We start from the raw sequence: 144179 nt of genomic DNA on the forward strand, positions 1-144179 counted from the left end.
CCCTATGCTCATCAAAACATGTCCCGGTACTGGCGAGCTTGACCAGCTCCTTCCCGTGTCGTCGTTACAACCGCTATAGTTGCCACGACAACCGTCTCGGTAATGGCTGCATAGCGCTCTTAAAAATACCCAACCGTGTAAGTCTTGATAGACCCAAAGATCTCTGGAAACTATCCCTGGACGACCTCGATCACCTCATCTCTGATGATCTCACTCACACGATCCTTTGACAACACTGGCCTATCCTGGCTGCTAGCTCCCAATCCTGACCCAGATCCAATCTTAAGACGTCTCACCACCAACATTTTGATAACACCAAAAAGATCTATAATAGCCCATCTAATGACAGGGGTTGTGACTTCCTTGCTACGTGTATGGGTCCTGTGTGTTCAGTAGTATGGGACCCTACTACCTTCCACACCTACCCATATTTGTCTCAAGTATCACCACAACACCCTGAAAATATACTTAAACATAGAGAGCGCTCAATTCTCACTCCTAGAGGACTGCTGAATATCTCATAACTGGCCTCTCGGCCTCTCACAACCCACCCATCCATGAAACTTCCACCAACCCTGTAACATTAGTGTATGCTAGCCATACATAACGCTGGACCCTATAGAATTTCGAATATCTAATCCTACCCTAAGCTCCCAATCAAACAAGAACATAACATAATGCCAAATCAAGCATTATCAGATTATAAGATCTTACTTATGTATAACTGTGATGCATACACTAAGCAACTATAGTAATGATGCTAATCTCATATAAAGGAAACCCTAAGCTAACAGGCGTCATGTAATCAGGCAATTTTATCATGCAATTCATGAAGATCCCTAGCCTAGTACTAGCATGTTGTTCTAACATATCACATAATCCAATAACTATATGGTATTTTGGGGTCTACTTATTTGCTCCGACTGATCGTACACCCTGCATCCTCCTTTACTTATTTTGTAAACCATTTGAAAATCATTTTGAAAATATTTTCCTTGATTTGAGACTGGATTTAACGAGTGTTCCTCCAATTCACTCAAACCAAGGCTCTGATACCAACTTGTAACACCCATATAAATCATGCCAAATTCAAACTTTTAAAAATGTTTTAAATCTATTATGTCACACCCCGAACCGTCAGAACGGACGGCGGAAACGTCTGGGGCAGGTGACGCCATGCGTAGTATCATAACAATCGTATCATAGCAATCAAAGTAAACATAACCATTACATTACAATATGAATATTTACATCTATTTGAAAACATAGTTTGTATACATCAAAAGTAGCAAAACATAAAGACGAGACTCCAAAATGCTCTGCGTTCTCAAAAAGCTGGCAATGGTACCTATCTATCGTTGTCCTGAAAATACAAACGGTTTTGAAAATGTATTATCATAATTTTGGTGAGTTCATAAGCATGTTTTTGTATCGATACCGTGGTTAATTACCAGTAAGTAAAATGTATTGTGTTTGAAAGCCCTGGCTACCACCAGTAAGTGATGTGTGTTACGTTTGAAAACCCTGGTTACCACCAATAAATGATGTATGTTCATTGAAAACCTTGGCTACCACCAATAAATAATGTACGTTCTGTTGAAAACCCTAGTTATAACTAGTTTGTAAGGTAGTTTTATTGCTTAAAATAAAACCAATTGTTGTGTCCCTACAATACCCTCCAGTGTAGTGTGTAGGTAGTCTTATTAATTAAAATAGAACTATTGAAGAAGGAAAATCGCATAAACAGAGGTTAGTTATACTATTGTGAGTTCGTATAGCCATGCTAATGTGACTGATGACCTCCACGACGTTACTTCAGGCGTCGTATGTTACAAAATTTGTCACCCTAGGCATGCCTGCCTAAATGTAGCTAACAGTTCAGGTGTGGGATTGTCGATCCCGAATAGATTTATTCACAAATTTCACGCTTTCCCTCTATGAGACTCTGGTTATACTAAATGTAGAGGATTTGCCAGTACCCCGAAGGGTACAATGAAGAGATGTCTCACAATCCTATATTAACTAGTTTACGTGTTGTTTAGTTGCTCTCGTGTTCGAAATCGTTGTATATGGTGTAGAGTATAAATAATTATACGCAAAATAATTATATAGTAAGATACTCTTGTTATTTGTAGATAATAATGGATAAACTAAAGTTATCATAGTTTATGTGTTTGAATCTGTAAAACCGGTAAAGAATTCCCTAAACTATACCTATTATAGTTTGACTGGTAAGTTGTGTTCATGTGCTGTTCTGAAAACTATGCAATTATGTTTAGAAAATGTCCCTTATGCTCTGCATATTACAAAAGGGATAAAGTATCTAAATGTTTGGTGTAAAACTGTTGTAATTGCATCAGTTTTTAAGTTATGAAAACCTTTATGTTTGGCTTGTATTCCCCCTGAAAATGTTTTAAAAACTATAAAAGTGTAGGGGTATGAAGTCACAGTTGGTCGTAAAGGATTTAACCGGAAGATCCTTGAGTCAATGCGTGTGTCACTTAACGTAATCCTAATATCAAATAAATCCATATATATATATCTAAATTAACGATTTCGTTAGATAAAGTGTTAGATAAACAATTGGTTTTGGTTAAGGAATGTTACCGGGACTTGATTGAATCGAGGAGAAACAGGCTTTTCCCCACGACAGAGCTGCTTACGGCCGTATATGGGGTTTACGGTCGTGAACAGGGTTTACGGCCGTGAACCACGTTTACTGCTTTTGAAGATTTGGGAGATTACGGTCGTAAACTCAAGAACAAGAGTGTTGGTTTTCGACTACAAAGTGTTCCAGAGGCTCCCAAACGGCCCCAAATGACGATTTCCGGTGTTTTTCGGGTGAAATGAGGGCTTTAAGGAGTTTACGGTCAAGAGGTTTAGAGAGAGAAAGTGGGTGTTTCCGGCCAAGAAGGTTGAAATGAGGGTAGGGGTCCTATATTTATAGGCCAAGGGTATGGTCGGTGGTGGGGTCCACCTGACACCGATTGTAAACATAGCTTACGGCCGTAAACTCGCCTTGGCCATGAACTCGTCGTTTTTCAAGGGAAACGTGAATTTTTCACGCGATTTTTGGTTTTCCGACTCGTATTTAATTATAACTATAACCTTAGTTAATTTACTCAACCCAAGAAGTTGACAGAAAATTTAAATAAAATTAAATTTTATTAACGGAGGTGGGTTAAAATAACGGAAGAAATTTCGGGTTGTCACATCATCCCCCGTTAGAGGGAATTTTGTCCTGAAAATTCGAACATAAAATACAAATCATAGATTCGAAAAGAGATGCAGATACTTCTGTTTCATCTGATGTTCGCTCCCAATTGAATTCGGGTCCCCGCTTGGCATTCCAACGAACCTTCACTATCGGGATGCGACTTTGTTTCGTTCGTTTCATCTCTCTATCCTTGATTTCGACTTGTTCTTCCACAAAGTTCAGGTTCTCGTTGATTTCGATCTCATCAAGAGGGATTATAAGGGTTTCGTCGGATAAGCACTTATTTAGATTTGAAATGTGGAAGACATGATGAATGTTGCTAAGTTCATGTGGCAAACGAAGTTTGTAAGATACAGGACTGATCCTAGCAAGGATCTCGAAGGGTCCTATGTATCTTGGATTTAGCTTTACACGCTTTCCAAAGCTTATCATGCCCTTCCAGGGTGAGACCTTCAGCAGAACACGGTCTCCAACCTGGATTTCCAAGGGTTTTCGTTGTTTATCGACGTAGCTCTTTTGTCTGTCTCATGAAGCTTTTAGTCGTTCACGGATTTGTATGATCTTTTCAGTGGTTTCACGGATGATTTCATGGCCGGTGGGAGTGTTATCAGGGACTTGCCCCTTGGTTAGCTGCGTGTCGCCCACCTTAGCCCAACACAGAGGGGATCTGCACTTGCGGCCATAGAGAACTCAAGCAGGGGAAAATGGGTGTCCCACGACTTACCGAAGTCGATGACACATGCTCTCAACATGTCTTCCAAGGTCTGGATGGTTCTCTCTCTCTCTCTCTCTCCCTCTCTCTCTCTCTCTCTTTGTCCATTTGTCTGAGGATGGTAAGTTGTACTCATATCCAACTTAGTTCCAAGAGGTTTTTGTAGGGACTGCCAAAATCTCGAGGTAAACCTGCTATCTCGATCGGAGATAATGGACACAGCCACACCATGCAGTCGAACTATTTCTTGAATGTAGATTCGTGTGAGCCTCTCCATTTTGAAAGTTTCTTTGATTGGTGGGAAATGGGCGGCTTTAGTCAATCGGTTGACTATTACCCAGATGGTATCGTACCCACTCGAAGATTTGGGTAACTTAGTGATAAAATGCATGGTAATCCTCTCCCACTTCCATTATGGTATCTCTGGCTGCTGGAGCAGACCTGAGGACTTCTGGTATTCAACCTTCACCTTGGCGCAAGTCAGACACTTTCTCATGAAGTCAGCGATCTCTGCTTTCATGTTTGGTCACCAATATAGTTTCTTGAGATCAAGGTACATCTTGTCCGAACCTGGGTGAACGAAGTATCTAGTCTTGTGAGCCTCGTTTATGACAACCTCTCTGTAACCACCGAACTTTGGGGTCCAGATCCGGTTCATGAAATAATAGATTTCGTCTCCCTTGATCTCTAAATTTTTCTCCATTCCTCTCAAGGCCTCATCCGACACATTCTATGGCTTTAATTCTTCCAACTGATCCTCTCTGATCTGCACGGATAAGTGGGAATGGATCACTCTATGTCCTGAGCATTCTTTCCAGCTAAGGGCATCCGCTACCACATTGCCCTTGTTGGGATGATAGCGTATTTCACACTCATAATCGCTGAGTATCTCTACCCATCGTTGTTGTCTCATGTTCAACTCCTTCTGGTTAAAAATGTGTTGCAGGCTTTTATGATCGGTGAAGATTGTGCACGTGGTTCCGTAAAGGTAATGTCTCCATACAGCGAAAACCATTGCTCCCAAATCCAGTTCGTGAGTTGTATAATTGACTTCATGCGCCTTTAGCTGCCTTGAAGCATAAACAATGACCTTTCCTCGCTGCATGAGCATACAGCCTAAGCCCTGATTGGATGCACCACAGTAGACAACGAAGTCCTTCGTCCCTTCGGGCAGATACTGTTGGATTAGATGTCTAAGCCCATAACTATTATTGGTATGTACTTGACCCGAGAGTAGCATGGTCCATTTGGGTTGCATATCATCAGGACAATTTGTTAGGATGGACTTTTGAGAGAATGTTATTTATGGTTTATTAATATATTATAAGTTATAATATATTAATATGAAATCATATGTTTTAATTAGTATCGATCAAGAATTAATTTGGAATTAATTTAGTGATCAAAAGAGACTAATTAAATCTATGGGAACTAATTATGAAAATTAGTTATATTTATATGTGTTGGGCTTATGATCCATGTTGGACCAAGTTTATGTATGGATACATAAAGAGTTGGGCCACATGAACCATGGATCATAAAACCCATGGGAATGGATTATGGGTTATACCCATGACCCTTGGAATCCTACATCTAAATAGGTTACTCCATAGCCAAAATCACCACTTCTTTTCTTAGAGAAATATGGAGGTGTTTTGGTGCATGGAATTCTCTCTCAAGAGCCACCTTTGTCCTAGGTGTGTTGTGATTCCATTTGAGGCATTTCATACTATTGGTGCTAAGCTCTTAAGGCCAAATATATCAAGACTTCAAGCCACATAAAAGGTATGTTTCCCTAACTAGTATATTATATGGTTTATGTCAAATGCATGCTAGTTATAGGTTTAATGCCTTGGAAACCATTTACATGTATAATTAGTGATAACATAGATCCAAGGTATTTAGGGTTGTATGTGCACCATAGGATGTTGTATTATACCAAAACCCAACAGTGGTATCAGAGCCATGGGTTGTTTTCTACTATATTTGATGCAAATGTATTTTTTTTCAAGTTGATGGAAAAAAAAACATGAAGTTTGTCAAATTTTATGATAATTACTTGATTTTATGAAAAACTAATAATTTGTAAAATTTGAGTCACTTTATTACAAGAGTTGAATTAGATCAATTTATTAAAAGATAGAATGATATGATTATTTTATTTGTTTTAAAAGTTTGATCTAAGTGGTTTTAAGGAGTTACAAATTTTGTCATAAAATTTTGGAACTCAAAAGTTTTTTTTTTAAAGTTATGATCTTAAGAGTTTTGAAACTTCCATAAGTTATGGATGTGAAATGTCTCATTTATTAACTCTTTAGGTTATGAAGTCCAAGAGTCTTCAAAGGATAATTATCAAAGTTTCAAGATTTGTATTAGTTTATATGATTATCTAATTTCTTGAAAATTGTTGACGTGAATTATCTTTACTTATGAGTTTAATCTAGATCATAAATAAAAATTATTTGATTATTGTGTTTATTGGAATATTTGATCTTAATGGTTTTTATGAACTCCATAACTTGTCCTCAAGTTATGGAAAGTGAAAAGTTTTTCTTTTTAAAGTGTCATTAAGACTCATAGGTTATGAAAATAGAAGAGTCTCTATTTTTAATGTCATCATTAAATGATTTAATGTCTTCCATAACTTGTCCTCAAGTTATGGAACTTGATTTTTTTTTTCATTAAACCTTAATTAAACTCATAAGTTATGAAAGAGCCAAGAGTTTTGAAAGGTTTCAAAACTTGTCCTCAAGTTTTGGAATTTGTAAAGTTACCCCCCATGTATACTTTAATTCCAAACTAGACCTTAGAATTTTAAAAGTTAAAATTCAACCCTTATACTTTATAATATTATAAGTTAGTAATATTTATATATATGTATAAGAGTAAAGTCAGTCTTACCGTTAGTAGGCCTCATTCACGAAGCCGGTCTATAAGGGGGGGTATAAGGTTACAGCCTATAAAATGGTAGTTTAATGGGTGTCCACTCTCACCCACCGCTTCCTTGACTGGTGGAGGGTCATTAGCCGAACGGGTAGGACAAGGACTATAATTCTCCCTTCATTAAAAGTATTAATGATAAATACTAAGTAACTAAACCTTTTATAAATACCCAATCTTAGTTACTTAGGAAAATGTGAATAAGGTGTTAATCCATGAAATTACACTTTGCACTTTGTTTAAGTCGGTTAGTGGAGCGTGTGTGGTTAACCGGCACACTAACTCATATTTAACAAGGTAGGCAAAGGGTAACTTAATCTTTATCATAGTATCGATGGAGCGTGTGTGGTTAACCGACACATCGATTGAGGGGTAAACACTTAAGGGTGCCAAGTAATTTGCATGGTTACTTCACACCTTGTTTTGTGATCCTCGGCATCCCAGTCACAAAACCTGAAGGGCACACTCGAGATTGAAACATGCCATTGAACAGTTCAATGAATCTCAAAGATCTAGGAGTTTCAAAACCAATTAAAACCTAAATATTATTTCGTTTTTCATGGTGGAAATTGGTGAATCGTCATTCACCTACCTTCAAATATTTTATAGCTTGGATTACGGCATCCCTCTTCTAAGTTATAAAATAGTTTGTTGGGTCCTAGCCTTAATATTTCATATTGGGTGTCATATTAAGGACTTTAAATCAACTATCTTGAATATCTCCCAAAAGATGTCTAGTTTAGACATTTATGATCTTCCCAAATCTCTTGAAACAAGCTTTCCTAATGAAGATGATGTCCCTTGGAAATCATACTTCTTTCACCTCCTCCAATTATTCTCTCTAACCCACAAGTTCTTGAAAAGTTTAAGATCACTCAAGCCCTATTGGCAAGGCAAGGTCTAGGTGTTGTCACATCTTCGAGATGTAGTCACACATTGACAAGCCGGGAGAGTTGGGTGTCAAACTCTTGAGAAAGTTGGTGGTTCAATCGCTTTCTAAGTCACATAGTGAGTGACTTTGGGAGACCTATGAAACAGACTATGACATGACCCTTAATGATCTTATCTATTTGTTAAGATCAACTTCCTTAAAACATGATGGACATTGACAATAGGGACACGGGAAATCCAAAAAAGCATTCTCTTCCCAATGGAAAGGGATCGGCCATAGTTAACTCGGTTGACCAAATGGTAAAGAGAAAAGCTAAGTCTGTGATAGTCTCGTGTACCATTAGCAAAGGGTCCATATGTTTATATTGCTAAAGGAAGGGGCATTGGTTGCGAAGCTGCCAAATTTACCTAAGGAGGTTAAAGTCAACAAGTTTGACTCTACTTCAGGTAAAGTCCACTATCTAACTCTGTTAAGTTTCTATTATGAGATTCCTAATACATGATGTGATTGGGTCACATGGTAATGTTTTAAGAATCAAAGAAAAGTGAAGAAACTTAAAGAAAGAATATGCTAAATCTGATCGCATAGATGGATTTCTATTGCGTAGTTTGAAGATCGGATTCTTGAGCTACTTCTTAGGAGTTATGAGATATTGCTTAAGAATATATAACAACAAGTTTTCATATGGATTGCAAGGATAAGTTTTTCCGCATAGTTTTAAAATAAAAGAAAATTTTTGATTTTATTTATTTTAAAATATCCTTACAATGGCATTTGAGGAAAAATTGTTGCTTATATGATTCCATTAATAGCAAGATTGGAAATATGAAATTGATTCCTTCATTTGTGGTAATGTCTAAATTTACCAAATAAGGAAAGATTCTCATCACCCAAGTCTCAATTGGACCAGAATTTGGAATCATGCAAGTTGTATAGCATGATGAATGAGAACTTTCAAGTATTGGAAAATTAAGACTAATTACTTGTTCACATGGATGTGTGAGTCAAGTAAAGGACTAAGGGGTCGAGTACACATTCTTATGCATTGGTCAAGTCCACCACAAAAGATCAATAAGATTATTCGTCATAATTTACTAAAGTTCAGTAAATATGGTTATACTTACAAGCTTAAGTGTAATTCTAAGACATTGGAAAAAGGTTCCAACGTAAGGCATAGCGAATAAGAAGAATCAAATTAGGCAGAAGGATAGAAGTTTCTCAAATCTGAAAAGATGGGAGAGTACTTTCGTATCAGTTTTTATGATCATCTTAATGATTTAGAGACCTTATCACAATTCATCCTCTAAGTGCTTTCTTATAGCTAAGAAGAGGAATTATGAATTGTTGAAGTGGTTAAATCAAGAAGATGATTCATACTTCGTTCCAAAAACAATTCTTAGAGTCATACTCCAAGATTGTAACTTGAGTGACATGTCTCAAAGAAGGTTTAAAACACTTGTCAAATGTAAGAGTAAAATTTTTCTACTCTTGGACATTTGAAATTGGTAAGTTGTGATGTTTTGGATAAAACAAAGACCAACTTAGGCCAATTGTGTGAAGTGTTTGTCTTGGTTAGAATCCACACTATCTCTTGGATGTTTGACAAGGGAGTCTTATAGGTCAAGAGGACAGTGAGAGTCTTAAAGGTCTTGACAGTCTCAAGAACTAATCAAGAATAGAACCTGAAGTTCTTCACTAGCACACGAATTGAGGTTTATAACCTATCGTGTTGACATATTCTGTGCCCATTCCAGTTAAAGTTGGCTTTGCATATGAGTTCTTAGAGTTCTCAATGTGTTGCACAACAACTTGGAAGCAATGGTAGGCCCTTGAGCTGCCAGGTGGCAAGAAGTTAAGATTGAGTTTAGTCCATATGAGTTTGGATTTGTCATTATCCTTGTCTTGTGACTATGGTTTTGACAATTCACATGGATAAGAACACATACACCATTAAATCTAAGTGTCATAAGGTTGCTCTTCGATTCATGAAAATGATGGTAAGGAAACTCTTTCACTAAGTAGATTTTGAGTAGATAGCAATTGTGGGAATGACAAAAGGTCTAAACATTATGATTACGGCATCCCTCTTCATAATTGTTTAGACACACATGTGAGCTATCTAAGAGAGGTGTCTGATATTGATAAAGTCTTATCAAGGCAATCTAGTATCAGAAATCTGAACTTTGGTAAGAAAGTCAGTAAAGTATTGATTTCTAGAAGTTCAGTTGATTTCTGGGTACATGTCAAAGCTAGTGGGAACATAAGTGTTATGCTAATAATCATCATGTTAGTGGGAGCATGATAATTATGATAAGTATTGCAAGTTAGCAATGTTAATTATAGAAAACAAAAGGTTTCAATTGGGAAAAGTTGTTTTGCTATAATTAAGGGAGAGGAAATTATACTTCATCTCAAATCTATAAGCTTAGATCGTGAGGTTTTAATCATTTAGTCAAGGAAATATATATGAATTTCATGTTGGAATGGGTCAACATAAGGAAATTATGTATATGGGTCCATTATTTGCGTTCTTAAGTTCGATTATGATTACGGCATCCCTTTTCATAATCTGAACTTGGCAAATAGAAATGGAAATGTTATAGCAAAAGACTGGTTTAGTCTTTATGTGAGACATCATGAATCGTGTCCCATACGCTTCGGATATAGGATCGATTACATGTGCTATATTCATCCTTTCTAAAATTTTCCAAATGCTTGGGCATTAAGAAGGGAAAAGGTTTAGAACTGGATATGACTAAAAGGATTAAACAATTATCGAGGACAATCTAAGGTTTACCAAAGATTGGTTACTCAAGGACAGTTGGAAGTATAGTGATAATTCTGGAAGGACTATATTGACATAATCTGTAAGGAGGCAACTCTTGTTCAAAAGTGATAGTCAAAATGGAATCTGGAAATGTTTCAAAGTTAGAATTTTCAATATGTTTAAGATTAGGAAACTTAATGCAAGAAGGATGTTTCTAAGGAGTTGATCTCTTTTGGAATTCTCTGTAATGGTTGTTGTCAAGTCTGTCTGACTTTGTGCATAATCATTACGAGAGGATCAATGCATATAAGTTTAGAATCTAACAGATTTTAGTAAATGACATGAATTTGGAATTCTTGTATTTGCAGTAAGGATTTGGGAGTGTGAAAAGAGAATCATTGAAGTTATGTTCAATTGATCTAGTTCACAAAGTAAAGATCATAGGCAAACATAGTATGCATACTTGGTGTATGACATGACTAGTGTTTAGAAAACATAGTGTACATGCTTGGAGCATGGGACAACTATTGTTTTAAATTGAAGAATATAGTTGATAGCTGAAACAGTATACAATGAATAATGTGTAATCATATGGTGATAAATAAAAGATGTTTTATTTATGTTCATAGGTTTTGATACCATATTGGATTCAATTATTCTTGTGTTTCATTTTGCATGTTTTGACTTCCAGAATAAACTAGGTCATTCTTTCGGAATAACTAAGTTATTCAAACCATCCACAGTCGGTCATATGTTGGAAGTAGATATGAATCAAGATTGTCATGGGTTGGCTTGTAGAGGTCTAAGATGTTGGACAAAGGGCTACAACACTCATGAGTGCTCATAAGTTCTGAGTATTGGATTCAACCCGCGCTCATTGGAATCACTTCATGGATTTTATCACGAGTGATCATGAGACGATAATATCTTATATTCTTCAAACCTAGAGATATGAGTTGTTACTATGAGTTGGTTGTACATTGATTGCACGAAAACGCATTTGGTAACTCGGTGCTATAAAACGTGCCTTTGTGTATGATTCAACAAGTAGTAGAACAAGCCATATGAGTCGAAGTTTATCCATTCCTTTTACCTTCAGGATAAAAGCGATATCTGTGGGCCCCTCGATGATTTGATGATGACAAATGGAAGTGCTCGGTCGGGCCAGGACTGATTTGATTTGTTCAATTAGTCAGTCGTCATAAATCGGAAATCGGGAAACAACAAATGGACAGAGAGAATGATTATAATCCATGTCTCAGTCCATATGATAGGAATATATGATCCCTTATCTAATGGACGTGTCATTGATTTGTTCAGAGTTCGACAGCGGCTTTAAGAGCTACGATTGCTAGTCGGGTTATGAAGTCGTACTTGCAATAATAGTTTTAGACTTATCCAAGTGGGAGACTGTTGGATTAGATGTCTAAGCCCATAACTATTATTGGTATGTACTTGACCCGAGAGTAGCATGGTCCATTTGGGTTGCATATCATCAGGACAATTTGTTAGGATGGACTTTTGAGAGAAGGTTATTTATGGTTTATTAATATACTATAAGTTATAATATATTAATATGAAATCATATGTTTTAATTAGTATCGATCAAGAATTAATTTGGAATTAATTTAGTGATCAAAAGAGACTAATTAAATCTATGGGGACTAATTATGAAAATTAGTTATATTTATATGTGTTGGGCTTATGATCCATGTTGGATCATGTTTATGTATGGATACATAAAGAGTTGGGCCACATGAACCATGGATCATAAAACCCATGGGAATGGATTATGGGTTATACCCATGACCCTTGGAATCCTACATATAAATAGGTTACTCCATAGCCAAAATAACCACTTCTTTTCTTAGAGAAATATGGAGGTGTTTTGGTGCATGGAATTCTCTCTCAAGAGCCACCTTTGTCCTAGGTGTGTTGTGATTCCATTTGAGGCATTTCATACGATTGGTGCTAAGCTCTTAAGGCCAAATACATCAAGACTTCAAGCCACATAAAAGGTATGTTTCCCTAACTAGTATATTATATGGTTTATGTCAAATGCATGCTAGTTATAGGTTTAATGCCTTGGAAACCATTTGCATGTATAATTAGTGAAAACATAGATCCAAGGTATTTAGGGTTGTATGTGCACCATAGGATGTTGTATTATACCAAAACCCAACAGGTACATGATAGGTGCGCTGCATAGGGCCTGTTTAATATTCGGAATGCAGTGTCTTGCTTTTCACTCCAACAGAAGGGTATACCTTTCTGAGTCAGAGTGGTTAAGGGTTTGGCAATTCTGGAGAAGTTCTGGATAAATATGCCATAATAGCCAGCGAGACCCAAGAATTGATAGATTTTTGTGGGCGTCTTCGGCACTGACCAGTTCTCTATCGCTTTGATTTTGGACGGGTCCATGTGTATGCCTTCCTTGATTACCACGTGACCTAAGAAGGTTACTTTTCGAATCCAGAGTTCGTACTTAGAGAATTTAGTGTATAGCTTCTCCATCCTTAGAGTTTCCAACACCAATCTCAAGTGTTGTTTGTGATCTTCCCCGCTTCTGGAATAGACAAGTATATTGTCGATGAAAACGATTACGAACTTGTCTAGGAAAGGACGACAAACCCGATTCATCAGGTCCATGATTACCATCGGTGCGTTGGTTAGACCGAAGGGTATTACTATGAACTCGTAGTGACCATATCGAGTCCGGAATGTTGTTTTAGGAACATCACTCTCGTGGACTCGCAGCTGATGGTACCCTGATCTTAGGTCTATTTTGGAGAAGTAGCTGGCTCCTTGAAGTTGGTCGAAGAGGTCGTCGATCCGAGGAAGAAGATAACGGTTTTTTACAATGAGCTTGTTCAGTTCGCGGTAGTCGATGCACATCCGAAAAGATCCATCCTTCTTTTTTCACAAATAAAACCGGGGCTCCCTAGGGTAAGGATCTCGGTCTGATGAATCCTTTTCTGAGCATCTCATTGAGTTGCCCAGATAACTCTTGCATTTCTGCTAGCGCTAAGCAGTATGGGGATTTCGCTACGGGGGTAGCTCCAAGGACTAAGTCGATGCGAAATTCGACTTGGTGTTCGAAGGAATTCCTGGAAGCTCTTCGGGAAAGACCTCGAGAAAGTTGCAGACTTCGGGGATGCTCTCAAGGTCTTTAACTTCCTGCTTCTTGTTAACAACATGGGTTAGGAATGCATGACACTCCTTTCGAAGAAGTTTTTGGGCTTTGATGCATGAAATGATACAAAGGTTTGAGTTGCGTTTATCACCATCGATCATGAGGATTTCTCCAAAGGGAAGATTGAGGCGGATAGCTTTTTCGTAACAAAGGATATCAGCACGATTGGGGTCAACCAATCCATGCCGATGATGACATTGAAACTTTTTATGGAAACTAGCATAAGGTCGATGGGTCTTTTCTTTGGAGGCATCTTTTTCTATATCAGGAAGAAGAAGATGGTAAGTCACCTAGACTTTTGAATTAAGAGATATGAAACAAGGTATATCTCTATATGTTAGATAAAGTGTGCTAATAAGTGATAAACAAGGAAAAGTTACTAATACGATTAAACTATCACTAAGAAAGAATGAGTAGCAAACTTGGAACAAATCTTTACAATGTAGTCGGCTTTGACTAAAATACTCCTATAGTATTTTAAATTGTCTGTTTTTCACTAACGGTATCTTGTTGTTATGGAGACTTGGTAAGTTTTAGGCCTGCTGCAACACCAGAGTCACTCCCAAGCACATGTTGGTCATGTCTCGAATGAATATAGTTGATTAGACTATATTGACCCTAGACATGTTTACATAACTGCCAGGTTTAACCGCAGTGTCCAACATCTAAATACTTTTGTTTTGTTCTACACATGATATTGTTTCTGGTATGTAGGGATACTTGTACACTTTTTGTAAAATAATTATATTTTATAAGAATACTTTTAGTTCACTATAAGTAATGGCTCTGATACAAATCTTTGACACCCCCGAACTGTCAGAACAAACGGCGGAAACGTCCGGGGTGGGTGATGTCATGCGTAGTATCACAACAATCGTATCATAGCAATCAAAGTAAACACAGCCATTACATTACAATATGAATATTTACATTTGTTTGAAAACATAGTTTTTATACATCAAAAGTAACAAAAGATAAAGACGAGACTCCAAAATGCTCTGCCTTCTCCAAAAGCTGGCAATGGTACCTATCTATCGTTGTCCTAAGAATACAAGTGGTTTTGAAAATGTATCACCATAACGCTGATGAGTTCATAACCATGATTTTATATTGGAAACTAGTCACTGAATTTCTACAATTGATTTCTTTTCATTATAAGTAAAATATCATTTGTATCGATACCGTAGTCAATTACCAGTAAGTAAAATGTATTACGTTTGAAATCCCTGGCTACCATGAGTAAGTGATGTAGGTTACGTTTGAAAACCCTGGTTACCACCAGTAAATGATGTATGTTCTGTTGAAAACCCTGACTACCACCAGTAAATAATGTACATTCTATTGAAAACCCTGGTTATCACCAATTTGTAAGGTAGTTTTATTGCTTAAAATAAAACCAAAGGTTGTGTCCTTGGAATAACCTCTAGTGTAGTGTGTAGGTAATCTTATTAATTAAAATAAAACTATTGAAGAAGGAAAATCCCATAAAAGAGGTTAGTTATACTATTGTGAGTTCATATATCCATGCTAATGTGAGTGATGACCAGTGCAACGTTACTTCAGGCGTCGTATGTTACAAAATTTGTCACCCTAGGTATGCCTGCCTAACTGTAGCTAACAGTTCAGGTGTGAGATTGTTGATCCCGAACAAATCTATTCATAAATTTCACGCTCTCCCTCTAGAAGACTCTAGTTATACTAAATGTAGAGGATTTTCTAGTACCCCGAAGGGTACAATGAAGAGATCTCTCACAATCCTATATTAACTAATTTACGTGTTGTTCTGTTATTCTCATGTTCGAAATCGTTGTATTTGGTGTAGAGTATAAATAATTATACACAAAATAATTATTTAGTAAGATACTCTTGTTATCTGTAGATAATAATGGATAAACTAAATTTGTCATATTTTATGTGTTTGATTCTGTAAAACCGGTAAAGAATTCCCTAAACTGTACCTATTATAGTTTGACTGGTAAGTTGTGTTCATGTGCTATTTTGAAAACTATGCAATTATGTTTAAAAAATGTCCCTTATGCTCAGCATATTACAAAAGGGATAAAGTATCTAAATGTTTGGTGTAAAGCTGTTGTAATTGTATCGGTTTTTAAGTTATGAAAACCTTTTTGTTTGGCTTGTATTGCTCCCTGAAAACGTTTTAAAAACTATAAAAGCTTAGGGGTATGAACTCACAGTTGGTCGTAAAAGGATTGAACCGGAAGATCCTTTAACGGAATCCTAATATCAAATAAATATATATATATATATATGTATCTAAATTAGTGATTTCGTTAGATAAAGTGTTAGATAAACACTTGGTTTTGGTTAAGGAATGTTACCGGGACTTGATTGAATCGATGAATAACATGCTTTTCCCTACGAAAGAGTTGTTTACGGCCGTATATGGAATTTAAAACCGTGAATAGAGTTTATACCCGGGAACCGGGTTTATGGCCTTGAACAGGGTTTACGGCCGTGAACTAGGTTTACGGCTTTTGAAGATCTGGGAGATTACGGCCGTAAACTCAAGAACACGAGTGCTAGTTTTCGACTAAAAACTATTGCAGAGGCTCCCAAACGGCCCCAAATGACGATTCCCGACGTTTTTCGAGTGAAAGGAGGGCTTTAAGGAGTTTACGGTCAAGAGGTTTAGAGAGAGAGTGCGGGTGTTTCTGGCCAAGAAGGTTGAAATGAGGGTAGGGGTCCTATATATGTGTATATATATATATATATATATATATATATATATATATATATATATATATATATGCTAGGGGTGTGGTCGGTGGTGGGGTCCACCTGGCACCGACTATAAATAAAGCTTATGGCCGTACACGAGTTTACGACCGTAAACTCGCCTTGGTTGTGAACTCATCGTTTTTCGAGGGATCGTGGGTTTTTCGCACATTTTTTAGTTTTCTGACTCCTATGTAATTATAACTATAACCTTATTTAATTTACTTAACCCTAGAAGTTGACGGAAAATTTAAATAAAATTAAAATTTATTCACGGAGGTGGGTTAAAATAATGGAAGAAATTTCGAGGTGTCACATATTAGCCATTACAAAACTTGTTTTCAAAATGTATTATATCAGAGTATCCCAGAAACAAAGTCATAAAAATTGAGGAGCTGTACGATCACTCCTTTGCCTTGCCACGATCCCCTGGTGCACCTAAGACAATAAACTGAAACTGTAAGCCAGAAAGCTTAGCGAGTTCCCCCAAAATACCCATACCCACAACAACACACATATAATAATAAACAACATACTATGGGTCCAATCAACCATCGAGTTGGAATACCCAAGGCCCTCAACCAACAAGTTGGAATGCCAACACACTGTAGGTCCAATCAACCATCAAGTTGGAATACCCCAGGCCCTCAACCAACAGTTTGGAATGGCAACACACTATAGGTCCAATCAACCATTAGATTGGAATACCCCAGGCCCACAACCAACACGTTGATATGCCGACAAACTATGAGTCCAACTATCCTCGGGATGGAATACTCATGGCCCACAACCAACATGTTGGAATGCCCAGGTCTATTGGTTTTCGCACAAAGCGGATAAGCCTCAACCACCAAACAAACATGTGCACATATAACAGATAATCACATAACAATCTATAGGCAACAAACTAATCTATCAGATCCAAGGTTCTAAATGGCGTGAGGCGTGGCGTGGCGGCAAGGCCAAGCCTCAAGCTTAACGAGCCATGGCGTTTTTCAAGGCGTGATGTAAGGTGGCGATTTTGTATTAATTTAAAATTATATTACCACATAAATATAAATTTATATTAAATATAACTACTTTTTAGAAGTGTTAGATCAATAACTAATAACAAAAAGTTAACAAAAACCACAATACTTGTATCTCCGATTTGAAAAGACATAATAAAGAGCAAAAAAATGTGTCTCAAACGAAAAAACACGCACCATAACACGCCATAACGTGCCATATCACGTCTTGCCACGCGCCACGCCTAACAACAACGTTATGAAGCTTTTCGTAATGGCGAAGCCACGCCTCACGCCATGGCGCGCCTTTTAGAACACTGGTCAGATCATACCACATAACATATAATTTTATCCTACCCTCTAGGATATCTAACTAACATGTCATACCACATATCACATATTATCATCCTACCCTCTAGGATACCGATCTAACATATCATACTAATATAACATAACCAATAACAATTCAAAGGGCCGACCTTGGTGCCTTAGACCCTTAAGTATAATGGGATAACTCACCTGGCGCATTGCTGAAGACCTGCAGACAAAACTCCAGCTACTGGTTGATAGATTCCCAACCTGTCAACATCAAACAACACCCAATTAACAATTGGGTTCCAAGCCCAAGGTCCAACTCACACTCCAAAGGCCCAATAGTCAACCAATGGGCAAAGCTCAACATATGGCCTAATTTTCCAAATTGGGCCCAGACCTCTACACGGTCTTTCCTTAAGGCCCATTCAATTATTCTAGTCCCAACTATTTGTATTCCTATGGCCCAATATCACCTAATCAAAAAGTCCCAGTTATGGCCCATCTATGGCCTAATTTTCCAAATTAGGCCCAAGACTCTCACATGGGCCTTGTCCTAAAATCCATATAATTATTTAGTCCATTTGCTTATTCTTGGAAAGCCCTTTAATAGTCCAATTGCCAAGTCCCGATAGAAAGGCCCAACATAAAGTCCAAGTGAAATTAGGGTTTCATATAAAATGACAATTAGGGTTAAGTGTTTTTCACTTAACCCATTAAGGACTTAATCCATTAAGTCCATTCTTGCCTTAAGTAAGTTTGCCAATGATTATTAATTATTATTTTAGGTTTAATAATTAATTCTCGCGTGTGTCCCAAACAATTTCCACATTTAGGGTTTTATGCCCTTAGGGTTTTCCAAACCCTAATTATGGTTTTTCAACCCAATACTAGCCTATTAGTCCATTGGTTGGGCTTTTAGGTTACATTGGGCCTTATTGGCCTCTTAGGGTTTCATTGAGCCCACTAAATTTCTTTGGGCCCATTAGGGCTTACAATTCCCACTAGGGTTTAAGTCCTTTGATCCCATAATTTCCTTTCATAATAAGTCCCAAAATTACCAACCGGCCCCTTAAGCCCTCAAATCTTTTCAATATAAGTCCATTAATTACCAAACGCACCCTAACTTCTGAAATCCTTTTCAAACAAATCCTGAAATTACACTTTAACCCCTGATACTCTAAATCATGACATTTGGCTTCCCGAACCCAACTCACCGCTAATTATGATTTGATTTTGGGCTATAATAATTTTATATAATAATAAAATTACTTTTTGAGGTTCCGAATTTATTGTTACTTACGCTATTTAAAACAGGATGTTACATCATAGTGTTCTTGTTGAAATTCGCGATTAACGTACGAATGAGATTTTTTAGAAGAACTTGAAAAAATTCAAATTTGAATGAATGAATTGATCAGAAACTCAAGATCAATTACTCGATTACACAATTCAAAGACAGAATCAAATCAAAACTGTAGATCTGAGACGATTTTCAGAATCAAACAGTGTGAAACTTTTGAGACAAACTCATGACTCAAAAACTAGAGATTCAAATGAAAATAAGATCTTCACAACATTGATTCATGATCTGATACCAATTGTAAAAGTGTTTAATCGAGTATAAGAACCAGATTAGAGTAAAATATGAATACAAGAAGTAAATAAGATCAGGTTAAACTCATATTACTTTCAATGAACAAGGGTACAAAACTGATAGTAAACATGGGAAAACTCTACTATCAACTCTATGTTCAGCTCCTATTTATAGGAGGCTGAAAGTAGAAAAATACTAAGGCTAAACATTAAGGTTCGATAAAAAGATGCCTTAACAAATACATAAGGAAACATACTCTAAACATATCAAATTTAGGCATAACCTAAACATATATTCCATTAAATTGGTATGATCATTCAAGTTGCCTTTCTAAATCGATTAACCATTAATAGCTAAAATTAACTATAAATAGAAAATGTTATATTTATTTTCATGCATAACCCACAGATGACAACTATTAAGATAATGTTCTATATATATATATATATATATATATATATATATATATATATATATATATATATATATATATTGTAACACTCGGTTCCAGAGTTGCTTCTTTATTCAAGGTTGCGGTCCAATCTTCAGTGCTCATGAGGCCTAGGGCCTTGGGAAAGGAAGCATTTCGCCTATTTCCGATGTGGGTGTCTTATTATAAGTGATCCAAGTGCTCGATTGTGTCTTCGGAGGCCAAGGGTATAATCATAATTAGATATCTCGATCTTTTATGTATTTTGGGTTTTGTTTGGGAGGTTTTAAGATTTAGGTATGATGTTAGGAGTGCATGGCTTCTTTTCATGGATATAAGGTTTGTTGGAAACGGACCTAGGATGAGGGAGTTATGCTATTCTAAAGTTATTGGCAGAATTGGCCCCTATTGGAAATAGTTGGCAAAGCGGTCGCATGCATGTAAGGAGGGTATGCACGTGCTTGGCTGGGTACGCCCAATGTACATGTGGAAAAGGGGTGCAGATGTTTGACAAGTATGCCCAACAGACGGACACTACCCCCAACGTAGTATGCATGATCCTAAAACCCTAAATTTTAGGGTTGGCTCACTATTTAAACACCTTAAGTCCCATGTATAAGCCTCTCTTTCATCCTCCGTTGTTATAAACCATAATCTCGAGGTGTAGCCTCATCTAAGAGTGTTGTCAGCCTTTTTATGTGAATATATGGTGTGTTTTAGTGTATCTTTTAAGAGTAGAAGCTTTGTGTAAAGTGGTGAATCGAAGGGAAGGCTTATAGATCTCGACTTTTGCTCCATTTTCAGCTTATAGAAGGTTAAAAGTTCTAACCTTTCTCAATAGAAGTTGATATCTAAGATTATGTGGGTTTTGGTCCCATTTTAACCTCATGGCTGAGATCTAGAGGTTGGACACCACTCCAAAAGCTTGGATTTTCTACTCCTAGCATTTATGAGGATATAAGTTCATAAAGTTGTGACATTTTAGGTTAAAAATCATCCATGCATGTTCTATATGCGTTAAGTTGGGTATTAATGTTTTAATATGGTCTTTAGGTCCTTTTGAGTCATGTAATTGCATAAAGGTACTGACTTTATGCATTAGGAGCTTTATTTTAAGGTTCCCTGAAGCTTTGGTGTAAAGTGCTTAAGTGGTTAAACCATAAAATAAGTTTTGGAGATCCGCGGTTACGCCACGCGTAACTAGAGGTACGTCCAACGTACCTCCTTTTGGTCACGATCCATATTTCCCTCGAGTACCCCTAACGTAAGTTGAGCATACACCCTGCTTTCGTGGATTCGTACGATTTAGGCTTCTTTCTGTCTTTGGGCTTGAGGGGTTTTGTTCATGGGCTGGGCTTATGTATAATTTTGGGCTTGTGTTATGTCTAAGGACTTTTGAGAATTGGTCTTGTTAATGGGTTAGCCTTATTGGAGTTAGGATTGTGGTTTTAGGTCTTAGTGGGCCCAATGAGCTTGAGCCTCGTAGCGTTTTGGGCTTTGTTCCTTGGGCCTTTTTGAGCCATCTGAGATTTATTATTGGACACAAAATTTGTGGGCTTTAGGATAAGGCCTATATGGTGGTTGGTCCCAATTTGGAAAATTAGGCCATTAGTGGACTTTTATAAATCTTGTAGTTTTGGGCCTTTTGGTTTTTATTTGGGCCTTGATTTTGGTTCAAGTTGGACCAGGGGAAAATTGTCATTTTAACCCAAGAATAGATTGTAGATTTTAATTTGGAACCCAATGGCTAATTGTGTGATATTTTGATATTGTTAGCCCAAGAAGTTATCAGGGTAGCAGCTAAGGACTTCTTGCAGTGAGCTTCAACATTCAAGGTGAGTCTCCTTGCTGTTCTATGGGTTAAAGGCATCAATGCCGACCCATTTCGTTTATGTATGGTAGGAACACCTGGGGGTGACCCTTGACATTCAGTATGAAAGACCAAGAGGCGGTTCCTGGCAATTTGCATGAAATACCAAAGTCTGAACTCTGGCAAATGTTAGTTAAGTAGTTGTAGATTGTATGCTAGTTGTCTTTGTATACTTTCATGGAAGACCAGGGGTTGTGGCCATGACCAGGCAAAGAAGACCACGAGGCGGCTCGTGGCATAATGACAAGACTATGGTTGACATATAACACTCCTTTTGATTATGTTTATGTGTGATATGTATGGCTCATGATTATGTATGTTATGTAAGGCTCGTTTGATACGTTTGATATGTGGTATTTGGGGAACTTACTAAACTTTGTGCTTATAGTTTCTTTATGATTTTAGGTATTTCAGATTCGAAAATGAAGGGCTCGACTTGATCGCAACGCATACACCCGTGTTTTCCGCAATATGAGATTTTGGGATTTAACTTTGACAAAATATTTTACTTAGCAATGTTTTTGAATGTTTAGATTAAGTAACATATGTGTTTTGACTATAATAAAAATGAAAAATTTATCCCTGATTTTTGGGGTGTAGCATATATATATATATATATATATATATATATATATATATATATATATATATATATATATATATATATGTGTGTGTGTGTGTGTGTGTGTGTGTATGTATGTATGTATATGTATATATATATGTGTGTGTGTGTGTGTGTAATTTAAAATGATTAGAATGTTCTAATTTCTAAAAACATTAATGTAAGAATTATTAATTGAAAGTTAAAAACATGAATATATTTATTTAAATAAAATATATTTGTCAATATTTAGTTATATCTACATAATGCATGCAAATTCATCTAGTTTTAGAAGTAATTTGGGGATGAATGTATGATTCTCAGGTATTAAAGGGAAACATGATGGTGAAACCATGAAAGAGTTGCTAGTTCTTATTCAGAGCTGCTTCAACCTGTTCGGTGTTTGTGATGGTAGGCATGACACATGCGTCCCACCCCAGAAAACAAAGTATGAGCGTCTCCATCTCAAACAAAATATGAAATTGTTTTGTTATATTAAAAGAGCAAACCCAAGTCATAATTTGTTGAAGAAATGTGAAGCCTAGCAAATGGAGACACTCGAATGGAGGAAAATAACCGTCGAGGGATCAAATATGATCGGTTGAAGCGGATACCGTTGATAAGCCGTTCTCTCAACTACAACATAAAATTCAACTACAACATATAATGATATTCTTAAAACAATACTTAAATCAAGAAAATACAAAAAAGAATTAGTATAGAACAAACTTACAAATTAAAAACTTCAACATAATGACATGGTTTGAAAAATTGTTCAAAGCCCTCAAACCAACATAAAAAACTTTAAACTTGTTTTTTTTTATTTTATTAATTTTGTATGTGAATTGTATTTGTGTGTCTACTAAAAAATATTGACCTCTTATAGTAGAGTATCCATTAATTGTTTATTAAATATATTATATAAGTTATAAAACCTTTGAATTTTTAATCATTATTATGTGACTTTTGAGTGGTATTCATTAAAATAGGAGATTTCAAATGCATGAGGTGTTTAGAAATTTTTATAGGGGTTTCCAATGTATAAGGTTCAAGGAAAAATACTAGCTTTATAAGTATATATATATATATATATATATATATATATATATATGAAAAAACTAGAGTGTAATACTTTATTAAATGAACATGTGTCTCAAGTCTTATAATATTGACCCAACGACTCTTTTTTCCCTTGTACCTAGTGGGAATTTGAAAATCCTATTCTTGAAGGATAATTGGTGTGGAGATATGCCTTTACAGGACAAATTCCCACATCTATATAACCTTGAATCAGTAAAAAGGTGCTCACTGATAGACAGACTTTGCAATACAGGCTTCTCATGGAAATGGAGAATGAATACAATGAACACAAAAGCTCGTATGGAACTTCATGAATTTTAGAAACTTGTTGGATCCATTAATTTTGATTCACCATCTAAGTTTGGATTCTGTTTTAAACCAAGCATGGACGGAATGTATGTGGTGAGCACCCTAAGGCGATTAGTGGATTCATATCTTCACTAAACCTTGGGACCCATGATTTCATGGTCAAAGGTTATTCCTCTAAAAGTCAAATGTTTTGTTTGGAGGGAGGCTATGGACAAAATACCAGTTACTGAGACATTAATTCATAGGGGTATTGATGTTTAAAATAGGAACCGTCAACTATGTGGCACGGGTAATGAAACCACATCTCACCTGTTAGTTGAATGCGAATTTTCTAAGGTGGTTTACTACTGGATATTTCGATGGTACGGGATTCAACAAATGCAATTCAGGAATTTCAGAGAATTCGATGACTTTGCTGCGTCATAGGGAAATTGTCCAAAAAAAAAAGGAACACGCTTTGAATGATTATATACTCCACCATTTGTAATATATGGATGACAAGAAATGATAAAATATTCAAAACCATTGGTGTCAGTCCGACCAACACTGCAGATTCTATCATACACCAATGGTTTGAATGGAACAAATACAAGGGTGATGGTTTGGAATGTTGGGCAAATTGGAGTGCTTCACCCTTGCTTTTGCTTAATTAACTTTAAAGTCGATCGTTTTTGTAACCGTTTTTTTTTATCTTCTTTTGTTTCTATTATGTCCTTTTCATTCATAGCAGCTTGCTATTGTATGGCCCTTAATTATTTATAATACTATTTTGTTCGTTTCAAAAAAAAAAAAAAAAACATGTGTGCTCGGAATTAAAATGAGAGACGTGAAGGGCTTTGGTTTTTGGGTAAAATGGTAAATAAAGTTGCACAAGTCTGACTCTGATTTGGGGCTAAAAATCGGATAGATAGGCTGTTAAATTTTAGGGGTATTATTGGCTTCAAAAATGACCGGAAGTTGTTGGGTCAAGGTGTGGATCAAACGGACCTGGACCAGTAATGATGTTCTTCTCTTATTTCCAATTTAGATCTTTGTTTTTTTACTCATGTCCTATTGCTACTTACTTGTTAGTCTGTTAGGTGGGGTTTCGTTTTAATAAAATTTGATGTTTTTTTTTTTTTTTTTTTTTTTTTTTTTTTTTTTTTTTTTTTAATTTTTAATTTCTTTTCTAGTTAACCTTAATTCGTTTAAACTCTTCAATTTCAACAATATTTAAATTAATTACTATATTTAATTAAAAAAATTATTTAGAAAGTAATAGATATTTTTTATTTATCACCGCTCGAACGTATTTACGAGTCATACGTATCAATTTAATTATATTTAAAATATTTATATTTACGCTAAACTGATCGTCAAAGTAGTATTATTCTTAAATAAAATAAGACATTTTGTATTAATATAAGGGCTTATAACTATAATGCAAAATCGCATGAACAATTGCAATACATTCGAGTTTGATATTATTGTGTTTGGTATTAGTAAGTTGTCGTTATTATATTACTTATCGTATTGTTACTCATTAAAGTTCGATATTATACTACTTATCATATTGTTATAACTCCACTACTGGTAGTTATTATTTAGAGTTGAGTGCTCGTAGCGTCCATCTGGATGTAAGTTGTATTGTATTATTGAGACTTTTGGACATAGTTAGATGAATAAATCTTGGATCTAGTTTGAATTTATTGGAAATTTGTATAAGTACTTACGCATATGTTATGGTATTTAGAAATTATGTCAAAATTTCAAAAGAAATACTTCTAAAAAAATTGAGTCCGTTATTCGGAATATAAGGATGTTACATAAACTCTCCTTTGTTTTTGCGATAACACTATGGAAATTTATGCTATGACACAATGATAATATTAGAAAATATTTAAGCATTCCATATATTGTATCATCAAAAACAAACGTTCGGGATGAGACTAATATGATTAAGAACACTATGTCAACCACAAACTTTTTCTATCCTTGATCTCTTTATTTTGCTTTCTTTCACTCATCACATTACACTTCCTACAAAATAGTCCAAGTGGGAAAAAACAATTAAATATTGAAGTAATTGATGTTTGAATCTCATAAAATTAAATTTTAAAATGACAAGAAAATTCATGAGGCACCTAAACATCGTCTTTGTAAAATTGGTGTTGTGGAATTATTATACAAATATTTTAATATAAAAAAACGGTTAATATAGAATGAATTGCCTTAATTAATAAATACAATCAACTATTATTATTCTAACTTCACTATTAAAAGAGAACTATAATGCTCAAATTATTAAGCCATTTACTCTATTGAATTTTTAAAAGATATATCCTATTCGCATATAATGAAGTTGTGGAGGAAATTTCTACAAGAATTTACCATTTTCGGATCCCGGTGGTAACTAAAAGTAGCTGATTCAATCGTGAGATGGTTAATTTTAGGTGTAAGTTAATCATTGATAACTTAAGAATAATATTCACCAACTGAACATTTTTAACAGTGACCTTTTTATAATTACTTAATATATCTGTCGAATATTTGGAATTAGATCAACAATTTGGTCTAATTAGTGGGTCTGAACATCAGTTGGTTTTAAGGTAGAATCGAATTCAAACTGTCTGATAAGTTTGATTTTTGGGTTTTGAAACCCATTGAATACAATTTTTGTATGGGCTCGATTTTATATTTTTAACAGTGACATACTTTCTAGCCGTTCTAAATAAAAATAAAAGTAATTCAACCAAATTTAATACTAAACAAAAGCACTAAAATGAGCCAACTCATTTAAAAACACTAAGAAGAATTAAAGTCAATTAGTTTAGAGAAAGTAATAAAGATCGAATGACAAATAGTTTAGAGAAACTAATAAAGATTAAAAGTTAAAACTATTTAATGGATTTTGGGTTTAAACTCATTGGTTTGTATTCGTTTTAAAACCTTTGGGTTGTTTAGGTTTCAGCGAGTCAGTTTTTATCGTGCAAACTGAACACAAACTGAATTTTTCAGTTTTGAAAAATCTAAACTTAAAACAAATCTGGGTCCCGTTTGATTTTATGGTTTTTATAGATTTTTTGGTTTTTGATTTAGGTTTTGTTCAACCCTACTAATTTGTCCATATAAAACATTTATATCCATGTTCCAGTAAAAGCTTTAATGCATACAATCGAGTAAAAAGTCGATGGAAGACTACAATAAACAGGTTTAATGTCTCACCTATCAAATAGACAACTTAAAAGGGTAATAGAGCAGTGTCCATTTGGAGTTTTGACCATCTTTAATTGATTTTAATGTAGGAATCTTTCGTAGACTATGCTTTACGATCGGGTTTATGACTTTATGTTCTTCTGCAATGATTCCCTGCAGGTTTTTAAGATCAGTTATTGGACATTCATTCCTTCACAGATCCATAATTAAGGTTGAATAGAATTATATAGGAAAAACCTGGAGGATATATAAATAGTTTTTTTATATTGTTGAAGTGTTTTTCTTTTTCTAAAACATTTTTCAAATGCATGAAATTGAATGTTGATTGAAACAATGCAAATGAAACATAAATATAAAAAACTAAAATTACAAACAATTGCACTGGTAATTTGGAATGATTGGGACCATCTCTTACCACTTTACTCTCATGCACTTTTATGCATGATATTTAATTTACCAAACCACATTATAAAAGCTGAATAAAACTTTTAGACTTGAGCTTTCACTATCGAAAATTTCAATAACTTTAACAACTGAAATCAAGATTATTTAATACAAGATCATGATTGAAAGCATATGGAAAGCTCAAGGGATTCCAACTCAAATATCATAAAGGAAACGACAAGATTTCAAAAGTATATTATAGTTGCTCACATTTTCATCAGACCAAAATCCCATCTTGAGGAAGATGGCAAAAAGTTTCTTTTCAAACTGCCAAACAAACCACGTAAAGCAGTCAAACCCGAATGGTCATGTATATCATATAATTGAAGAATAGTATGTAGGGAACAGTACATTAAAAGTTGATATACCTGCTGCACGATCGTCACATATATTCAATATGACTTGTTTTTACTTTTTTTTTTCTCCAGAATGGGGGTAGTTTCATTTTTAAAAACAAAAAAATGTCTACCATGAAACTAGCGGGGCAAAAAAAAAAAAAAAAGGTTTAAATGCCTACAAGCTAGGAAAGGGGAATATTATATATGTTGACGTAATTCTGAAAATTGAAACAGTTTAGTCGTCTCAGGTATTTTAGGAAAGTTTCCATCCTTTGTATGCTTTTGTATGGGAGGAGGATTTCAATCCGTGTAGTATATATCAGGTGCTACTTATTATTTTTATTAAACATTGAGTTTTTACCTTAGTTACATGATAATACCCATTCGAGATGGTTAATCTTCAAGATAAGGCCAATTTGAAATGGCTGATCTCCCAAAAAAAAATGATATGTGAAAGATATATTAGTTTTATCAATTTCTTCTACATTCAAAAGAAATCAATTACATCTATATAAATAATAACACAAATAGCTAAAAACTAGGAAATGGGAGACGTGAGTATAACCTAATTAAAATGAATCTAGTCTACTCTGCAACAAAACAAATAAATACAATAACTAAATAAAAATGCAAAAATATTAATAATAAGGGACATGCAAGTCGTAGGAAACATGGCGGCAAGGACGTGGGTGTTTCCATGCAAGGGTATTAGCGACAATAATAAAACTACCACTAATTTCTGTCATGAAAGGATCTGGCCATGGAGGTTGCCCTAGGTACATCCTCAAACAAGTATCAATTCATCGGCCCTTAAAATTGACCTCGTCCTCGAGGTCATATAAGCTAGTATGATGAGTAACAAAGCGGAAAAGTGTTGGACGAACAATTTAAAACGAAGCATGAGAGGTAGGACTTCTCCGAATGTTAATTTAGGTTGCGACGGTGAAAGTGTTTTTTGGAGAGAGGGTTGATGGCATTGGTTTTAGTGGTGGAGCTGGCGGTGGGAATGTCGGCGGTGTAGATATCGGTGGTGGTTGTGACGTGGTTAAAGGTGGTAAGATTACTCCTATATTTTTGCTTGTGATCAATGTGGTAGTGAGGATTGTAGTGGTCTCGGTTAACTTGGCGATGATGGCATCGAGGCAGTTGTTGTTGGCGGTAGTTATAGAAATTAGTTGGTCCATGATATCATAAGACTCTTCGTGGCCTGATGGATAATGATGGCATTGAGGCATTGAGATCGGGAATGGAAGCACCATTTGACAAGACCGATTCAAGATGGTCAATATCCAAGATAAGGCTAATTTAAGATGACTAATTTCCCAAAGAAATAAGACATGAAAGAGATGTAATATTCTATTTTAAATCAATAAATAAAATATGTAAATAAATAATAATCCCTAAACCCCGCGATGTATTTTTTTATTTTAGCCTTAAGCCATATTAATTAGCAGGATGTACACCTTGGAGGTGTTAAAAGTTATATTTTTGGATATTAAATGTTAAATTGAAACATTTAGACCTGAATAGAAAGGATTCTTGGAAGTAAGGGGCTATAGTGTAAACTAGGGACTTAGTTTGAATAAGAATGAGGAAGGAGGGACTGAAGGTGTTATATGGTCAATTATTTGAAATGGGACAGGGGCTTTAAACTCGTCAGCCTCCTTCCCTCGTCTCTAGCACATCACAACCCTAACCCTAATATCACCCTCACAGTTGTCACCCTTATTTCCCCCAATTTCCAGCTGCTATTGCTTCCATCTCCCTCGTTGCTATCGAGCAACCACCAAGCAACCACCGCTTCACTGTTGCTGATAAAGAAGAAAACCATTGGCTGATGTTGTTGCAGTGGAAGGTCGAATAATAGAGTCTCTTGGTTGTGGATGTCGTTCTCGGTGGCGGACGCAACCACTGCCTCTTCGCTGAAAATCGTTTTCTTTTTCCCTGTCACGTTCTTCGCACTTCTGTGCCTTGCCACATCCCTTCGCCACTACCACTCTGAGCGGATGCCTTTTTCTATGTCCTCTGGTTACTGCCTGCCACTGCTAGAGTGGCTGAGTTCATGTGCGTATTTTAGTTTTGGGGCTCGTATTTTGTGTGTACGTTGTTGCTGCAAGTCGTCTAGTGGATGTGAGTGCTTTTTGGGTTGGTCGGAGATTGTTTAGGACCACCATGGCAGCCAACCATGGTGGTTGCCGCACATTCTGCTCTTTTCACGACCACCAGCCATTTTGAGTGGTGGCTGTGTGTGTGATATTTAATGGTGTAAGGTAGTATGTTCGGTTCTTGGCCGAAAAAACAAAAGAAAAACCCACCACCACCATCGTAAGGTAGTGGTTGCCGCCTCCTATCGCCATGGACCGCTGCCGACCACCACTGCCCGATTAACTAACTTATGAGTTGTAAACTCGAATTAGGGTTTAGAAACCCTAATGTCATGAAACCCTAATTTTGGATATGTTAGTTTTGGAGTTGTTGTGACCCACACTTTGGACCATTGGAATTTAATTAAGAATTACGCTCGACCACACCGTATGATTGACCTAGTAGAATGATAGACTTAATGGATTATGTTCTTAATGGGTTAAGTATTTTTAGTTAACCCTAATCGCTATTTTATGTGAAAACCCTAATTTTTTTTGGGCTTTGAGTTGGGCCTTCCTTTTTGGGCTTAGATGTTTGGGTTCTTGTTGGGCCATCTGAGAACAGGTGTATGGATGGGAAATGTGGATGGGCTTTAGGGTAAGGCGCATGTAAGTGGTTTAAGCCTAGTTTGGAAAATTAGGCCATATGTCGGGCCTTGGGCTGGGATAAAGCTAGGTTGGAGGTAAAGTAGTATTTTTACCCGAAACATGGACTTATGGTTTTATATTGGAAACTAATTATTAATTGGGTGTTGTTTTGATGTTGATAGTTTTGGGATCTGTCAGCTAGCAGCCACAACTTTTTCTGTGGGACTTCAGCAGTGTGAGGTGTGTCTCCTCATTATTTGTATGGGTCGAAGGTACCAATGGTGGCCCACTTGGTTTATGTATTGTAAGAAGATCCATGGGTTAGCCCTAGGCATTATGTATGAAAGACTAGGAGGTGGTTACTGACATTTTGTATGAAAGACCAGGAGGTGGCTCCTAGCACACTGTATGCTACTTAGCTAAGTAGAGAAATGTGTATGCTAGTTGTCTTCGTGATGCTTACATGGAAGACCAGGAAATGGCTCTTGGCACTTGTCTGTAAGACCCAAAGGTAGTCCCCAGCTTGGTAAGAAGGACCACAAGGCGGCCCGTGGCATAATGGGAACACTATATGGGGCATATAGCACCTTTGTTGATTATGATATATGTATGGCTCATGATTATGTATGGCATGTATGGATCAGTTGATATGTATGGTATGGTATTTGGGGAACTCACTAAGCTTCATGCTTACGATTTTTAGTTTTAGTTTCAGGTACCTCCAGTCTTCAAATAAAGGAGCTCGGGACGATTGTAGTGCAGGCACCTATGTTTTTCCGCAATATGTGATTTCTGGGAATGAACTCTGATAAATGTTTTATTTAAAATGCTTTTCAATGTGTGAACAAAGTTAGAATAGTGTTTTATCTATATTAAGAATAAATATTTTACCCTAAAAATTTGGGATGTTACAAGTTGGTATCAAAGCCTTGGTTTGAGGAATCCATACATACTCTTGGGTATGCTTGAACTCAAACCGAGGGCTTAATTCATTTTTTAAAAATAAATATATAATTACAAAAGAATTTCTAAGCAATGAAAGGGGTGTGATGCATGTAATCGACCGAGCTCAAGTAATTTGTTCCCAAAATACCAATACATCTTTGTTATGTGATATGATATGATTCTATGATTCGCATGCTAGATTATAGTTAAGGATCAAGGAGAGATGCCTTTGTATGCTTATATGAGCTTGAAGATTTGCATGCTAGAACTTACAAGCCAGTGGTTGGATGGCCTGTTTAGGTTATGCCTGATTGTGTGAGCCTTCCGTCTCACTTTCTTCACTCTTTTGTGCCACACCACATTTCGTCATCACCACCATTCCGAGCAGCTGCCTTTTTCTTTGTCCTCCGGTTACCACCTGCCTCCGCAAGAGTGGCTGAGTTCATGTGGGTAGTTTAGTCTCAGGGCTTGTATTTTGTGTGTGTGTTGTTGCTACAATTCGTGTAGTGGATGTGTGTGTTTTTTTGGGTTGGCCGAAGATTTTTTAGGACCACCATGGCAGCCACCCATGGTGGTTACCACTCATTTTGCTCTTTCTGCCACCACCAGCCACCGTGAGTGGTGGCTGTGTGTGTGATATGGTGTGTGAGTGTAAGTTTTTATGGTGTAAGGTAGTCTGTTTGGTTCTTGGTCAGAAAAACAAAAGAAAAACCGACCACCACCACCGTGAGGTGGTGGCTGCCGCCTACTGCCGCCATGGACCACCGCCACCCACCACTACCCAAGGTGGCAGTGGGTGGTGCCCGATTTATAAACACATATATATTTATTTGATTAACTAATTAACTAACGTAGGAGTTGTAAACCCTAATTAGGGTTTAGAAAACCCTAATGTCATGAAACCCTAATTTTGGATATGTTAGTTTTGGAGTTGTGGGGACCTGCACTTTGGACCATTGGAATTGAATTATGAATAACGACCAACCACACTGTATGATTGATCTAGTAGAATGATGGACTTAATGGATTAAGTCCTTAATGGGTTACACGTTTTTAATTAACCCTAATCGTCATTTTATGGGAAACCCCTAATTTTGTTTGGGCTTTGAGTTAAGCCTTCCATTTTAGGCTTAGGTGATCGGGTTCTTGTTGGGCCATCTGAGAATAGGTGTATGGATGGGATATATGGATGGGTATTTGGGTAAGGCCCATGTAAGGGGTTTGGGCCCAATTTGGAAAATTGGGCCATATGTTGGGCCTTGGGTTAGGATCAAGCTAGTTTGGGGGTAATGTAGTCTTTTTACCCCAAACATGGACTTATGGTTATGTATTGGAACCCAATTATTAATTGGGTGTTGTTATGATGTTGACAGTTTAGGGATCTATCAGCCAGCAACCACAACTTTATCCACAAGACTTTAGCAGTGTGAGGTGAGTCTCCTCATTGTTTTGTATGGGTTGAAGGCACCAATGCCGAACCATTTGGTTTATGTAGTGTGGGAAGATCCAATGGTTAGCCCTAAGCATTATGTATGAAAGACCAGGAGGTGGCTCCTAGCATTATGTATGAAAGACTAGAAGGTGGCTCCAGGCATACTGTATGCTAATTTGCTAAGAAGAGTAGTATGTATGGTTGCATGGAAGACAAGGAGGTGGCTCTTGGCACTTGTGTGTAAGACCCAGGGGGTGACCCCTGACTTGGCAAGAAAGACCACGAGGTGGCCTGTGGCATAATGGCAAGACTATGTGCGACACACTATGCAGTTATAGTGGTCCAAAATCAAATATCGGTCAAGGACCGATATTTGATATATAGGTTATTGCGGTGGGATATCGATATTGTAATATTATGAAAATTATGAATATTATAACCATTTAACGTAAAACATATATAAATATAATAGCAACTAGCATGTTCAAAAAGTGTTAATGTTTAAAACATACATAAATATAATAGCAACTAGCATGTTCAAAAAGTGTTAATGTTTAAAACATATATAAATATAATAGCAACTAGCATGCTCAAAAAGAGTCATTATTTGACACATAAGGCATCCAATTGTTCATCAAGATCTTCCACTTCAACTCGAATATCATCATCATCATCTCTATAGCGATCTCTTTTGCTCCTAGTAGTTACCCCAACTACTTCGGTTCCTCCCATTGGCTCTCACACAGCTGACCAAAGAAGACCATCTCTACCATCAACAAACTCTTGAAGCTCAACTTCTGTTGGTATAACCTAATCATCATTTTCATCTACGTCTCTCATCAAAATAGGATCTAAAGATCTGTTGGCTTTTAACGAGTTGAAGCGTCTTTGTATCCTTGTGTTATTAGATGAATACCAGATCATTGAGCTTTTGTTGTAAAAGAAAATTTCTTTTCTTTGATTAATGTAGCTGCATATAAAAAATAATAGAATTATTTAATGAAGTAAATAGGTTAAATGTGATATTATTGATAAAAGCACTTGTTAGAAAGAACGTACATTGTCAAATGCACTCCAATTGCGTTCACAAGGTGAAGCACTACATGTTTGACTAAGGATTGTGATAGAAAATGTTTGGAGCAAAGGTGTGTCGATCCCATAAGTACGCCACCATATATCTACATTTTACAAATATTAAATAAATAAAGTGACTTAATAGAAAAAGGCTATAAAAACATGTGAATGTGTTTAAAATAGTTTACTTACATGGTGCAACTTTCGTTCTAGCCCTTAAAGCAGCTAAAGATCCAAATTGCCCAATTGAATCAATGTATAGGTTCAAGTCCTGCCTTAGTTTATCATTGTCATCATTATTAGGCACTAGACGATCAATTGCAACATAAAGTCATGCGCAATGTCTCTGTTCTTTCGTATCTCCCTTGAATTTTCCCCATGAAAAATGGCAGGGTTCAGGTAACATCCAACTGTACATTCAATAAAGATTTATAAATAAAACTAAGCAATTCTATTAAATTAATAAATATACAGTTTAATACATGCATGTAATGGATGATGAAGTTGGTCAGTCCATGTTGTTTAAATCATAGTTCAAACTCTAGTGATCATTCTTTCATTAGGCGTCCCAGTAAGATTTTTCTTGATTTGCTCCTTTGCTCTATCCATTGCATTTATAGATGTAAGTCATACATGGATTCTCTTCTATATCAACCAATCTGACAACATCTACCAAAGGAGCTAGCACTTAACAAGCTAAGTGTATGTTATCCTAAAATTCCTTTCTCGCCATTATTCGCTCGACTTTCTTTCCAACTGCCTTCTTTGCAAAGTCACTTTTCCTCCATTCTTCAGAAACAAACAATACTTGAATATAATGTTGATTCTCTTGGATACTCTGAATAGTATAAAACTATGTTGCAAACCTAGTTACACAAGACCTGTGCAACTCCTTGTTCTTTGTCAACTTGCTCATCAGATTAAGAATCCTCCCGTGGTTGTAAATGTAAACCACTATTGCTCTCGCATCAGTCAGAGCTGTCTTTATCTTTGGTATTTTCTCACCAATATCTCTTATCATGAGATTCACACAATGTGTTGCACAAGGAGTCCAAAACAACTTTGGATGTTGTTCTTCTAAAATCTTTCCGGCAGCTTTAAAGTTTGACCCGTTGTCTGTAATGAACTAATAAATAAAAACAAAGAGTTTAATTTGTAAAATCAACAAAAAGTTTAAATAACAATTAATAGTTAGAAAACTAGAAAAGTAAAACTACCTGTACAATGTTCTCATCTCCAACATCTTTTATCACCTCATTTATCATCTCCACAATCAATTGAGCATTCTTCACATGCTCTGACGCATCAATTGATTTCAAAAATATTGTTCCAAGAGGACAACTAACTAAGAAGTTTATCAAACATCTTCCTTTCCCGTCTGTCCAAAAATTAGACATAATGCTACACCGATATTCCTCACAATGTGAACAGAACGAATCCACAAACTTTCGAGTATGTTCTAAACATTTTTTCATCAGTGTGACGCGAATATTATGATAAGATGGAGCTGGCATACCTAATATAAATTCATATACTTAATTATGTAAGTAATAATCAAATAATGAATAAATCTTTAATCACATTGAAATACCTCTTCCGTATTCTTCAATTGAATAGATCATATCTTGGAAACTTTTGTCACGCACGACATTGAAGGGTAAATGAACCGAATAAACCCAAGTTGAAATTTTATCCTAAGCATTCATCTTTAACTTTTCTTTTATTGGATTATTTTTATCCAATGTAATTTGCTTTGTTTTTTCTTGATTAATCGGAAACATTGTATCGATAGGCTCTGTTACATTGCTAGAACCCACAAATTTTTTCTTTTTTGAAACATTTCGTTTTACACTAACTTCTTGAACATCAAATTCTTCATCCTCAACTTCATCCGAAAGATCAACCGTGCTTGATCTAAGTATTTGTATATTTCTTTTATTTTCTATATTTATCCTATCTTTTTTTTTTCATTGATGCCATGACTCTCTTCTGGATATCCACAGTCACATTCGGACAACCGGTGACTTGTCCTCCGGTATGAGTAAGATGTTGCTTAACTCGTGTGATTCCTCCACTTATGTGCACCAAATGCTTTGTTTTTTCAAGGTATCCCTCCACTCTCCCCATCCCCATGCCATATCTCCATTCAAACATTTTGTTCTAGTTCCAACATCAGATGATATTGTATCAGTGTTTGTGTTTGTTGGGTTTACAGATGCATGTGAGGATGGATCATTCATTGTCAAATATGTTTCAAAAACAGAATCAATAACACAAAAATATTATCAAACTTGTAGATACTAACTAGTATCTACTTTAAAACTAAGTATTTAACAAATTATGCCAAATTGAAAACAACATTAATGCATTATCAGATACGATTTAATACCATTTTCCATCGAGGCATTGACTTAACAGTTAACACTAGCAGTTAACTGATTGCAAAAAATAAAATAGTTAATGTAACAACACCTTTGAGTAAAACAATAAATGAAGAAGAAAGGTGCGAGGGTAGTATTATAACAGTACGAGGGCAGCATCATAGCTTCAGTAGTTAACTTAATTTACTTATTTAAATTAAAAAATAGGATGGAGTAAAGAAGAAAGGTACCTCGGTGGCTCGGTAGACAAAGAACAGGCTAAACGGCAGCACCGTAGCTCCTTAATGGCAGAAGGGTAGCATTCAATGAAGAATAAGAATGGAACAAGAGTCGTCGCACGTTCCAAACAAATCGAAATTGTTGTTGCTGCCTTGAAGGAGGTTGAAAGAAAACAGAGAAAGACGATCAGATTGACTTATTCTAGGTTTAAGTTTGGGTTTACAGCTTTAGGGAATTAGGTGTATGTGTAATTGTGTATCCGTGTATGGGCTAATATGCTAAGGATCCACATAAATTAACTCCAAAAAAATCAATGTTTTTGGGCTTATCTAGAATTTGGCCCGAAAATAAAATTTCTGGAAAATCGGTGATATAACCAATATTTATGAATCAAAATATTGGTAATTATCGATGGTATTCGCGGTTCCGATATTATGGGCCGATATTTGATACCGATATTTTAAGAAGTGTCGATAACCGATATCCCACCTGGATATCACCTGGAAATCCGCGATTTTAACTGCATATGCGACACATATCACCTTTATTTATTATGATATATGAATGGCTCGCGATTATGTATGGCATGTATGGATCAATTGATATGTATGGTATATGGATTTGGGGAACTCACTAAGCTTCGTGGTTACGGTTTTCATTTTTGGTTTCAAGTACCTCCAGTTTTCAAATAAATGAGCTCGGGACGATCGTATCACGTACACCTATGTTTTTCCACAATAAGTGATTTATGGGAATGAACTTCGATAAATGTTTTATTTAAACTGTTTTTCAATGTGTGAACAAAGTTACAATAGTGTTTTAGTTATACTGAAAATAAATTTTTTACCCTAAAATTTTGGGATGTTACAAGAGATATTAGTTTCATCAAATTCTTCTCCATTCAAAACAAAGCAATTACATCTATGTAAATAACAATGCAAATAACTAAAAACTAGGAAATGTGATACATGGGTGTAACCATACTAAAATGAATAACTTTTAGTTTGCAACAAGATAAATAAATACAATAACTAAATAAAAATGCAAAAATACTAATAATAAGGGACATGCTAGGAAACATGACAACAAGGACATGGGTGTTTCCATGCAAGGGTATTAGCGACAATAAGTAAATTACCACTAATTTTTTTCATAAAAGTATCTGGCCATGGAGGTGGCCTTAGGTACATCCTCTAACACTTATCATTATAATAATACTAGTAGATAAGTAAATTCCCAAAATTGTTTTTCTTCCCATTGTAGTTCCTCTACGTTTCTTCCTTGTACCTTATATTAAGTTTTTCATTCTTAAAGAATCAAATGAACTGATTATTTTATAACTTCATTCTCATAAAATTACTTGATGAGTTATGTACTTCATCATCCATCCACGAATATTATTCAACCGATGGACTAGTGAGTGTGTCGAGCTGATGTCATTAGCTATATCAAGAATGAAGTTATAGATGGCCTATGAATGTTTGTTGAGTCAATATGATATCTTAGTGATTAGGATTAACTCTTAAGGTTCAATTTCATTGTTTATGTAAGAGTCATTGATTTATGCGGGTTTTAGAGCTAGACCTAGTATATAAGTTGTGCTAGGGTTTTATTTATTGTAAGTCTTCTCTATGCAAACATTGTAATTTTCTCCATGCAAGAATTTAATAAGAGTGCTCTCAATCAAAATAAGTTTCGATTCATTGTCTTTAATGTTGAGGATTTCTTGTTAGTTTATTATTTGTGTTGGTTGAATCATAATCCATGAGACCAAAAAGTAATGTTAGAATAGACTTTAGAATAATCTAAAGAGATCTATTCATGATTCAGTCAATGACGTCTTTCATTTCTTCAAATCCATCTTTCTCAGCTCCCATTCAATAAAAAATATTCCATTTGTTCAAAGAAAACAATTTAATTACATGGCTCAACAATCCAACGATGGTGCTGTAAATTATGGATTATCAAATGATGGAAATACTAGTTGACGATCCAAACATGCACAAGCAAACCATGGTTGAAATGTAATTAACCTCCAAGAACCATTTGAGCAACTTGAGTTCAATGGACTAAAGAAGATGAGAATTTGGTCAATCTTGAAGTAAGAGCAAAGGTGGCTATATGTAGTGCTCTACCCTATGAAGTTTATCATATAGTGGAAAATTGCAATTATGCTAAAGAGATTATTGACACATTTAGAGGTATCTTACAAAGAAAAAGAGGAAGTTAGAGAAATAAGGAAGACAAATGATTTTTTCTTGAAAGAATGAAAACACTTGTTAAGAACTAAAGAGAATAACTGTAGCATCCGAAATTCTAGGTATAATTAATTCACAATTTATTTATGAGTTTTATGGCTACGACGTGGGAAAGGTGTCCCCAAGATGTGGCATGGCCAATGTAATCACAACTCTATATTATGGCCTACTACATGACGACTATATGAAGGCAAACCCCTAACTATGGCTGGGCTTTAGGCCATATTTAAGGAAAGTATGAGCTAGGGTTTGCACACCATCATCCTCCCAGACCTTCCTTTCTAACCCTAATCAAATCTAGCATCTATTGTTGAGCTTTTGAAGATCTTGTGGTGTTTTTAGCATCTTGAAGGAGAAGGAAGCGCCCTTAGCTCAAAGATTCATCTTGCAAGCCTCATCATCATCATCATCATCATCATCATCATCATCATCATCATCTACTAGCACATTTATGGACCATCATAAGTGTTCAAGATCCAAGCTTTATGTTGCATATTTCTAGATCCATGCTCTTTGTCCCTTTTCTTTGTGTTTTGGAAAGTTAGAGGAAAGGACTCCATAATGCTTGAAACGTTATGGATTCTCGTGATCCTTTTGGGGTTAAATGTTCTAGATCTAGACTCATATGGTGTATTTGGTCTCATGCACAAGTTTGACTTCATTTCTTCCATGTTTTGACATATTTTGTTAGAGACATGCATTGAACATGCATGTTGATAAAGCATTGATTTTTATGATTTTTTAGGTGTAGGAAATCCTTCTAGAAGTTATGGACTTGTAGCTTAGATGATTAAGTGATTATTGGTTAAGCTCATGCCTTAAGTTCTCATTTAGGACCTAGGTGTAGAGATCTTGACTTCTTGCAATGACTTAATTGATAAAGTTGGAAAATTTTATCCATTAACACTTTGGAAAAGACTAGATTTGAGCTTTGGAGCTCTTAGTGTAGAGGGAAAATAGCTTAATCCGTTAAGATGTTGAGACCCAGATTCCATGATGTGGCATTTTGGCCGCTACGACACGACGATGAGGGGGTTGGGGATGCTCTGCTATTTTGTCATACTCTGCCACGACGTAGCCATTAGGAGGCCACGTTGTGGAGACTCGCAGAAGTTAACTTTGATTGTTGACTTTTTGACTTGGTTGACTTTTGGTTATTCGCTTAGATTTAGAAGGTGGAGTAGGAGGTGTATATCACTTGATTCATTGATTGTGAGAGATACTAACTGTTAACTACATCTGTAAGGTGAGTTTTCTCACTATACTATGTAGGTTGCCATATTATGTTTCTAACTTTTGCATGAAAGGTTGTGTTTGGATCAAAATATATGTATGAAAGACTGTGGTTGGATCGTAATAATTGTATGAAAGACTATGGCGAGATCACATCACTTGTTTATCTTTGTGACTTTTATGGAAGACCATGGTTGGATCATGGAATAAAGGCTAGAGATGTCTATAGTTTTGAAACGGTTTTAAGACTATGGTCGGATCATAACATTTACGTATGGTTTAAAAAATCCCTCGGTTAGGCCTACTAATATGTACGGTATATGGTATTTTGGGGAACTCACTAAGCTTTGTGCTTACGCTCACTACTAGAAAAAACGCCTTTTACGACGCTCATTGCGCGTCGTAAAACGCTCAGACGACGCGCAAATGCGCGTCAAGGAAGGCCCTGTCATAACGAGAGACGACTCGCTTTTGCGTGTCGTCTATAGACGACGCGCATTTATGACGCGCATTTATAACACGCAATGCGTATCATTAAAGCCGTTGTCAAGAAAGGCCATGTCATAAATTAAGATGACACACATTTTTGCGTATCGTAATTTTTATTTTTTATTTTTTTAAAATTATTTATAGATTTACTAATTTTTAAATTAAATTTGCATTTCATGTCTCATTATAGAAAATAAAATACCATATACAAAAAATACAATCCATTACACAATCAATTTCATTCAATAACATCATATCATAAAATTGTAATACATTGATATTAAGGAGATCTAATTGTATGTTGTTATTAAGAGGTTTTCCCTAACTATATAACCTAATACTACATTGGTATAAAGGGGCACTTTCTTGTTTCAGTAACTCATCATTAAGTTGCCTTAAGAAGCTCTGAAACATTTCCTAAAACAAAGAATGATTGCTTTATAGTTTAGCCTAACATCATAAAATCATAATTGTTGTGCTGAGAACTGCATCAGGGATAGCCTGGAAACAACACAAAAATCAATATATCTTTTCAAGTATAGATGAAGAAATTTCATAAGCAAGTGATATGAGATGATACCAGAAGGGATTTGATAATTCCATTGATCATTTCAGTGTCAATTTGTGGTTCATCTTCTTCGGTATTCTCATTTTCTGTCAAAAAAATGTCAAACAGATAAACATCAAACTGGATACATTTTCAAAAGTTGAATATTGATCATAAATATTCATCATATTTTCTACACTACATGTTGTGTAATCTAATCAATATCGTATTAATATATTTTTAAACTTACCCGATTTGCTAAAATCCAGTATGTGTCTTCTAGTTTCTTCAGTTTTAGCACATCCACATTTTAGGGTTTTTATGTGGAGATAAACACCAGAGGGAAAGCAGGGGTAGAGATTGATGATCATGTCTTAAAAACATTTCCTACCCAAAGGGAAAGCATCTAAAGCCCTATAACTACTTAACATCTCCCATAATCACCCTGCTCTCCTGATTCAATGCAAGTACACTTCATGGTCAGGTTGAGATTGATGATCATGTATTATAGGAAGATCATAATTAACCACCAAATTAACCTGATAAAAAAAGGGGGAAATATAATTATATGACACAAAAGATAAAAGATAAAAGCAGGGGTAGAATTGTAAACCTGTGCTTGATCATACCCACAATCAAGTTCATTAACTGATAAGATCCTAAGATATATAATGAGATTGTCATTTGATGATTTTCACCAAACAGAAAAGAAAAATAAACACTTACATTCTTCATTAAAGCGGTGAATGCATTCTTTGGTAGGCCAAAACCAATTGCTGTCATTTCAGCAACAACATTAGGAAATTGAATTTTGAATTATATCCTGTAACATTCAATAAATTATGATGCAAAGTCGATAATGTATTATATATAATATAAATGATGAAGTTTTATATAAAAAATGATAATAAACAGTAAGATAAATAAAAGCCAACTTAGCATGGAAATAGAAGCAACTTGAGAAGTTCTGATATCAAATACTCAGTCCCTTCATCATCAATTACCAACACCACAGTTTCTGCAGCCTTCTTTGCAAGATTTTGGACCTCCTAATCTCCTATATTACAAATAAAAGCCAACTTAGCATGGAACTAGAAGCAACTTTATCAAGATCACTCTGGGAATGTGAATGTGACAACTTATAAGAATATAGTCAAACCTGCTGGAGTGTTGTCTGCCATGCAGACTGAACTTGCGGATGCGTATCAGTTAGCACCTAAAATCAATAAAAAAATTAAAATTATAAATTTGATTATATTAACTAATAAAGATGTAAGATAACATTGTATTTTTGTCCAAAGTACCTCAGTCAACTTTGGGACAATTTTTTGGCTACGTGAAAGGAAAGTAGTGTTAATAAGCATATTGTAATATAATTTAAAAGAATATGGGAGAAATTAAATATCACAAAATAAATTGAAAATGTGTTTAGAATGTTTACCTAACCAAGCAATTGCAGAACCAACTGTGAGCTGTCTAAGGGTTTTATAAAACGAATCATATCGGTCTACTATTACAGTCCAACAAGGAAAAAGAAGTCCTTACTCTAAACACCCACTTTTTCTACATACCAACTCCAACTTGAACTTGACAGTGAAAATTCACTCTCAACAAATGTAGAAGCATCACCAACACTTTTCTGAGCCACAACCTTTTATCCATATTCAATATAACCAATAGATATAAAAAAAAAAATTAGATCATGTTTCAGCTCCTGTGAAGTTAACTACACAAGAAAACATAGATATAATTTTACCTTTGATGTGTTGAAAATTACGTTCTTACAATCTGGAAGAATGCTCACAGACCATAACTATTGCTGCAAGAGTAAAATATGATCCTATTTCCTGAATTATAGAAAGGAAAACTACAAAGCACCCATTTAGAAGTGGTGAATTGCTCATAGTCACAGTTTTTAACAGATCAACTATTTTGACCATAATGAGGAGCCAGTGATAGTTTTAAATAATTAGTGGCCTATATCATTTCAACAGAGGTTCTTGCTGAACTATTTTGACCACAACTATTGCTGGTCCCAAGGTTCTTGATGGATTCATTGATGCTCCTATCAGTGGCCTATATCATTTCAACAAAGGGAAAATGTGAACAAAGAGAGTACCCTTTTTTTTAAACTTCTATCAACATACCCAATTATCATAATATTAAGAAGGTTCACTTTATATGTACACAACTATAATAATATTAAGCATGACAGTTGCTCCCACAGCTATTCCCGCCAGCTCGCCAACCTGTGGTGAAATAAAAATCAGGGCTTAGGCTGTGCTGATTTTACATTTGAAGATTTTTTTGCAGTAAGTGATTCTTTCATATTAATTCCTTCTTCTCTGATGATTAATAAATAAATATCTTTAATAAAAATGATCTCTATCTAGACCATTATACCCTTGAATTGTATTCACAAGATTTTACATTATTTTTTTGTTATTGATAAGTATCATAAGATATTAGATTAATAATTAAAACATATTTGACCATCTGTGCCCCTATGTACACCGGCACCTACCACCAGTTTAATTTAACCATAGTTAGTTTTAGAGGATTAATTAATTAATTAATTAATTAGAGGTGTTATTAATTACATGCTTGGATCTTCACTACAAACCGAAAGGGCATTATGGTCACATAAAACTCAGCAATCCACTGCTGATGGTGGGCTGAATTCATAATCCGAGTATGGATAAAATCATTTCCCAAAGCAGGTATTCCTTATCTTCACTACAAAGCAATGTTTTTTGTTCTATCAATAGAGAATTATATGTCCATTAATTTAATCATATAGACTGGATAAACTAATTACCCAAAGATGGTATTCCTTATCTACAGATGACAAACAAATCATCCAAAGATGGTATTTTTCCAGATTAATTATTCAATTTTTCGATAAATTCACAATCCGAGTATGGAACATAGCACATTCCAGCATAGTTGTTGCATAATTGAAGGAAAATCAGGATGAATACCAATCTGAACAAACAACCATATGAAATCTAACCTGTTTACTCATCAAAATTGAATTAGTTATGAAACCGACCACATACCTTGGGCCACTACTTGCTTTAACAATCACTGTGATAAAAGAAACATAAAGCCTCAAAAAGTAACAACATGATAGATGTAATTTAGCATAATACAAAAAATTCATACCCTGGATAAGACAAATATACAAAAAATTCACCGTACCATAACATATTCTCGAATTTATGCTCAAAATATTAAATGTGAGTATGTGTTTGAGGTGCTATGTGCGACTGCTAACAGTGTATCAGAATGGGATCGAGAATCAGAAAAGTAGGGGGAAGGATATCGCACCCAAGAAATCAAACAAGTAAAATTAAAATAAGGGAGAAGGAACAAAGCATACCTGAGATGCTTAGAGAGTAGAAGTGAGGATTGTGGAATGAGGAGGAAATCGCCATTGAAACCTACATAGTTTTTCAGTTAGGGTTTAACACAGGAGAAGATGAGAAGATCCAAAATCAAAATCAAAGCTATGAATAGAGGAGAAATTAAAGAAATAGAAGAACGAAAACATTAGGAAGAATGAATAACCAAACCATATCTTAGTCAGGCTAGGGTGTGGAAATTTGAGCAGTCTCCAACGAGGTCACATGAGCCCGAGGTCGCCGGAGGAAAATACCCCTAAGGTCGTTGGAGGAGAAGTGAGCAAAGATGTTGTCGGCGAGGTGAGGCGAGATGTCGATCGATTGTTGCATAGGCCAGAGAGCACCAAGTGTTTCCGTTCTTGAAAAAAAAGCCCTAGTCCCTGCGATTTTGTGGAATTTAATAGTACTATCCTTGCTTGTCTTCTTCTTTGCTTCTTAAATAGTAATAACAATCTCTATGAAATCACAAGTTGGGTTTTAGGTTAAAGGGAAAGAGAGAGGAAGACGAAGACGCTAGGCTTCTTTCTTGCTAATTGGAAGAGGAGCGGGTTTTAATTTTTCACATGGAATAGGTGGGGTTTTAATTTTTTGGGATTTCATTTCCCCCTTTCAAGAACGCGCGTTTTGAGTAAAACATAAAGCGACATTCACAAAGGACGCACAATTTTAGATAAAGTGCCCTCCGTGTTTTTATTTTTTTTACTTGAGACAGTAATCTAAGGGCACGCAATAATCCATGACATAAATCCTTAATTTTTTTGAAGAGATTACACTTTTTTAATGTCACTCACTTTTGCGTAATATAAATCAATGAGTGTCGTGGTTTGCGCGTCGTAAAAGGGTCTTTTTCTTGTAGTGGCTTTTATGATTTAAACATTTTCAAGTACCTCCCGTTCCAAAGGCAGGAGAGCTCAAGTAAGTGACACTACTAGAACAACAGCCTTTTACGCCGCTCATTGCGCGTCGTAAAAGGCTCAGACGACGCGCAAATTTGCGTCAAGGAAGGCCCTGTCATAAAGAGAGATGATGCGCATTTACGACGCGCAATTACGACGTGTGTTTACGACACACAATGCGTATCAAGGAAGGCCCTATCATAAAGGAAGACGACACGCATCCGCGTGTCGTAACCTTACGACGCGCATGTTAATGACACGCAATTCGTATCAAGAAAGCCCCCGTCAAAAAGGCCATGTCATAAATGAAGATGACACACATTTTTGCGTATCATAATTTTAAATGTTTTAAAAAAAAATTATTTATAGATTTACTAATTTTCAAATTAAATAATACATTAAAAATCTCATAGTACAAAATAAAATACCATAAATAACAAAGATAATTCATTTCACTAATATGTCAAATATAAATAATTATTCCACAAGTGAGTAAATGTTATAAAAGAGTAAATGTTATAAAAAATAAACTCATTCATATACAATTGCATCATCTAGCTTACTATGTGCCAACAACTCTCTATGTGTTTACTTTTGCTTGAGTCTCGTTTCCTCCAAAGCTTCTAGCCATGCCAAAATATGATATCTTGAGTCTCGTTTCAAGAACCAAAATCACCTTCAATCACTACTATTAAGGAACACCTTCTTGTTTCTACTTCTTATCATATCCATAATCCACAAGAATCATCCCAGCTAGAGACTCTATCACATATCCAAGTACCTATTTACAATAATATCCCCGAACAAAAAGTAAAGTACATGCAAAAAAAAGTATTATAAAGTTATAAAAAGAACGCTAACCTTAGGAAAACTTGTCTCGAACTCCCATCCGAAAGTACTTTTTAAGAACAACTGGTCAAATTCATGAACATCTGCATTTGGCATACTATGAAATAAATACATCTTTTTCAGATTCCGAGCAATCATCCACAACTCCTGGCTTGTTTCTAAAAAAATAACAACAATAATAATCATAACATTTCTGATGTAAATTATATTTTTTATCCGAAAAGTTTAGTTGGTTTTTTTTGCAATTTTGGTCTTTATTATGATGTTTGCTAACAACTTTGGTCCATGAGTTGTTAAATCGAACTCTGAGATATTGATTTTTTTCAAAATGACCATTTTGCCCTTTGATTAAATATATATATATAAACAAAATTAGCATACCTACAAGGACCAAATTGGTAACTTTCCACAAATTTTTAAATAACGCTTAATACAATTTATATTGCTTTCTCAATTTTGGTCCAGGGGCAAAATGGTCAGTTTGAATAAACTAACAGCTTTAACAATCTAAGGACCAAAAAAATTACAAAATTTAAAAATAAAAAATAAAAAATGAACGTGCAAGAGAAAATTTTGGGACTAAAACAACAAAAATCAACTAAGCTCAAGGACCAAATGTATAAACTACTCTAAACTCTTTATAATATTAGACTGAATTAGTGGTCCCTGTGTATAGCTGACTTATGCAATTTTGGTTCCAAAAAGTTATTTTGCAAGATTGGTCCTTTGATGAGATTATTGTAATAATTTTGATCTTTTTGTTAAGTAAAATGACTAATTTAGTCCCAAGTAATAGCTAACTTTGGCAAATTTTCCCCGAAACATAGTTATTTTACTAGCAGTAGGGACCACATTTGTTGCAAACCCTCAAACAAGAACCAAAAATGTAAAAGAAGACTTTCAGTGACCATAACTGATAATAAATTAGTGTTACTCAGGGACCAAACATGTAATATACTCAAAACTTAATCATAACAACAAAAAAGTAATAGAACCTTTGTCTTTGTCCGTGTTATGTCTGCTTTTCTGAAGAGCATTTCTACGTGTAAAAAGCTGTCTAGTAGAAAAAACCATTTCTTCTTCATGTCTCAAGTCAATGCCATGTCTGTAATTTTAAACAAACTGCTTTTACCGTTTTACCCTTCGCCAAAATCAATAGGCTTTTACAACTTTGTGATGTTGCGATCAATAAGTACTCTCAACACAATCAATTGAAATTGCTTTGTTAGAATTACCTGGAAAAAAAACATATTGAAGTGGAATGTTGTCACACCCCGAAAACCGAAGGCGGAAACATTTTCGGGGTTGACTCCACGTAGAGTATCAAATCCAATGTACATAGTAAGTAAAGTAAATTAACCATTACATTACATATATGAAAGATTTACATTTGTTTCAAAAGCATAAGTTATACAAGTGATACATAGTATATATGAACAATACAAAATGAGTCTTATGAGAACTCCGTCTTCACACAAAAGGATCTTCGGGTACCTGTCTAACTCGGACCTGAGAATACAAGCGGTTTGAAAATCAGCATAAAGCTGGTGAGTTCATAAGCGGTTAGTTTTTCTGAAAATGTACGAGTTCCTTTGTTTTCCTGAAAAGTAGTTATCCAAGAAAATCCCATATTTTCTTATGTAAAGTTAGTTTCCAAATCCGAAAGTAAAGTAAACGATGTTTAATTAAAACATGATTGTTCTTGTGAAATGTAATTCAATTGTTTAACTTATTACACTTCTCTAATTTCGTACTAGTGTTACTCAGGAAGAACCCCATGTTCTCCTGACTGTGTGTGTGTGAACTGTTACTAGTTTCTGACTATGTTCGGTGTCCTTCCCAGGAAAACCCCATGTTTCCCTAACTGTGTGTATATCTTTACCGGTTTTGTTTATGTTCAGTGTTCTCCCCAGGAAAACCCCATGTTTCCCTGACTCTCTGTGTGTGTGTCTTTAATAGTTATGGTTATGTTCAGTGTTCTTCCCAGGAAAACCCTATGTTTTCCTGACTGTGTGTGTATCTGCAATCCCTAAACGTACATTAGCTTTACTACGTACATAAAGCTAGTAAATGAATCTGAAACGTTAATAATCTAGATTGCGAGTCCTTAACCATACTTAGACTGGATATGACTCGGACCATGGTCAGTATCCTATTTATGACTTTTGTCACCCTTGAACCATTCGGTTCGGCTGTAGCTAGCAGCCAGGTGTGGGATTGTCAGTCCCGTATAGATCTATACACTCAAGCCACGCTCTCCTACGAACGGAGATTCTGGTTACAGGGTTAGTCCTCCACTATCTCGTGCCATGGAAGTGTTACAAGGACGTGTCTCCAATCATTAAGATTACTCTTTACTTTTCGACTAGGAAAGTAGTATTTACAACTGACTATATTCTACGTACCTGTCCTTAACACTCGAGCCTAGGTGTTTTATTAAGGACATTACACTCGAGCCTAGGTGTTATTTAATGATTATGGTCCTTTACACTCAATCCTAGGTGTATTATTAAGGACGTTACAGTGATTTGTGTGTTATGATGGTATTTATCTATCACACTCGAGCATAGGTGTATTGTTAAGGACATATAGATGTTTCATGTTTTCTAATGGAGTCTGTCTTTTACACTTGAACCTTAGTGTTTTATTACAGACATTACAATGGTTTATGTATTCTATCAGTTTAAATGTGAACAATCAATTACCAAGTACACAATATAACAGTGTATAATAAGAATTGAAAATCGGGTTAAAACAAACAACTCTGCAAGTTAAAACGGTTTGTTTAAAAGGTTTTCAATTCTTAAAGTGTACAATTATGAAACCATTTAATTGAAATCATGTGATTGAGTACAAGATATACTTGTACTTTTGCTTGTATTCCCCCCCTGAAAACATTGAAAAACCATTGAAAAAGGGTAGGGGTATGAACTAACCGGACTCGGAAACGTGTCGGTTTTGAATGCTATACGTTGGTTCGGGGTTTGATTACTCGCGATGTCCCTATGTAAAATGATATAATGTCCATATATATACAATTAGAGATACATTCACTAATCATATGGAACATTACACTCCAATGAGGTTAAACATCTCAAAACGAGCGTTTGGAGTGACCCGGGTGACATCTTCGGACTTGTAATGGCACTAGGGACTTGGGAATTAAGTTTACTCTCCATAAGTAAACATTTAAATGAGTTTACAACCATAAAACACACTCACACATGAGTTTACGGCCGTAAACTCATGTTGGTGTGGTTTTGATGATCTAAGGGCTTAAATGGACATGGGGATTGTTAGAATGGATTATCTAAAATGCATTGGAACACTTGGAATGAATTTAAATCATCAAAATGATTATTTTATGGGAGTTTACAGCCTAGTATAGGCTCCTGGCCGTAAACTCCTTAATCTTCATGAAAATGGTGTTAAATGTTGTTAAAACAAATCACATGTGATTACTAGGATTATTCCAAGACCTAACATGAGTTTTATGGGACATTTGAGGGGTGTTATGGAGTTTACGGCCCATGAGACCCTCCTCATGGCCGTAAATTCTTCTATAGGGTGATATAAAGTGTTTCAAGGTCTAAAACTTGCATAGAAGGGCTTCTAAAATTCTTCTAAAGGCTTTAGGGGTGTTTAGTTTGCATTCTAACACCAAAAATTTTGGAGTTTACGGCCCAAGAACAAGCCTTGGCCGTAAACTCTTAGAAATCCCACAAATGATGTGTTTAAGTCCCTTAAACTATTTTTGGTTGGTCCTTTGATTTATTCCAAGGCTTTTGGTGGTGTTGGATGGCTTTCTAACACCTTAGAATTGAATTTATGCCTTGTTTTGGGGAGTTTACGGCCCAAGCACTCACCGTGGCCGTAAACTCACATAGGTCCCTCAAAATTTATGTTTCAAGTGTCCAAATGCTAAAACCAAGGTCCTATAATTCATATCTAAGCCATAGAAGTGATTTGGAAGGGTTTTAGGGCATGAAAAACCCCTTTTACATGAGTTTACGGCCCAAGCTTATGCCTTGGCTGTAAACTCCTTTAAATGGCTCAAAATCAAAGTTTCAAATGTTCTAAGTCCATATCTTGAAGTCCCATAGCCATATCTAAAGTCCAATTGAGTTTAGGAAGGAGTTTAAGGGCTTAAAAACCCATTTAATGGAGTTTACGGCCCAAGCTTGCTCCTTGGCCGTAAACTCATGTTCTTGGTCCTAAAACTCAACTAGTTCATCAATTTGAAGGCTAAAGGTGTTGAATAACATGTTAGGGAGGTTACCTTAAAGATTTGAAGCCTTAAACTTGAGATTTGGACCTTAATTCTAGCTTGAGGAGAGAGGTTGAAAGAGTTTAGTGAGAAATTGGCCAAAGGCTTCAAAAGGAGTCTAAAACATGTTTATATAGTGTTCAGGACTTGGACACGATAGAATTCTACCCGATACCGGCGTTAGACGGGGTTTTTGGTCGTACCCGATTAAGTTACCGTAACCCGATACGGTAATATCTAGAAATATTCCGATCACTAAAGTTGAGTGTTAAAATGATTTTTAAATGTATTAAGACACCCATTAAGTCATTTTAAATGTGTACTAGATAATGAATTAATTAAACGGAAGATCGGAAATCAAAATCGGAACGACGATCGGTTGCGCGAATTGTACTACGAAGGAGTTACAATAAATGATATGGAAATTTCGGGGTTGTTACAAATGTTCATTATTTAATACCCATAGTAGCTATTTTATGATAAGATCTTAAAAACTTTGTATTTCCAACCTTCTACTAAGTCTACGTCACATCTTCCATATGATACCAAGGCTCAAGAAACTGAGTCATAGGGTTCAGCTACTGTTGCAGCTGTATGCTGTTCCATCACAAGCACCTTTTCAGAATAACAACACTGATTTAGAACTAAGGGTTTGTCTGGTATAATGGAATGGAATATTACACTCCATTATAATGTTTGGTTGGCTGTAAAGAATGGAATAAGTCATGTTGTTTGTTATATGTAATTAAAAAACTACATGGAAGTAAAATGATAAATAAAGGAAAATGTTAGCTTTTTTATATGACTGAATAAATCGCATATAAACATATTTCTTGTCGTTTGACATATATATTATGTGCATCGAATGGTCACTTTATTTATTATAACGATTTCTTTTCCCACTACACATATGAATTGAAAGAAATTTAAATATGATTTTGTGATTTTGAAACATGATTATGAATCTGTTGATCATTGATTTGATTTTGTTACCTGTGTAATGTCCTCTGACAAAGTTATTAATTGCATCTTCTTTGCCAGATATGAGTTGGTAAGGATGGAAGAGTTGTTTGTAGCTTCCATTTCTGACTTCATCAATGACAGTGGGTTCTAGATCAACATATACAGCTCTAGGGACATGTCCAAAATAATATAAGTACTTTTTTTTTGTCTCCTGCTGATCCTATTTTTGCACTCTTTGTACCTGAACAAGGTGGTGGAAATCAACCTGCTAGAGTAAGTTGTTATTAAACATGAAGAAAATCTTTCACTATTTGAAATACATTCTGAAACAGACTTTAAATTTGAAAATTCCATTATATATATTATAGGTGAGTCTGTTCTAAATCCCAAGCAAAGCAGAGTTCTCCGAATGAACCTGCTGGGTTTGATCCAAAATTAAATCTCAGCAACATGAACTCAAAGTATTGGTAGATGATTGTGATAGCAAGCAACATCATAGTGCCTGAACCACCTATGCATTAATATAACATACCTGATGGCCCTGATATTTGATAAGTTCTGGACTCAAGGAATCAGGAGGTTTTATCCATATTATTTGACCCTCAGGTCGATTTGTTAAGAGCGCAAGCCTTCTTCAAGCAGCAACCATGGTGCATTCTTGTAAAGTATTTACACTTTAAAAATAGAGTTAGGTAATGCAAAAAAAATTAACCTTCTGAATGTTATGATTAATGGGATTCTCATCATTGAGACTTTGACTAAATTATTTGATTGTATTTGGAATGGAAGATTCAGGTTCATGTTCTTTCTCTCTTTCATTCACATGTTACTTTCTCCCTTTCTCTAGCAGGCCCATGCTCATGGTCTTTGTTTTTTTTCTCAGGTTTTAGTTTTATTAAGACTTTCTTTCTTTTCCTTAATCAGTTTTTGTACTTCATAAACATCCTTTGTGATAAGATCCATTCGTTATATAAAAGAAAAATCTTCATCAATGTCTGAATCATTCTGTAGACTCTAATAGGCAGTTAAACAAACAAAAAGGATCACACACAGTAAAAGGAATAAATTTTGTAAATGTATGCTTACCATGTCAGGTTAGATTCTAGCACAAGATAATATTGAAGCCTGTAATTATATATAATTAACATTTTAGTCATCCAAAACTCAGATTAAAGAAATGGTTTATAGAAAATGGACAGCTTATGTTGAAGTGACAACTAATGGAAGCCCTGATGAAAAAGTCACTGGTTATGAACTAGCATTGGGTGTCCAAATGTATGTGTTGTGATTTGTGACATAACCACCACAAAAAGACCATGTGGTGTTGGTGTTGGTGGTGGCAGCAATGGTGGTGGTGGTGGTGGAGGTAGGGGAGGTGGGGATGGTGGGGCGGTGGTGGTGGCAGTGGTGATGGAAAAAGAAATATCACGCAGGGTTAGAACTTAGAAATCATCTTCCAAAATCAGAAGCTATTTTTTTGTATTTTGGAAAAAGAGGTCAAAAAGACTTTTTTTTTTTTTTTATGTATTTTTGCATGGGATTAGAATGATTAAGTCTTACCATCATAGTACTACAGCCAGCAGCCACCTTGCACCTAGCCATTAAATCAACTTGTTCCATCATTTGTTTTAAAGTTACATTATCTACTCTTGAAAACTAGAGAATCGATATAAAACACAATGTAATCAACATAAATTTATGAAAACTTAAAGTGTGACTCTCGCCAGTCATACTTGATTCATCAGTAGAAAGAGAGTAACCAGAAATGAAAATCCCATCAGCTGGAACCTGGTTTATGAATGAAATGTAAACAAGGGCAAAAACAGAAATCACAAGAAATGAGAAACATATTACCTGGTTGCCTATCATAAGATGTATGACATCACCCACAACAATATCAACTATTGAAATAATCATCCTCCTTCCACCTCTTACAACCTTGCAGTATCATATCTTTATTTATCAACAAAGAAAAATATGATTGTATGAAAAGATCAATACATTGATTAAAATCCACCTGACACTGTATGTTCTGCTTCTCCTCATTCAAGTTTTGAAATTTATGTGAAGTTTTATACTCATGCATGCCGACGATGAGCTTGGTCTTCAATCAAAACCAGCTAAACAGGGACAAAAGCTATGATAACAACTTTAATTTGACTATAATACCCTTTAATCTGATGATAAATACCCTTCAATCTTGATATCAATGCAAACAAAACCAACTAAAAAGGGACAAAAGCTATGATAACAACTTTATTATGATAACTTTAATTTCACTATAATACCCTTCAGCTATAGTTTACCAACTCCGTTTTTAACAGGACTTGCACATATAAATCAATCTTCGTCACATGCAAAACTTGTCAATCTCTAATTTGATATGGGTGACCTGTAGTTATGAAAACAACTCCACCATGGCATTGCTCAAAATTAACGAGAATTTTAAAAAAAAAATATATATATATATATATATATATATATATATATATATATATATATATATATATATATATATATATATATATATATATATATATATATATATATATATATAATCATTAAATAGTACAAACGGTTTGTTCATGTAAAAGCAAATTGTTTGAAATCAAAGGTCAAAGTAGGTCTCCTTTCAAAAAGCTTCTCCATTCTTTGAAACAGTTTCTCAAATATGAGGTTGTTTTCATCCATGTACGTTCCATCACTTCTCCAAACAAGAAAAAACCATATGTCATCCCTCTAACGTCTCTAAAACTGATAATTATCGTGTTCATAATAGAAAACTAGAACACTAGAAGGTGAATCAATGGTGAAAAGCGGAGAATGTAGATGACGGTTTAACAGATATATGCAAAATCGATTTTAGAATATCATACCAATCGATTACAAAAACGATTTCATGAATCGATCCAAAGAGATTCCACTAACTGATTTCCACAAACCTACCAAATTGATTTCATGAAATTGATTGGAGCATCGAATAAACAGAAAGAGGTCCGGTGTTGGTGGAAGGAGATAAGATGTGCGATAGATAGATTGAACAGGAAGGAGAATATGCGTCTATTAGAAGGGAAAAGTGAGTAAATATTTCTAGTCAGCGACTTTGCAAGTATGATTCGGTCAGAGACTCATGGACCGAGTAAACAGACATGGCTAATCCCACCGCTATTCCACCAATGTAGAAGTAGGCAGCAACGGTGACCACCAGAGAGGAAGGGAGGAGAAAGAATACCGATAAGAAAAGGAAGAGGAAGAAAAGAAAATTTGTACGTACCATAGGTTTCTTGAGAGCAAAAGTGGTCTGAGGGTTGCGTTTTTCCTTGATTGGCTCCCAATTACCATAAAGGGTTTGGGTTATGCTATTTATTTGAATCCCATGGTTTAAGAATGTTGTATTTTACACACCATAAACTCTCTCTCTCTCTCTCTAGCTCCACCATCGTTGGTGTAAATGTGAAAGAACCCATGAAACCATCCTCTATTGTAGCATATTTAGCCGGTACTTATTTAATTGTGTGTCGATGTTAATGAACGGACCTTCAAGAAAACACAATTTGGGTGAGAATCAAGAAAGCACCATAAATCATTCTCAAAGTTCTTTTTCCGGCTGCTATTAATTTGAGAGAAGAAGCAGGAGATAGACAATCCATGTTGAATTGATCCCTAGGTTTTTGTTCCACCTTCAAGAAAACACAATTTGGGTGGATTTCAAGACTCTTTCCATGCCAAGTTTTGAGATTACGTCTGACTTTTGCTACTGATTAATCGAATTGATCCCTAGGTTTTTGTTCCACCTGAAGGTGAAGACTTTTGATACGAAATCGGAACCTACCTCCACCTCTGTATTGGTTGAATCTTGGAAGAAATTGAAAACCGATTCACGATCGACTATGAGAACGTGGGTGAAGGCAGAGGCCCTAGGGCTTCTTGTTGCTAATTCAAAGATCAACATCGATGGTAGAAGGTGGAGGCATTAGTAGAGGGAACAATCTAAAAAGAGAGGAGATCGAACCATTTAGTGTGAGGTTCGATTTGGAAGAAATCTCAAACCCTTAACCTTAAACATGATGTGAAGCGATTGATCCATAATTTTCTTCGTCTACGTCAATTCCTTGGGCTCACATAGTCGGACGATGGTGGTAAATGAAGCATTCTTCGAGAAGGAAGGTGCATCGCCACAGTTTCAGGCTAGAAGAGGCAATGAGGATTGGAGGTAGTGGATGTGGATGAGGGGTGGAGACAAGGGAGAAAAAGGTGGGGGTTTAAAAAATTTAGGGATTTCATTTTCACTCCGAGATGTGCGTTACTTAAAAAAACATAAAACGACATTCTCAGACGACGCACAAGTGCCTTCCGTTTTTTTAATATTTTTACATGAGACACTAATTTAAGGTCACTAAGTAATGCACGACCTAAATCCTTAAATTTTTTGAAGAGATGACACTTTTTTAATGTCGCTCTCTAATGCGTAACATAAATCAAAGAGCATCGTGTTTTACGCGTCGTAAAAGGGTATTTTTCTTGTAGTGTGATTTCCAAAATATCCATACATGAGTATTATTGGTTTATGTGAAAATTTCATGCTAGAATACGACTAAGGATACCTTCAGGAATTACATGATAGAATTGTATGAATTGTGTGATGCCTTGTAGCCTAGGAGGAATTGGATGTTATGCATTACTAGGAGTCTCTATTGGAAAAGTTAATTGCTAAGTGTATGTTTAAATATTGTATACGATTAGGATCATATAACATTTGCATGATTGATTTTGCCTTATTTCCTGTTTCTTGTCTGGTTATGGGCTTAGGGTAGAATCATTTATTCGACTGTCTATTTGATCATGTATTGTGTATAATTTACATGCATAAGGCAACCAATAATGTTTATATGGGTTCCTAGTATTATAGAAGCAAGTGGGATGAGGATTCCTAGGAGTGCCTAGGGAGTGTTGTAGAAGGACATATATATATATATATATATATATATATATATATATATATATATATATATATATATATATATATATATATATATATATGTTGTTTAGCATAGGGCCTATGAGAGTTTCCATAGTAAAGTGACTTAGAGGATTCAGGATGATTCTTGAGGAAAGTACGGATAGTTGTGGAAGGTAGTATTAGGCCCGTACTACTAAAATCATAGGATATGTACTTGAATTAAGGAAAATCATGGAGATCCTAAGGATCTTGCAGTATGAGAGTTCCATCAAGTATGTTATGATTATTTATATGTTTTTATTTCAATATGATTATGAGCAATTGAGTAGGAGGTTATGGCTCTAGTGCCGAACTGAGAGGATACACGAGTCCATTACACCGAAGATCACTCACAATATTTTGGATGTGACTCCTGTGATGCTTGGAACCATCAAGGAGGGTGTCATGAAGCTGATGGATGATCGTTTAGGGGCCTTTCGCGCTGAGGTTGCAGGTGGCCAGTTAGGGGCATATATTCTATATTTTTGGAGTTCAAGTCTTTGTTGAGGCCAAGAGTTCTTCTAGAAGAAGGACCCTGTTGCCAAAAGATGATGGATGTCTGATATGGAGAATGATCAACGGATGAGTTTTTTCCCCGAGGAGTTGAATGTGGGGTTTATATATTCCCTTATGAGGGATAGAGCTCGCCACTAGTGGGAGGAAGTTGGTCACTCCTTAGGAGCTGAGGCCATGGCGACCATGAATTGGGTTGATTTTGTGACGAGATTTAAAACCGAGTTCATACCTACTATTGAGGTGCATCAACTCATGAAGGAGTTTCAGTACCCTTTCCAGATTATAGAGAATGTGGCAGAGATCATCGCCAAGTTCTAGGAGAGAGTTATACTTGTTATACAGCATGCTACAAATGTGGAGATGAAGAAGACGAAATACCATGACATGCTTACGGTTGACGTTCAATAGTTTATGAGCATATTGAATGTAGAACCTTTGAGGATATGATCGCTAGAGCCTGAGAACGAGAGATTATGTTGGAGCTTCAGATGAAGTGCAAGTCGGAGCAAGTACATAAAGCGAAGGCCCAAGAGAAGAGGCCCATAGATTTTGATTATCGATCTAAGGGCAAGTAGGGCCGAGACCATTATGGCAAGTGTGTCAGCTACACGATGGGTTATGTAGAGTAGCGAGCTCAGGTTGTTTTAAGTGTGGGCAGATTGGACAACCTAGTAGGGATTTCCCTCGTAGAGAATTAATATGTTTCCAATGCAAAGAAATAGACCACAAGAAGGTTGATTACCCAAGATTAATGGGAGGAGCTAGGGAAAAACTCACACTAGCCATGTAGAGTATTACTGATGGCCTCTATGGCATGGAAGAGACTCTCGTAGTGAAGAGAAGGGTATTTCAATTGATAGCCAAGGAGGCATTAGTGGCACCAGATGTGATCACCGGTATATATCTTCTTCATGATCTTTACTACTTTCGTTATTTATGATTAGATTGTGTGTTTGTTTATATTTAGGGATGTTTTAGTGAATGGCTTTTTGGCTCTTGCTGTTTTTTATTTGCGTGCTACCCGATTGTTTTTGTCTCTTGCGCTTAGCAAGACATTTAGCGACGTTCTAGGGACTCTTGAATATCCGTTGGAGGTAGAGATTTTTGGTAATCATTGAGTGAGTGCTTTAAGAGTTCATCGGGATGTCTTTTGAATATGCTCAGTGAGAGATATTCGATTGATCTGGTTGCGATTCATTTGCGAGGGTCGAAGGTTATAGTACGTATAGACTGGTTGGGCCCCAATAGGGTATGATTAATTTTAAGCACCATTTAGTGATATTTTTGAATCCCAAGTGGGGGATAACTGGTTATTCATGGAGAGGGTGCTCAACATGGACTGACTGTGTGTTCAGATACGAGAGTTAGGAGGTATCTTCAGTAGGGGAGCTCTGGATTCTTAGCTTATGTGGTTGATACGCGAGTTGACGGTAAGAAGACTGTGGACGACGTGCTAATTGTTATGGCGTTCCCTAATGTAGTTCCCAAGGATTTTCCGGGAGTATCTTCCGACAGACAGGTTGAGTTTAGGATTGATCTAATTTTGGGTGTGACACCGATAACTAATACACTCTATCACTTAGCACCTCTGAAGATGTAGTAGTTGTCTACATAGTTGCATGATCTATTAGAGAAGGGATTCAAAAGAATAAGCAGTTCTTCCTATGGAGCATCGATATTGTTTGCGAAAAAGAAAGATGGTTCACACAGGATGTGTATTGACTACTGGGAGTTGAACAAGTTGACAATGAAGAATCGTTATATACTTCTGAGGATCGATGATTTATTTGACCAACTTTAGGGTGCATCTTGATTCTCCAATGTTGATTTGATATCTAGTTATCATCAAAAGAGGGTCCATGATGCGGATGTGCAGACGATGACCTTCAAGACTCATTATAGCCACTATGAGTTGCTCATATTTGGTGTCTAAGCCCATAACTATATTTGGTATGTACTTGACCCGATTGTAGGATGATCCTTTTGGGTTGCCTTCACCAGAGCAACTTGACTGGATGAATAATAGAGAAAGAGGTTATTATGGTTTATTAATATATTATATGAATAATATATTAAAGGAGAAATCATATTTGTTTGATTAATATTGGTCAATAATTAATTTAGAATTAATTTTGTGGTAAAAAAGATTAATTAAACTTGGGGGACTGTTATTGTAATTATAAGATAGTTGTAATATGGGCTGTGGATCCCTTAAGAAAGGCACAGACGATTTTATATGGGAGCTTATATAGAAATCATCCTAGCTAGGGATTCTAGAAGGATCTTGTGGGCTGCTTAGAGCCTAAGCAACCTAATTAGGTATTTGACTGAAACCCTAACTCTGCAGCTATAAAAAGGGTCCCCAGGCTTCAAAATTTCAGCTATCACTTGAACCCTAGAGATCATAGAGCCGATTTTGAGCCCTTCCCTTCTCTTCAAGATCATCCTATTGCTTTGGTGTTTGTGGTCAATTAGAGGCACAACATTTGAGGTGCTAAGGTTCTCAAAAGTTCAATATCTTCAAGCTACAATTAAAGGTATGTTTCTAACTTGGTATTAGTGATAGAAATCAGTTTTCTTCTATACTAGATTCGGGTTTGCAAGCCTTGGATAATTATTGTATGTACAACTAGAAAAATTAGATCCAAGCATTAGGGTTTGTATGTACACCAGAGGATTGATTTATTGTTAATAACCCAATAGTGGTATCAGAGCCTATGTCAATTTTCTTTTGTATTTGATGCATTGTTAAATTGTTCAAGGCGAAAAAGTTAAAAATATTACCTCTGACAGTTGAACTCGTCGAGTCACCTGATGAACTCAACGAGTCAGGGCAACTCGACGAGTCCATTCAATGACTCGGCGAGTCGGGTAGTCTGGGGGCTAATTTTTTGGGATTTCGACTAAAATTGAATTACGATAATTACGAAAAACGTTTTTGGCTGATAAAATCCGATTTTTTCAATAAGGTATGGATTATCCTAATGCAATTCATAGATAATTTCCATAAATATTATAATTTCATGTTTTATATGATAAAGATTAATTATTTGTATTTTGATTTGAATTATTTTGTCAAGAAAATAGATTAGGTCAAATTATGTGATAAATATTAATAATATGATTAATCAATTAATTTTCAAATTTGATCTAAAAGATGTTTTGAAAAGCTTCAAAACTTTCCTTCAAGTTTTGGGATTTAAATTTTTGATTAAAAGTTTTAATTTTGAAATACTGAAAATACTAAACACTAGAATTTTACAAGTTTAAAATTCAAAACTTATGCTATATTATTATAAGATTAATATATATATATATATATATATGACAACCTAAAATTTATTCCGTTATTGTAACCCACTTCTGTTAATAAAAATTAATTTTTATTAAATTTTCCGTCAAAATTATTGGGTTAAGTAAATCAACTAGGGTTATTGTTATAATTACATACGTGTCGGAAAACGAAAAAGTGCACGAAAAATTCTCGATTCCCTTGAAAAGCCACAAGTTCACGGCGTAGGGCGAGTTTACGGCCGTAAACTCTGTTTTCGGCCAGTGCCTGGTGGACCCCCACCCCTGACCGTAAACTCACCCTATATAAGGGTTGAGTGGACTTCATTTCACCCTTTTCACAATCTAAGAAGCTTCCTTTCTGTACTCTCTCTCTACAATTTCGAGTTTGATCAAGAAACCTCAAGAATATAAGTAATTATTCACTTCTCTTGTGTTTTCATCCCTTTTCTAGTGTTGAACCCATGTTTCATTCCATATAACTTCATCTTTGCTAGATATTCTCTGTCACCAATAGCATCAAGAACACACACTAGTGTTTGGTGGCTAAAAACCTCATTCTAAGCCTCTTTCAGTAAGTAACTACCCTCCATGCTTAATGTTTACTAGAAATCACTGATTTTTGACTGGAATCGACCCAAATCATAAACTCTGAATGGATTTACGGTCGTACACCCTTCAATGGCCGTAAACTCCATTTTAGGATGAATATTGGCCTTTAAACCCTACTTTGAGCTTTGCACAAGGTTTAGAATAATTCTAAGAGGCTAAAAGGACCCTGAAGCACCAAAAATCACACATCTCGTCCATTGTTTATGACCGTAAACCCTTGGGTCGTAAACCCTTAGACCGCAAACCCATGGGCCGTAAACCCATGGACCGCAAACCCAGTTCTTGGCCGTAAACTCCCTTTACAACCGAAACAGCTCATTCGTGGGAAAAAGTCTGTTTTCTTCAATCCAACCAATTCCCGATGACATTCCTTCACCAAAACCAAGTGTTTATCTAACACTTATCTAACGAAATCGCTAATTTAAATACTTATATGTATCCATTTGATATTAGGATTTCCGTTAAGTACAACATATAGCAACTCAAGAATCTTTCAGTTCAATCATCTGCGTCCAACCAACAGTGAGTTCATACCCCTACACTTTTCCAAGTTTTTCATGTTTTCAGGGGGGAATTCAAGCCACACATAAAGGTTTTCATAACTTAAAAATTGATGGAATTACAACAATTTTCTATCAAACAATTAGATACTTTATCCCTTTTGTAATATGCAGAGAATAAGGGACGTTTTCTAATCATAATTGCATAGTTTTCAAAGCAATAGATGAACATAACAAACCATTCAAACTATAATAGGTATAGCTTGGGATTTTATTACAAGTCTTACAGATTGAAACTTCATGCAAAGTCAAAAACATAAACTATGTCGGAATTAATTTATTCATTACTACGTACATAAAACTAGAGTATGCTGCTGAATAATTATTTATGTATAATTATTTATACTCTACACCGTTATAAACTATTTCAAACTTGAGAAGAACCGAACAACACGTAAACTAGTTAATACAAGATTGTGAGACTTATCTTCATTATGCCCCTCCGGGTACCAATAAATCCTTTCTGGTAGTATAACCAGAGTCTCCTGAAGGGAGAGCATGAAATATGTGAATAGATCTATTCGGGACCGACAATCCTACACCTCAACTGTTAGCTACAGTTAGACGGGCACGCCTGGGGTGACAAATTTTGTAATCGTACGACGCCTAAAGGATTTTTCTCTTCTATAGTTTTATTTCAATTAATAAAACTACATATCTATTTACTAGAAGGTATTCCAGGGACACAGTCTACGGTTTTATTTTAAGAAATAAAACTACTATACATACTGGTGGTAACCAGGACTTTCAAACAAAATATACTTCTCATATAGAAATCATCAAACATGTTAGAAAATATGGGATTTTCTTGGTAAACATACATTCATATTCAGAAGTTGATAATAACGATTTTCGATACAAACGAGAATTTACTTATAAAGGAAAGAAATCATTTATACAAACTCAGTGACTATTTTTCAATACAAAAACATGCATATGAACTCATCAGCTTTATGCTGATACGTTTTCAAAACCTCATGTATTCTCAGGACAACAATAGACAGGTACCCTGCCAGCCTTCGAAGTAGACGGAGCATTTTGGAGTCTCGTCTTTATCTTTTGTTTATATCGATGTATACAAACTATGTTTTCAAACTGATGTAAATATTCTTAATGTAATGTAATGGTTGTGTTTAGTTTGATTGCTATTGTAGCACCTGTTTCTTGGTACATATTCTCTTATTTATATTTTTGCATTTTAACCTTGGACTGGGCGAGTTGAAGGACCAACTCGCCGAGTAGAAGCGTGATGAGGTACGGGTTTAAGCTTTGGACTCGACGATTCGGTCCCGGACTCAGCGAGTAGGCCCTGTCTAGACAAAAACCCTAACCCGAGGGTTTGCACCGTATTTAAACACCTTAACTTGGCCTCCTTCATCCCATTTGCTCCCAGAAGACCCCCATAGAAAACCCTAGCCGTTATTAAAGCAATCTAAGGCATTTGGAGTGATTTTGGTACCTTTCTGACCCAAGGAAGGAAAGAATAGCTTTAAGGGTCAAGAGGAGGCTAGAAGGATCCGATTTTGAGCATCATTTGCAGTCTTCAGAAGGTATAAAGTCTATACCTTGTTAGTTCTTTTGATAGATCCCATTTTGTGGAGTTTTAAGGCTTTTCTAAGCCATTTTGGTCACCAACCATGATTGCAACCATGGTTAGGAGTTGATGTTTCAGATCTAGGTCCTTAGAGGGGTTGCAAGGTAGAAAGGAGTGGCTTTTACACTCAAAGAAGGCCCCATGCATTGTAAGAGATTGTTTTAGGTCCTTTTGATCTTAAAGTCCCATGCATGCACGTAAAGTTTGTAACTTTATGTGCTAGATCGATTGTAGAAGCTTAGATCAACCTTTTGATCAAAGGTTGTACGTCAGAAATTGAAGATTTAGTGAATGGATGTGACCGACTCGACGAGCCCATCCTTGGACTCGGCGAGTTTATCCTTGGACTCGGTGAGTCCAAGGTTTTTGTCCTATATCAGTTGATGTTCATAAGGACCCAACTGAGTGTGGAAAGGTTCTAGGGAGTCCCGGGGAGTGACCCAACGTTCTGGACTAATCAATTGTTCTGAAAGTTCATAGGACTCGGCAAGTGAATGAGCAGACTCGGTGATGTGAAGACAATCTTCCTATGGATGAAGATGAACTCGACGAGTTGTTCATGTAACTCGGTGACTCAAGGACAGGACCTGTGTATCAGTAGAAGATGAACTCAACGAGTTGTTCATACAACTCGGCGTGCCGGATAAGGATTCAGTCGATGTTCCTTTAGAAGGAAAACTCGTCGAGTCACCGCCTAAATTGACGAGTAGAGATGAGTATAAGGACAAATGGAACGATAGGGACTTGACGAGTCAGGTCAAATAGAAGTTGACTTTGACTTTGACTTGGTTAGGGGTAAATTGGTCATTTTACCCTAAGAATATTCAGCAGTGTTTGACTAAGTGTTTTGTGGGGATTATAGCCGGAGGATTTCCGGAGTAGCAGCGGCAACAGTTAGAGGATTCCCGCACATATCAGCAGCTACTACGAGGTGAGTTACCTTCCAGTAGCGGTGGGTCTACGACCATAATGTAGGCCCAACAATAGGAGATGTATGTTAGATGATTGTCTTTGTGATATTTATCTAGGTTTGCTACTACCTGATATGTTATATGTTGGCATGATATGTGATATATGATAGTGGTAGAAGGGGGAGTATAGTCCCCATGTTCGGTTGTTAGGACCGAAGGGTAGGTTGAACACCCCAGATATGTCTGAAAGTATGTTATGACTTGTTTATATGCTGGCATGATATGTTATATGTGATAGTGGTAGTAGGAGGGGAATAGTCCCAAAGTTCGGTTGTTAGGACCGAAGGGTAGTTCGGACACCCCAGATATGTCTGATAGTATGTTTATGTTATGATATATGTGATAGTAGCAGTATAGAGTAGAGTAGTCCCCGAGGTTCGGTTGTTAGGACCGATGGGTAGGTCAGCACCCCAGAATGACTTGACACACGTAGGCCAGCAACCTGGAATGGCTTGACACGGGTAGGTCGGCACCCCAGAATGGCCGTACCGGGTAGGTCGGGCACCCCAGAATTACCCAACAGTATGTAGGCTATGTGATTGTATGGTATGTGGTACGATGGGGGAACTCACTAAGCTTCGTTTTTACAGTTTACAGTTTGGTTTCAGGTACCTCTTTAGCGAAGGGGAAGGAGCTGGCGCGGTAGCGGCACATCATACACACACTCTTTGTTTTCCACACTATGAGTTACTCTGACATTATTATGTTTTACGATTCGGGTTTCAGATACTAGACATGTTTTATTAAATGATATGATCGGATGATATTTTGTTACAAATGTTTTGTAAATCACTTAATAAAAAAAAATGAAATTTTTGGATGTGAAAATTGGGTCGTTACAAGTTGGTATCAGAGCCCTGGTTTGAGGAATTCGGAGATACCTTCGGAGGTGTCTGGACTCAAACCAAGGGATTAAAAGATTTTTTTTTTACAAGGAGAGTGAATTTCTAAAAGCTAAGATAAAAGAGTTTGAGAAATAACAAGTGTGTGATGTGCGTAACCGGCCGAGCTCAAGTAAGTATTCCCCATTGTACCCATACCAGTTATATTATGTTTATCAGTTTCAGTAGAACAGCATGCTAGAATAGGACTAAGGATCTAGGAATGATGCCTTAGGAGCCTGCTTTATGTGCTTCAGCATATGAGAATTACATGCTAGTATTGAGTAGACAGTAGTGGGATAGCCTATTAGGTTATGTCTGGTGGTATGAGCTCAACATTATATGCTAGTTTAGCTTTTCATTGTGAGGACATATTTGTTTGAGTAGTTTTTTCCTGCGTCCGAATGCCGATTGGTTTGTGCTTTGTGGGACGTTGAGTGATGGGAGTTAGCCATTAGGTGAATACGTCTCAAAGTGTTGGACTTGGCCCTATTGCGCAACTCTTGTCTGAGTCTAACCATTGTAAGGAAGAGTCTGTTACTCGAAGGATTATCTGAGCCTCATCACGTGTGATGGTATTCATGTAATGGCTAATTGGCATTACAAGAAGGCCTTCAGCAATCGAGGACCAGTCTGGGTGGAGTTACAGATTTTCCCTAGGGTAAGCCTAGAATGGGAATAGCAGAGAATCAGCACTGATGAAAGGGACTTGGTGGAGTCAAGGCAGTCCTTCAGGAAGGTACAGATAGATGTGGAAGGTAGTATGGGCCTGTACTACTGAAAACAGAGGATCCGTACCTAAGTTGAGGAAATCTGAGGCGAGACAAGGGAACTTGTAGTGGCTATGATTCCTGTAGATGTATCAGTATCACTAACGGTCGGTATTATGTTTTGCAGAATGGTGGTACTACGACAGAGGCTGGTAGTTGGTAGTTCAGCAGAGGGATTGGGTTCGGGTTCAGGCTCCGAACCAGTGGATGAGAGGCTACGCGATTTCATCGCGTCTAAGATCACCAGAGGCATCCTTGAGTCGACCCCCATCATCTTCGGGTCGATCAAGGAAGGGATAGTCGAGCTGATGGAGGATCGCCTCAGGGCGTTCAGGAGTGATATGGCGTCTGGCCAGTCAGGATCCCGCACACTGTCCTTTAAGGACTTCAGGGGCAGTGGTGCACCATATTTCCACGGGGAGAAGGACCCAATTGCTGCCAGACGATGGATTGCAGACATTGAGTCCGCGCAGCTGACCAACTTCTGCCCCGAGGGGTCGAAGGTACGATTTGCAGCAGGATGTTTGAGGGACCGGGCTAGGGATTGGTGGGAGTCGGTTGGTGACTCTCTGGGAGCCTTGGCTGTTGAGGCTATGACATGGTCAGATTTTGTGACCCGGTTCCGAGCAGAGTTCGCGCCAGCTGTAGAGCTTCAGCAGCTGGCCAGGGAGTTTTTGGACATGAGATAGACTACAGAGGCTGTGGCAGAGATCACCACCAAGTTCTGGGAGAGGGCATTGCTGGTGCCACAGTACGCGGGGGATGAGGATATGAGGAGGACCCACTATCATGACATGCTGCAAGCCGACATTCGGGAGCATGTTAGATTTTCAGCTTGCCCTACCCTGGATTCCATGATTGCATGGCAAAGGAGAGGGAGATCAATCTGGAGCATGTCCAGAAGAGGAAGATTGAGGAGGGTCAGACGACTGAGGCTTCGGGGAAGAAGCCCAAGGGATCAGATGGTAGGCCGAAAGGCCAATCAGGACCGGGCCGCTGTAGGAAATGCGACAGGCCACATGAGGGGACATGTAGATTGGGATTGTCGGGCTGCCACAAGTGCAACAAGACGGGGCACTTCAGCACGTATTGTACTGCCCCTGCACAGGTTGTTAAGACGTCTGAGTTGCTATGCTTTCACTGCAACCAGAGGGGCCACAAAAAGGCCAATTGCCCCCAGTTGATAGCAGTATTAGCGCCAGTGAAGGCGCCAGCTCCAGTGACCCTACGGACCACTGATGGGCGGCAGGGCAGTGCAGAAGCTCTAGTGGTAAGGAGCAGGGCATTCCAGTTGACTACCGAGGAGGCATGCGCTGCACCTGATGTGGTGACAGGTATGATTTCTTATCATTAGGCTTTTATGATACGCTACTGTGGTTTTGATATGTTATGTATGTGCTCTATTTTGGATCGTTCCATGTGAACGATATCCCAGTTCAGGTATTATTTGATTCGGGGGCTACCCGATCATTTGTCTCTCTTGCGCTTAGCAAGAAGTTTCCCGAGTCTTCAGGCATGTTGGATTGCCCTTTAGAGGTAGAGATTGCAGATGACCGATCGGTGCGAGCATCGATGATATTCTGAGACTGTGTGCTGAGACTAGTCGAGGAGCGTTATCGGGTACACCTGATTCCTATTCCATTAAGAGGAAAAAAGGTGATTATAGGTATGGATTAGCTGAGCCCCAATGAGGTAGTGATAGATTGTGCACAACAGCTGGTTCTGATCAGGACCACAAGTGGGGGAGAGTTGGTAGTTCAGGGCGAGAGGCCACAGCGAGGACCAGCGGTATGTTCAGCAGTGAGAGTCACGCGTTACCTTCATCAGGGTTGCACAGGATATGTTGCTTATGTTATAGACACCCGGGAGGCGGGTAAGGCGACAGTGGATGATGTGCCTGTGGTACGAGAGTTTGTGGATGTATTTCAAGAGGAGTTGCCTGGGGTTCCACTAGAGAGGCAGGTCAAGTTTAGGATCGACCTAGTCCCTGGTGCGGCTCCGATAGCCAAGGCGCCATATCGGTTGGCTCCTCCTGAGATGCATGAGTTATCTACACAACTGCAGGAGCAGTTAGACAAGGGATTCATTAGACCGAGTATTCTCCTTGGGGAACCCCGGTTCTGTTTGTCAGGAAGAAGGACAGGTCGCATCGAATGTGTATAGATTGCCAAGAGTTGAACAAGGTAACAGTGAAGAACCGTTACCCACTCCCGAGGATTGATGACCTCTTTGACCAGCTACAGGGAGCATCTTGGTTCTCCAAGATTGATCTGCATTCAGGATATCTTCAGATGAGGGTCAGAGAGGAGGATGTACAGAAGAATGGGTTTCGAACACGCTATGGCCACTACGAGTTTGTGGTGATGCCCTTCGGGCTCACCAATGCTCCTACCACGTTCATGGATCTCATGAACCGCGTGTGTAGACCGATGTTAGACCGGTCTATGATAGTGTTTATTGATGATATCTTGGTTTACTCCAAGACGTAGGAGGAGCACGAGGAGCATCTGCGAGAGGTTCTGGAGACTTTGAGGAAGGAGAACTTGTATGCTAAGTTCTCCAAGTGTGAGTTTTGGTTGCGCGAGGTGCATTTCCTTGGGCATCTCGTCAACCAGAATAGGATCTTAGTGGACCCGGCCAAAGTGGAAGTCGTGATGAGATGGGAGGTTCTAAAGTCTCCATATGAGATTCGGAGTTTCCTGGGATTAGCCGGCTACTATCGGAGATTCATCCAGGATTTCTCCAAGATAGCCGTACCCCTGACCAGGATAACAAGGAAGGTCGTGGTCTTTTGTTGGGGGCTTGAGCGTCAGGCTGCGTTCGAGACACTGAGATAGAGATTGTGTGAGGTGCCAATCTTAGCCCTGTCAGAGGGCATGGAGGATTTTGTTGTATACTGTGATTCGTCCATCTCAGGTTTGGGCACAGTATTGATGCAGATAAGGCATGTCATTGCCTACGCGTCAAGGCAGCTGAAGCTTCACAAGGAGAAATACCCGACGCATGATTTGGAGTTGGGGGTTGTTGTATTCGCCCTCAAGATTTGGCGTAATTACCTCTATGGGGTTCGTTGTACCATCTACACGGACCGTAACAGTTTGAGGTACCTCATGGATCAGTCGAATCTAAACATGAGGCAGCGTCGGTGGATGGATGTGGTAAAGGATTACGATTGCGAGATCCTTTATCATCCGGGTAAGGCAAATGTGGTGGCCGATGCGCTTAGCTGCAAGGCATCGCTGATCAGGGATATCTGCCGGAGGATAACAGTAGTGACTCTGCTGTTGGAGCGGATTCGTGAGGCCCAACAGGAGGCTATGAAGGAGGAACATCGGAAGAGAGAGTGGATCGTGGGGCAGGTTTCCTCCTTCAACTATGACAACCGAAGGAGTAACATCGGAAGAGAGAGTTGACCGTAGGGTGTGGGTGCCATACCACGGGGGTGTGCGCTAGGTTCTGATGGAGGAGGCGCACATATCACGTTTCTCCATTCATCCCGGGACGACGAAGATGTATATTGGATCTTCGTTTGGACTATTGGTGGCCCTGCATGAAGAGGGAAGTGGCATGGTTCGTGGAGCGGTGCTTGACCTGCAGGAAGGTCAAGGCTGAGCATTAGAGACCTCACGACAAGATGCAGCCGTTGGGTATTCCGCTGTAGAAGTGGGAAGAAATCACGATTGATTTTATTACTAAGCTTCCCAGGTTCGCACAGGGAGTAGATTCGATCTTGTTCATCGTTGATCGATTGACCAAGAGCGCCCATTTTTTCCCGAATCAGGAGACCATCTCGGCCAAGAAGTTGGCCGACATCTATATCCATGAGGTGGTGTCGCGGCACAGTGTGCCATTTTCTGTGATTTCAGATAAGGATGTGCGTTTCACATCCAAGTTTTGGAGGAAGTTTCATGATGATTTGGGTACTCGTCTGCATTTTAGCTCCACCTTTCACCCGCAAACGGATGGTCAGAGTGAGCGAACCATCTAGACCCTGGAGGATATGCTGCGAGAATGTGTATTAGATTTCGGATACCTACCTTCCATTGGCAGAGTTCTCCTATAACAATAGTTATCATGCGAGCATTGATCGTCCTCCCTTCGAGATGCTATATGGGAGGAAGTGCATGATGTATGTGAAACAAACTAGTTTTAATCCTACTAACTTAGACACAAAATAAACACACGAAAGGAAGTGTACCTATCGATTAGTAATATAGTTCAAGCAAGTAGGGTATCGAACACAGGGAACGGTAAACAATTAAAACAAATGTTAATATTATCTAAATAAAACAAGTAAAAAAAAGTGTTTTCTCTAGTTTTGCAAGACTAGAAACTTAAATACTTTACTAACACGCAAACTAAGCAACTAATAGCTAAGAAAACAAAGATCAATTAAATTCAATGGTTAAAAAGGCCTTCTATTTAGGTTCGAATCATTTGTTCCCATGGATGATTTTATGGTAAATATATCGGATTAATTCTTCATTGGTTACCGACTAAAGTGATTAGATTCACATTCGCTATAGCTAATCCTTAGAAAACATATTAATTCAAGCAATGGCCAGTTGTCTAAATTAATGAATTTCCTAGTTTGTTGATTCGGGTTTAGAAAGACTTGTAATTAGATAATCAAATTGGTGATTCAATTAACCTCTTGTTGATGGTGTATCACACAAGCTCACACATTAACTTACCTATCTTCAAGTTAATTCTAGTTTCACATTTGTTATTCCTAGACATACAACTATGTGGTCACGTAAATCATATGAAATTAGCAACTAAGAGATGTTCATACAACTTAATTACTGATTTATTAAAAAAAGAATAGTTATTGTTAACACATAAGGTTCTTTAACAAGCTTAATAAAACATAGTCACCAATTAAAATTAAATCCTAATCAAATAATCAATCCATGTTCACAAATTCATCTACCTAAACAGAAGTTATGAGTTTTTAGCTCATGATTACAGTAGAAACAAGCACAAAAACGAAATCAATTGGGAAAAACATAGTTCAAACAAGAGATTAGGTAAGAGTAAACTTGATTTTGACTTGATTCTCCTTAAAATTGAATGTAGGGTTGATTCCCTTACTTCCCACGCTCCAGCAGCACCTTTAGTCGACAATTGGCCTCCAAGGGTTCATCTATATACTTTGGTATCGATCTAAAAGTCCCTTTATATAGATTTTCACAAAACAGGGGCTACTCGGCGAGTCCAGTGACCTCCTCGGCGAGTCCGTCACTTAAAATCCCGTGTACGGCAAGGCGAAGTCAAGAATCGTGAAACTTCTGACCAACTCGGCGATTTGATGGCCTACTCCCCGAGTCCATTTGGAATCAGCATTTTCTCAAAACATGAAAGTCGTCCGAAATTGTGTCTAGTTTTAATAACATTTTGAATCTTGTCAATCGGAGTTATGGTTCATGAGATATGACCAAAACACTGACAAGGGGTCAAGCTGTCCAACAACATCCTTCTTTCTTCAAAATCCAAGATCCACGCCTCCAATCGTTAGTTCCGCTTCCTTTTCCACCCGCGCATGTCATCATTGCTGAAAAATGAAATTCTAAACTAATTAAGCACCTTTTGTTCATTAAATGAGACAAAAACAACATAAAGTATTAAGAAATTAAGCACCTTTTGTTCATTACATGAGACAAAAACAACTCCAACTGAACCTAACCATTATGCCAAGACTACAACGCATGCATTTGTGTCTAAAATTTTCCTAATAAACCCCCATACTCCAAACACTCACAATCCTCATAAACATTCACCCACCTTTTCCGAACAATGCTCATTTTATGCATCCCTCTGAATCCATCCTCAGAAAACCTCTTAACCTCAAGGTATTTTTGGTTGAGCAACCCAAGCATACATAATGTAGACAATTACAATTTATGATACCACATTGGAGCTCTGTGGAATTCTTCACTTCTTTGACATTTGATCTTTAATTTCTTTGAATTCACCACCTTGTTGTTTGTTTTTTGGTATCTTCACTTTTGGAATTTTTGATCTTCATATTTGATTTTTGACTTTAATGCTCCAAAAATTCTTCAACTTCTCTTGTAATTCTCTCTTTTTTTTCTTTTTTATTATTATTACATGTTCCTCACTTTTTTCACTCAAATCCCTACATGCTTAAGCAGGGACGCTCAACTTCAACCTTTATTGGTTAGCGATAATAATTTTCCTGGGTACATTTCTGGTACACGATGCTAAACATATTGCATCCTTCAAACTAAGCAAGGTCGTGTTTTTGTCCCATGATTTCACTAGAATAAGGAAGCCACAAATGCACTAGAACATATAATGGCTCAACTAAACATTTGGGTTTTCATGCAATCATCAAATATAATACTAGCATGATCCCTAATTGCTTTACCAAAATTTTCTATATTAGCCCTAGCAATTTTAATGCAAAATTTTAAAAATTAACTAGTGTAACCAACCAACCCCTACCCCACACATAATTTATGCAATGTCCCCATTGCATATCATGCATGATAAAGAACAATAAAAATAAGGAGAGAATTGGAACAAACTCCCCTGGGATAGTAGTGGTGAGGTTGATATCTATTCTCTTCAGATCCATCTTCAATTGACTTTAGACATGGGAACAACTCATCCATGTCTTGGGTGTCAAAATCTCGTGTGGTACAGTCTTTATAAAAGCTCCAAACATAAGGGAAAAAGTCTTGCAAATGCTCGGAAAAAGATCTTCAAAGAATAGAACCAATGCCCATAACAAATGTCATCAAATCTTCAGCTCAAAAGTAAGAAGAATGAGCGACTTGTTGAGTAAGTATGTAGACTCGCCGAGTTGAAGCGTAAATGGCAAAAGAATCGTGAATTTTCACATGTACTCGGCGAGTCCATAAGATGCACTCGGCGAGTAGACCGCTGTGTGACAAAACTTTTATTCTGCCCAAGTTCGTTTCTGATGTATGGGGGTTATATAAACTAATAATTTCCCTCATTTTTCTTTAGGTAATAAACACTACATAACCTTTTTATCAATTGGACTCATAGCTTGACTCAAAACTTCGTTTCCTCTCTCGCCTAGACTCGATTTCTCGCTTCGTCAGCCTTGACTCTAGACCCTCACATGCATCCTAAGCTTCAAACTGAAAAGATCAAAACAACACACAAGTAATAGTAAAACGAAAACAAACATTAAAATTAAAATCCTAATTTACCCTAATAAACTAGAAGTTTAAAAAGAAAAAGAAAAGCAAACTCTAATGACAGGTTGCCTCCCGCAAGCACTTCTTTTTGTGCGAGTCTTTAGCTGGACTCCCAACTTAATAAACTTCCAATAAAATCAATGTCAATCCATTCATTGCATTAAATATTTTCTTTGGACCAATTTGTAAAATTTGGCTCTTTTCTTCTAAAATTGGCCAACCAAGCTTGAATACATAAAACCCAAGAATATTGAAAAGGATTGGGACCGGGTGGATACTAATCAGAAATGGATCGCGCTTCAGAACTTTCTGCAAAGTTGGAATCGTCACCCCATGCTTCGAAACACAAACTGAAAATACAGGGGGCCATGTCGTGGTAATGGTCAAACTACAGCTTGGTTCCTGCAATTCAGCTTGTTCTTGTTCTTCGTCTGACCTCTCTGCTAGCAATCTTTCCAGCTCCTCCAAGTCTCTTTCTGGATTAAATTATTCATCTTGTAACTTTATCTCTTGTGACTCAAATTGTTCTGGATCGTTAGACAATATGTTATCTAACCATCTATCAAATTTCTTCAAATCTTCATCCGATCCACACTCCTCATCTTCTTGCTCAGTTTCGTGTATTACTTCCTCAAGAAAAGCATCAAAAGCAACAAGATTTGGAAAATACATAATAAATAAAAATAAAAATAAAAATTAAACTAAATATAAAAAAAATTAATCAACAAATAAAATAAATGATAAGAATTAGCAAATAAAATTAAATATTTAGAACTGTTCCCCGGCAACGACGCCAAAAACTTGATGTGTGTGAAACAAACTAGTTTTAATCCTACTAACTTAGACACAAAATAAACACACGAAAGGCAGTGTACCTATCGATTAGTAATATAGTTCAAGCAAGTAGGGTATCGAACACAGGGAACGGTAAACAATTAAAATAAATGCTCATATTATCTAAATAAAACAAGTAAAAAAAAGAGTTTTCTCTAGTTTTGCAAGACTAGAAACTTAAATACTTTACTAACATGCAAACTAAGCAACTAATAGCTAAGAAAGCAAAGATCAACTAAATTCAACGATTAAAAAGGCCTTCTGTTCAGGTTCGAATCATTTGTTCTCATGGATGATTTTATGGTAAATATATCGGATTAATTCTTCGTTGGTTACCAACTAAAGTGATTAGATTCACATACGCTATAGCTAATCCTTAGAAAACGTATTAATTCAAGCAATGGCCAGTTGTCTAAATTAATGAATTTCCTACTTTGTTGATTCGGGTTTAGAAAGACTTTTAATTAGCTAATCAAATTGGTGATTCAATTAACCTCTTGTTGATGGTGTATCACACAAGCTCACACAATAACTTACCTATTTTTCAAGTTAATTCTAGTTTCACATTCGTTATTCCTAGACATACAACAATGTGGTCACGTAAATCATATGAAATTAGCAACTAAGAGATGTTCATACAACTTAATTACTGATTTATTAACAGAAGAATAGCTATTGTTAACACATAAGGTTCTTTAACAAGCTTAATAAAACATAATCACCAATTAAAATTAATCCTAATCAAATAATCAATCCATGTTCACAAATTCATCTACCTAAACAGAATTTATGAGTTTTTAGCTCATGATTACAGCAGAAACAAGCACAAAAACGAAATCAATTGGTAAAAACATAGTTCAAACAAGAGATTACGTAAGAGTAAACTTGATTTTGACTTGATTCTCCTTAAAATTGAATGTAGGGTTGATTCCCTTGCTTCCTACGCTCCAGCAGCACCTTTAGTCGACAATTGGCCTCCAAGGGTTCATCTATATGCACTGTTATCGATCTGAAGTACCTTTATATAGATTTTCACAAAACAGGGGTTACTCGGCGAGTCCAGTGACCTACGCGGCGAGTCCGTCACTTAAAATCCCGTGTACGGCAAGGCAAAGTCAAGAATCGCGAAACTTCTGACCAACTCGGCTATTTGATGGCCTACGCGCCGAGTCCATTTCGAATCAGCATTTTCTCAAAACATAAAAGTCGTTCGAAATTGTGTCTAGTTTTCAGAACATTTTGAATCTCGTCAATCGGAGTTACGGTTCATGAGATATGGCCAAAACACTGAAGAGGGGTCAAGCTATCCAGCATCATCCTCCTTTCTTCAAAATCCAAGATCCAAGCCTCCAATCGTTAGTTCCGCTTCCTTTTCCACCCACGCATGTCATCATTTCTGAAAAATGAAATTCTAAACTAATTAAGCACCTTTTGTTCATTAAATGAGACAAAAACAACATAAAGTATTAAGATAATGCATGGATTTTATAGCTAAATATGCCCATATCAAAATACCCCACACTTGACTTTTGCTTTCCCCCAAGCAAAACTGAATTTTAACACATTAGAATCACATAAGAGAACTCCAATCAAACTCAACCATTATGCCAAGACCGCAACGCATGCATTTGTGTCTAAAATTTTCCTACTAACCCCCCATACTCCAAACACTCACAATCCTCATAAACATTCGCCAACTTTTTCCGAACAATGCTCATTTTATGCATCACTCCGAATCCATCCTCAGAAAACCTCTTAACCTCAAGGTATTTTTGGTTGAGCAACCCAAGCATACATAATGTAGACAATTACAATTTATGATACCACATTGGAGCTCTGTGGAATTCTTCACTTCTTTGACATTTGATCTTTAATTTCTTTGAATTCACCACCTTGTTGTTTGTTTTTTGGTATCTTCACTTTTGGAATTTTTGATCTTCATATTTGATTTTTGACTTTAATGCTCCAAAAATTCTTCAACTTCTCTTGTAATTCTCTCTTTTTTTTCTTTTTTATTATTATTACATGTTCCTCACTTTTTTCACTCAAATCCCTACATGCTTAAGCAGGGGCGCTCAACTTCAACCTTTATTGGTTAGCGATAATAATTTTCCTGGATACATTTCTGGTAGACGATGCTAAACAGATTGCATCCTTCAAATTAAGCGAGGTCGTGCTTTTGTCCCATGATTTCACTAGAATAAGGAAACCACAAATGCACTAGAACGTATATACGCTCAACTAAACATTTGGTTTTTCATGCAATCATCAAATATAATACTAGCATGATCCCTAATTGCTTTACCAAAATTTTCTATATTAGCCCTAGCAATTTTAATGCAAAATTTTAAAAATTAACTAGTGTAACCAACCAACCCCCTACCCCACACATAATTTATGCAATGTCTCCATTGCATATTATGCATGATAAAGAACAATAAAAATAAGGAGAGAATTGGAACAAACTCCCCTGGGATAGTAGTGGTGAGGTTGATATCTATTCTCTTCAGCTCCATCTTCAATTGACTTTAGACATGGGAACAACTCATCCATGTCTTGGGTGTCAAAATCTCGTGTGGTACAGTCTTTATAAAAGCTCCAAACATAAGGGAAAAAGTCTTGCAAATGCTCGGAAAATGATCTTCAAAGAATAGAACCAATGCCCATATCAAATGTCATCAAATCTTCAGCTCAAAAGTAAGAAGAATGAGCGACTCGTTGAGTAAGTATGTAGACTCACCGAGTTGAAGCGTAAATGGCAGAAGAATCGTGAATTTTCACATGGACTCGGCGAGTCCATAAGATGCACTCGGCGAGTAGACCGCTGTGTGACAAAACTTTTATTCTGCTGAAGTCCGTTTCTGATGTATGGGGGTTATATAAACTAATAATTTCCCTCATTTTTCTTTAGGTAATAAACACTACATAACCCTTTTATCAATTGGACTCATATCTTGACTCAAAACTTCGTTTCCTCTCTCGCCTAGACTCGATTTCTCGTTCGTCAGCCTTGACTCTAGACCCTCACATGCATCCTAAGCTTCAAACTAAAAAGAGCAAAACAACACACAAGTAATAGTAAAATGAAAACAAACATTAAAATTAAAATCCTAAATTACCCTAATAAACTAGAAGTTTAAAAAGAAAAAGAAAAGCAAACTCTAATGACAGGTTGCCTCCTGCAAGCACTTCTTTTTGTGCGAGTCTTTAGCTGGACTCCCAACTTAATAAACTTCCAATAAAATCAATGCCAATCCATTCATTGCATTAAATATTTTCTTTGGACCAATTTGTAAAATTTGGTTCTTTTCTTCTAAAATTGGCCAACCAAGCTTGAATACATAAAACCCAAGAATTTTCACAAGGATTGGGACCGGGTGGATACTAATCAGAAATGGATCGCGCTTCAGAACTTTCTCCAAAGTTGGAATCATCACCCCATGCTTCCAAACACAAACTAAAATAAATTATTCATCTTGTAACTTTATCTCTTGTGACTCAAATTGTTCTGGATCGTTAGACAAGATGTTATCTAACCATCTATCAAATTTCTTCAAATCTTCATCCGATCCACACTCCTCATCTTCTTGCTCAGTTTCCTGTATTACTTCCTCAAGAAAAGCATCAAAAGCAACGAGATTTGGAAAATACATAATAAATAAAAATAAAAATAAAAATTAAACTAAATATAAAGAATTAATCAACAAATAAAATAAATGATAAGAATTAGCAAATAAAATTAAATATTTAGAACCGTTCCCCGACAACGACGCCAAAAACTTGATGTGTGTGAAACAAACTAGTTTTAATCCTACTAACTTAGACACAAAATAAACACACGAAAGGCAGTGTACCTATCGATTAGTAATATAGTTAAAGCAAGTAGGGTATCGAACACAGGGAACGGTAAACAATTAAAATAAATGCTCATATTATCTAAATAAAACAAGTAAAAAAAGAGTTTTCTCTAGTTTCGCAAGACTAGAAACTTAAATACTTTACTAACATGCAAACTAAGCAACTAATAGCTAAGAAAACAAAGATCAACTAAATTCAATGATTAAAAAGGCCTTCTGTTTAGGTTCGAATCATTTGTTCCCATGGATGATTTTATGGTAAATATATCGGATTAATTCTTCGCTGGTTACCAACTAAAGTGATTAGATTCACATTCGCTATAGCTAATCCTTATAAAACATATTAATTCAAGCAATGGTCAGTTGTCTAAATTAATGAATTTCCTACGTTGTTGATTCGGGTTTAGAAAGACTTTTAATTAGCTAATCAAATTGGTGATTCAATTAACCTCTTTTTGATGGTGTATCACACAAGCTCACACATTAACTTACCTATTTTTCAAGTTAATTCTAGTTTCACATTCGTTATTCCTAGACATACAACTATGTGGTCACGTAAATCATATGAAATTAGCAACTAAGAGATGTTCATACAACTTAATTACTGATTTATTAACAGAAGAATAGTTATTGTTAACACATAAGGTTCTTTAACAAGATTAATAAAACATAATCACCAATTAAAATTAATCCTAATCAAATAATCAATCCATGTTCACAAATTCATCTACCTAAACAGAAGTTATGAGTTTTTAGCTCATGATTACAGCAGAAACAAGCACAAAAACGAAATCAATTGGTAAAAACATAGTTCAAACAAGAGATTACGTAAGAGTAAACTTGATTTTGACTTGATTCTCCTTAAAATTGAATGTAGGGTTGATTCCGTTGCTTCCTACGCTCCAGCAGCACCTTTAGTCGACAATTGGCCTCCAAGGGTTCATCTATATGCACTGGTATCGATCTGAAGTACCTTTATATAGATTTTAACAAAACAAGGGTTACTCGGCGAGTCCAGTGACCTACGCGGCGAGTCCGTCACTTAAAATCCCGTGTACGGCAAGGCAAAGTCAAGAATCGCGAAACTTCTGACCAACTCGGCTATTTGATGGCCTACTCGCCGAGTCCATTTCGAATCAGCATTTTCTCAAAACATAAAAGTCGTTTGAAATTGTGTCTAGTTTTCAAAACATTTTGAATCTCGTCAATCGGAGTTACGGTTCTTGAGATATGGCCAAAACACTGACGAGGGGTCAAGCTGTCCAACAACATCCTTCTTTCTTCAAAATCCAAGATCCAAGCCTCCAATCGTTAGTTCCGCTTCCTTTTCCACCCGCGCATGTCATCATTGCTGAAAAATGAAATTCTAAACTAATTAAGCACATTTTGTTCATTAAATGAGACAAAAACAACATAAAGTATTAAGATAATGCATGGATTTTATAGCTAAATATGCCCATATCAGTGTAGGACCCCAATATGTTGGGGCGAGGTTGGCCAGAGGGTAATGGGGAGCACTGAGGTAGTGCTCAAGATGACAGAGAAGATTCAGTAGGTCTGGAGCAGGCTTCAGACTGCTCAGAGTCGGCATAAAAGCTATGCCGACAAGCACCGATCAGACCTGGAGTTCCAGGTCGGGGATATGGTTCTCCTGAAGGTTTCACCATGGAAAGGCGTTATCCGATTCAGGAAGCAGGGCAAGTTGGGTCCCAGTTACATTGGGCCGTTCAGGGTTATAGCCTAGGCAGGTAAGGTGGCGTATAGGCTGGATTTGCCAGCCGAACTCAGTCAGATACACAACACTTTCCATGTTTCTCAGTTGCGAAAGTGCCTGGTGGACGCCTCAGCAGTGGTACCCTTGGAGGACATTCAGGTTGATGACAGCTTGAACTACATTGAGCGATCAGTGGCAATCCTCGATCGGAAGTCGAAGGATTTGAGGTACCCTTGGGAGCCGGCGGATGAGATGATGGAGCATTACCCGAGCTGTTTCAGGATCGAGCAGCAAACCTCGAGAACGAAGTCTGAAATAAGTGGGGGAGATTTTTAGCACCTAGTTCCTGGTATATATTCTCTTATTTATATTTTTTCATTTTGACCTTGGACTCGGTGAGTTGAAGGACCAACTCGCCGAGTAGAAGCGTGATGAGGTGCGGGTTTAAGTTGTGGACTCGACGAGTCGGGTCCCGGACTCGGCGAGTAGGCCGTGTCTGGATAAAAACCCTAACCCGAGGGTTTGCACCCTATTTAAACACCTTAACTTGGCCTCCTTCGTCCCATTTTCTCCCAGAAGACCCGCATAGAAAACCCCAGCCGTTATTGAAGCAATCTAAGGCATTTGGAGTAATTTTGGTACTTTTGTGATCCAAGGAAGGAAGGAAGAGCTTGAAGGATCAAGAGGAGGCTAGAAGCGTATGATTTTGAGCATCATTTGCAGTCTTTAGAAGGTATAAAGTCTATACCTTGTTTGTTCTTTTGATAGATCCCATTTTGTTGAGTTTTAGGGATTTTCTAAGCCATTTTTGTCACCAACCATGATTGCAAGCATGGTTAGGAGTTGATGTTTTAGATCTAGCTCCTTAGAGGGGTTGCAAGGCAGAAAGGAGTGACTTTTGCACTCAAAGAAGGCCCCATGCATTGTAAGAGATTTTTTTAGGTCCTTTTGAGCTCAAAGTCCCATGCATGCACGTAAAGTTTGTAACTTTACGTGCTAGATCGATTGTAGAAGGTTATATCTACCTTAGATCAAGGGTTATACATCAGAAATCGAAGATTTAGTGAGTGGATATGACCGACTCGACGAGTCCAAGGTTTTTGTCCCATATCAGTTGAGGGTCATAAGGACCCAGTTGAGTGTGGAAAAGGTTCTAGGGAGTCCCGAGGAGTGACCCAATGTTATGGACTAAGCCATTGTTCTGAAAGTTTATAGGACTCCGCGAGTGCATGAGTAGACTCGGCGAGTCCAAGACAATCTTCTTATAGATGAAGATGAACCCAACGAGTTGTTCATGCAACTTGCCGAGTCAAGGACAGGACCTGTGTATCAGTAGAAGATGAACTCGATGAGTTGTTCATACAACTCGGCGAGTCAGATGAGGATTCAGTCGATGTTCCTTTAGAAGGAAAACTCGTCGAGTCGCCGCCTAACTCGACGAGTATAGACGAGTATAAGGATAAATGGAAGGATAGGAACTCGGCGAGTTGGCAAACCAACTCAGCGAGTCAGGTCAAATATAAGTTGACTTTGACTTTGACTTGGTCAGGGGTAAATTGGTCGTTTTACCCTAAGAACAGTTAGCAGTGTTTGACTAAGTGTTTTGTGGGGATTATAGCCGAAGGATTTCCGGAGCAGCAGCAGCAGTAGCAATCAGAGGATTCCCGCACAGATCAGCAGCTACTATGAGGTGAGTTACCTTCCAGTAGTGGTGGGTCTATGGCAACAATGTCGGCCCACCGGTAGGAGATGTATGTTAGATGATTGTCTTTGTGATATTCATCTAGGTTTGCTACTACTTGATATGTTATTTGATTTCCATTTAAGTCATCTAATACCAACTATGATTTCCATGTAAAACTGTTAAATTAGTTAAAGGCGTCTAACCTGTTTTGAATGAAAAACATAAAGAGACCATTGTCGCTGATGTAAATGGCGGTGTCAAACCTTCGTTTCCAATTCCATTAAAAAATTTAATTCCTTCAACTTCCTACTGATCCGTTTCAGAAACATCACCGAACTACCATCAAGCCACACCCTCACTTTACCTTCGTTGCCGAACACACTCCTTCCATCACCTTCTTACCCCTTGACCTGCACTGGTTTGTTTCGGTTTCCTATCAGATCCAGTTTGGTGTGAATATGCATTGAGTTGGTTCAGTTTGACTCAAGATCGATATGGATTGAGGAGTAAGTAACACAGATTCCAAAGAGAGGAGGTGGCGGCAGTTGCAACGATGACAAAGATGGAATATATGGTTGTTGTAATGGAATCGGAGGAGATGGCGTCGATGGTGGAGTTAATGGAGTCGGAAAAGTGACGCCGTTTATGAAGGTGGAAGAAGTGAAGTTATGGTAGTGTTAATACCGCCGCTACCATAACCGTAAACCACACTCAAGAACCGTCCTTTATGGCCAGCCACCAAGTCTTCCACCGTGAAACACCATCTCCACCGATTACCAAGTGAAGAATCGAATAAAGAAAAGATGATGGAGAAGAAAACAAGGCGTGATCTACTTTTGTTTCTTTGGCTGCACAAGTGAAAGTACAATTAGGGCACAAGAGTTGATTTTAGTGTGGGCTAAACATATTAATTTGGGTTTATTTACTTGTGAGCTAAACGATTTAATGGGTTTGATATTGTTATTAGTTTATTTTATTTTTCTATAAAAAAGACGTGTCTTTGTATTTTTAAATACAAAAGAAAAATATATTAAAATTTATTTTTCAATTATTTAAATAAATGCAAATATATGATTTGTTTTTATTAAAGTTATTCTATATATACATTTGCATTTGATAAGATTCTAAACAATTAATAATATTATATATGACTCTCTTTCATTTTCAATACTGTTATTTACTACATCTCCAATGCCTATGTTTATAAATTTTATTTGATGTTTGTTTTTGAGCGTTTAAGAAGACAACTTTCTTTTAAAAGATTACACTTAAAATAACTATCAAAATATTTCACTATTATAATTCGGTAGACTTTTTAAATTAAAATGTCTTAGTAGAAAAAAATAATTTTATAACGACAAAATCACTATAGTAATAATATTAAATGACAATATTCATTGTAATGATTTTTTTAATATAAATAATAAAAAATATTAAAATATTGAATTTAGTATGAGTGTTACGTTAGCATAAAAAATGTTGTAGATAATAAAAATTATTTTGCTCATGTAAATTAATATTACATTATGTTCAAATTACAAGGATTCCAACTTCTATCTTATTCTAAAATTTGGTTGCAACTATAAAGATACAAAATCAAAAAGTTAAAACGAGTTAATCACGCGAAACCTACAATTTGTTAGAAAACAAGACGATACTTAAATATATTAAATACAAGTTAACTCTTATTTCATTATGCTCATTTTGCATGGTGAAACAAAAAGGACCCGATTCTTCTCATTTTTTTTAAAGTAATATATAACCTAAATAATTAGAACTTTTTTTAAGCGCAATAAAAATACACATTTATTTTTAAACCACAACAATAATATATTTTTTATCTAAAAAATCACGTATTTTTAAAACAAAATAACAAAGTATTTTTACTTTTAACCCAAATAACATTGTCGATCGAAAGGAAACATTTTGACACCATCGAAGCGAAACAAATTTTTGGATGGAATCTAATCATCGGAATGAACAAATCGTCGCCGCCGCATCGCGCGAGTATTCTACTAGTATATATATATATATAAGATTAAGCTAGTCTAACCGTTAGAAGGCCTCATTCACGAAGCCGGTCTATAAGGGGGTATAAGCTTGATGCTTATGAAATGGTAGTTTAATGGATGTCCATTCTCACCCACCGCTTCCTTGATTGGTGGATGGTTGTTAACCGAACGGGTAGGATAGGGCAACTAATTCGTCATTAATAAGTATAATGATCTATAAAGGAACTAAGCATTTTTTTTACAAACTCCCAATCTTAGTAACTTTAGGAAATATGTGAAAATTATGCTATTCAATGAAATTACACTTTGCACATTGCCAAATCGTTAATGGAGCGTGTGTGGTTAACAGGCACACTAATTTTGGACTAGCAAAGGTGGCAAATGGTAGCTCGGTGTTTGTTTAATGTTTATCATAGATCAATGGAGCGTGGATGGATAACTGGCATATTGATTAAGTGGTAAATGACATTGAGAGTACCAAGTACATTTGCATTGTTATTTACACCTTGTTTGTGATCCTCGGTATCCCAGTCAAAAACTTGAAGGGCATATCGAGATTTAAACATGTCATTGAAAAGTTCAATGAGTCTCAAAAGAATATAGGAATTTAATTCATTTAAAACTTAATTGTCTTTTTTGTTTTTCATGGTGGAAATTAGTGAATCGTCATTCACATACCTTCAAATTATTTACAATTAGATTATGAAACCCCTTTTCTGAATTGTAAATAGTTGTGCTAGGTCCTAGCCCTAATTTTTCATTTTGGTGTGAAATTGGGGACTCTTATCTAATCGAAATTTTTTTTCCTTTTCTTTCTCAGAAGTCTGCTTCAAACAACAACAACACTTCTGGCTCGACCCTTCCGACTCATTCTCACTCATGAACTTGTGTGGGAGGGTGATATTCGATGAGTGCAACCTCAATGATTGGATCTGAACATTTGCATGGCCACCCGTTACGAGGACAAGGAGTATGCTCTCGACAAGTAGCTGAAGGAGGTTAATGTGAACACTGCTACTGTCGAAGAGATTGCTGCCTACGAGGCTCGTGAGCGAGATGCTATGAAGGTTCATTACATCATGCTCGCAACAATGACTGTTGAGCTCCAAAAGTCCTACGAGGACTACCATTCGTACAAAATGCACCAAGATTTGATGGATAGGTACCATCAATGTGCAGGTAGGAATGGTATGAAATCATCACTGCAATGATCACTACCAAAATGAAGGATGTAGAGTCCATCATGGCCCACTTGCAGAGAATGCAGAGATACATGGACCGTTTGCTGAAGTTAAATGTTAACTTCGATGAGGAGCTGGCCATACATATTATTCTACACTCCTTCCCTCCTTGGTACGACCAGTTTGGTATGACCTACAACATGAACAAGGAGGAGGCCACTCTGAGCAAGCTTCAAGGTTTGCTGAGAGTAGACTAAAAGGCAAATCTATTGCATCCACTACTACTGATGTTGCCCCTGTTTTAGCTATTGGGAAAAGAAATGGAGAAAAGAGGAAGGCTCATTCTAAGAGCCATGCAAGGGAAAATCCCAAGATGGTACTTGTTCTAGTGGAACCAAGGTTGGTCCCACTGCTCCCTCTTCAAACCCAAAGGATGTTGATTGCTTCTACTGCCACGAAAAAGGGCATTGGAAACATAGGTGCCGGAAGTACCTACAGGACAACAAGGATGGGAAGATAAAGCCCTCCTTCGCAGGTATTTATATTATTCATTCTATTAACTCATCACATGCTATGTATTGGGTCCTCGATACAGGATGTGGTTTTCACATTTGTTCTGATTTGCAGGGTCTAAGAAGAAGTAGGGATGTGGAGCATGGGAAGATAAACTTGATCATGGGGAAGAGGAAAGCATCGCCTGTCACCAACATTGAAGTTTACTCTTTAGTGCTTAGTAATGGGTTAGGTTTAGATTTGAATAATTGTTGCTATTCGTCAGAAATGACATGAGACATTATTTCTTTTCATGTTTTATATAAACAAGGTTTTATATTTTCATTTCATAATGAAACCGGTTCTATAAATCCTTTCTTTAATGGTACTTTCTATTTTGAAGCATTTCCTTGTAATGGTATATATGAAATTGTGATGGTTGTAGACAACTTAGGAAATGATGTGTTGCATATCAATTCTTCCAATGGTTTGGGTAAAGTATGCTTGTGGCATTGCCATATTGTACATGTCAACAAGAAGCGTATAGCCTAACTCCAAAAGGATGGAGTATTGGAGTCATTCGACCTTAGGGACGATGACACATGCGAGTCTTGTTTATTTGGAAAGATGACCAAGTCACCCTTCAGTTGTACTTATGAAAGGGATGAGGGTTTATTGGATCTCATACATACCGATGTATGTGGTCCCTTTAGATCCATCACAAGGAATGCAAACTGCTTCTATGTGACTTTTACCGATGATTATAGAAAATATGGGTATATCTATTTAATCAAGCACAAGTCAGAAGCCTTTAAAAATTTCAAAGAGTTTAAACAAGAAGTGGAGAATCATCTAGGAATGAAGATAAAGATTCTCCGATCCGATCGCGGTGGTGAGTATCTTAGTATCGAGTTCCACGACTGCTTCGAGGAATACAAAATTGTTTCGAAATTGACGCCACCTATGACACCATAGTTGAATGGTGTGGCTGAGAGGCGCAATCGAACATTGTTGAACATGGTTCGTTACATGATGGGTTGAGATTAGTTACCTATCTCATTCTGGGGTATACCATAGAGACTGCCGCCCATATCCTTAATTTAGTCATGACAAAGAAGGTTGCTAAAACAACTCATGATATGTGGACAGGGAAAGCTCCATCACTGACACATATCAAGGTTTGGGGTTGTGAGGATTTTGTAAGACGAGAGACTCAAAACAAGCTTGAACATCATAGTAAGTAGTATATTTTCATCGGCTATCCACATAAGTCCTTTAGATATATCTTCTGTAGAACAAGTGACAATTTTGTCATCCGAGAGTGAGAACTCATATGACAAGATGACAGTGGGAGGAAAATTGATCTTGAAAAGCTTCAAGAATCAATTGATGAAGGAACCTCAAACACTAGCGCTCAACCTGAGGAGGAAACTCCTGTTGAACTAATTAACGAGTCCTTACCTCTTATACATTCTACTAGAGTTAGTGTTTCACCTGTATTATATAGTTTTCATATAACTGCTGAGGGTGATACGTTTATTAGTGATAGTACACTGATAAATTTGGATGAACCAAATAACTACAAGGAAGCCATGGTAGGCCTGGAGTCTGCAAAATGGAAAGAGGCTATGGACAGCGAGATTCAGTCAATGTATGACAATCAAGTTTAGAACTTGGTTGACAATGTATCAGGTCGTAAGACGGTCGGGTGCAAATAGATTTTCAAGAAGAAGACCGACATGGATGGGAAAGTACACACATATAAGGCGTGACTGGTCGCGGAGGGCTTTACTCAAACACCCATAGTTGACTATGATGAGACCTTCTTATAAGTAGTGAATATTAAATCTATAAGGGTCATGCTGGTCATAGTTGCGTTTCATGATTATGAAATATGGCTGATGGATGTTAAAGCCACCTTCCTTAATGGGAAGTTGGATGAGGATGTTTACATGAGTTAGCCAGAGGGTTTTGTCGATGCAAAGTACCCGAATAAAGTGTGTAAGCGTGAGAAATCCATTTATGGATTGAAGCAACCATCTCACAGATGGAATCTTTGTTTCGGTGAGAATGTCAAAGAGTTTGGTTTTTCGTGAAGCGAGGATGAGTCTTGTGTATATTTCAAAGCCAGTGGGAGTATAGTTAGCTTTCTCACATTGTATGTGGATGAAATATTGCTCATAAGAAACGACATCCCAACCTTGTAGGAGGTTAAGTCTTGGCTTGGGAAGTGCTTCACTATGAAGGACCTCGGAGAAGCTGCTTATATTCTTGGGATAAGGATATTGAGAAATAGGAGTAAGAAACTAATAGGACCTAGTCAAAGTACTTACACGGATAAAATGTTGAAACATATTTGCATGGAAAATTCCAAGAAAGGGAGTTACTAATCCAAAGTAATATCAATTAAGTTGAGTGAGGCTCAAAGCTTGAGTACCAAAGCTGAGATTTCAGAGATGAGCAGAGTACCTTATGTTTCCGCAGTAGGCTCAATCATGTATGCTATGACTTGTACTCACCATGATGTGGCCTTCGCTTTGAGCATGGTTAGCAGATATCAAGGGAACCCTGGTACAGCACATTGGACCACAGTAAAGAATATTCTTAAGTACCTTTGGAGGACTAATGAATGGTTTCTTATCCTCGGTGGGAGTGATGAATTGAGAGTGTGAGGTTACAATGACACTATTTTTCAGACCGACTGAGATAATTTCGAATCTCAGCCGGGCTTGAACTTTACCCTGAATGGAGGAGCCGTGACTTGGAAAAGTTCCAAGCAGGAGATTGTAACTGATTCAACGTGTGAATCAGAATACATAGCAGCGAGCGAAGCGTTAAAGGAGGCAATATGGCTAAACAACTTCATTGGAGACCTTGGAGTTGTACCGGCCATAAAGGAGCCTATGGAGATTTTCTGTGATAACGAAGGTGCGGTTACCTTTAACCAAGGAATCGAGGGATCATGGCGGATCCAACAGATCCCCTTATGAAGGGACTGGGTAGGCTTAGGAACTTGCAGTATGCTAGGAGCATTGGGCTGAAGGACGATATTAATTTTAGTGATTAGATAGCTTTTGGAAACTTGTAATAGATAATATGTAATTAACATTTGATGATTAAATAAAGGAGTATTATTTATGAGTAAAGTTACTGTCTTGTGTTAATTATTTACTATTGTTTCACTTTGCATGTTTTGACTTCCTAAATAATAAGATTATTTTAAACATCCAGATTCGCTCATACATTGCAAGTAAGTATGAAAGAAGACTGTCATGAATTGTCTCATAGATTGTCTAAGGTGTTGTTTGTTTTTTCGAAGCGAAAATGCATGAAGTCTGCAAACCACCTTTGCAACCCTTTGTAACAGAAGAGGTGGATCAAACGGCTGCAACATTTAATAAAAAGTCTATTTGTTTTTTAAGGCCTGCAGACTGCTGTAGTAAGTTAAAGTAATGTGTGAAGAGGTTTGAAGCAGTTGGTCTACTGCTGCCCCACGCAGCACACACACAACAGTTTTAAAGTTAGAAGTCTTCTGAAAAACAAACAGTTGCGAAGGGTCAAGTGCTACGCTTATGCTGCGTGGCGCAACAATAAGTGGCTGAAGTGGTTTTTTAGAAAAAACAAACAGTACCTAAGTGTTTAGACATAGCGAAAGTTTTTTCAACGTTCATGAGTGCTCTTGAAATAGGATTTGTGTATTTGATTAAACCCGCACTGAGATGAATCACTTCATTGAATTTAATCACGAGTGGTTGTGAGACGACAATATCATATAGTCTGTTAACCTAGATATATGAGTTGTTGTTTACAAGTTGATTATACATTGATAATGTGTAAATGCATCAGTAACTTGATTTTATAAAACGCATTGTTATGTACGATTTGATGAGTAAATATTGCAAGCATATAAGTCGAAGTTTATTTGTTCCTTTTATCCTATGAGGGTAAAAGCGATATCTTGGGCCCCTCGATGATTTGGTTTGACTTATGTGATGGGCCCATTCAGGACTAAATTGATGTGTTCAATTAAGTTCGATGTCAAACAGACCACAGATCGAGAAACAAACTATTGGACAATAAGTATGACTGTGTTCCATGTGATTTTCTACACGAAATCTTGAGAACGGAGGACTATACGATCCCTTATCTAAAGGACGTGTCAGATTTTGATATTGGATTTTGAGAGCAACGATTGGTAATTAGATTTTGATGTCGTACTTACATTTATAGTTATTAGACTTATCCAAGGGGAGATTGTTGGATTAGGTGTCTAAGTTCTTAACTATATTTGGTATGTACTTGATCCGATTGTAGCATGGTCCTTTTGGGTTGCCTTCACCAGAGCAACTTGACGGAATGAATAATAGAGAAAGTGGTTATCTTGGTTTATTAATATATTAAAGGAGATATCAGATTTGTTTGATTAATATTGGTCAAGAATTAATTTAGAATTTATTTTATGGTCAAAAGAGATTAATTAAACTTGGGTGATTGATTTTGTAATTATAAGATATTTGCAATATGGGTTGTGGATCCCTTAAGAAATGGATGGACGATTTTATATGGGAGCCTATATTGAAATCGTCCAAGCTAGGGATTCTAGAAGGATCTTATGGGCTGCTTAGAGCCTAAGCAACCTAATTAGATCTTTGACTAAGTCCTTAACTCTGTAGCTATAAAAGGGTCCCTAGGCTTCACAATTTTGGCTACCACTTGAACCTTGAAGATCATAGAGCCGACCTTGAGCCCTTCCCTTCTCTTCAAGATCATCCAATTGATTTGGTGTTTTTGATCTATTAGAGGCACACCATCTGAGGTGCTAAGGTTCTCAAAAGTTCAAGATCTTCAAGATACAATTAAAGGTAAGTTTCTAACTTGATTTTAGTTATAGAAATCGGTTTTACTATATGCTAGATTAGGGTTTGCAAGCCTTGGATAATTATTGCACGTACAACTAAAAAAATAGATCCAAGCATTAGGGTTTGTATGTACACCATATGATTGATGCATTGGTCATAGCCCAACATGAGCTTGTAGTGATGCCATTCTGGCTCACCATCACACCATTAAAATTCATGGATCTCATTAACCTGGTGTGCAGCACGATGTTGGACAGGTATTTGATAACGTTTATTAATGATATCTTCGTTTATTCTAAGACCAAGGAGCATTATGAGGAGCACCTACATGAGGTATTGAAGGCTTTAAGGAAGGAGAGGATTTATGCCAATTTTTCCAAGTGTGAGTTTTGGTTGCACAAGGTACAGTTCTTGGGGAATATATTCAACCAGAAGGGTATATTGGTCGACCCATCCAAGATCGAGGTAGTGATGCAATGGGAGGTTCCAAAGTCACCATTCGAGATTCGGAGTTTCCTAGGGTTAGCAGGTCATTACTAGATGTCCATTCATGATTTCTCCAGGATTGCTATTCCTTTGACCCGTTTGACGATGAAGAATGTTACTTTTTGGTGGAGGCCTGACCAGCAGGCGACATTTGAGACCTGAAGGAAGAGATTGTGCGAGGCTCCAATTCTGACCCTTGTTGAGGGCAAGGATGATTTTATGGTTTATTTTGATGTGTCAATTTTGGGATTAGGTATATTGCTTACGCAGAGGGTTATGTGATTTCTTACGCATGTAGGTAGTTGAAGCCTCATGAGGCGTATTACCCTACACTTAGGCCCTGCTTGATTTGGATCTGACTAGGTTAGGTCAGACAAAAAAGTATGACTCAGTCAGCTCCATGTGTTTGATATGCTTCAATTTTGCATCTGACTCGGTCAAAAATGTCTGACTCGGACATAACAAAAAAAAATTGTTAACTGAATCTGATTGAAATCCATTCCACCATTTCCCCTGACCCAACACTACCTGCATCCTCCCTCGTCACAACCATGAATTTAATCCCTAGAAAGGGAAAAAGAAACGCAAACACAGGCAGCAAACGAGGTGGTCTGGTGGAAGATTAGCAAAAAAAAACACGAAAGGGAAAGATGGGTGGAGCAGATCGGGCACACAGAAGGTGGGTGTGGTTATGTGGTCTTCAATCGAGACAAGAAGGGAAGAAATCGAAGTTAGTGGTGGTGGAGCTTGGTCCGGTGATGGCAGATTTGTCGAGGAAGAAAACTAAAACAATTCCACCGTTGCACCATCGCTTCAACTATGCGTTTGTGGCTATACCTTACTTTTTTTACGGCACCGGTGCTTTACATCTCCGACATTACCTTGCCTCTCTAACATTATTTTGCTTTTCTTGGTTGGACCGATTTCCACATTTCTTGTCTCTTTACTTGGTCGACTGAAGGAAACCACTCAAAAAATTGAAGATAAATTAACGCCTCTTTTCTCTTTAATAGCAGCTAGGGTTTTAAAAGGAAAAGAGACAAGCCCAATATGTGTACTTGTTCTTTTTTTGGATTATACAAATAAAAATAATCTCATAACTACAAGAATTTATTTTTAAATTGTTATAATTTCATATACTAATAATATATAAATTAAAGACACTTATCTCAGTAATCGTATATGTGGTTTAATAGATTAATAAAACATTATTGATTATTATTATTGTTATTATTATTATTATTATTATTATTATTATTATTATTATTATTATTATTTTTATTATTATTATTATTATTATTAATATCATCATCATCATCATCATCATCATCATCATCATCATGATCATCATCATCATCATTATTATTATTATTATTATTATTATTATTATTATTATTATTATTATTATTATTATTATATAAAGTATTAGGGTAAAATGGTCGTTTTACACCAGTCAACTCATTTAGTCAGATGTACCATCAAACAAAATGGTTTCATACCCAGTCAAAATTTATTACTCAGACAGACCATTTCCAATCAACACTTTCTCAGCCAGCAATTATCAAATGGGACCTTAATCTGTAGCTGGGGGATGTAGTTTTTTCCATTAAGATTTGGCGACATTATTTGTATGGAGTCAGGGATACCATTTTTACAGATCACAAGAGCCTGGGGTATATAAAATAGATTCGCTGAACTTGAACATGAGGTAGCACAAATTGTTAGATTTGGTGAAATGTTATGAATGCAAGATCCTATACCATCATTGGAAGGTCAAAGTTATGGCCGATGCTTTGAGTCTTAAGGAAACTTGTACACCTATCAGTGATTTATGTTTAAGGATAGTTATTGTTTCACCACTATTAGATCTGATCAAGAAGGCACAATTAAAGGGGTTACAGAAAGAGAATGGAAGGAAGAAAGAATTAATGGTCAGATTCAATTATTTTTCAGGGATGGTCACGGATTATTGTTTTCGTGTGGCAGGATATGGGTCTCGGCTGCTAGTGGGATTAGGCATATATTAATGAAGGAAGCTCACAATTCAAAGTGTTTGGTCCATCCGGGGGCCATAAAGATGTATAGAGACTTGAGATTAAGCTATTAGTAGCCCTTAATGAAAAAGGACATGGCATGGTATGTGGAGCGGTGCTTGACTTGTCGGAAAGTCATGGTTAAATATCAGTGACAACACGACAATATGTAGCCATTACCCATTCCTATGTGGAAACGTGAGGAGATGACCATGGATTTTATCACGAGTTTCCAAGGAAGACACATGGGGTCATTCCATCTGGGTAATTGTGGATAAATTGACCAAGAGTGCTAATTTTATCCCTATTAACAAGAGAACTTGTACTGAGAAGTTGGCAGATGTCTCCATCAGAAAGGTAGTTGTTTGATACATGGATCCACTTTTAGTTGTTTTCGATCGTGATGTTTGTTTAACCTCCAAGTTTTTGAGGAAGTTTCATGAGGAGTTGGGTACTTAGTTACTTTTTAGCACCACATACCACCCTCATATTGACGGACAAAGTGTGCAGACTATTCAGACACTCGAGAATATGCTCAGGGCATGCGTGTTAGATTTTTCTTGTAGTTAGGATACTTGTCTTCCATTTGACGAGTTCTCCTAGAACAACAATTATCACACCAGTATTAATCGAACTCCCTTCGAGATGCTCTACAGGAGGAAATAGCAGGCCATGGTTTATTGGGGAGAGGTTGGACATCGATTTATGGCGAGTACTAAGGTGGTACTCAAGACCACTGAGTTGATATAGCAAGTGTGTGATAGGTTGTAGACCACTTAGAGTCGCCAAAAAAATTATGCTGACTGACGACATTCAGACCTCAAAGTTTCAGGTATGAGATTTTATGTTTTTAAAGGTGTCACCTTGGAAATGTATCATACATTTCTGTAAGAGAGGCAAGTTGGATCCTAAATATATACTGGTACTTTCATGATTATCGCCTAGGTAGGCACGGTTGCATATAGGTTGGATCTGCTTGATGATCTTAGTCATATCCACAACACTCTCCATGTCTCTCAACTGAGGAAGTGTTTAGCTAATGATACCACTATGGTCCCCTTGTATGACATTCAGGTTGATGAGCGCCTGAATTATATGGAGAGACCGGTTGTGATCCTCGATGGGAAGACAAATACTTTGGGCAACAAGGTTGTCAACTTGGTAAAGATGCAATGGCAACACCGAAAGGGTTCAAAGTGGACATGGGAACCTGAGGAGGAGATAAGGGAGCATTACCCAAAGTTAATTACATCATCAGCCCTCAAGGATGAAGTTTGGATTAAGTGGGGGAGAGTTGTAGCATCCGAAATTCCATTTATAATTAAATCAGAATTTATTTATAATATTTAAAGGCCACGATGTGAGAAACATGTCCACATGAACTTCCATTTCCAAAGTGAACGCAAATCCTTTTTGTGCCCCATGATGTGGAAAGTATTAGGCTACGACATGACGACCATCTAAAGGCAAAACCCTAATTTTTTTAGTCTTTAGGACCTAGTTAAGGAAAATGGGAGCTAGGGTTTGCACACCCTCAGGCTACAACACCTTCCTTTCTAACCCTAATAAGATCTAACCTCTATTGTTAAGTTTTAAAATTCTTGTGGTGTTTTTGGCATCTTAAAGGAAAAAGGAAGCTCCCTTAGCAAATAGATTTAGATTACAAGCATGATCATCATCTCCTATCATATTTCTTGACCATTATAAGTGTTCAAAATCCAAGCTTTTTGTTGCATGTTTCTGGATCTAGGCTCTTTGTCCCTTTTTCTTCATGTTGTGGATGTTTGGAGGAATGGATTTCATAAAATTGGCAACTTTATGGATCCTTTAGGTCCTTTTGGGGTTATATGTTCGATATTTATAGTCCTACGGTGTATTTGGTCTCATGCACAAGTTAGAGTTCATTTATTTCATGTTTTTAACTAGTTTGGAAGAGACATGCATCGAACATGCATGTCCATAAAGCACCAATTTTTATGATGTCTTAGGTTTAGGAAATCCTTTTGGAAGTTATGGAATTGTGGCTTTGGTGATTAAGTGCTTATGGGATGAGCTCATGCATTTAGTTACCATTTAGGAGCTAGGTTTAGTGATCTTTAGTTATTGGAATAACTTAATGGATAAAGTTGGGAACTTGTTCCATCATGACCTTCGGAAAGACCAGATATGAGCTTTGGAGCTCTTGGAGTAGTAAGAAAACAACTTAATCAATTAAGTTGTTGAGTCTTAGTTTCCACGACATCACATTTTGGCCACTATGACATGGTGATTGGGTGGGATGGTCGACTATTTTCTCTTACTCTGCCACGACATGGCAATTATGAGGCCATGACGTGGAACTCGATGAAGTTGACTTCGACCATTGAATTTTTCACTTGGTTGAATTTTGGCCATTTTTCTAGTTTTAGAAGGTGGATTAAGGGTTTACATTATATGCTTTATTAGGAGGTGAATGTCACATGATTCATTGACTGTGAGAGATGTTGGCTATTGACTACGTCTGCAAGGTAAGTATACTCACTATACAATGCAGGTTGCTAGATTGTCTTTATGACTCTTGCATGAAAAACTATGGTTGGATCAGAGAACCTATATGAAAGACTATGGTTGGATCACAATACCTATATGAAAGACCGTGGTTAGATCACAACACTTGTATGAAATACTGTGATTAGATCATAATACTTGTATGAAAGATTATGGTAGGATTGATAGATTCCATTTTACGAATCATTTAGGATGGTTTTTATTAGCATTTTGCATCATATTTTATGTTATTTCATGTGAATCAACTTAAATATTTTTCAACTCATGTCATTAATTAGAATTATCATACTAATCATGTTTTTATGTTGTTTATAGATAATTCGAGTGGAGCAGTACTTTCGTAGTAGCTTTAGATGCGTTTGATGGAGAGTTGGAATTAAATGGAGCTTGAAATTTATTAAGGATTTTGAGGAATGCTTGGAAGCTATTTTTGTCAAGAAAAATTCGATCGAATTGATCCTACAAAGATATATTGCTACATTCTAAATCCTGAAGGATGTTGTTTGCAGCTTTGACCCCCTTTCAATATTTTGACCATATCTCATGACTCATAACTTTGATTGAGAAAGCTCAAAATGTTCTGGAAACAAAACAAAATTTCTGATGACTTTCGCGTTTAGTTAAACTGAAGAGTTAGGATATAAATATTCCAAAACGCCAAAAATGCGATCTCATTCTTGACTTCTACGATTGCATAAAGTGGTTGAAGTTTTTTTGGGTCAAAAAATGTCATATGTGATTTTTTTTTTTTTTGAAAAATGTGATCATATGGTAGAAAATACGATCGCAAGAGAGCGGCGGGTGAGAATAGACACCCACTCAACACTCATTTTATAAGTCATTTCCTTATACTCTCTTTATAGCATATCTTTGTGAATGAGACCTATTAACAATTAACTTACTTGTCTTTATACATATAATATATTAAGCTTTTAACCATATATAATATAAGCTGTATTTTTTATTTTTAAAATTACGAGGTTCAAACACTAATTATCTAAATTATCCTATAATTAATTAACTAATTTAAATCTTCAATGCATTTGTAATTACCATTTAGTTATTCTTATAATTAAATTAATTATTAAATTCTTAATAGATAATTCAATTTAATATATTAAATTAAAAATTATTAAATAAGGATATTTCATAATATATTGGATTTTATTAATTATCACACAAGACATTCAAAATTCGGAATCAAGCAAAATTAATAGAAGATAATTACCAAACATAATACCATAAATCAAATTAGGAAGATAATAAATGAAAATCTATAAAATCTATTCTCACGTTGTGATATAAGCATTGTCATCTCGCGAGAACGATCTTTTTGCGATAACAGGTTTTAGTACGATTCATCTCATGTGAAATCAATGTTTCGCAAGCCTATGCTCTGATACCATTGAAGCATTTTATAGAAAAAAAATTGTGCGGTGTGTAAAAACATTAACAATTAATAGAGTGCATGCATTATATAAAAGATCTATGTCATATACATTGATAGCAACATAACATGAAATGCTAAACCTACATAACCCTAGTGTAATTCGATAATTACAAAGTGTAGAGTAACATACTTTTTGGTTTTTTATTGAAAAAAAATCACACTAGTCCTTGTAGTGTAGAACTTGGAAATCCTAGCATAAAAGAGATGATGGCTCTAATCGTTTGTACCAAAACCATAGCAGCAAGAACCCAAGAGGAGAGAGGAGAGAGGATCATACATTTGGTTTTGGAGGCTTAGGAAGAGTGGATGAAAAATAGAGACCCTAGGGTCCTATTTATAGTTGATAAGGAAACCTTGGATAACCCTAATTTGAATATAATAATAATATCTTAACTATGACAATTATCCAACTCCTTAATTATTAATAATGAGCATTCTAGAAACCTTAAATATATAGCTAAAGCGAACATGCTAGGAGGGTTCTAGAATCCCTCTCTTGTGTTGGATTAGGTATCTAAGCCAATAAATAAATTAGTATAACCTTAATTACTAGCAAAGTATTTTTGGGTTGCCCTTAAACCAAGTAATTGACTGAATTTTTATTGGAGAGACAGACTGACTTATTAATTTATTATATAGTTAATCATTTAATTGGAAATCAAAATAAATGATTTATTAATATTATGAGAATAATATATTAATTAAAATAATATATTTTAACTATGAATTAATTAAAATTAATTTTTGTGATTAATTGGATTAATTAAAAGTAAAGGACTAAAAGTGATAATGTTCAAAAGTTGAACATTGACCAATTCTAGAGCCTACCAAGAGGGGGGGGGGTGGTTTATAGAGCGTTTATATAAGGTTTCTATAGGTATTCTTGGGATCTTAGGAAGCTTGGCCTGCCTTTGGGGGGAAACAATAAGGTAAGGGTTATCTAAAAGGAACCGCCCTTACATACGACATACCTAACACCTATATAAACCCCCAATGGTTTAGAATTTTGAATATCATCTCATTGTAAGCTCTTATATTCAGAATTCTTCTTCTTCTCCTCTTTGCTCTTTAGCTTCCAATTGATAGGATTTGTGTATGAGCCATTAGATGCACGAGACTTCTGATGCTTTCTTTCTAAAGACCAACAAGGAAATATTACTATTTTATTTTCTATAATAAACTGAGGTATGAATTTTCTAATACACCTTTATTAATTTCAAAAATAGCAACATACTTTTGGGGTTCTTGATCTTCCATATTTGTTTGTAAGTCATAGTGAGAACATTGGTCCGTTATGGTGCATATAAAATCCATCAGTGGTATGCATTGTTTTCATTAATCTTGTTTGAAGTTGAATAGATAAAAAGTTAGGGTTTATAGAACATCAACCCTAAGGAGGCAAGTTTCGAAAATCCCTAGGGTTCTTGAAACCCTAGCCCCCACCCTTATATTTTTTTTTTATCTTTTCAAGGGTTTTAGAAACCATAGCCTCCTTTTCCCATCTTTGAAAATTCAGGTATCCTTTTATGGTATACATTGTTTCCATATTTGTTGTGTTAAAAGCATTAAAATTTGAACAATTGAAATCTGATAAATCCTAGCCTATTTTAGAAAATATGGTGGCTTAGATTTAGGATTAAATTTGAATTATTTCATTAATCGGTTAATTATATATAATTATTTAATACGTAATGAATTAATCAATTTAATTAAAAGATAAATGTTAAATCAAAACATGTTTATTTTTAAATTAGATCACTATTTTTTTATTAATTTCAAAATTTTAAATGTAAAACTAGTATTTCAGAAAGCTTTTAAAATACACCTTATACTATATATATATATATATATATATATATATATATATATATATATATATATGTGTGTGTGTGTGTATATATATATATATGTGTGTGTGTGTGTATATATATATATATATATATATATATATATATTCTAACTAATTATTATGCAGACGTATGGACAATGCTATTCTTTGAGAATGATAAAGAAAATATGTTGTTTGATAATATAATACATTCAATCATACGTAACTATTGTCATTAACACATATTAATCTAAATAATTAAATTGTCTATCAGGTTATTATACGCTTACTATTATTATTCACATTTCTATGAGAATGTTGTCAGAATGTTTATTGAGTCGTATTCTATCAGAATGAAAATGAGTGAAAAACGATGAGTGAGAACAAAAATAAATAATAATTAGTGAGAATGCATGAAAATGATGATATTTTTGTAAGGTTGAACGTATTTTCATTACTAAACAACTTATTCTCTTAGTAATTAATTCTCATAGAATAAAATTGTCCACATATCCGCATAATAATTAGTTAGAATACTTGAATCTAACTATATATATATATATATATATATATATATATATATATATATATATATATATATATATATATATATATATATATATATATATATATATATATATAAGGCAAGTCAGTCAATTCGTTAGGACGCCTCATTCATGAAACCATACTATAAGGGCAGTTAAAGGAAGTAGCCTATAAAATGACCCCATTAGGTATCCACTCTTACCCACTGCTCTCTTGTGTGGTAGAAGGTCGTTAGCGAAACGGATTTGATAGGACATAATCTAATTAATAAGTATAATGACATAAAGTAACTAAACCATTTTTAAAAATCCCAATCGTGTTTAATTTAGGAAAAACGTGAACATTAGCTAATCCATGACAACTCAAAACATGGTTTATATGATGTTAGTGGAGCGTGTGTATTTAACCAACACTAATAGGGAATATAATGACAGTTGATGGGCATCTTGAAAATTATCATTGTTGATGGAGCATGTGTGGTTAACCGACACATAAACAAAGATGATAAATGACATTGAGGTTGGCAAGTGAGTTTGCATGGTTATTCACATCTCGTTTGTGATCCTCTGGATACCAGTCACAAAAGTGACAACATAATCTGAGATTAAACATGCAATTGATAACATTAAACAAATTTCAAAGGAGCTAGGAGTTTCATAAGATTAGAATTAGTAAATTCCTTACCTAGCTAAAATAGATTTAATTTGATTACGGCATGCATCTTCAAAGTTCGAATCAAAAATATGGATCCTAGCCTTAATTCAAAATTTAGGTTAATAATTAAGTATTAAAACCAACTAACTTGAATTCTTTATTCTCCTAATTTTATATGTCTTATGATGATAGAAATTTTCTTACTCATTCTTCTGGAAATGGTTTTCCTCAATCCTGTAAGAGTTGGTCTTCCAACTTCAAGTCAAGGTGAAATTGTTTTCACTTCCACACAAAGTGATGGTACTGAACACCATAGTTCTTCAACTATTCCACCTCCACCTCAGTGACTCTCCCACCATCACGTTTTTTCTTTCAGTTGAAAGATATGAGACTACAGAATCCCTATTGACATTAAGATGGAAACTTTGTGTGTGTGCATGTTCTGAAAATGAATTCGTACATTGACATGTTCGATAGATTGGGTGTCATTTTACCCAAGGAGCAAGCCATTGGTGTAACACTCGTGTTCCAGATAGGTTAAGCCTTTTGTCGTCAAGGACTAATGATGGAATTTTCAAGAAAACTATGTTCCTGACATGGTGCAGGATACCCACGACATGGCCATGTTGGAAACGAACATGCGTTTTATAGAGCCCCGAGCGCGTAGCAACTATTCAAGCCCAAACCCCACATATTTTTAGGGTTTCTACCTTATTTAAGCATCTTAACACCCATTCTAGATCATCTTCTTCAGCCTTCATCGCTTCATTTCAAAACCCTAGCCTCTCTTCCATGGAAATGAGCTTGGTAGCTTCCTCGTGAGGTTAATGTGTTCTTTTGGTTAAACTTGAAGAAGAAAGAAGTTCATCTTGGTGTAAGGAAGCAAAGAACAAGATTGGATTCAACATCTTCTCCCTATTTATGAGTTATTGGAGGTATAAAGTTCATATATTTGAAACTTTATCCATTAAGTCATTGAGAAGGAGTAGATCTGAAGTATTGAATTTAGATCTGTAAGGATTAAGTACTTAGTGAAGAAAATGTTAGTTAAGAAAGTCCCCCACAGTGTGGTGAAGGTAACCACGTCGTGATGGAGTTTCAAACCTCGACCGTTTTGTCCTGGCATGGCCACGGTGTGGCCAAGGAAGGCTACAATGTGGAAATGGTCTACATGTTGATTGTTTGACTTTTACTGTTGATCGTTGAATTTTGGTCAAACTTGAGTAGAATTGAGCATTTCACTAAGGATTGATTTTGGTTTGGCTTTAGGAAGCTTGTGTTGGCTGTTTTATAGCTGAGGTGGCGGTTGATCTTCTGATGAGTAGTTTAGGTGAGTCTCTTCATTGTAATTGTATGTCGAAGGCACCAATGTTGGCCTACTGGATTATGGTTGTAGGATGATGGTTGTCTTTGCAACACTTCCCGATATGTTTGTATGTGCTTTCTCTCTTTGTGACTGATGCTTAGATGTTTATATGCTTATGTATGTGGGGTGAAATGGACATGAGGGTTGATACATACCAGTCATAGCAACAAGTTGTTATATAGAGTCATTATGGAATCAGAGTTGATATGGGCCCGGAGGTTAATACAGTCGTGACACAACTATAAGTAACTACCTAGAGTTATTATGAACTTGGAGTTGATACGGACCTAACACAGCCACATGTTATTATATTTGTATATAGGTTGTATATGGTATTTTGGGGAAATCACTAGCCTTTGTACTTACGGTTTTTTGGATTAATTTTTTAGGTACATCTGGTTTTAAAAAGAAGAGCCCGACTTGATCGCATTGCATTCCCTGAAGATTTATTATGCAATGATTAATTATGATTTTACTTAAAATGAGAATTTGACTCGGTATTTTTGGGACGTTACAAGTTGGTATCAGAGCGTTGGTTTGAGGGACTCGGGCGCACTCACAGGTGTGTCTGAACTCAAACTGAGGAGTTAATAAAATCTTTTATAAGAAAATGGCTTTTCTAAAAAGGTTTTTAGAAAAGCGGTGTGATGCATGCAATTAGCCGTGCTCAAGTAAGTATTCCCAAAACACTCATATATGTGTTATGCTTATTGTTATGGTATGAGATTCTGAGAATTGCATGCTAGATTAGGGCTATGGATGTTCTCATGATTTGCATGATAGAATACTATGATAGATGCCTTTATATGCTTGTTGATTGATCTTTTTGAAAAACATGATTGTAGAGATTTCAGACATTGAACATAATGGCTTGATTTGTGATGCTTTGTAGCCTAGGAGAAACTGGATGCTAAGATATATTTGGAATCTGTGTTAATGGAAATTTATTGCTAAGTGTATGTTTTTAAAAATGTATACAATTAGGATCATATAGCCCTAGAAACACTGATTTGGCCTTATTTCAAGTTCCTTGTCTAGTTGGGTATTAGGGTAGAATCTTTAATTAGTTAGTTTATGTGATCCCATTTTGTGTATAAATTGCATGCATAAGGCAACTAGCAGTGTTAGTGAAGGATCCTAGCATCATGGTAGCAAGTGAGTTAGAGGATTTCTTTATGTTTCAGGATGTTACTGCCCGAATGCTACTTGCTTTGTGCTTTGTTCTTTGTTGGACCCTCTAGTCCTAGCTCTGTGAACCTTCCGGTTCTATCTCTGATATACTCTGATATACACATGTCAATAATCACATAGAAATAATGCAGTGCACCACAACACATAAGTAGCATACAATAACTCTATCACATAACTCTATTTACCACTCAAGGTAAAGTATAGTAAGAAGACTCACCTCAGATGTCTTGGTAAATCTCTGACTCGGTAGAAATACGATCTAGCCTCCGCCTAATCACATAAAGTAAATACCCTCAAAAATATAACTCTCGGGACTAGACTCAACCCTCTCTTGGCACCCTCGGAAGGGTAAAAGACCATTTTACCGCTTTTTTGGCCCAAAGGCCCCATTGTTGACCAAACCCTAAAAGTCAACAAAAGTCAACGGTCAAACTTTGACCCGACTCGTCGAGTGCACTTGGGCAACTCGGCGAGTCTACACGTGTCCACTAGCTCTCTAGTCTCGCTTGGCATGTCGAGTCCATCCCCTTGCTCGACGAGTCACACTTGGCATGAATCGCTGGGCCACGCCGAGTCTCAAGATCAACTCGGCGAGTTCTGCCTTGAACCCCAGTCCTCTAATCCCTCTCTAACTCACTGAGTCATTCCCCCAACTCGGCAAGTCTACTCACTGAGTGAATTACGGGAAACCCTAACCCTACTCGTCGAGTCTTCCCTTGGACTCGGCGACTTCATGCCATGCACAAACTCAATTGACCTCTTGAGGTCAGATCTGTTCCTTTGATCCATAGATTTGACCTTCCCAAGCCTGATAAACATGTAAAGCTCGAATCTTGACACTCATGGGACGTCTAGAAGGTTTCACTTGGTGATTTAGCCCCAAAAATAACATCCTAAGCTCAACACCTTTATGGCTCAACATAAAGCAAGCTGAGATAAGCTCTTTAGACCACTATGGATCCAAATCCGACGTCTCAAAGCGAGTAGGAGCCATATTCTTACAACTTCTTCCATTAAAGGACATGAAAACTCTACATCTATGGATTCCTCCAATAAAACAGATAAAGCGGCGATATAGTACCTCAAAGATGAAGTGTTTTGCTAGAAATCCACAGATGTACCACCTCCTTGGTCTCCTCTAAGCTGGAAATACCTCCTTCTTGCAAGAATCAACCACAAAGATCAAGAAATGGCTCTTTTCCTCTCACAATCGCTCTAGCTCGTTTAGGTTTTCTCTTTGGGGTTTGGTAGCCGCAAATGACGACCCTAAGGGCCTTTAAATAGGTACCAAACCCTGGAAATTAGGATTTCATTAAACAGCGTGGACTCGCCGAGTCCACTCATGGACTCGCTGAGTCCAGTCATGAACCCGTATGAAAATCCGCAACCCTACTCGGCGAGTCCCTCCATAAGCTCCAAAATAAAAGAATAAAATAATATACCTGGGAATCCGGATGTTACAATTCTCCCCTACTAGAATCAGACTTCTCCCTCGAAGTCTCACTCTACAAATAACTATGGATGCTACTAACGCATCTCGCGCTTCGGCTTCCAAGTCAGCTCTGACCCTTTACGTTGCTGCCACTGAACCTGCACCAGAGGCACTTCCTTGTTCTTCAGAACCTTGATCTTCCGATCTCTAATTGCCACCGGTCTTTCAACATAGTTCAGGCTCACATCCACCTGAATATCCTCTAATGGTACCACTACCGACTCGTCGCCTATACACTCTCTCAGCTGTGACATGTGGAAGGTGTCATGAATCTGACCCAACTCTGCAGGTAGTTCTAAATGGTAGGCTACCCTACGTACTCTCGTGATCACCCTGAAAGGACCAATATATCAGGGCCCCAACTTGCCCCTCTTCCTGAATCGGATCACTCCTTTCCAAGGAGAGACCTTCAGGAGCACGAAGTCACCGACCTGAAACTCGAGCTCGGACCGGCGCCTATCCGCATAACTCTTCTGACGACTTTGAGCGGTCAACAACCTCTGTCTGACCTGATGTATCTGCTCAGTCTTCTGAAGCACGATCTCTGTACTACCCATCACACGTTGCCCTACCTCTCCCGAGCAAATGGGGGTTCGACACCTCCTCCCATACAACAGCTCAAAGGGTGGCATATCAATGCTCGAATGATGGTTGTTGTTGTAGGAAAACTATGCCAAGGGCAAATACGTGTCCCAACTCCCGCCGAAATCCAACACACATCCTCGGAGAATGTCCTCGAGCGTCTGAATCGTCCGCTCGCTCTGTTCGTCAGTCTGAGGGTGATATGCGGTACTAAAATGCAGCCTCGTACCCAATTCCTCATGAAATTTCTTCCATAATTTGGAAGTGAAACGCATATCTCGATCTGAGACAATCAATATCGGTACTCCATGCCGTGATACCACCTCCCTCGCGTACATCTCTACCAACCTCTATGTGGAAGAGCTCTCACTGATAGCACGGAAATGAGCGCTCTTCGTCAACCTATCTACAATCACCCAAATTGCATCGACGCCCCTCGCAGTCCTCGGAAATTTGGTGATAAAATCCATAGTAATATGTTCCCACTTCCACTCGGGAACCTCTAACAACTGCAACTTACCATGCAGTCTCTCGGCCTTAACCGTACGATAGGTTAGGCACCTCTCAACGAACCACGCGACATCCCTCTTCATACAGTGCCACCAATACTCCTTCTTCAGGTCCAAATACATCTTAGTGGCCCCAGGATGGATCAAGAACTTCGATCGATGTGCCTCTTCCATCAAAATGGTATGCGTCCCGCCCACAAACGATACCCAAATCCATCCCTGAAATGTCATAAGCCCCCGACTATCGGTAACAAACTCCGATACCTGCCCGATAACTCGCTCCTTCTTCTAGTTTTCTGGTCTCACAGCCTCAGCCTAGGCCCCTCGAATGGTGTCCAACACTGGAGTCATCATTATCAATCTCATGCAAACGTCCCGCAGCGGGGCGCTTTCCGCCCTACGGCTCAGGGCATCGGCTACCACGTTAGCCTTAACTGGGTGGTACAGGATCTCGTAATCGTAGTCCTTTACTACGTCCAACCATCTCCTCTGTCGCATATTCAGGTTGGGCTAATCCATCAAGTACTTCAGGCTCTTGTGATCCATGTATATGGTACACTGGACCCGATACAGATAGTGACGCCAGATCTTGAGAGCGAACACTACTGCTCCCAACTCTAGATCGTGGGTGGGATAGGTCGTCTCAAGAGGCTTCAACTGCCTCGATGCATATGCTATCGCGTTCCCCTTCTGCATAAGCACCGCTCCCAACCCTGATATCGAAGCGTCACAATACACCACGAAATCCTCCATTCCCTCCGGAAGGGCTAACACCGGGGCTTTGCATAGTCTTTGGTGAAGTGTCTCGAAAGAGGCCTGCTGCTCTGGGCCCCATGAAAAAGCAACACCCTTCCGGGTCAACTTGGTGAGTGGAACGGCGATCTTGGAGAACTCACTGATAAAACTCCGGTAATAGCCTGCCAACCCTAGGAAACTCCTGATCTCTCTAGGTGACCTCGCACCTCCCAACTCATTACCGCCTCAATCTTGGCCGGATCGACCAATATCCCCTTCTGGTTAACGAGATGCCCTAGGAACTGGACCTCCCGTAACCAGAAATCACACTTGGAGAATTTGGCATAAAGCCTCTCCGATCTTAAAACTCCGAGGATCTATCTCAAATGTTCCTCATGCTGTTCTATGGATCTCGAATACACCAATATGTCATCAATGAACACGATCACCGAGCGATCCAACATCAGCCTACACACTCTGTTCATGAGATCCATGAACACCGTCGGTGCATTGGTGAGCCCGAAAGGCATCACCACGAACTCGTAATACCCGTAACGAGTCCTGAACGCTGTCTTCTGGATGTCCTCATCTCGCACCCTCACCTGATGATATCCATACCTCAAATAGATCTTGGAGAACCAAGATGCTCCCTGTAATTGATCGAACAAATCGTCGATCCTCGGCAACAGGTAACGGTTCTTGACCATCATCTTGTTCAATTCCCTGTAATCAATGCACATTCGGTGTGAGCTATCCTTTTTCTTAACAAAAAGGATAGGTGTCCCCACGGCGAACTGCTCGGCCGAATAAACCCCTTCCCCAGCAGCTCTTGAAGCTATGAGGATAACTCTTGCATCTCTAGAGGCGCAAGGCGATAGGGCGCCTTGGCGATAGGGCGCCTTGGCGATAGGCGCATCCCCCAGAACCAAATCGATACTGATCTCAACCTGCCTCTCGGGAGGCACACCCAGTAACTTCTCCGGAAATACATCCGGGAACTCATGCAATATCGAAACCTCATCTACTTACCTCGGTCTCTCTAAATCAACCCTCGTATCCATAACATAAGCTACAAATTCCTTACAGCCCTGCTGTAGACTCTGCCTCGCTCTAGCGACTGAACAAAATGCCAACCCAGAACGCGTACCCTCACCATATACTATAAGAACTCCCCCACTAAGGTCTCGTATGGTCACCAACTGTCTCTCGCAGTCGATAACCGCTCCAAATTTTCTCAACGAGTCCATGCCCATGATGACACAGACATCTACCATCGCAATAGGAACTAGATCAATTGGAAACTCAATGCCAAAGATCTCGAGTACACACCCTGGGATCACCTGGGTGGCATACACCGCTCTCTCGTCAGCTATGAAAACTCTTAGGGGTCGACTAAACGCCTCTCGACTAATACTGATGTGCTGAATAAAAGTCAAAGATACAAAAGAACGACTCGCCCCCGAGTCAAATAACACCAAGGCAGGTACAGAACTCAAAAGAAAAGTACCTACACATATCATAATATAAGCACAATATCTCAACATAAAAGTAAATAGATGAAAGAATACATACCAGCCACGACATCGGGCGCTGTGCGGACCTCTTCCGCAGTCAACTGGAAGGCTTTCCCTCGTGCCTTCGTTGCCTCGGCCTTCATGGGCCGACTGTTTGTAGCTCTCACCGCAGCAGGGGCAGACCCCTGAGATGCTCCCTAAGCTGTCCTTCGCAACTGTGGACACTCTGCTTTCCGGTGTTTGGTCTGGTTGCAATGAAAACATACTGCAAACACCTTGGGGCAATCCTTGGCCATATGCCCCTCCTTGCCACATTTGTAGCAAGACTCTGCTTTGCACACTCCATCGTGACTCTTGTCGCACTTACCACAAGTGCAGCCCTTCTAGCTCCCAGATCTCGAATCAGCGGGCTTGGGCTGCTTGGCTGCCGACTGAGACTGTGTCGGTCGCCGATCCCTCCCCTGAGACTCAACCTCCTCCCTAGCCTGGGTCTCTAGCTCTATCCCCCTCTTCAGGGCATTTTCCTAAAGCTCAGTAAATTTCTGGTACGTCGAGTTCGCCACGAACTCCCATATATCCCTCCTCAAAACACTCAGATAGTGGCTCATACGTGCCTGCTCGGAGGACACGTGCTTTGGGCAAAACATCACCCGCTCATGGAACTTCCTTATAATCACTGTGACAGAATCAGTACCCTGCTTAAGGGTAAGAAACTCCTGGGCCAAACGCTCTCTCTCCACCTGGGGAACGTACTCATCTCGGAACATAGCAGTGAACCTCTCCCAAGTCACTGTAGCAAGCTCAGCAGGCGAATAATGCGCCGTCACAAACTTCCACCAGTCCTTCGCTCCCAAGCGAAGTTGGTTCAGCGCGAACCAGACTCTCCAATGCTCAGGACATGAGCAAGTAAAGAAACACCCATCTATGTCTGATATCCACCTCATCGCTACAATCAGGTCCTGGGTCCCATCGAACTCTGGTGGTTTCGTGTTGCTGAATTCTTGGAACAACAATGCATCACCACCCTGTAGCCTCGTCGCAGCTATAGTCGCAGTGGCCGCAGTAACCGCAGCCTCAAAAATAGCAACGTATCTCTCGTCGAATGTCTCTATCAAGGTGGTCTTGATAGACCTGAACATCTATGGAATCTCATCGTGGATGGAAGCAGCTACCTCATCATGTATCATCTGGCGGAGCTCCTCGTCGCTCATACCCCCTCCACTGGTCCCTGGTCTGTGGCGTATCCCTACCATGATGCCTCTCTGAAATACAACATAAGATATCAGTAATTCGCTCGGCTGTACACATATTCGATATCCCAATCCTACTTGATCTTTAGTACCCTGAAAATTCTTACTTGGACTGCGCACTAACCCGGTATCTTCAGTAGTATGGGCCCAATACTACCATCCATACCGCATCAACATTCATCCCAAGTCCTCCTCCCAGAGTCCCAATCCCAAGTACACTACTCTTTCTAATCATGTGCTACTCACTAGCAGATCTCTCATGAGTTCCTCGCTGCTATCTAAACACTCTCAAGCATCTCTAGCAGCAAAACCCCCAGACTAAGGCATCATATATCAGGCCACTCTAGTCTTAACAAGAATACCTAGTCTACCCTAGCATGCGTAACATAATTCATCATATAGCATAGCATAACGTATCTTTTAACACTTATTGTAAGGGTATTTTGGGAAATCACTGTTCGGGAACTGGCTGATCGTACACACAGCTCTGCTCTGTTTGTCTCCAAACTCTTTTTACGCTTTAAAAAAATTTTACTTTATTATCTAAATTTTTCTCAAATCCTCAGTTTGATTTTAGATACGCCCGAAGATGCATCCGAATCCCTCAAACTAAGGCTTTGATACCAAATTGTAACACCGTAAACTTTAAAACAATTTTTTGCATTTTAAAACACATTTTCCAAACACATTTATTAACAAAATCTCATTGTATCATATCTTTGTTTCACAAAATATTTCCCAAGATCAAAATACATAGAATCCCATGCGTGCGTACGAATCATGTCAGCGCCTTCCCGCGATCATCACTGGTACCTGAAACACATAACACATTACACTGTAAGCATATAGCTTAGTGAGTTCCCCAAAATACCATACATAACACATACTAGCCACTCGAGGCTATAACTCTATTGGCCCTTGGGCCCTAACTCTGTGGACCCTCTGGTCCTAGCTCAGTGAACCTTCCGGTTCTATCTCTGATATACTCTGATATACACATGGCATAAATCACATAGAAATAATGCAATGTAACACAACACATAAGTAGCATACAATAACTCTATCACATAACTCTATTTACCACTCAAGGTAAAGTATAGTGAGACGACTCACCTCAGATGTTTCGGTAAATCTCTGACTTGGTAGAAATACGATCTAGCCTCCGCCTAATCACATAAAGTAAATACCCTTATAAATATAACTCTCGGGACTAGACTCAACCCTCTCTTGGCACCCTCAGAAGGGTAAAAGACCATTTTACCGCTTTTTTCGCCCAAAGGCCCCATTGTTGACCAAACCCTAAAAGTCAACAAAAGTCAACGGTCAAACTTTGACCCGACTCGTCGAGTGCACTTGGGCAACTCAGCGAGTCTACACGTGTCCACTAACTCTCTAGTCTCGCTTGGTATGTCGAGTCCATCCCCTTGCTCGATGAGTCACACTTGGCATGAATCGCTGGGCCACACCGACTCAACTCGCCGAGTCTCGAGATCAACTCGGTGAGTTCCGCCTTGAACCCCAGTCCTCTAATCCCTCTCTAACTCACTGAGTCATTCCCCCAACTCGGCAAGTCTACTCACTGAGTGAATTACGGGAAACCCTAACCCTACTCGCCGAGTCTGCCCTTGGACTCGGCGAGTTCATGCCATGTAAAAACTCAATTGACCTCCTGAGGTCAAATCTGTTCCTTTGATCCATAGATCTGACCTTCCCAAGCCTGATAAAAACATAAAGCTCGAATCTTGACACTCATGGGACGTCTGGAAGGTTTCACTTGGTGATTTAGCTCCAAAAATAACATCCTAAGCTCAACACCTCTATGGCTCAACATAAAGCAGGCTGAGATAAGCTCTTTAGACCACTATGGGTCCAGATCCGAAGTCTCAAAGCGAATAGGGGCCATATTCTCACAACTTCTTCCATTAAAGGACATGAAAACTCTACATCTATGGATTCCTCCAACAAAATAGATAAAGGGGCGATATAGTACCTCAAAGATGAAGTCTTTAGCTCGAAATACACAGATGCACCACCTCTTTGGTCTCCTCTAAGCTGGAAACACTTCCTTCTTGCAAGAATCAACTACAAAGATCAAGAAATGGCTCTTTTCCTCTCACAATCGCTCTAGCTCGTTTAGGGTTTCTCTTTGGGGTTTGGTAGCCGCAAATGACGACCCTAAGGGACTTTAAATAGGTCCCAAACCCTGGAAATTAGGATTTCATTAAACATCGTGGACTCGGTGAGTCTACTCATGGATTCGCTGAGTCCAATCATGAACCCGGATGAAAATCCGCGATCCTACTCGGCGAGTCTAAGCACCAACTCGTCGAGTCCCTCCACAAATTCCAAAATAAAAGAATAAAATAATATACCTGGGAATCCGGATGTTACAACATATATACATTAGAATATTTGACACAACACAATAAATAACCTGACATATTATGTGGTTCCTATAAGAACAATGTTATGTGGTTCCTATGGGAACAATGATAAAGATTCATACAAGAACATTGTTATGTGGTTCCTATGGGAACACTGATATATGTTTCTATGGGAATAGTGATATGAGCTTTTTACGGGAATATTAAATATGCAATTCCTTTGAGCATATTGAACATTAGATTCATACGGAAATATGAATATGTGATTTTTATGGGAATGTAAATATATGATTTCTACGGGAATGTAAATATGTGATACCTACGAGAATATTGTTATATGAGATTCCTACGAGAATATTGTTATGCATTTCCTTTGTCAATATCTTTATAGGATTCCTACCGAATAGTGTTAAAGGTTACATTTTTAAGTATTTCCTATGGGAAATATTGTAAAAAGACTCAATAATGGGATATTGGGTCAATTATTAGGATGAAATCCTTATGAATGCATTTTATCTTGTAAAAATAATTTATGTTTGGTAACACCAATAAATTGTAAATTCTATTAGAATATGAAATTTTTTATAAAAGCAAATTTAAAAATGAGTGTACGTCTTGATAATTGTGCAACCAACGTGATAATTTTGGTGTATAAAAAGTAGGGGTGTTACATTTCTAGAGCCTTGTACATATCTTTGGATGCCTCTACAATACTATATATAAGATTTCAAGAAGAAAAAAAATGCTTACATACGATTTATTGAAGGGAATGGTTTTGATACATTAGCCTTATAACTATAAAAGGAAAACCAATATATACCTAATACACATAAGAAAATCCGCTAATTATTCAAAATATTAAAAAAACAAAAAAGATTTATTCGTGACTGTTAGAACTTACAACTACGATACTTTGTCCACTGTTGGTAACTCAAGTGAATACCTAAAACGCCACTGTTTGCTGTTAAAAAAATATTATTTCTGCATGCATATATGTTAAAGATAAATTATATATCAACACTGCTAACTATCCAAAATTTTACAAAATTTTACTGTTTAGTTGGGCTTGGCACACTGATAGAAATTCGTGATGTATTACATTATTCGATACTAGATCCGCTTCAACTGTTAACAGATATTTCAAAAAAGAAACGACTAATACATGAACAGCAAGAATATATTGTTAGCATTTTATCTGGTTCATGTATTCATGAGTAACACGAGGTGAATCAGACATATATCACCTCGTTTCTTAATCAGATCTCTCAAATCAAAACTGTTTTATACAAACAATAATGATTTACCTACTACAGTATAATACAATCCTGGGAACAACCATCAACTCCAAAGAAATTATGCTTCTTTTACTTTTCTACAGTAACTATTTGGGGTCTGTTCACGTTTCACCAAAAAGAAAAATGGGAGAGTCATGAGTGGAATGATTGAGGTCTGTAGTTTCCCTAAATAAATGAAATGTAAAAGTGCCCCCACCTGCTGAGATGCTGACTGGCTCTTTCTCCGATTCTGATAATTCAAAAGTGAGTGCCCCATGCGAGCCTACCACAGAACACAGAGAGAAAGAGAGAGAGGAGGGTATTTGTGTTTGTGCATCGTGTTGTATCCATCCTTGAGAGCGACAAGTGACTGCTTAAAAACCATTCAACAGTGGCACTGAAAAACATGGAGGATTAATACAAGCAATTATTATAATATTACTTTAGAGAGAGAGAGAGAGAGAGAGAGAGAGAGAGAGAGAGAGAGAGAGAGAGAGAGAGATTGTGCGCCTGTATTTGAAGTTAAAGCTCTGCATTCGTTTGTTAATGTAATCATATTCACGACACAGAAAAAAAAGAAATCAAATCACAGTCCTAGAAATATAAGAAATTGCATCTTAATAACCGAAGGAAATTAAGGAATCCATGATATATTCTTAATAAACGATGTATTATGTTTATTATAAAGTATATATATTGATGTTGGGTAACTGAAGTTATAATTCTGTTAAGTGGTGAGACTGGCGTCATTTTGTTGCTGTGTTGGTAATTAGAAATCTCTCTCTCTCTCTCTCTCTCTCTCTCTCTCTCTCTCTCTCTCTCTCTCTCTCTCTCTCTCTCTCTCTCTCTCTCTCTCTCTCTCTCTCTCTCTCTCTCTCTCTAAAGTAATATTATAATAATTACTTGTATATAAAGATAATCCTTAATCATACACTCAAATGTAATATTAGGGATAAGATCCAACAAAATATTTTATAATTTAGAATAAGAATACCGTAATCCAAACTATAAAATATTTCAAGTTAGGTGAATGATGAATCACAAATTTCCACCATGAAAAAAAATAACGAAATAAATTATTAGGTTGTAATTGGTTTTGAAACTCCTATATTCTTTTTAGATTTATTGAACTTTTCAATTGTATGTTTCAATCTCGAGCGCGTCCTTCAAGTTTTGTGATTGGGATTTCGAGGATCACAAAGCAATGTGTGAAATAATCATATAAATTACTTGGTACTCTTAATGTGTATCACTCAACCGATGTGTGCTCCATCGATCTATGATAGACCTAATTAAGCCACCACTTTCCTACCTTGTTAAGTCCAGGTTAGTGTGCCGGTTAACCACACACGTTCCACTAACAACTTAATTATGCAAAGTGAAAAGTGTAATTTCATGGGTTAGCACCTTATTCACATTTTCCTAAAGTTACTAAGATTGAGAATTTATAAAAACATTTATTTACTTTACAATCATCATACTTTTAATGAGGATTAAAGTCATTATCTTACCCGTTCGGCTAACGATTCTCCACCAGTCAAGGAAGTGGTAGGTGAGAGTGAACAGCCATTAAGCTGTTATTTTATAGGCAACAACCTTATATTCCTCTTATAAACCGGCTTCATGAATGAAGCCTACTAACAGTAAAACGATTTGTTCTTATATATATATATATATATATATATATATATATATATATATATATATATATATATATATATATATATATATATATATATATATAATTTATAATATTATAAAGTATAAGAGTTGAATTTTTAACTTTTAAAATATAGGGGTTGGAACTAAAGTTTTTAAAGTGATTTTACATGTTCCAAACTTGAGGGCAAGTTTTGTAACTTTCAAAATTTTTCATCTTTCATAACTTATGAGTTAATGTTTTATTAAAATGAGAGACTTTTCGTTTTATGTAACCTATATGTTTATTAATGAACTTTAAAAGAATGACTTTTGGTAATCTATAACTTGAGGTCAAATTATGGATTCCATCAAAACACATCAAGATCAAGAATTAAAATAACCAAGTTATGGATTCCATCAAAACACATCAAGATCAAGAATTAAAATAACAAACTATTTGAAATAATTCCTATGATCTTCTAAACTCATAAGTTCATGAACATTCATATTAATAATTTCAAGAAACATAAATAACACATACAAAACTTGAAATTTTGATAATAGTCATTGTAAATGGATTAGCATAACCATTACACCATCTGAAACAAGTTTTATAAGACCAAAACAATTTAGGGTAATGTTAATAATCTATTTCCAGCAGCAAAACTCGAAAAACTGCATTCGGGGCATCCTACTCGTCGAGTGCAAGAACCAACTCGACGAGTAGGATGAATTAACACATGGACTCATCGATTCCTCCCATGGACTCGGCGAGTTCACTTAGCAGATAGCAGTTTCGAGTCTTTTTAACAAGTTTGCATCAAATATCAAGAAAACAAGCCTAGGCTCTGATACCACTGAAGGGTTTTGCGCATTCTAACACTCCTAAGGTGTACATGCAGCCCTAGAAACCTTGGATCTATGTGTTACTAAGATACATGCAAATTTGATTTTACAAGGTTCTTAACTTAACTAGCATGGCATTGAGAACATTGAAAAATAATAGCTAGTAGAAGAACATACCTTTTTGTTGCTTGGATTCCTTGAGAACCTTGTGAGCCTAGCACCTCAAGTGTGATGCCTCAAATGTCTCATACAACACCACAACACTTGGAATAACTTTGAGAGAAGTTCACTAACACATCAAAATCGGCTAGCCCTCTTGTTCTATTCTTAGTAACCGATTTTGCTTCCCATGGAGCTTCCTATATATTATGCTACATGTAGGGTTACTCCATGTAAACCCTAATGTGCATGGCTTTTCATATTCCACGATCCATGGGGTTATAACCCCATGGACTATCCATGGAGCACCTTATAGGTTTTATCCCAATCGAATAAACCATGGATCATTAGCCCACTACAAAGAATGGATGATTTACACAATCAACCTAATATATTTAATTAATATCTTTTTTATCACTTAAATAATTCCAAATTAATTCTTGATCAATACTAATTAAATAATATTATTAATATATTAGAACTTATAATATATTAATAAACCTTAAGTTTCCTTTCTCTCATTTAGTCTATCCAAGTGTTGTAACGTCATGCAACCCAAATGGACCATGCCAACCGGGTCAAGTACATTCTGGAAATATTTATGAACTTAGACACCTAATCCAACAGTATGAACTTGTTGGATTAGTGTCTAAGCCTGTAACTATATTTGGTATGTACTTGACCCGATTGTATATGGTCCTTTTGGGTTGCCTTCACCAAAACAACTTGACAGTATGATTTATATATAGAGAGAGAGGTTATTATGGTTTATTAATATTTTATATGAATAATATATTAAAGGAGAAATTATATAGTTTAATTAATATTAGTCAAGAATTAATTAAGAATGAATTTTGTGGCTAAAAGAGATTAATTAAATAAATAGGGACTGGAATTGTCAATTGTGTGATAGCTGGTTTTGGGATATGAATCTTCTTAGACATAAGGGGGACGAAATTATGAGTGGAAGCCCACTCTAATTTTGTCTAAGGAGGCCTCATTCCAGAAGGTTCTCAAGCTGCTTAGGGTTTAAGTCATCCAATTAGGGTTTTGACTGAAACCCTAACTGCTCAATTATTTAAAGGACCCCAGGGCTTCATTTTCAGCTACATCAAGAAACCCTAAGGTTACTATAGCCGAAATTCCTCCTCTCTCCTTCTCTCTTCTAGATCATCCTCTTTCTTGTGGTGTTTGTGAGCCATTAGAGGTATTACACTTGTGACACTAAGCTTCTTAAAGATTGAAGATTCTTGCAACCACTGAAAGGTATCATTTAAACTTGTTTTGTTATAGATCTCGATTTCAATGTATGCTAGATTAGGGTTTTCAAGTCTTAGATGAATTTCATGTTCAATAAAGAAACCTAGATCCAAGTTTTAGGGTTTTGCATGAGCACATATGATTGTTTTTTTGTATAAAACTCATCAGTGGTATCAGAGCCTTGATTGGTTTCTATTGAATTTGATGTTTTGAATGTCATTCATGCTTGAAAAAATCGGTTTTTCGGTCTTCTACCTGACATATGAACTCGACGAGTCCATACGGGGACTCGATGATTCGGGCTATCAGATAGAGGTATTTTGGGATTTCATGCATATTTTGTTGTGGGCTAATTACCAAATCATTTTTTATTAATAAAATACGAATTATATTGATATTATATGATTATCCTTGCCAAAATAAAAGATAATGTCAAATTAATTGAATAATTATTTCCTTATATGATAAATGTTAATTATTTGAATTATTTGGTCGATTATCTTGCTTGAAATTGGATTAGGTCAAAATTAGATAATCACAAAAATTAATTGTTTAATTATTTATTTGAATTTTCATCTAGATAGTTTTGAAATGTTTCAAAACATGCCCTCAAGTTTTGGAATTTAAATTTTGAATTAAAAGTTTAATTTTTGAAATTGTTAAATTTCAAACCCTAGAATTTTACAAGTTTAAAATTCACCCTTTACTATTCTAATATTATAAGAATTATATATATATATATATATATATATATATATATATATATATATATATATATATATATATATATATATAAGATAAATGCTAGTCCTACCGTTAGTAAGTCTCATTCACGAAGCCGATCTATTAGGGAGATATAAGGTTATGGCCTATAAAATGGCCCTTTAATGGGTGTCTACTCTCACCCACGGCTTCCTTGATTGGTGGAGGGTTGTTAGACGAATGGGTAGGATAGGGCAACCAATTCCTCATTAAAAGTATAATGATTTATAAAAGTACCTAAATGTTTTATAAAATTCCCAATCTTAGTTCCTTTAGGAAAAATGTGTATTTGATGCTATTCCATGAAATTACACTTTGTACCCTTGTCGAGATGTTAGTGGAGCATGTGTGGTTAATCGCCACACTAATATGGGTCTTAGCAAAGGTGGAAAAGTGTGACTCGATGTTTGTCATAGATCAATGTAGCATGTGTGGCTAACCGACACATTGATTAGGTGACTGTAACATTGAGGGAACCATGTATATTTGCATGGTTATTCACACCCTGTTTGTGATCCTCGGTATCCCAATCACAAACTTGAGGGGCATATCGAGATTTAAACATGCCACTAAAAAATTCAATGAATCTCAAAAGATCTACGAGTTTTCAATACATTTAAAACTTATTCTCATTTGTTTTTCATTGTTGAAATTAGTGAATCGTCATTCACTTACCTTCAAATTATTTGTTGTTTAGATTACCGCATCCCTCTTCTAAATTGAAAATAATGTTGTTGGGTCCTAACCCTAATTTCTCCTTGGGGCGTTTCATTGGAGATTCTTATCTAATAAACTTTGTCTCTTTTTTCTTTTCATACGTTGAACTCAAACCACAACGCTTCAAGTTCAAATGCCTCTTGCTCATTCTCACTCATGAATTTGTGTGGGAGGGTGATCTTTGACATAAAAAATTTTAACGTTTGGATCCGCAACATAAGGATGGTCACCCGCTACGAGGACAAGGAGTATGTCCTCGACAAGGAGCTGAAAGAGGTGGACATGAACACTGCCACTACTGAGGAGATCACTTCCTTCGAGGCCCATGAGCGTGATGCCATGAAATTCTATTGCATCATGCTAGAAACCATGGCTGCAGAACTCCAAAAGTCCTACGAGGACTACCATCCTTACAAAATGCACCAGGACTTGGTTGAAAGGTATCACCAAAGTGCGAGGCAGGAGAGGTACAAGATCATCACTTCGATGATCACAACTAAGATAAAAGACTAAGAGTATGTCACTACTCATATGTAGAAGTTGCAGAGGTATGTTAACCGCATGCTGAACTTAAATGTTGACCTCAATGAAAAGCTGGCGATTGACAATATTCTTCATTCACTGCCACCCTGCTTCAACCAGTTTCACAAGATCTACCACATTAACAAAAAGGAGGTCACATTGAGTAAACTTCAAGGCCTGTTGAGGACTGTTGAGAGCAACCTCAAGGACAAGTCCATTGCACAATCTCCTACTTCTACTGCTGTCCCAGTTTTGGTGATTGGGCATGGAAAGAGTAATAAGAGGAAGGCTCCCTCAAAGAGCCGCCATAAAGGAAAGTCTCGTGATGGCACATCTTCTAGTGGAACCAAGCCTGGTCCTGCTGCACCCACCTTGAGCCCCAAGGATGCAGAGTGCTATCACGGTCACGACATAGGGCATTGGAAACGAAGTTGCCCGAAATATCTGCAAGACATCAAGGATGGAAAGATCAAGCTGTCCTTCGCAGGTATTTATACTATTCAATCTAATGATTCATCACATGCTGTTTCTTGGGTACTTGATTCATGATGTGGCTTTCACATTTGTTCTGATTTGCATGGCCTAAGAAGAAATAGGATGTGGATAATGGGAAGATAAACTTGATCTTGGGGAAAAGAAGATCGTCGCCTATCTCCAAGATTGGAGTTTACTCTTTAGTGCTTAGTAATGGATTAGGACTAGATTTGAATAATTGTTGCTATTTGCTAGAAATGGCAAGAAACATCATTTCTTTTCATGGTTTGTATAGACAAGGATTTAGAAATTCATTTGATAATGAAAAGGGTTCTATTAATTCTTATCTTAATGGTGTTTTCTATTTTGAAGCATTGCCTTGTAATCCATTACATATATGAAACTATGATGGTTGTAGACAACTTAGGAAATGATGTGTTACATATTGATTCTTCCAATAGTTTTGACGCAGCATGCTTGTGCATTCTTGTCTTGGACATGTCAACAAGAGATGTATAGCCCAATTTCAAAAGGAGGGAGTGTTGGAGTCATTCGACCTTAGGGATGATGACATGTGCGAGTCTTGTTTCCTTAGAAAGATGACCAAGTCACCCTTTATTGGTTCTTATGAAAGGGGTGAGGTTTTATTAGATCTCATAAACACCGATGTGTGTGGGACCTTTAGATCCACCATAAGGGATGCAAGTCGCTTCTATGTGACTTTCACCGATGATTATAGCAGATATGGATATATCTACTTAATCAAGCACAAGTCATAAACCTTTAAAAAGTTCAAAGAATTTAAGCAGGAAGTGGAGAATCAGTTGGGAAAGAAATCAAGATGCTTCTATCCGATCGAGGAGGAGAGTACCTAAGTCTTGAATTCTACGAATACCTCAAGGTTTTAAAGTGTAATTCCGTGATTTATTTTGTAAATATTTTCAGAAGTTAGGGGGTGTCTGGTACAATATTAGACTTAAACTGAATGGATTTTGGAATGCTGAAGGCCGAATGGTAAATTATGTACTTAAGTTGAAAGGAATTGAGATGGAGGGGCTGAAAGACTAATTATATTTAAAGTTTGCATATGGTTGACTATATACCCGTCACATTCTTAAAACAAACCCTAACCCTAATGATTTCTTCCAACCGGAACCTTGTATCCCTATTGTCCAGCCGCCTCCACCCCATCATCTTGTTGTTCCAATCAACCAAGGCTACCGGCAGACCATTGTTGGCAACGAAGCTGGAACCCCCAAAGCTAACCTCGCACGCTGCAGTACCGGTAATATCAAAGACCGACGAGAATCTTTACTGGGGATAAAACGTTGAAATTTTGGAAATCAGAAGGGCAAAGTCATCATCTTGGGTGTCGTTGTCGTCGTTCCCAGTCGCATCTCCTCTCCATTCCATCAGTGATGCGCCCAGCTACATCCGTCGCCACCCGAAGTGGCTAAGTGCAGTGTGTTTTCTATACATCTCGTCTTAGTGATGGTGTTGCCAATTGCAATTTGTATGTGTATGTGTGTGTTTGTTGGTCGGTAACCGAGAAGAACCACCATGGCCGCCAGCCATGGTGATTACCGTTTCTGTCACTTCTTTTTGACACCACCAGCCATCGTGGGAGGTGGCTGTGTGAGTTTTTTTGGTGTCTGTGTGTGTGAGCGTATTTGATGAGTGTTATATTATATGTATTTGTTTGGCTGGAAAATCCGAATAAAACCCACCACCACCACCGTAAGGTGGTGGTTACTGCCTTCTGCCACCACCAGCCGCCATGTTGGGTGGCGGTGTGCATTTAAGTGGGATTAGATTGCTAATTGATTTCCTAGGACATGTTTTGGACTAGAATCATAACCACCACCACCACGAGGTGGTGGTCGCCGCCGTTGACCACCACTACCCGAGGTTGTAGTGGATGGTGCCTGACTTTTTTTTAGTACAAATTGACCTAAAAACTTAACCAATGGACTAGTTGGCACATTATTGGGTTGGAAACCCTAATTAGGGTTTAGAAAATCCTAATTTTGTATACGTTAGTTTGGAATTGTCAGGACCAGTGTTTTGGACCATTGGATTGATGTTATAACTTATGTCCGATTACATTGTATGTTTGGCCTAGTGGGTGATGGACTTAATGGATTAAGTCCTTAATGGGTTAAGTGAGAACACTTAACCCTACTCGTCATTTTATGTGAAAACCCCTAACTAGGTTTGGGATTTGATTGGGCTATATCTTTGATTGAGGGGCTGTGGGCCTTCGTGGACCAATTAGGAACATGTTTATGGACTAAAGAAATTATTAGACTTTAGGATAAGGCCCATTGGAAAGGCTTGGGCCCAATTTGGAAAATTAGGCCATAGGTGGGCTATAATTAGGTCTTGATGATTATAAGATATTGGACCATCGGAATCCCAAGTGTTTGGAATAGAATAAATGGTTGGGCCTTAAGGTAAGACCATGGAGATGTTTGGGCCCAATTTGGAAAATTAGGCCATATGTTGAGCTTTGGTAGATTATTTGGCTTTTGGTGTTTCATAGTGTGACTTTGGGCCTTGGTTTTGGACCAAGCTAGGTTAAGGATAAAATGGTAATTTTACCCCAAGTGTGGATTTATGGTTATACATTGAAACCGAAATAGTTAATTGGGTATTGTTTTGATGTTGACAGTTCTGGAATCTGTCTTCCAGTAGCTTCAGTTTTATCCGCGGGACATTAGCAGTGTGAGGTGATCTCCTCACCATACCAATGGGTCAAAGGCAGCAACGCTGACCCATTATGTGTTATGTGGAATGCTAGTTGAATACGTGTTATGTGGTATGCTAATTAATTATGTGGTATGCGATACACTAGTTGTCTTCGTGATACGTGTATAGAAGACCTCGGGGGGTTCCTGAGGCACTAGGGTGTAAGACCTTGGAGGGTTTCCATGGCATCCTTTGTAAAAACTAAAGGGTTTTGAGCAATCTAACACTCCTATGGTGTACATGCAACCCTAGAAACCTAGGATATATGTTTTATCTATAATACATGCAAATATGATTTTTCCAAGGTTCTCATCCTAACTAATATACCATGGTGTACTTGTAATATAATACTTAGTAAGATGACATACCTTTTTCCTTGTGGTTGATTCCTTGGAGCTTTAAGAACCTAGCACCAATAATGTGGATGCCTCAAGTGGAATCACAAATCATCAAAACACCTTGGAAAACTTGAGAGGATAATAATCACACTAGAAATCGGCCCACTCTTGTTTTCTCACACACTATTCCCATTTAATGTGCCAAATATCTCTTTATATAGTATGGAGGATTAGGGTTACATCCATGTAAACCCTAATACCCATGACCTTTCATTTCCATAGGATCCACGGGTTAAGAACTCCATGGACTATCCATGCAAGCTTAGCCCAACCTAAATGAACTTGGCCCATCATATATATATATATATATATATATATATATATATATATGTGTGTGTGTGTGTGTGTGTGTATATATATATATATATATATATATATAAGATTCCATATTTAATTAGTTCCTTTTGATCACTAAATTAATTCTTGATCAATACTAATTAAATAATATAATTTCATATTAATATATTATAACTTATAATATATTAATAAACCATAGACATACTATTCTCAAAAGACTATCCATACAAATTATTCCTGTGAAGTGCAACGCAAATGGACCATGCTACTCTTGGGTCGATTACATACCAATAAAATTTATGGGCTTAGACATCTAATCCAACAATCTCCCACATGGATAAGTTTAAAACTATTATTCAAGCATGACTCTAAGATCCCGACTAGCAATCATAGCTCTTAAAGCCGCTGCCGAACTCTGACCTAGTCAAATGACGTGTCCATTAGATAAGGGATCATATATTCCTCCATTCTAGATATCATATGGATAGATACATGGATTATAATCATTCTCTCTGTCCATTTGTTGTTTCTTGATTTCCGATTTATGACGACTGACTATTTGAACAAATCAAATCAGTCCAAGCTTGGCCAAGCACTTAGGGGTGTCATCACTAAATCATCGAGGGGACCATAGATGTCGCTTTTATCCCTCCAGGGGAAAAGGAGTGGATAAACTTCGACCCAAATGTTCGTTTGTAGTTACTCATCAAATTACATACAATGATATGTTTTATAATAAAATAGTTACTGGCTGTGTTTACATATGTCAATGTGCAACTGATGCACAACTACAACTCACGCGTCTCTATTTGAAGAATATAAGATATTATCATCTCATGATCATTCGTGATAAAATCAATGAAGTGATTCAAATGAGAGTGGGTTTAATCCAATACTCGAATCACATTCTAGGAGCACTCATGAATGTTGCATCAACTTTTGCTATGTCTAAACACTTTAGACATCTACAAGCTCAATTCATGACAGTCTTGATTCATACCTACTTCCAAAGTATAATTGACTATGGAAAGTTTGAATAACCTAGTTATCCAGGAAGTCAAAACATGCAAAATGAAACACAAGAATAATTGAATCCAATATGGTCTCGGAACTTATGAATATAAATAAAACACCTTTTTATTTATCACCATATTGATTACATATTATTCTTTTTCATAATGTTTTGATTTATCAACTTAACACTTGAATCAAAACAATAGTTGTATCATGCTCCAAGCATGCACAATGTGTTTTCTAAACAATAGTTATGCCATACTCCAAGTATGCACACTGTGTTTGTCTATGATCCTTACTTTGTGAAATAGATCAACTGAACATGACTCTAATGATTCTCATCTCACAATCCCAAATCCTTACCGTAAATGTAAGAATATCAAATTCTTATCATTTACTGTAATTTATTAGATTTTAAACTCATATGCATTGGTCCTCTTGTAATGACTATGTACAAAAGTAACAAAGACTTGGCAACAAACATTACAAAGTATTCCAATGGAGATCAATTCTGTAGAAACGAAGTCTCATATTCAAAGTACATTCTTTTGAACATCCTTCTTGCATTAAGTTTTCTAATATTACATAGATTGAAGAACTTCCACCTATGGATACATTCCCATATTCCCATTTTGACTATCACTTCTAAACAAGAGTTGCCTCTTTTCAGAATACGTAAATATGGTCATTCAAAAAATTTACATCATACTTCCAATTGTCCATGAGTAACCAATCTTTGGTAATCCTCAGATTGTCCTTGACAATTGCTTAATCATTTCAGTTATATCCGGTTCTCTTCCTTTTTTCCCTCTTAATGTCCTAGGCATTTGGAAAATTTTGAACGGACAAGTATTATATCACATGTAATCGATCCTATATCCGAAACATACAAGACATGATTCATGATATCTCACATAAAGACATGATACTTGACCGGTCTTTTGCTACAATATTTCTTATAATTTTCCATGTTCTCATAATTCGAATTATGAAAAGGGATGCTATAAGCATAATCGAATTTTAGAATGCAAATAATGTAATCATGACTAAATTATATTAAAATCTCACAATCTAAGCTTTTATATTTGAAATGAAGTATGATTTCCTCTCCCTTAATTATAGCAAACAACTTTTCAACCCCCGCAACTTCACGAATTGAAACCCTTTTGTTTTCTATAATTAACATTGCTAACTTGCAATACTAAACATAATAATAATGCTCCCACTAACATGATAATTATTAGCATCACAATAATGCTCTCACTAGCTTTGACATGTATCCAGAAATCAGCTGGACTTCTAGAAATCAATACTTTATTGACTTTCTCACCAAAGTTCAGATTTTTTATACGAGATGCTTTGGTAAGATTTTATCAAAATCATACACATTTTCTCAGATAGCTAACATGTGTCTAAACAATTTTTAGAACTGTGAAAAGGGATGTCGTAATCATAGTCTCAATTGTTTAGACCTTTGCCATTTCTCATAAGTCCATGTTAGTGTGTCGGTTAACCACACATGCTCCACTAATGACTTTGAGAATGCAAATATCACAATTGCTATCTACTTAACATCTACTTAGTGAAAGCTTTTCCTCACCATCATTCTCATGAATTGGAGAGAAACCTTATGAAACTTAGAGTTTATGGTGTATGTGTTCCTATCCTTGTGAATTTGTCAAAACCATGATCACAAGACAAGGTTAGTGACAAATGTAAACTCATATGGATTGAACTTGTGCAATCTTAACTTCTTGCCACTTGGCACAACAAGGCATACCATTGCTTCCAGGTTGTTATGCAAACAATTGAGAACTTGTAGAACTCAGATGCATAGTCAACTTTAACTGGAATCTGCATAGAAATAAGAATGTGTCAACATGATAGGTTACAAACCTCAAGCCGTGTGCTAGTGATAAATTATAGGTTTTATTCTTGATTAGTTCTTGAAACTCTTTCAATATCTTTTAGACTCCCACTGTCCTCTTGACATATAAGACTCTCTTGCCAAGAACCATTCCTTAACAAACAAATATTCAAGAGATAGTGTGGATTCTTATCAAGACAATCACTTCACACAATTGGCCTTAGTTGGTCTTTGTTTTATCCAAAACATCACAGCTTACCAATTTCAAATGTACAAGAGTTGAAAACATTTTACTCTACATTTGAGAAGTGTTATAAACCTTCTTTAAGATATGTCACTCAAGTTACAATCTTGGAGCATGACTCTAAGAATTGTTTTGTAACAAAGTATGACTCATCTTCTTGATTTAACCACTTCAACAATTCATGACTCCTCTTCTTAGCCATGGGAATGCACTAAGATGTCCTTAGAGAACTAATTGTGTTACGGTTTTATAATCATTAAGATGATAATGAAAGATGATACTAAAGTGCTCTCCCATATTTGCAGATTTGAGAAACTTTTATCTTTCTTCCTAATTTGATTCATCTCATTCGTTCTGCCACACATTGAAACATTTCCAATGTTTCAAAATTATACTTAAACTTGTAAGTATAACCATATTTACTAAACTTTAGTAAATCATGATGACTAGTCGTATCAATCTTTGTGGTGTATTTAACTAGTGGACAAGTATGTGTAGTTGATCCTATAGTCCTTCACTTGACTCACATATACATGTGAACATGGAATTAGTCTTAATTTTGCAAAGATAAAAATTCTCATTCATCATACAATACAACTTGCATGATTCCAAGTTTCGGTCCAATTGAAACTTGGGTGATGAGAATCTTCCCTTATTTGGTAAATTTAGACACTACCACAAATGAAAGAATCAAATTAATATTTCCAATATTGCTAGAAACATACAAACATCAATATTTTCATAAATGCCATTGCAAGGAGATATAAAATAAAGAAAAAGAAAATTTTATTTATTTATAAAATGCAGAAAAACTTTTTCCTTACAATGCAACTTTAAATGAAGACTATGCTATTACATGCGATAGAAATCCATCTTCGCAATCCAATTCAACATACTCTTCCTTTATGCTTCCTTCCCTTTGCTTGATCCAATCAAACATCAAAATGCAATCTAGTCACATCATGTATTAAGAATCAAGAAACTTAACATAGTTAGATAGTATACTTATCTGAAGCAGAGTCAAAATTTTTGATTCTTCCTTCTCTCAGATCTCTTAGGTAGTTAGGGCAGCTTTGCAACCAATGCACCTTCTCTTGACAATAAAAACATATATAATCTTTGGGAATGGTACATGAGACTATCACAGACTTAGCCTTTCCCTTTACCTTTTGGTTAACCGAGTTGACCAAGGCCGATCTCTTTCCGTTGGGAAGAGAAAGCTTTTCTGGACTTCCAATGTTAGCATTGTCAATATCCATGGAAGTTTGAGAAATAGAGCTTACACCCAAATTTACTTTTACAATACACCAGAACATTTTTGATTCAGCATCAACAAGCAAATAAGAAGGATCAATAAGGGTCATGTCGTGATCTGTCACATAGTAGTCCTCAATGAAATCACTATATGACACAGGAAGTGACTGAAGAACCCAGTCAATAGCCAACTTCCTTGGGACAACAACACCCAAAATTCTCAACCTGTTAGTGTGTGACTTCATCTCTAAGACATGAGTATACACTGGTCTTCCATCTTTATGTTTCATTGCAGGTATGGCTTGAGTGATCTTGAACTTTTGAAGCCTTCGATCTTGTGGATCAGAGAGAATAATTGAACGAGGTGGAGGAATAGAATATGATTTTGCACGATCCAATTGCGGGACATCATCTTCATTAGGAAAGCTTGTTCCAAGAGGTGTGGGAAGACCATAGTTATCTGAACCAGACATCTACAATGGGAGAAATTCAAGTTAGTTGATTTATGTTCTTAATAGAACACCCAATATGAAATATTAAGGCTAGGATCCAACAAAATATTTTATAACTTGGAAGAGGGATGCCGTAATCCAAGCTACAAAATATTTGAAGGTAGGCGAATGACGATTCACCAATTTCCACCATGAAAACCGAAATAGGTATTCGGTTTTATTTGGATTGAAACTCCTAGATCTATTGAGATTCATTGAAGTTTTCAATGCATGTTTAAATTTCGATTGTGCTCTCTCAAGTTTGTGATTGGGATGTCGAGGATCACAAACAAGGTGTGAATAACCATGCAAATTAACTTGGTACCCTTTATTATATCACCTAATCAATGCGTCGGTTACCCACATGCACTCTATTGATCTATGACAAACATTAAGTCACCCTTTTCCACTCTTACTAGTCTAGGATACTATGTTGGTTACCCACACACGCTCCACCAATGACTTGGTAAGGTACAAAGTGTAATTTCATGGGTTAGCACCAAATTCACATTTTCCTAAAGTAACTAAGATTGAAAATTTATAAAAGGTTTAGTTACTTTATATTTATCATTATACTTATAATGAGAATTGTAGTCATTGTCCTACCTATTCGACTAACAACCCTCCACCAGTCAAGGAAGCAGTGGGTGAGAATGGACACCCATTAAACTGCCATTTTATAGGCAACAAAATTATACCCCCCTTATAGACCGACTTCATGAATGAGGCCTACCAACGGTAAGAGTGACTTGCTCTTATATATATATATATATATATATATATATATATATATATATATATATATATATATATATATAATACTATAAAGTAGAATGAATGTAGTGCGAGTCGTTTTACATATCATTCATTACACCAGGAGATATAAGATTTCCTGGAGAAACACATCATGTTTTACAAAAAACAAAGAAACTATTTTATAAAACAAAATGCTTATGAACTCACCAAAATTAATGTTGATATTTTTTCAAAACCACTTGTATTCTCAAGACATTAGTAGACAAGTACTCGCGTAGGTTTTAGAAGACGGAGCATAGTAGCTTCAAGTCTTCATTTTGCTATTTACCTTTGGAGTCAATCATATGTGGTTCAAATACAATGTAAACACTATATTATCAATACAATGGTTGTGGTTGCTTTGATTACTATTTCAATTGTTGTAATACTATACATGATATCCTTCGCCCCGAACGTTTCCACCGTCTCGGTTTGGGGGTGTGACAAACATATACGTGTAAATAGAATCATCTAAACAACTAACCAAAAGTAGGTTGATAATCACATCGTATTCAAGTGGACGGGTCAAAAAGTTCAACCCAGATACAACCCATGTAATAAAATAATCATGTCATATTGTTCAACCCTAACCAAAATATGTCAAACATAGACATAACCCGCCTAAACCGTTTAAACATACGGGTTCAATTCCAAAAAAATAAAATCTAAATTCCATAAAACATATTAGAAGTATGAAATTTTCAATTGTAAATTACGTTACATGTCTTGTTAAAAGTATTTTATATCTTAAAACTCACATCACTAAAGAGAGTGAAACACAATAAGATGTGCATATAGTATGCAGTTGCGCTCAAGATTTAGAGCAAAACCCAAATATGACAATTCTAAGAAAAACTTAAAGAAATATTAAAATTAATTTTTTTAGTCCAAAGATAATATATGGGTTAACGGTTGATCAGAAGATCCAAATCAAACTTAAATATGACCCGTTACACGCAACACAACTCAATCTAAAACTATTTATTTACATGCACCGATTATTATAAATATATATTCAGATAGTATGAATAACCTAAATCTTTGTCTTGTTATTTTTGTTGTGCTTGTATCCTATGTCATATCGTAAGAGTTTCATTCAACTGTTTCACTCCTTTAACGGGGTTTCAAATAGGAGGCGAACGTCAATAACCTAGATTAGACCAACCGGTTGAAATGTCCTTTATTGGCACTTAAGTCTGTCTAACTGTTTCTTTTCCCTCTAGCTTCTTATGGTAGGATGTGAATAAATTCTTTGCTATTTCAAAAAAAAAAAAAAAAAAAAAAAAAAAAAAAAAAAAAATGCAGAAATAATATTGCTTTTTTTTTTCTCTATTATTTTTTTTATTTTATTTTTATGGATTTTACAATATAGTAGCACATGTAATTATCAAATAATACATCCACTAGAAGACTAATATATTTTTATAAAGTCACATAAAATAGTAAAAATTACATACACTGCGTTTTTTCCCTTTTCTTTCTTTAATGACAATGAAATGTGCGAGGGACCATGTTTTCCTTTTCTTATTCTAATAAAAAAAATAAGTTTAATATCTTATTAACGAGTGTCATGTAATTAGAACTTCACATTAATGTTATATATTACATATCATGTCATTTATCAACCTATCAATTAACCATTTCAAAATTTTAAATTTTAAATTTCTACTCTAATTACATTAAATGAATAATTGATTATTCATTTCAAATTTTGAATTAAAATTCTCATTCTAATTATATTAAATTAACAATTGATTCTTCATTTTAAATTTCAAATTTTAAACTTTCTCATTTTAATTATATTAAATTAATAACATTTGATTGAAAAATAATAAAAAATTAATACAGATTATAAGATAATATAACTTTAGATATTGATTTAAATCAACGATTATAATTTTATATAACTAAAAAAATATATCTTAACTAATAATTTATTTAGAATAATTGATTAAAAATTTTGACTTTTAACTATAAAAATTTAATTAATTTTGTAACGGTAGTTCTTACGGGTTATAAACTAGTGTGACATATATATTTGTATATTTTTCCATATATTTTTAGAATCCTCTAACAGAACACATATAGTACGTACTACACATTCTAAAGCGCATGCATAGAATTCATGTACATGTAATATGATCCGCCTCTAAATGTAAAATTTATAAATACCTTATGATTTCAAATAGATTCCCTTGCCTAAATGCCATGTGATCAGATTAGTGAAGAAATAACAAAAGTTAAACCGAAATCCCATATCCCTAATGACCATGTCCACGGTTTGGGCGTGTTGCATAACTAAATTATGTCACATATGTGTCGTACTATTATTAACATTAAAGTTCATTAAGGACTTTTTGCCATTATCTTACTTTTTGTTATTTTCAAGTCCCCATATTTTTATATAAGATTAAGTTTCATCTTGAGTGATTCTATTTTTGGAAATAAAAATCTTTAATTATATGTTTTCTTTTACCTTTACCTCTATCCTTGTCCCTCTTGATCATCATGTAAACAAGATTTCGTTTTATCTTTTCGGAATTTGAAATAACAAGTGCTAGCATCTTATTGAGTGCAAGAGTCTTTTTTTTATTGGATGTTAAAACTTGAGTTAGAACTTTTAATAATGGTGTCATTCATGTTACTTTTTTCACATTACCATTTTGCATGCCACACAATATGTTCATTTCGTCATTTAAAGAGAATAAATTGTCATACAATTTTTTTAATTATCAATAAAAATGGGAACAAATATTGAATTTTCACTTTCTCTCTTATCTACAAGAAGCTACCGAGTTTGGTGCGATACCATAGTCAAGAGACTTTCTCTCTTATCTACGTAACCATGCCAAAAAGTCGTACCGAGCCAGTTTCTCTAGCCTTACAATATGCATATGTTAGGCAATGATTGTTTTTAAAGATATCTTCTATATGTTCACCTAAAATATACATTCCCCTCGAGTTTTTTTTTTTTTTTTTTTTTTTTCTTTTTCTTTTACTGGATTTGAAGTAAATTTTACCAACAAGGGTACGTACACATGCAATGCCGAAAGTAGATGGACTAGGGTAGCTTCTCATTATGCTAGCAACCAAGAGACTTGAAAACTATGGCCAGACATATAGGTGAGGCCAAAATATCATAGACCTAGGCAGGTCCAATTTCACAAATGGCCAAACGATAATGCCTTATAGTGTCGTGCTTACACAGTTGTAATACCAGGATAGAAGTCATTCTGACTGAAAACTTTGGAACTTATTACATTTCAATACAATATTCCTAGGTGTCTAATCTTTTAGCCAACCCCATATATATATATATATATATATATATATATATATATATATATATATATATATATATATATATATATATATATATATATATATATATATATATATATATATATATATATATATATATATATATATATATATATATATATATATATATATATATATATATATAAGAAAACTATACCCTAATTTGACACACATACTATATATACATCATGTAACTGTATTACAGATCTATCACTTGCCATCTAGCATAGAAAATCTTGATAAATTGATACCTAGATTACTCAACTTAATGACAGAATTATCTTTATGGCTCTATATACAATAAGATATAAAATGAAGACAATTTATATCCTCATTCAATACATACAGAATTTCTTCATAAATTATTACCATACACTCTTTTATTAAGAATGGAAAATTATTACACTCTTATATTAATTGCTAGACATTTCACTTGTCATGAATCTGGCTAGACAACTAAACAAATATATAATAAAAACTCCTTCATAATAATTCCAGAGTTAATTTTTATAAATGCCAAAAATTCACAAAAGCTATACTTCATAACTATAGTTCTAAAAAAAACCAACAAAACTCAAACACTACTTTTACAAGTTTTTATAAACATCAAATTATGGTAATTTCGTGTCAGTGATAACAAGTTAGTGAATCAATCTATCTACCCAATTGATTTCAAATGGTGAACATATATACATACAAAAAAGACAAATAAACGAAAGAAGGAGAATGTTATGTAATAATTAGGATACATGACCATTAGGATTCAGTTCAATCCTTTCTTTATTTTAATTTCCGAAGTAAAATGCAAAGACATGAATGAAATTACTTATAAACACGCATACAGTTGAAGACGAAGAGAGCAGAAAATTAAACCAATTATAGGTTTATCTAAAAATACAACTAATCTCCTTCACCTTCTGTTACAGCTGACGACATGTAACTTGGGGCAATGGAGGTCTCATCAGCTGTAGTTGCTCCAACATTATTACTAGAAGCTTCAAATCGTTGTCTACAAGAATAACAAGTGATCTCTAACATGGTGGAACTAATCTTCCTGGTGGCCTGTTCTCGAAGAATCTTAGCCCTCTCTAACTCAACCTGAGCTTGTTGCCTGATCCTCTTCGCATTCTCAAACTCCATCTCTGCCATTTCAATTTGCTTCTTTGCTTGTTGCCTAGCGTCTTCTGCGAATGCCTGGTCTGCTAAAGCCATCTTCATTTCTTCTTCCTTTTGCAAGCAAACTCCATTTCCAATCGAGAGATTCAAATGGTTCTGGTTATTGTTGTTTTGTTCGTAGAGCGACAGTGATGGTAGGAGCTGAAGTTCCAAATTGTTTTGCATGTCTTCTTGGGTTTGTGAAAATACAGTCTGCGGAGGAGGTTGACGATGGTGTGATCTTGACATTGTTGGAATTGAGGTGAGAATCTTGTCGTTCGATGGACTTGTACTTGATGCTGTACGAGATGAACATGCCGGCTGAAATGTTGGCAAGTCTGAATGGATTCGCCGGATAGTACAGGCATCTTGATGCTCGATGAAACTCTCAACTCTATAAAAAGATAAATGAGTAAATAAAAAGGTGTACATGTACGAATATTTATGTTTGACAGAATAAAATAATATAAACCTTCAAAGAAAGATTTATCACTATTCAAAACGGATTTAGGATTTGGAAGAAACCAAATCTTCCTCGTGTAGTGCTAACTACTATTCAACAATATTATATATAAACCTAGCAGAAGGATTTTTCAGATAATGTCATGTTAATTCTTTGTCTGATTAAAGAAATAAACTCCTGAACAAACAAAAAGTTGGAGTGAATGCTATTTGTCTTAAGTTTGTGATTGTGTAACAAAAAAAAAAAATGTGAGATCATACATCCTAGGAATTAATGAATTAGATATTATATTCGTTTAGAAAAAAGAAAATCGTAGATAATTTATATTAATGAGATTCAAAACGGCATTACTATGTACACACCGGGATATAAAGTAACCACGCAAAAGCATCATCAGAAACTTAAATGAGTAACATGCATGATTATACATAAAATAAAGAAAATAATTCAATATTTCAGAGAAACTCATTAAGGAACTTTTTTGTTTCTGACTGAATGTTGCTGAAATTTATGTATGAGCAGAAAAAAGGATGAAAGGTCACATCTTTGAGTCTGATCGAGAGAAAGAGAAGAAGTAGTAAGATGCCGGAAAATCATCAAAGTAGAAAGAAGAAGAATATAGGAAAAAACTGAAAAACATAAAGGAAAGTAACCTGGAAAAAACTCGACCACAGTCACAAGAATGGCCTCTTGTTCCACATGTTTTAAGATGAGCTTTATAATCAGATTGTACAGCGTAACCTTTCGAGCACTTCTCACAAACCCACTGCTTATTATTGCTGTGTTTCCTCCGAAAGTGCTTTTTGATCCCGACGAGATCTCCAAGCGCGTGGCAAGGGTCATGGTGTAAACAGCTGGGTTCAGGGCACACGAAAACCCTTTTCTTCACCTCCGGTGAATCCCTTTTCAACAACTTCCATGGCACCTTGTGACGCCTCCGGTGCATCTGAAGATTCTGATCTCTCTGGAAGCCTTGGTTACAGATCTCGCACACGTATTGGTCTGACTCAAGTAAGATCTTCGGAGACAAGGACACGACTTCCGCATCTGGATCTGCGATTTTAAACATGCTAAAGATTGATCTATTTATAAATGCATCAAATAAGTTAACAAAACTATCTTTACTTATTTGAATTTGTGAATCCTGATGTTACAAAAGGAAACCTAAAGATCAATAATTAAGTGAATCCAATTACAAAGACAATATAGAATTGAGTTATATGTTTTATGAGGTTACCTGGGGTTCCAGCAGGACGCCTTTTCCTTTTGCTAGGAAGGCCATTATCTGGGGAGGAGAAGAGATCGGAAGAGGAAGAAGGGCCCGGACCTGGGCCATGAGTTGCAGTGAAGTGATGGTGGTGGAGATGGTTGTCGAACATATGGGTAGATTTATGTAGTGGGTTTTGCTGAATATGTCTTACAAGAAGCTAGCTCCTAATCTTTCAAGAATCCTTTTTATTCTGTACAGATGGTTAAGTTGATATACTTGGTTGCTTCAATATATTAATCTTAGAGAGGAGAGAGGAGAGATGATGAGAGGTAAAGCAGTTTGCTTTGTAAAAATCAGCTTTCTTTCGGGCTTTAAAATCTTTTAGCTTTTCCAATGAGCTTTCTTTGCTTTTATCTCATTGACCCCCACCTTGAGCAGGTAAGGTTGATCTAAGTCTTCTATATAATGTTTGTAATAGTGGGAGAGAGAGAGAGAGAGAGAGAGAGAGAGAGAGAGAGAGAGATACACAGTACATGGGTGTGGGGTTTAAGATGAGACGGAGAAGGATAGAAGCGAGTGGGGCATAATTCCAATCACATGACACAAAATTGAGCCCACAACAAAGCAAACAGGCAGAGGAAATTAACCAAAAAACTTCCCCACCACATGAGAAAAAACAAACAAAATCAGTCATTATATTATTTCATCTTTTTCCCTTTAATCGTAATATGAAGAAAATGCAATATCTGAATGAATAAATGCAAACCCAGAAACGCCTTTACACGTGACCTTCCGTTCATCCTCATGACCGCTTACTTTTTCTCCACTGTAAAGTTGAAAAAAGGTAAAAATAAGAATTGTGGTGGAAAGGTGATTCCTTTGACGAAAAGTACCCCTGATTACTGTTACAAAGTAAAACATGATTGCTACTACTAATATACTAGCTACCTAGTGCTACTCGTGGAAGGTGTGGAAAACAATGAAAGTCCAGTTTTGTACAGATGGATCCGAGTCCAAAACGAGTGATTTTTTGTTAAAAGAGGACGATTTTTAATAGCTCAAGATATATATATATATATACTCAACTCCAAATGGTATAAAAGTTTATATAGTATTGATCAAAAGCGTGTGTAAAGGTGTCAAAGTGAATACTTATTTAAGACTTGTTAGTTAAACATTAAACAAGATATGTCTTCAATTTTTAGATTCCATGACCAGGTTCGTTTACTTTGTCATAATATCTCCACAAAATGCTTTAGCGCAAGGTGCGGTAAAAAGATAACATGGACGGTTTCAATTTGCATAGGTACATAAAGTGTCTTTAATTTAATGGTTTGGCGTTAGAAATTCCACTTTATATAAGGGAGTGTTTTTGGATCATAGAATTTCAGTAATCACTATGCCTGAATATTTCTTCACACCTCCATGCATACCTCTGAAACCTCTGGGCTATGGGATGTTCCACACTCTATGGCTTTGAAAGGATATGGGCAACTTGGTCAAGAGTTCTATAAAAATTCAACTTCAACATTCTTGTATGCAACGCATGACCACTGATGTTAAACTTTCCATCATTACTTTTAGCCTGATTAAGAAAAACTAGATTTTTTACTAGAGCGCTTGTTAACTTGTGATCCGGTAAATGTTTGGTTGCATTTTCTATTGTTCCTATAGTAATCTCCTTAGGCAATTTGTAGTACATCTACCCGAAAGTTGATGGTATTAACAATTTAACATAACATAACATATCTAAGATTCGTAAATGAGGGTAAGATGTTTTAATCTTAACTATAACCGTTTTTTTACACCTTTTAGTATTGGTTTCAAAAATATAAATGATGCATCGGGTGTAGGTCAATAAGAGAATATGATGATGATGATAATGTGAGATGGAAATCTCAATCGAAAAAACCATGGTATGCGAGAAATTAATGTGTGTTACGATTTTAGTGGTTTAACCATAATTGCAATCTTTATGTGAATTAGATGGATGGTGTTAAGTAATAATAGGGAGTTAGATAATTAAACTTTGGTCTTTAGGCAAAAACTGGAATAACTATAAGTATTATGGTAAGATTATGAATTAAAATAGATCGAAGGTGGGAGAGATATATAGTGATTTGATTGTGCGTCGTAGTTGAGATGGAAATAAAGGGAAACTCATTTTTGATGATTAAAAGGTTTAATTAAATCCACAAATGCCATCAAAATTAAGAACACTTCTCTTTTGTTAATACAATTTGAAGTTATGTAATGTAACAAAGAACCAATATTATAACATTATGGATTATTTAGTGTTGAAACCAAGATTTAAATGCAAAGTATTCATCCTGATCAATAAAATACATTTAAATTGACACCAGAAGTGATTTAAGATGCAATGATGTCTAATGAACAAAAACCTTAAAGTTTTGATGAAAATAAACTTTGAAGTTTATCGGTACCAACTATATATGGGGACTCATAAAAACTATACACAACCATATGATACATGAGATATCCTAAGGGAAGTTGCCCCAGAAGTGTTTTCCTACAAGTACACACTACGAATTTTCCTATACTCTTTAGGATTCCACACCCTTATCATGTCGGATGAAATTTCTTCCAATATCAACGAACAACCTCATGAATGTACGGTCGTATGTAGTCAATAATTAGATAGACATTCAAATAAATGACTATGCTTTAAGACAACAACTAAACAAGGAACCTACAATAAGGTCAAATCAAGAATTATAAGGTTATATGATTCTACTAGTGTACAACCCTAAAACACTAACTAAACAATTCATTAATATTGACATAGACTTCAAGTAGCACATAATGATCAACACACATGGAAACAAGACATCTATCCAAAGCCAACAATCTAGCAAGCAAATTATGAGTATATCCTTAGCCTACATTTTTGCATACATATCAATCATCCACATAAATAACATACAAAAGAAATGTCTAATCGAAACACTCCTAAACCTCCACATGTCATATTTCTAAACCCATTGATTATCATGTGTCATTCTCATATGCTCCCTAAATTTCTATTTCCCGTTCATTTTCACCCTCTCAATTTGGATTTCGATCAATAATATGTAGAATACGATGGAAATCAGATCTATTTCATTAATCAGCCAAATGGGCTTAAATAGGTACAAGAAGTAACAAAACTATCGAAAAGAAAGGGACGATAATAACTAATAATTACACAGGATAAACATTCAAGAAATATAATATTCTATACTCCCCCTCAAGATGGAGCATGTAAGTTGACAATGCCTATCTTGCCAAGTAAGAACCTAAGCTGACTAGTACTAAGTCCCTTCGTCAATAAGTCAGCAACCTGCATCTTACTATCAATACGCATCGGGAGAATTTCCTTAGAAACAACTCTTTCACGGACAAAGAAACAGTCCATCTCCACATGTTTTGTTCGCTCGTGAAAAACAGGATTATTAGCTATATGTCTAGCTGCTTGGTTGTCACAGAAAAGTGTTGTTGGCGTGTCAATGTGAACTTGCAAATCTTTAAGAAGCCATCAGACCCATAAGATTTCACTTACAGTAGAAGCCATGGCTCGATATTCTGCTTCAGCAGAGGATCGAGAAACGACAGTTTGTTTCTTAGTCTTCCATGAGATTGGAGCACCACCGAGCATTAATAAGTAACCGGTTCGAGACCGCCTTGTGTACGGACACCCAAGCCAATCTGAATCACAGAAGGCAGTCAAGACCGGGTCGCCATCTTTAGGAAGTAAAACCCCTTGACCTGTTGTTCCTTTCAGATACCGCAAGACGTGATTCGCAGCATCCATATGACTTTGTCTCGGATCAGCAACAAACTGACTCAATGCATTGACCGCATAGGTGACATCAGGTCTAGTAGCCTGTAGGTAAAGCATGCGGCCTATGAGACGTCGATACTGACTTGCATCAACTTTCGGTTCATTTGCTCCTTGGTTGAGTTTTAAGTTTTGTTCAATAGGAAAAGTACTAGGTTTGCATCCTAGCATTCCGCTATCCGTAAGAATGTCCATGACATATTTCCTTTGACTCAGAACCAAACCATCTTGAGTGTGTGCAACTTCTATACCAAGAAAGTATTTCAACTTTCCTAGGTCTTTGATGCTAAAGGCTTCATTTAGTTGTCTCTTTGTTTGTTGAATCAGCTCGAAATTATTGCCGACTATAATAATGTCATCCACATAGACAAGAATAGCCATGTAGTTCTCATTCTTACTTTGCAGAAACAGTGAGTGATCTGCCTTTGATTGTTGAAAATTCAATGTTAGAAGGAACTTGGTAAGTTTATGATACCAGTTTCTTGAGGCTTGCTTTAGGCCGTAAAGAGATTTTTGTAGGTGGCAAACACGCGTCTCATTTTCTCTTGAAAAGCCTTGTGGAATTTTCATGTACACTTCCTCCTCCAATTCGCCATGCAAAAAAGCATTGTTCACGTCGAGTTGATGAACAATCCAATTTTTCTTTGCTGCGACTACCAGAAGGATTTGAACTGTTACCAGCTTCGCTACTGGTGCAAAAGTATCATGATAATCGACTCCCTCCATTTGAGTGAAGCCTTTAGCAACTAACCGGGCCTTGTATCGCTCCACTTCTCCGTTAGGTTTATATTTGATCTTGTAAACCCACTTCGAGTCAATAACTCGCTTTCCTGGAGGTAAGTTGGTTAAGAACCAAGTACCATTCTGTTCAAGGGCTTGTACCTCATTTTTCATTGCTTCTTGCCATCGTGGGTCCTGTGAAGCTTGCTTAAAAGTTTTTGGCTCATTATTTGAAATAATGGCTGACAGGTAAGCTTCATGTGAATTAGAAAAACCTTTATAAGAAATATAATTAGAGATTGGGTGTACCGTAGAGGATCCCTGATCTGAAGCGGGTTGATGGTGTACGACGGAAGGGGGAAGCTTCACCAAATAATCTTTAAATTTCTGTGGTTGAGTTTTCACTCGAGTACTCCTGATTCGAACATCATCTTCTGTATCGTGACCACGTTGTTCCAAAGTATCGTTGGACCCTAGTTGAGTTTCTGTCCCAGCCTCATCTGCATGGTCCATCATTTCAACTGGGCCGGTATCGTCCTCATGGTTGGATTGGGTTGTGTTTCTTGCTTGATTGTCATGGTCATGTTCAGAGGAAATAACCTCAAGCTTGTCTTCAGATTCAACTTTATTTTCTGGTTGTGTGGGCTCATGTAAGGACTGGTGCATGTTCAGACTATCATATCCATACTTCACCGGTTGCTCATCATCGTCATCTGTTTGGGCATTGATTCCCTTTAAAGGAAAAACACTTTCATTAAACAAAACATCTCTACTAACCACAATTCTTTTGTCTCTGACATCATACACCTTGTAGCCTTTGACGCCTTGAGGGTATCCTAAAAATATTCTAGGTTTTCCCTTCTCTTCAAGCTTGTCACCCTTTGTGTTCATGTTCTTGTAATACACTAAACAGCCAAAAACCCTCATGTGGTCATATTGTGGTTTTTGATTCCAGATAAGCTCATAGGGTGTTTTGTTTTTAATGACCTTCGATGGAAGGTGATTTATTATATATGCAGCGGTAAGAATACACTCACCCCAAAACCTTTTAGGTATGTTACCCTCAAAACGGATTGCACGGGCCGTCTCAAGGAGGTGCCGATGTTTTCTTTCCACGACTCCGTTTTGTTGTGGAGTGTGGGGGCAAGTTGTCTCGAGGAGAATTCCTTCTTGGCTGTAGAATCGCTGCATGGAGTTGGAAGTGAATTCTCCACCATTATCACATCTAATCTTCTTGATGGACTTTCCAAATTGGACCTTTACCATCTTGTGAAAATCCATGAGGCATCTACTTGCATCATTTTTATGTTTAATTAGAAACACCCACACAGCTCTACTAAAATCATCAACTATTGTAAGAAAGTAATTTGCTTTTGTATATGAGGGTATTCGATACCCACCCCAAATGTCACAATGAACAAGATCAAAATTTGAAGTCGTTTTATTGATGCTAATGGGAAAAGGTGTCCTGGCTAATTTTGCCTTTGCACAAGAATCACAAACTATACTACTAGAAACAACTGGACTGCTTTTAATAAAATCAATCTTTGAGAGCTTTCCCTTCGAAGCATGACCCAACCTTTTGTGCCAGATGTCACTAAACGTCACTATTGCTTTTCTTTCCTTGACCATGCTCATACGGTACAACCCCCCTTCACGTTTACCCGCTCCAATCAAGTTCTTCATACGGAGTCCCTGCATGACACAAAAATTGGGAAAAAAGGTTACAGCACACTGTAGATCGTTAGTTATTCGACTCACCGAAAGGAGGTTGCATTTAAAATCTGGTACACACAAGACTCCATCGAGCTTGACTTCTTCTGTGAGAGTACAATTTCCTTTTCCTCTAACAGGAACGGACTCACCATTAGGTATGGTAACAGGTTTCTCAAAAGGAGTAATTTATTTATTTTCAAGTATATCAGAAAGATGTGTTATGTGTTCAGCGCATCCGGAGTCAATAATCCAGTCATCATTACCTCCTTTACCTGCCACGTTTGCCTTCGGTTCTACCGACTCGTTGCTGCTGGAGAAGTGCTTCACGAACAACTGATACTGTTCATTGGTTAATTCCGGTATGGGACTGCTCTTCGTCTCCGTGCAAGCAGCCCTTGGCTTGGCTTTCTCCCCTTTCTTTCCTGGCCACCACTCAGGGTAACCGATAAGTTTGAAACATCCGTCTCGTTTGTGCCCGTTTCTACCACAGAATGTGCATTGTTCATCTTCCTTCTTTTCTTTGTTCTCCTTGAAGCTTTTCTGAAAGTTTCTTTCCTTTGGAGGATTGAAGTTAGTGCTCTTTCCTTGGAACGCTTTGAAGGCAGCAGGTTCGGTTGGTGCTCTCTTATCATTGGAAATAGTTCTTTGTCTTTCATCTTCTGCAACCAGGTGGTAGACAGTGACCAAGGATGGTGTGGGCTTTGTTGCAAGGATCTGTGTTTTGATGACTGCAAAATCCGCATCGCATCCCATGAGAAACTGATACAACCGTTCTTTCTCCTGGAACTCGCTTATCTCTTTTCCAATATTGCATGTGCACTTGTCACAAGAGCACTTGGGGAAAGGCAGAATCGACGAAACTTCATCCCAAAGAGTACAAAGACTCGTATAATAAGTGGAAACAGAGGTCCCATCTTGTCTTGTTGAAGCAATTTTCTGTTTGAGTTCATAAGCCCTAGGAGAACTCTCTTTGCCAAATCGTTCACGCATATCTTCCCATATCTGAGACGCTGTGTTAGCGTATTTAACGCTGTCTCGGATATTCTTTTCCATGGCTGCTGTGAGCCATCCCTTCACCATGGCATCACACCTCATCCATAACATGTAATCCTTTGCTCCCTTTAATGGCTTCTCAATAGTCCCATCAACGAATTCGAATTTATTCTTGGCAAAGAGGAAATTTTCCATCTCCTGCGACTAGTCTGCATAATTGGAATCTGTGAGTACCTCATTAACGTGGATCTGTTTGGGAACATCAGATGGGTGAAGGTAGAATGGAGAATTGTGATCAATGGAGGAGCTGGAGCTTTCTCCGCTTTTGTCTTTTGGATCGGATCCTATCATCCTAGAAGAAGAGGAACAGGATTATTTAGGGTTTTGAGTTCGCTTTGATACCATGTAGAATACGATGGAAATCAGATCTATTTCATTAATCAGCCAAATGGGCTTAAATAGGTACAAGAAGTAACAAAACTATCGAAAAGAAAGGGACGATAATAACTAATAATTACACAGGATAAACATTCAAGAAATATAATATTCTATATAAGATGATATCTCGATAAATCAACTAAGAAATTTGAATTCCATTTATATTAGATAGGCAAAAAATTAGGAGTCCTAATTTCTAATTTTTCGGCTTATCAGAAATGTATATGAAGTTGATTGTGCAAACGAACTCAAACGATGCGTAACGTTTTCCTTTGTTGTTCAATATCTATCTCATCCATTTTGTATATCTCCTTAACCTAGGGTTTTTAGTTTCATTTTTTATCCTTCCACTCGCTTCCTCCTTCCTTGCATCTACATCTTGCCTCCTATACGATTCGTTACCTGTTGCTTAAACAACATCCAGTCAATTGGTTTTAGGGTTCATAAAAAAATTGGAACCACTTCTCGTTTGTAAGTGTATGTGTGTGTGTGTCGATTTCGTGGATATGGAACAAGCCATCACTATGACACTGTAAACTCCATGTGTTCTTCCTCTGTTTCTCATAAAACTTTAATTTGATTTCCCTTAGTCCTTTTTATTTTATTCTTGAATATCAGGAGTTTAGCTATGGCATTCCATTAGGAGATCGTTCAAACTTATCCTCCCCCCCCCCCCCCCCCTCCCCCCATGGAATTGGAGCTGTTAAACCATAACTTATATGTGGAATTAAAGATTATTTTCTACCACAATCGGTACACTTTTTTTAATTATATTATTTTTATCTTCACATGATGGTTTATGGGTTTTTTTATTTTTAAATTGAATTTCTTTATGATATTTTATAATTGGCATAATAAAGATTGGAGTATGTGAAAGAAGCCTAGCATACTTTGTACACCAGGTGCTCGATGTAATGCTACCCACTAATTTTCTATATTTTTATTGCTCATTATAGATCTATAAGTGATCTATAGCAAACAACTATCAACTTTGATTTCTACTTGACACTTACACTATATCTAAAATTTTAAACAAGGATGTCAGGTATACATAAATATGTTATTTATTCGATGTATATTGGTTTTCTTTCATTATTTCTACGAACTCATTTGAATTTTAATCTAATTTCACAACATGAGATTTAAGCCTGAACATCCACTACTTGTATCACTAAATAAAGATTATGCTAATACCATTTGTTCCACTACAAGCCTGGTAATATAAAACAAGTTGAGAGTTAATTTTTCATTAGCATTTTACATTACTTTTGTGTATTTAGTAATCTGCAAAATCCTTACAACCTAATGCTTTTTGTTCAAAACCAAAAGACAAGCATATTTATCTCATTAAACATGATGCATGTGAAACAAGAACGAGTTTCTTGGTGAACATGTATTTTGATCCAAAACTCACAATAAGAACCTTCATTTTCAAATGGCTAAGAATGTTTAGCTTGCTGGTTAATCATTAGAAAAAAAAAAGTATTGTATCCGAGTGATAATTATTTAATTAACAAGATGAATTAGTTAAACTATCAACAATTAAATCGTTTATGTTTTTTGTTATCTATTTTATTTTAATTTTTGCACATGACTTGGTTTTAAATATTATTTAATTATAATTATTTTAAACATATCGATCGTGGTTTCTACGAGTTATAACCTAGTATGAGTATATTGGAAATCACTTTCCTTCTCGAGCTCTGTCTGATTGTACACATCAGATCTTACTTTCTTTTTATAAAAATCTTTTCTTAAAAGGATTTATAATTTTTTTTCTCAACCCTAAGTTTGAGTTCGCAAAATACGTTTGTGATAATCCAAATCCCGCAAACCAATGCTTGGATACCAACTTATAATGTTCCAAATTTTCAACAAGATTTAAAAATATTGAAGTATGGTTTAAACAACTAAAAATAAAGTCTCAAAACAAAACATAGATGCGAGTACATCCACACCACACCTTTTTTCCTTCTCACCAAAACAACGTGAAAAGCATTTAAACATTAGGAGTAATCACAAAGCTAAAAGAGTTCCCTAGTAGACCATATATTCCATCACACATATAATGCATACCAACCGTAAGCGTACAACAAACACCTTAGTGGAGTTGTAAGCACTCAACCATCATTACATATGACTCGTAGTCACCGAGCCATCATTCCATTTGGGCATGTAGGCTCACTTCCAAAATCTCAGTAGGCATGTAGCTACATAACCATTATCCCATTTGATATATAGGCTCCCAATCATCATTGCCTTCAGGCCTGTAGACTCGTGGCCTATCACGGTTCCATCATCATCTCTTAGAACCTACCAATTAACATAACAAATGACTAGTCTAGTCTAATCACACGTCTGTACAATAACATTACACAAACATCCTAACACACAAAAGATATATAATGTTATCTAGACTCCTAAATAGAACCAACTAGCACCAACCACCCAAATTCATCATTATAAACATCACGACAATAAATGTTATATAGAAATCAAACCTTAACTCGATGTCCATGATATTTTGACCAAAAGTCACGAAACCCATCAAAAAGTAAACAATCAACACATCACGACCATCTCACAACCACTTCGCGACCACCAAAATAGTCATGAAATAGTACTCTTTTGTGACAACCCGATATTTCGACTCTATGTAATGACCTAAAAAGTCAAGTATTGTAGCTACTTTTGAAATAATGAAATTAACTTTGAAAATAAAATGTGAAAAAGTCTATATAGGAATGACTATTATGCTAGATAATGTGTCAAGGTTTATAGAAATACTAAGAACACTAAAATCCGAGTTATAATGAAGAAGTTATGACCATTCTAAGATTTCCGACAAAACCGGCAACACCGATTAAACGAAAAACGCAAAGTTTCAATGCAATAGTTTTTAGCCTTAAGTATCTAAATGAAAGTTCCAGATAACATTAAACCATGAGCATACATAAAAAGAACGTCCAAATCTGACTGCTTATGAGGAAGTTATGATTTTTCCAAGATTCGGGTATAACAGTAGACAACTAAAAACTTGAAATAGTGCTCGAGAGACTTTTGACCAAAACAACCTAAATGAGAATCGAAGGTCTCAACATTAGTAGCGCAACGGCGAAAAGTCTGACGAAAACGGACATCGGATGAAGAAGTTATAGAGTTTTAACGGATTTTTCGTGTCCCGGCCCGTTAAAAATAAATAATAAAAAATCAAGTCAAAATTTGCCGATGAAGTATAAACGAGAGTTGTAGATCATATCTTCAGCTACGTGTGCATATAAAGAACGTCGAAAACGGAGCTCGCACACGAAAGTTATGGATTTTGCAAGTTCGGGGTCCAAAATCCGAGGTTGTCAGGCTTGCCATGACGTGGCACAGACTTGCCGCAACCCAGCAAGTGACTGAGGGCATCCAATCAATGGAAGAGGATAGAATTGCTCCCCACGACGTGGCACACCCTTTTCCACGACGTGGCACTCAAAAAACACCCCTTATAAATAGAACTCTTGGGGTGCCGGGTTTAGGTGCTCCATTCTTCCATCTCTCGTGCTGAAACTCTGCGGTTAAGCTCCCGAAGCCCCAGTCTTCACACTCAAGTTCCGAAGGAAGGATTCTACGCTCCCAAGACTCCCGAGATTCCCGAGAA

General features: G+C 36.7%; 1 protein-coding gene across 1 annotated transcript; it reads right to left on the reverse strand.

Moving 5' to 3' along the window:
• Positions 1 to 130709: 130709 nt before the first annotated feature.
• LOC145011152 (zinc finger protein SHOOT GRAVITROPISM 5-like) lies at positions 130710 to 133324 on the reverse strand. Its single transcript, XM_078969790.1, has 3 exons — positions 132856 to 133324; positions 132272 to 132671; positions 130710 to 131549 (listed from the first exon to the last, which is right to left on the reverse strand). Exons 1-3 carry the CDS (start codon positions 132995 to 132997, stop codon positions 130901 to 130903), a joined length of 1191 nt encoding a protein of 396 aa, XP_078825916.1. The 5' UTR covers positions 132998 to 133324; the 3' UTR covers positions 130710 to 130900.
• Between the last annotated feature and the right edge of the window lie 10855 nt (positions 133325 to 144179).

Source organism: Lactuca saligna, chromosome 8 (assembly GCF_052625555.1).
Source record: "Lactuca saligna cultivar CGN05327 chromosome 8, ASM5262555v1, whole genome shotgun sequence".
Lineage (NCBI taxonomy): Eukaryota > Viridiplantae > Streptophyta > Magnoliopsida > Asterales > Asteraceae > Lactuca > Lactuca saligna.

Bases quoted from the DNA above. Each gene is read 5' to 3' on its own strand.
- LOC145011152 (XM_078969790.1), bottom strand. From the start codon at position 132,997: ATGTTCGACAACCATCTCCACCACCATCACTTCACTGCAACTCATGGC. The intron at 132,672-132,855 runs GTAACCTCATAA...TTAAAATCGCAG, and splicing joins GCGTCCTGCTGGAACCCCAG to ATCCAGATGCGGAAGTCGTG. The intron at 131,550-132,271 runs GTTACTTTCCTT...ATCTTTTTATAG, and splicing joins TGTGGTCGAGTTTTTTCCAG to AGTTGAGAGTTTCATCGAGC.